The 116,360-nt window shown below is 42.4% G+C and overlaps 2 protein-coding genes across 4 annotated transcripts; both read right to left on the bottom strand.

Annotated features, from left to right (window-relative positions):
* Positions 1-21,401: 21,401 nt before the first annotated feature.
* Positions 21,402-36,389, bottom strand: BCL9 (BCL9 transcription coactivator). Its single transcript, XM_068540629.1, has 7 exons — positions 36,249-36,389; positions 34,964-35,280; positions 33,571-33,760; positions 32,576-32,675; positions 26,553-28,794; positions 25,108-25,368; positions 21,402-23,769 (listed from the first exon to the last, which is right to left on the bottom strand). The coding sequence occupies exons 1-7, from the start codon at positions 36,299-36,301 to the stop codon at positions 22,652-22,654; spliced, it is 4,281 nt and encodes a 1,426-aa protein (XP_068396730.1). The 5' UTR covers positions 36,302-36,389; the 3' UTR covers positions 21,402-22,651.
* On the bottom strand, positions 36,343-105,135 carry LOC137762563 (uncharacterized). 3 transcript variants are annotated; one of them, XM_068540633.1, is made up of 4 exons: positions 104,974-105,135; positions 42,848-42,983; positions 40,742-40,833; positions 36,343-36,561 (listed from the first exon to the last, which is right to left on the bottom strand). In XM_068540633.1, exon 4 carries the CDS (start codon positions 36,547-36,549, stop codon positions 36,343-36,345), a length of 207 nt encoding a protein of 68 aa, XP_068396734.1. In that variant the 5' UTR covers positions 36,550-36,561; positions 40,742-40,833; positions 42,848-42,983; positions 104,974-105,135. The 3 variants fall into 3 exon arrangements, with proteins under 3 accessions (XP_068396734.1, XP_068396731.1, XP_068396735.1); XM_068540630.1 differs by lacking the exon at positions 104,974-105,135 and adding an exon at positions 46,579-46,779; XM_068540634.1 differs by lacking the exon at positions 104,974-105,135 and adding an exon at positions 46,579-46,779 and having other exon boundaries at positions 42,848-42,919.
* Between the last annotated feature and the right edge of the window lie 11,225 nt (positions 105,136-116,360).

Raw genomic sequence — 116,360 nt, 5'->3', positions numbered from 1 at the left:
AACCCCTTTACTTCTCAGAGAAAATAGCAAGCACAAAAACCTCTCTGCTTCCTATCTTTATGTTGATGACTCCCAGATCTACTTCTCTAGTTCAAGGTTTTTCTTCCGAGCTTCAGACACTTATGTCCACTTGGATTTCCCACAGACAAAAAATTTTCCCCCTCTCCTCCTAGACCTGCTCTTCCTGCAGCCTTCCCTATTTGAATGGAAGATGCCGCCACCATCCACTCAGTTACTAAACCAGAAATCTATCCTTGTCTCCTTCCTCTCACATTTTTCCATGTCTAATCAGTTAAGTTCTATCAGTCCTACCTGTTTATTTCTTGAATATACTCATATCTTTTTCCCTCGATCTTCAATATCCCCTCACCCTACTAATTGCTATATTTCTTATTTCACTAAGAAAGTAAAAGCAATCAGAAGAGAACTTCCATATCCATCACCCCACCCCCAACCTGCTAACCCCAGCTGCATTGGTGCCTATAAGGCCCTCCTTCCTGTTACTAAGAATGAACCATCCCTACTCCTATCCAAGGCCAACCCTGCAGCTTTGCATTAATTCCTACAATTATTTCGTTCCTCTATTGTTAATTTTCTCTTCTTCCCAGTTATTCCCATTAGCTTACACATATGCTGTAAAATCTCCTGTCTTAAAAAGTTTTCCCACATCTTTGAACTACTATGCTATTTTCTTCTTCACTTTGTAGCAAAACTGCTCAAAAGAGTTGTTCATACTTGCCATCTCTGATTCTTCCCTTCCCCTTCTCTCTTGAACCAATTGTGATTTGGCATTCACCCCTCCCACTCCATGGAAACAGCTTTGTCAAAATCAGCAGTGACCTCTGAGTGCTAAATCAGTAGCCAGTGTTCAGTCTTCTTACTCAGCTTCTCATCAGCACTCTTGGAATATTTTCTTCATTTGGCTTCCTTGACAAATACTCTCTTGGTTTTCCTCACTTCTCAAATTCTCAGTTTTTGCTGAATCTACCTTTTAAAACTCTCTAAGTGTTGGAGTATCTCAAGGCTTAGTCCTTGGACCTTTTCTCCTACACTTACCCCCCTAGGTGATCTCAAGCAGTTCCATAATTTAAAATATTATTTACATAATGTCTCCTAAATTCATACCTTCAATCTGGACCTTTCCCCTGAATTCTGGTTCCATTTCCAACTGTCTACTCAACATCTCTGCATGGATATTTAAGCTATTTAATATGTACTGAACTTCCCATTGTCCATGCTAAACTCTCAATTCTCATGCCTCTTCAACTTCTCCTACATGCTTCCCAATTGAGGTAAATGGCACCACCATTAACCCAGTCGGTTGGGCCAAGAACTTTGGAGTTGCCCTTAACGCCTCTCTTTTTCTCGTGTACTACATCTAATCCGTCAGTAAATCCTATTGCACCTCTCTTCAAACTTTATCCAGAATTGACCACTTCTTAAGACTTCCATTGCTACTGTTTTCATCCCAGCATCACCTCTCACCTGGATTATTGCAAAGTCTCCTGTTTCTGCCCTTTCCCTCTCTGCTAATTTATCCTCAACACAGGTGTTGCTTTTAAAATATGAGTCAGATCATGTCACTCTTCTGCTCAAAATTCTCCCCGGGCTTCCCATCTCAAAGAAAGACCCAGTCATAATGGTCGTCAAGGCCTTTATGTGACTTCCTCTCCTACCTGTCTCTTCTTACTTTACGCCAGTTGCACTAGCCGCCTTACCGTTCTCGTCTGCCAAGGAGCCCCGAGTCATGTCCTCACCTCAGGCTCTTTGCACAAGCTCTTCCCCTCTCTGCAATGCTCTCCTAGACATGGGCATGGCTAGCGCCCTTTCTTCATTCAGATCTCAGCTCACTGTCATCTCAGGGAGGCCCTTCCCTGTTGTCCTACATAAGATATTTCAGATCCACCCCCTCACTCTACCTCCAGCCTAGTTACACTCTATCACCTTGTGTTATGGGTGGAATTATGTCCCTTCAAAATTCACATTTTGGAGTCCTAACCCCCAGTGCCTCAAATGTGACTGTATTTGGAATAGAGCCTTTAAAGAGGCAGTTAAGGTAAAAAGAGGTCAAATGAGCTTCCCTGGTGGCGCAGTGGTTAAGAATCTGCCTGCCAATGCAGGGGACACAGGTTCGAGCCGTGGTCCGGGAAGATCCCACATGCCGTGAAGCAGCTAAGCCCATGCACCACTACTACTGAAGCCCGCTCACCTAGAGCCCATGCTCCACAACAAGAGAAGCCACCGCAATGAGAAGCCCGCCCACCGCAACGAAGAGTAGTCCCCGCTCACTGCAACTAGAGAAAGCCCACGTGCAGCAACGAAGACCCAACGCAGCCAAAAATAAATAAATAAATAAAGTAATTAATTAATTTTGAAAAACCATATTTCTCGACTTAAAAAAAAAAGAGGTCATATGGGTGGGCCCTAATCCTATATGACCGGGTAAAGAAGAGAACATTAGGATTCTGACACAGAAGGAAGACCATGTGAAGTCACAGGGAGAAGGTGGGCATCTGTAAGCCAAGGAGAGAGGCCTTAGAAGAAACCAATCCTGCTGACACCATGATCTTGGACTTCCAGCCTCCAGAACTGTGAGGAAATACATTTCTGTTGTTTAAGCTACCTGATCTGTAATATTCTGTCACAGTAGCCCAAGCAAATCCATCCACCTTGTCCTGTCTCTTTTCCCCTGTGGTATTTCTCAGCGCTTGATATTACACATCTATGAATCTATTTGTTTATCTCCCTGATGAGAACGTAAACTCCATGAAGGCAGACTTTACCTTGTTCGCCGATGTGTCCCCAGCACTGAGAATAGTGCCTAGCACGCGCTAGTGCTCACAGATTTGTTGAGTGAGTGAGCACCTCTGGCACTGCTCTCCTGGGCCCATAATCATCCTCCCAGGTTACTCAGTGCCTTCCTAACGGGTCACTCCCTTTCTTGTGCTCCGTTACCCTTTGAGACGTGGCCCCTGCTTATATCTCCAGCCTCGTCCCTCACGCCCCCTCATGCATCGCCCCCCCGGCCAGACTGAACTGTTTCAAGAAAAGTTAGTCCCGCTCCTCTGGCCCTCGTGACACACTGTTTCCTCCCCTGGCCCCCGACACACCCTCCCTTTGCCCATGTATCCCTCTCATCTTTTTTTTTTTTTTTTTTAATTAAGCAATTTTTTTTTTTAAGGAGAAAGAGAGACGTTTATTTTAAGGAGTTGGCTCACACAATCCTGGGGACCAGCAAGTCTTTAGGAAGGAGGCTCAGGTAAGAGCTGGTGTTGCCATCTTGAGTCTGATGGTTGGAAACTCAGGCAGGGTTTCTATGTTGCTGTCTTGAGAATGCCTTCTTCTTCTTTTTTTTTTTTGGCCGTGCCTTGTGGCATGTGGGATCTTAGTTCCCTGATCAGGGATCGAACCCGTACCCCCTGCATTGGAAGCGTGGAATCTTAACCACAGGACCACCAGGGAAGTCCCTATCCCTCTCATCTGTATGCCTCCTGTGTTTCTGTTTGTCCCTCAGTAGGGGGCTGCCTGTCTTGTCCATTATTGTGTTCCTAGAGCCAAGTACAAGACGTGGCACAAAGTGGACTTCAGCCAGGATTTACTGAATGGATTCTGACCTCTCCCTCTCCTTGTTTCCGCTTTGCGCAAAGGGGCTTCTATGTACTCTTCCCCACTCACCACCAGGGGGAAGCATGGAGTAAAGCAAACACGCGGCTTCTACTGGGTTCAAATTCTGAAGCTGGTATTTGTGACCCTTGGACAGGTGTCTCTGAGCCTGTTTTTCCTCTCATGTAAAATGGAGATAATTATACCTACTAATTAGGGTCGTTGTGAGAATTGAGTAAATATAAGGGCCTTCAAACTTTCCTTTTTGCCCTTTGGCTACCTCTTCCCCACTAGGTCCTTAGCTGTAACAGGTTTCCTCAACTAGTAGGAAACTGGGATTGTTCTTTCCAGCCACCCCCTCTGTAGGCAGTGCCTCCCCTCTGCCTGCCGTTACCGAGAAGAGTGAGCCTGTGTGTGCAGGGGAACTCTGGCCCCTCGCCCACCAGTTGTGCAACTGTGGGCAAGTCATTTAACTCCTCTGAGCTTATGCTTTCCCAACTATAAAACACTGATGTTGCTATTTGCCTACCTGATGATTTATTCTGAGGATGGATGTGAAAAGCACTTCATAAACTCCTAACCAGCCCTTGCCCTTGAATCCTTTCTCTTAGTGCTTTTGAAAATGAGTGTTGTTAAGGTTAAAATAATTTCCAGAGGGGATCTCATCCTTGGATGGCAAAATAAAGGGCCTCCCAGGATAGAGGAGAGTGGTCACTCCTCTTCCCCCTTATAACCGGGCTTGCTCGGGTAGGCTGATTTCATGGGGAACTCACCTGCCAAACCCTCCTGAGGGCCTCACGGCTTATCTTACTCAAGAGCTCTTGGTCTGGTACGTGGTGGGATGAAATAGCTGTTAGTAGACAAGGCCAGGCATTGCTACGTGCCGGCACCCCTTTAATAGTTTCATGTAGACAGTTTAAAAGAACAGCAAGGATGTCAAAACTCTGAAAGTTCCACCTGGAGAGAGGGAGGAAGAAAGAGTTCCCATCCCACCCCACCCCCAGACCTCAGAGCACTGGGTCTTGGCACGCTGACCTGTTTGTATCTATTATAAGAAACTTGGGTCTTTGTAAGTGACACCTGGCACCCCTTTTCCTTAGCCGGACTCCTCTAGGGCACTGCCCATGTACCTGCGAAGGAGGCTGGGAGGGGCTAAGAGCCACTACTTTGTTTACTATATGCCAGGGAAGTATCATTCTTCAGCTTTGGGGCCAAGAGCTGTGGTTCGCTGTGCACCCTGGGTCTGCTAGGGCAAGTGTGAGTCCCTTTGGCTGGCTGGAGAATTCTCTGGGGAGAGGGCTGTGTGCTCTGTTCAGACCCCACCTTCTAGGGGCCAAGGGGACCAGCCATGCAGCCCTGACCCTCCCGGTCCACCCCGCCAACCTCTAGGAACCTGGTCCCTGCCCAAGGGTGAGTGGAGAGAGGGGAGAAACACTTTCCCCAATAAAAAGCTGGTCTTCCCTGAGCTCCTTTCTCTCCACCTGGCTTTTGAAGTATACACTTCCCTGAAGGTGGGAGGTGGTGGAAGAGGGCTGGTGGCATGGAATCTCCATTTCTGAAGCAAAAATCCAAACTAACGTGTAAGGACTTGAGAGAGAACTGGTCTTGGAGTCACGAGCTGTGAGTTCAAGTCCTACCTCTGTATGTACTTTCTGTGTGACTTTGGACATTCTGTTCACTTTCCATTAACAAGCCTGCGTATCCTCATTTGTACGGTGGGACTCAAATATAGCACCTCCCTCACAGAACTATCCCAGGGATCACATATGTAAAGCACTTCATAATGTAAAAAAGTGTCATACAAATGTGAGGCATTGCTCAAATTATTGCCAGAAAAGCCTCTTTGTGGCTCCTTCTGAGTGTTCCTCAGGCAGCTGTGGCAGTGGGCGCCCCATCCTAGATGGCCTGCCATTGGTGGTAAGATCCTGGTGACTGTTTTAGAGGCACTTAAACCACTTGTGGGATGGTAAGAGAGCACCCACCTTGGAGTAAAGAACCAGGGACTTGAATGCCAGCTTTACCACTTTCCTGGGCTTTGTGACCGTGGGCCACTCACTTAACATGGCCAAGTCTCTCTTTATCTGTATATTGAGGATGATGATACTCTCTGCACGTTGGAGGGGGAAAGTGGTGGAGAGTGTAAAGCAAAATAACTATATAAAAGGGTCTGGAACATGGTAGCTTCTTAAGTACAAACTTTGAATCTGCATCTTCATGTATTTGGGGCTTAAAGAAACTAGAATTCAGCAGCTTGTTACATGCCCTGAAGTTTGAGTTGCTCCTTGTGGTGTAGGGATGTTTAGAGAGTGCAAGCATGTGCTTTGAAATCAGAAGTAGGGCCTAGGTAAACCAGTAAAGGAAGTGTGCTGTGGGGTAGGTCTGTTTATATTGGTTGGAAAGCAGGGCATTTTTCCCTGAGGCAGGTTTTCCATGGAGGAAAATCTGGATTCAAGAGAGATTAAAAGTCTCAAAGGTAAAGGAAAGATGTAAGAAAATGGCCTGTACTGTATCACTGCAAAGGACAGTATTCATCAGAGAATTAATTTGGAAGGAAATAGAGTGTGAAATAGCAGCAGGGCTTTCAACTCTGGGCACCGTGGCCTTAGAAACCCAGTCAGTGCTTCAGAGGCTTGCCAAGGCCCAGCCTGGGAGCTACCTCCAGAAAAGCAGCCGGGGAATGCCCAGAGACCACAAATTGCTGAGCTCGGGAGGAACTGATTGAGTGTGTAATTAAGGGGAGGGTTGTATAACACTTGGGTAAGTAGAACTTGATGGGGTCAAACCAGCAGGGCTTCTGGGAGATGAGAGAGCAGTCCCTGGAGCTGCTAGTAATGGAAGCCAGATGCATAATGTTAGACACAGCTTACCTGGGCCTGTGGGGAGAAGGATGGAAGAGATCGGGAAGGGGACAGGTTGAAAGAGTGATTGCTCCCTAGATCAAAGTGTCCCCGGACGCTTAACACCCTAGTGGTTCAGTTCTAGGAGTAAGGTAGCATTCTGGAGCAATGGGCAAAATCCCCAGAAACTGAAGATCAGAGAGGCTGTGACTTGGCCAAGATCACATAGCACGATGCAGATGCAACGGATGCTGAATCTTGACTGTGGGTCCAGAGTGTGTCTTGGTATACACCAGTGATGGTGACAGCTAGAAGGGAACTGTCAGAATGTAAAGGGGGCATCTTTGATCATGTGTAGGGATTAGGAATGGAAATCATTCACGTTATACTTGTGGAAAAAATGATCATGTGTAGGCTGGATACTGAAGCAATTAGGCATATTTATAAACGCTTGAATTCCTATAGCTATATCCCTAGCATTCCCCTAGTACTAGAGGCCCCTCATGATAGGCCCTCTGCCCACCTCTCCTACCTCTTGCTCTTCCCTCAGTTCTTGAGATGTTGTCTCCCTCTTGTCATTCAGACCTCAGCTTAAATGTGACTTTTTCATATGAGAATATTTCCTTATGTGTTTATGTGTATGTTTAAGTTAGTGTTTATTTTTGCGGAGACCCAGTAGAAACTCAGTGGTTAAACAGACAGGCTCTGTTGCCAGACAGCCTAGGCTGTTGCTCCATCCGTTAGGATCTGTGTGATCTTGAGCACGTGTCTTAACTTCTCTGTGCCTCCGAACACTTAATCTATAAAATGGGAGTAATGATAATACTGTATTTCCTTCATAAGATTTTGTGAAGAATAAACATGTAAAGTGTTCAGAAAAATACCTGGCACATAGGAAATGCTCGATGAATGTTAGCTATTAGTAGTAGTAGTAGTAGTAGTAGTATCCTGTCTCTCCCTCTATAATCAGCAGGAACCTTGTCTGGTTTGTTCACTGCTGTGTGTTTCTCCGGCACATAGATCATGACCTGGCACATACAGCCTCAACACATATTAATTGAGTGAATTTGCTGAATTAATAGAGTAACTAAATCAGTGGTCAATCATTCTCCAGGGAGGTGTTTCACGTTGTACTGTAGGCCTCTGCCCTTTTGGACATGTTTTTCAATGGTTTGCGTAAAAATACAACCGAATAAACATAGAGTGCAGGCTAGTCACATTTACTAAGGGCATAAAACTGGGAGGAACAGCTTATTGAATGAATGAACGAGAGTGAATAAATGATAAGTATGTTAGATATGTCCAGATATGTCCATGTTGATATCTTTCTTTTGTTCCTGGGCCAAATACTACAAGATGTAACTTACTGGGGATAAATACAGAGTCCTTGATCTCACAATCAGTTGCCCACAACAGTATAGGGGTTGTAGTGAGCAATTTGTTCAGTGTGAATCAATAATATGATGTGTTCCTCAAAATTCTAAATGTGCTGTGTCTGCGCTGGTCCCTGAAATGAAGGAGGTGATGGCGCTGTTTTGTCCCGCGCAGCCCGGAGCACACCCAGAGAGCTGTGCTCGGATCTGAGAGCCAGACTTGGTAGCAGAGACAGACAAACATGTCAACTGGAAAAGGACCATCAAGGGGGAGGAATGGAGGCGCTGAGGGCACATCAAAGATTTTTTTTATGTGGATCCCAAGGACTACACTCAGACCAGTATGTAAGCTATAGGGACATATAGACTTTAGATCAATATAAGGATAGTATAGGGACATATAGACTTTAGATCAATATAAGGATAGTATAGGGACATATAGACTTTAGATCAATATAAGGAGAGTCGGTGAAATAATCAGAGCTGCCACGCATGAAGTGGGCTATCACTGGAGGATTTTGAGTTTACACTGGCATTTTGCCAGAGTATGGAAAAGGGTCGCACACCAGCCAGGTGGTGGAATAAATGGCCTTTAAAGTCTCTACCCACCCTGAGAATCTCTGCTCCTATGATTCCACAGCAGCCTTCATTCCCTGTGAACAGTCTGAGTCAGAGGCAGGCCTCATTTTGTTTTTCATGTGGTCAAGGATGGGGTTTGGTCCTCTAATTTGATGGTTCTGAACTTTAAAGAAGAAGGGAGTGCTTGAGAATCTGATGACCTCGGTATAACCCTGTTAAAAGTGTTGCTACCATCACCTTGGGCCGGTTGGGCTTTGAGACTCCAGGGAATAGTGGCTCTTGAAATAGTACCTTCTTGCTACTGCTCCCACCATCCCATCTCAGAATTTACACTCTGGTGCTTCTTTCTCTAAGGCTTTTCTGTGCTGCCTTTCAGTGCCCAGGAGAGCAGCAAGAGGGCTCCCTGGGTCTCTCTTCTGAAAGAAGAAACACAATTTCCAGCTCCAGCTAGAACCTTCCTACTGCCCAGCCAGCACACATCTTGTGAACTTTTGAATTTACTCACTAGAGCAGCCATTTCAGATCTTCTCTTTTTGCATTGTGAGCCCCGGGATGAATCTCAAAAATGCTCCGATAACTCAGCTTGTACTAGGCATATGCACGTATGTTACCTGATATCAGTCTCATAAAAACTCTGTGACATCCAAATGTAAAGCTGCTGGCTCCGAGGGATCAAAGTCAGTGGTCCAGGGAGAGGCAGAGGCAGGACTCAGAGTCCCACCTTGGACCTTGAGGTCAGCTTGGTTTTCTCCCCATATCCCCATACTTGTCCTCTGGGATGTGGCTTTCCTTTTGCTTTGCCTCCTTCACCACATGTGGTACCTTCTTCTTTTCACTTTCCAGTATCTTCCTTTCTCCAAGGCTTACATCCACCTGTGCTCTGGTTCCTTTTCTGCTTCTTGTGATCTTCCTGCCAAGGATGGCAGGAGTTCTCTTGCATCCTCAATCCCTCCCACTCAATTGGTTCCTTCCTTTCTGTCTTTAAATAGTAATATTTCCATTATCTTAAACTTTATTTCTCCTTTCCTTCTAGCTATCATCTTATTTCTCTTGCCTAGTACTGCCAAACCTACTGAGTGTATTATAACTCACTTTCTATCTCCTTGTCTCTTTCACACTCAAACCCTTTTCCCTGATACTTACCCTTGCAATCTGGCTTCCTTTTTTTTTGTTTTGTTTTTGTTTTTTTTTTTTTTATCAAAACTACTCTGGAAGACCAAAGCATCATTTAATCAATTTTGAGGCCCATCCTTAGTGCCCTCACATTCTTCGATTCCTCAGTACCATTTGGCCCTGTGGACCATCTCCTATTTCTTGAAAACCACTTTCCCACCCTCTCAGGATTTATACAACTCTATACCTTTGTAGCTATTCCATTGACTGATTCTTTTTTATCTGGACAACCATTTCCTCATCAGTTACATGAGAGAGGTGGGCTAGATCACTTCTAAGCTTTCTTCCTATTCTATGAATGTCAGTTTCTTTGGCTGAAACTTCTCCCCACTTCTGACTGTGCCAATCCTTCATGACTTAGTTCTTGGCCTTCCATGTGACTCTCTTTTCTCCCACTCCCATGGAGAGATAATCTATACTCGTCTCCATGTGGAAAAATTCACATCTCCATAACCAATCCAAACCTCTCATCCCCCTGCCTTTACTTCCAGCTGTGCACACATAGATGCCACATCAGCACTCACTTCATACTCAGCACTTCCTCAACCCCCAACAAGCACTTCTCCCCAACTCCCCCAATTTTTATCCATGATACCCGAGGCTTGGGTAAGGTGGGGTGAGGAGGGGAAGCGAACTGCTTTTAAACTATATTCTGAGAATATAATGAAAAAGTAAAATATAGGCCCAAGTATCTGGAGGAAAAGATTTAATAAAGGGGAGAGACAAAATGAAATCATTTAACTCCAAATTCTCCTCTCTTTGCTATAAAGGGAACCAATCTTCAAGCCAAAAATGGCCAAACAAACATTGTTAGGAGGGATCAAAACCTTAAAGAGGTGAGCACATAACACCGGGTTGCTTTTAATGACTTCAGGTCTTCATATCCAGTGAATAATACCCCGAGGTAGATAAAGAAGTTATAAATGTTACTTCAGAGAATTATCTATGAGAAATTAAGACATTGAGTCTCAGAGAGCCAAAAATACAAAGGCAAATGTGGTCCTAGTTTTTTAAAACCCGTGAAATGTTAGACTCCAGAATCTGAAGACCAAGAGCTCCTTGGCCCCTGGTAGAGCCTAGAGTGGACTCTGAAACTAATCAAAGTTTGTGAGCACTTAGAGAAGAAAGCAATAATTACCATTCAGAGTCAGTAGTTAGCTAAAGTATTTCTTTTGTTTGGGCTAATAGACCAATAAGTCAAAGATTCCCAAGAAATTGATAAAATCTTTTTGGTTAGTTTATGTTTCTCAGTCTTACATGTTGGCAGTTTCCTTTTCTTTCATGTCATACCTGTGCTTGTAATCACCTGTTCCGTGTCTGGCTTCTTCAATCAATAGGCTATGAGCTTGGTGAGGGCAGGGTGGGACCATTCCTGACCACTTCACTGCTATATCCATAATTCTTAGCTTTGTAGGTACTCATTAAAATAATAGATAAAAGGATTAATTACTTAATGGGTAGGTAGAAAATGTGAACTGGATGATAATGGATTTATAAGTGATTGCAAAAGTATACTTAAAATATTAATGGATTACTAAATTGATGCCAATCTAAAGATTAGCTCTAACTATAAAACTCTTGGAAGATAACAGAGGGAAAGCTTCATGACATTGGATTTGGCAATGATTTCTTGGATATGACACCAAAAGCACAGGAAAGAAAAAAAATGGATAAGTTGGACATCATCAAAATTTTAAAAGTTTGTGCTTCAAAGGACACTATCAACAGTGAAAAGGTAGCCCATGGATGGGAGATACAAATCATGTATCTGATAAGGAATTGATACCCAGAATATATAAAGAACTCCTACAACTCAATAGACACAAACAACCCAATTCAAAAAAGGGCAAAGGTGACCATATGTGCGTGGGTTTATCTCTGAGCTTTCTATCCTGTTCCATTGATCTATATTTTTGTTTTTGTGTCAGTACCATACTGTCTTGATTACTGTAGCTTTGTAGTATAGTCTGAAATCAGGGAGCCTGATTCCTCCAGCTCCATTTTTCTTTCTCAAGATTGCTTTGGCTATTCGGGATCTTTTGTGTTTCCATACAAATTGTGCAATTTTTTGTTCTAGTTCTGTGAAAAATGCCATTGGTAGCTTGATAGGGATTGCATTGAATCTGTAGATTGTTTTGGGTAGTATAGTCATTTTCACAATGTTGATTCTTCCAATCCAAGAACATGGTATATCTCTCCATCTGTTTGTATCATCTTTAATTTCTTTCATCAGTGTCTTACAGTTTTCTGTATACAGGTCTTTTGTCTCCTTAGGTAGGTTTATTCCTAGGTATTTTATTCTTTTTGTTGCAATGGTAAATGGGAGTGTTTCCTTAATTTCTCTTTCAGATTTTTCATCATTAATGTATAGGAATGCACGAGATTTCTGTGCATTAATTTTGTATCCTGCTACTTTACCGAATTCATTGATTAGCTCTAGAGTCATGTACCACAATGTTCACTGCAGCTCTGTTTACAACAGCCAGGATATGGAAGCAACCTAAGTGCCCATCGACAGATGAATGGATAAAGAAGATGTGGCACATATATACAATGGATATTACTCAGCCATAAAAAGAAATGAAATTGAGTTATTTGTAGTGAGGTGGATGGACCTAGAGACTGTCATACAGAGTGAAGTAAGTCAGAAAGAGAAAAATAAATACCGTATGCTAACACATATATATGGAATCTAAAAAAAAAAAAACAAAAAGGTTCTGAAGAACCTAGGGGCAGGACAGGAATAAAGACGTAGATGTAGAGAATGGACTTGAGGACACAGGGAGGGGGGAAGGGTAAGCTGGGACGAAGTGAGAGAGTGGCATGGACTTATATATACTACCAAATGTAGAATAGCTAGCCAGTGGGAAGCAGCCGCACAGCACAGGGAGATCAGCTTGGAGCTTTGTGACCACCTAGAGGGGTGGGATAGGGAGGGTGGGAGGGAGACGCAAGAGGGAGGAGATATGGGGATATATGTATATATATAGCTGATTCACTTTGTTATAAAGCAGAATCTAACACACCATTGTAAAGCAATTATACTCCAATAAAGATGTTAAAAAAAAAAAAGGGCAAAGGACTTGAATAGACATTTCCCTAAAGAAGATATACAGATGGCCCATAAGCACATGAAACAATGTTCAGGATCACTAGTCATCAGGACAATGCAAACCCAAACCACTTCACACCCATTAGGATGGCTATTATTAAAAACAAAACAAAACAAAACAAAACAAACGAACAGAAAATAACAAGTGTTGGCAAGGATGCAGAGAAATTGGAAGCCTTGCACATTCCTGGTGGGAATGCAAAATGGTATAGCCACTGTGGAAAACTGTGTGGCAATTCCTCAAAAAAATCAAGCTTAGAATTACCATATGATCCAGAAATTCTACTTCTATAAGTTAATGAAGTTGACTTACATTAAAAATTAATTAAAGAAAAAAAAGTTAAAGCAGGGACTCAAACAGATACTTGTATACCCACGTTTATAGCAGCAGTATTCACAATAGCCAAAAGATGGAAGTAACCCAAGTGTCCATTGACAGAGGAATGGATTAAAAAAATGGGATATATACACACAATGGATATTACTCAGTGCTAAAAAGAAGGGAAATTCTCATACATGCTATAACACGGATGAACCTTGAAGAAATTATGCTAAGTGAAATAAGCCAGTCACAAAAGGACAAATATTATATGATAATTCCACGTATTCAAGGCACCTAGAGCAGTCAGATTCATAGAGACAGAGAGTAGAATGTTGGGTGCCTGTGGCTGGAGGGAGGAGGAAACAGGGAGTTATTGTTAATGGGTACAGAGTTTCAGTTTTGCAAGATGAAGAGTCCTGGACAGGGATGGTGGTGATGGTTGAACCACGATGATATACTTACTACCACAGAATTGTACACTTAGAAATGGTCAAAATGGTAAATTTTACGTTATTTCTTTTTTACCACAATAAAAAGAAATAGGTGAAAAAAAAAGAGTAACTCTAAATGTGAGCTTCAGGATTTTATTCTGGGCCCTTTCATCACTTGGAGAGAACCAATACAAACAATGTTAGAACAATTTTCTAAGGATTTTAAGATTCTGGAGTAATAGATTAAAATTAATATTGAAATTAAGGAGGAATAACTGTAAAATTCTGAATGCAGAATATAAAATAAGCAAAATTTATATAGGATTAGGGCAATGACTTATTTTACATGCAAAAGATCTTGCTGTTTTCATTTCCTAAAATTCCAAAGTAACCCCACAGCAGAAATATATGTATATATTTTTTTAAAAATATTATTTTACTTTTTTTTAATGATATATTTTAATTATTTTTAAAATTATTTATTTATTTTTGCTGTGTTGGGTCTTCGTTTCTGTGCGAGGGCTTTCTCTAGTTGTGGCAAGCGGGGGCCACTCTTCATCGCGGTGCGCGGGCCTCTCATTATCGCGGCCTCTCCTGTTGCGGAGCACAGGCTCCAGACGCGCAGGCTCAGTAGTTGTGGCTCACGGGCCTAGTTGCTCCGCGGCATGTGGGATCCTCCCAGACCAGGGCTCGAACCCGTGTCCCCTGCATTGGCAGGCAGATTCTCAACCACTGCGCCACCAGGGAAGCCTAGAAATATATACTTTTAAAAGGTAACTTTCCCCTATTAGTAGAACCATGTTCAGATAAAAGGAAGTAACAGTCTCACTGTGCTCAGTGCTGATCAGACAAGACTGGGGCACCACTCTCTTCAGTTCTCGGTATTGTACATTCAAGAAGTTTATAAGCTGTAATAAAGCAGGATAAAACTGAGGACTGTTAGGGAACTCAAAACCAGATCTCATGGTTCTTGATTGATGAATAAGGGGATTTAGCCTGGGAAAAAGAAAATTAAGAGGGAAAGAATAATTGTTTTCAATTATCTGAAAGGCTGGCCTGTGAAATAAGGACGGTCTTTATTCTGTATTTACTCTTAAGAGCAGAATTGGGATAGATAAAAAGCTAAAAGAAGCCTGATTCTTTGTGTGGCAAAATTTTCTAAATATTAGAACTGATGACATTCAATAGAATGGCCTCCCGGTACCGGGTGGCCACCTGTCAGGAACGCTGTAGGGCAGTAGGTGGGTCCTTTCCAACACCATGATTCTAGCTTCCTTTCAGTTTCTCAGTCTTGGCATTGTTTGACTCTTCCTTCTTCTTTCCCCCGATATCTAATGAGGTCTTAAGGGCTCTTCCTTCACAGCCCTCTTGGCTTTACCCCTTACTCTTCACTGCCATTGCCAGCAGCCTTACCTCCTCAACCCTGGATGACTTGTGCATGCTGCCAGTCAGCTGTTCCAGCTTTGGGGCTGCTTGCTTCAATCCATTCTGCATGCCCCTGCCAGACTCATTTTATAAAATATTTACCATGTAATTCCCCTGATCAAGACCAAAGAGTGGTTTCCCACTGCCTCCCACATCAAAATGAAATTTCTTTTCTTGCCTTTTGGGGCCATTCTTCTTTCCCTCTCTTTTCCATCTCACATTCTATTACCCAAATGACCTATTTTGGTTAAGCTGTTCGCTTCAATGTCAGCTAGCCTGATTGTCTTCACCGGTTCATTCCCACTCCATTCCCTCATGTGTGTTGTCCTTCTGTGTAGCCCCCGCCCCCCGCTTTATTATAGAGACCACCTCATGTACCACAACCATACAAAATCTCCGAAACTCACACTGATCCTTCCTTTCTTTCATTCACTGAACAAATATTTACTGATTGCTCTTAGAACGCAGGTACTATGCTAGATGCTGGTGAACAAGTGATGAGCAAGAAAAATTCGGTTCCTGACTTCATGGAGTGGGTGAGATAGAATAAACAGTTGCTACAGAGGACACAAATAGGATGTTGTGCTACAAAATGATGGTGTGGGTGTGTGTGCGCACGCGCATGTGCTGAGGATGGGTGGATATTTTGATGGGGTAATCAGAAAAGGCCTTTCTGAGGAGGTAACAATCAAGCTGAGACCTGAAGGATGTGAAGGTGTCAGCCATTGGGAAGGGCCAGAGTCGAGAGCATGCCAGTGCAAGAAACCAGTGTGTGTAAGAGTCCTGAGGCAGGAAGAGCTTGGCGTGTTGGAGGTACTGGAGTTAGAATGGTTTGGCTGGAGCATAGTGAGTGAGGGGAGAAGGGCATGAGGTGAAACTGGAGAATGCCTGGGGCCTGGTAGGCCCTGTTTAAAGATCTTGGATTTTATATGAATTATACTAGAAAGCCATTAAAGGGTTTTAAGGAAGGAATTGATGTAAATGACTTATAGTTTTTAAGATAACTCTGGCTACTATGTGGAGAATAGATTGACGGAGAGCAAGAGTGGAAGTAGAAGTTAAGAAATGAATGTAATAGACGAGGTGAAAGATGGTAACTTCAACTAGAGCAATGGAGTAGATAGATTTAAGATATGTTCTGGAAATAGACGTAAAAGGATTTGCTTATGGTTTTACGTGAAGAGTAAAGAACTAAAAATGACTCCCGTGTATCTGACGTGATAACTAGGTGGATGGACATGTATCATTTACTAGGATGGGGAAATGGGGTATGGAGATTAGACTTGGGGGAAATTCAGAAGTTAAATTTGGGACTTAAGTTTGAGGTGCCGGCGAGACACTCGCAAGGCAGTGTCAAAGGTGCCAGTTGACTACGAGTCTAGAACTCCTATGGATAGGCTGAGAGGGAGATAGAAATTCTAGACTTACGATCATACAGATGGTATTTAGTGATTTGTGACTGGATGAATTAGAACAGGAAGCAGAAGGCCTAGGGCCAATCCCAGGGCATGTCTGCATGCTGATGGGAATGATCTAAAGGCAGAGGAGAGATGATCACAAGTAACTACATTCTATATGGCCCTAGTCTGTCTTTATTGGCTAATTTAGTAATTATTTCAATACGGACTATGAATATGGAATATGGTGATGCTGAGAATAGAATGTAGTTCTATTTTACAGCCATTGCTAGGATATATGTCTTCAATTAGATGTAGGCTCCTCGTAGGCAGCTGTTATACTTTCCTTTTACTCCACTGTGCCCAGCCCAGTGCAGGATATAAGATAAATGCTCAGTGTTTCTTATAAGGCCCTTGCTGAAACCATGGATTCTGTTATATAATGCTAAAGACCATTTCTTTCCTGGGCCAAGTGACGCCTAGTTCATACTTTGTATGGATGTGATCCTTGTATTTCCTTATTGGTATTATTACACTTTTAACTAATAATGATTATATTTTAAAGGCCTTGCAGACACTAAGTATAATAGGAATGAAGAGGATTGTAGGAATTCTCTAGCTTCATTGACAAGGAAAAGACAAACTAATCTTTACGACAGTGTACTGACATTTCAAAACTAGCATTTAATTATTTACATACTGTAGTATATTAAAAGTACATATACATTTGTATAAATAAATCTGTGTGTGTGTATAAAATTTTTTAATAGCTCAACTACTGACAGCTGTAACAGAGAACTTCACCAAAGCCTGGAAGAACTTTTGCAGTTTGGAGAACAAAATAAATCACAGTAATCCATGATTCCCTGTAACCAAATACACTTTGAGTGAAGGCAATGGTGATGACTCAGTGTCTAGCAAGGTGCTGGGCCCGGCTGGACTGTATATGATGCTGGGAACTGAGCAGCCAGAGGCCAGCGCTCCAGAGATCTTAACGCCCAGCCGAAAGCACATGCTTAGATCAGATTGATTCATGGGGAAGTGCGAGAGTCTCCAGGAAAAGAAACTCTCGGCGGAGCTGTGGGGTTTCTATGTGGGGAAAATGAAAGCTCCTGAAAGCTTGGCAAAGACTGAGAAATAAACACAGGCTCCCAGGAGTCTTCAACGGAAGAAACTTAGGCTCTGACAAAAAAAAACAAAAAACAAAAAACTTGAAAAGTTAAATCCACCCTCAACACTAATTAGCTGGACAGCGAATACCATTGAGATTTCTAAGTCCGTTTTGCCTTTGACCCTAGCTCCAGCCACAGGAGAAAGAAAGAGGGAGTCTAGCACAGAGCTGTGGGCAGGTTGTACAGTGTGAAGAACCAAACTTCCTGGAGTCACACATCAAACCAGTCCAGTCCTGTCCCCCTCTCCCCGCCATGGGGAAGACCTGCACTTTCCTAAGGCTGGGTTTTGTCATTTTTTTTTTAACCTGTTCTTTGGAACCCCGGGGTCCCTCATAATTGCTTCAGAATCTGAGGGGGGATTTTGCAAGGGAAGCCTGAGTTCTTGTATGTTTGGTGAAATAACTGAATTTTTCCATGCTTTAAATACACGTGAGGAACTCATATCTGAAGCTTCTCTTTATCTTCTTTCTGTGATCATATACTCACCTTCCTCCTCTGGCAGTATTGGTTGCCAAGCACAACTAAGCACTGAGCCAGAAAGTTAACAGTTGAAGTGTGGTTACCTATAGGCAGAAAACAGATCGGGTCTGTTACAGTAACCCAGATAAGAAGCCGTGAGAGAGAGAGAGAGAGAGAGAGAGAGAGAGGCTTTTTTATTTACACAATCCTCATAGCATACCTTCTTTTTAATCTAGTTTATGATTTAACTCCCTCCAATATAAAATATTGGGCCACAAACCGGCTTCTGGGCTCTATAAACTGTTTGCTTTAAATGTGTCATTAAAATTTTACCACCAAATTAAGATTCCTTGACTTTTCTTAAACATAAGTGTTTGTGATTTTGAAAAACATGACTGGTCTGGGTTAGAGAAAAGAAAGTGACAGTAGGCTCAACTTACTTAAGCAGCAGAAGAAATATGATGCAATTTGATGTTTTTTAAAGCAAAAGAGATGAGTCTGTGAGTTTAAAGATTTCGTAGAATAAGCAAGTTTTTGCACATGATCTTCCTGTGGCTCTCTCACCCCTCCCCCAGCCTATCCTCCACACCCCAGGGCAGTAATCTTTCCGCAGAGCCAATCTCATCACCAGATTCCCGTGCTTAAACCTTGGAAGTTCAAACTCCTCAGTGGGCCACCCCAGGTTCTCCCGTGGCCTGTTCTCTTTCTGGGCTAATTTCTTCTCTCCACCCCCTTTGAAGAGCCCAGCAGGCTGCAACAAGCAGGCCTTTGGTGCCCCCACTTCCTGTTTAAAAGCCTACCACCGCCCTCCACCAGGAAGTACTCCCTCCTTCAAGAGTAAACTCAAAACCACCTTTCGTGGAGTCTTCACCGTACCTTCTTCTCTGGCCCGTGGCACTCTGTCCACACCTTCACTATGGCAATGATCATTAGTACACGGAATGGTCAATTCACACACGCATTTCCCGGTCCCAGCCTTAGCACAGTTCTTGACACACACTAGGCACTCTCTAAATGGTTGCTGGTTGCTGAATAAATGAGTCTTTGGGTGAAATACAGCTTTCCTCTCCTCTCAGCACTTTAAAAGTAGTCAGAAAAGGAAAAGGAAGTGGCTAAAGTGTAGACAGTTTAAAGGGAACACAGTACCCACCCTGTCTAGGGTACTCCTGGCCACTGGGAAGGAGAAAGCAAGAATAAAGACAGAGACCAGGATCCCAGCTCTGCTGTGGAGCTGCTGGAATTTTTCATAACAGCCAGGACCGGCTACTTCATCTGTGGGACCCAGCGCAAAACGGACATGTGGAGCCCCTGTTCAAAGATTATTAAGAATTTCCACATGTGACAGCAGAGCATTAAACCAAGCCGGGCCTTGTGCAGCTGCACAGGTCACGTGGCCAGGAAGCTGCCCTGATGACAGAAGTTGCATCACGATCACAATATCAAGAAGTACAGGAGAGCAGGGAGGCTGGGAGAAATTTTGGATCAATTTTTTGGATCACAGCTTTAAAATATGTAAAATTGTTTTAAAACTTATTTTCTCTTGCCCCAACCCTTCATAAGGTCCCTCCAGTTATGTTTGCTTGTTTTCATTTATAAGTGCAGATCCTTTAAAAAAGTAAGTAATTTTATTTCACATTGTTTTAGGGAAAATACCACATACGCTTCATTAGTCCTTAAGAAATAATGCTATGATCCACACCTCACCACTTGGCCCAGAAATGAAGTTACACATCATTATTGTATCTCCTTCATTTAATCCCAAAATTTTGGCAGGGGCAGGAGTGGGAGAGACTGCCTTGGCTTTCACAGGATTATGTTAACATGAAGCATCTTTATCACCCCTTCGCTGGTTTTTTTAAAAATCTTGCATCATTAGTTCTCCATGCAAAAGCATCCAATCTCTCAAATGTGATTTTATTTCATAGCAAGAGTGGCAAATTAGAAATTGTTACATTTAAACCCCAAATGAACTTAGTTTACCAGATGTCATCATGATGAAATGTATATGCTGAAAATGTAAATGAATGAAGATTTATGAAGGGGTCTTTTCAAAACCCAGCTTCTTTGAAACGGGTACGTTGGTCTGCACTGCTGCAAGTTCTCCAGCAGGGGGCAGCGCGCAGAGTGCCACATCCCCAGCCTCTCCCAGCAAGGGTCCACAAGACTCCTGCCTGCCTTTGGCTCCCTCTTTGGGACAGACGCAAAGGGACCACACAGCATTAGTGACCACAGCACTATGAGATGCAGCAGGAAGTGGGGCTGCCCACGAAGCCAGACCAGTGGGCAAACGCCAGGTCCCAGCCTTCCTTTCAGGGCTCTCATCTCACGCTCCCCATGCCTAGCTGTTTCCCTGTTCTCTTCTGTTACTTCAAAGCCAGAGAACCTAGGAACAGGGCTAAATTCATGAAACAAGATGCTCGTTGTACTCTCCTAATTTCTCCACAAGGTAAAATTTTCACCGCCCAGGACCCTCTGTAAAGATCTGATTGTGTCAGAATTCTTAAACCAGTGAGCCCAGTTTTCTCAACTGCAAATGAGATGATTACAACCTACTTCCTAGGGCCCCTCAAGAATTTGCAAGGGAACGCAAGTAGAGTGGAGGTGACTGGTAGAGGAGGTGCTCAAATTAAATCTCACTTTTGTGGTCTGGGGCTCTTGTGTTACTGAGAAGATAGGGCTGCTGAAGGTGGAAGAGAAAGTGACTCTCAAAACACTCTCAGGGAGAGAGAGAAACATTCATAGGTAAAACTCAAGACTGTGGAACACCGGCAGAGCCCAATCTGTACAAGCCTGTCTGCAGACGACGCTGCACCTGCTGCTCCTCGCTTAGATTCTCTCACCTGAAAACAGACACGCACACGGACGCCCACTTGCTTAGCTAAAGACGCCTACAACTCAAATACACACAGCAGAACAAACCTAACTGCACAGAAACACAAACAGCTGGTCCCTTAGAGGCGTACCTTGCGGGACACACGCTGGCGTGCCGAAGGTGTGTGCGTGGAAGTGAGCTGTGTAGACTGAGCAGGGCCTGCAGAGGGGATGCGGGCAGGCAGCGAGGTGGGGAAGCAGAACGGACGACAGAGACCCACGATTGCGGGTGCAGTAAGAATACTTCACCTTGACAAGTTCCAGGGACATTTCATGGCTTTTCAAATGACTAAAAATATACCTTTGGTCTCTTAATTACCTCACACCATTACACTGGCTCTCACAAAAATTCCCAGTAAAGACCATGAATTGCCTCTAGAGGTGGGGCATGGGGACCAGGGCTGCTCCTCTGCCTGTAGCTAGGATTTCCTGATTGGGACAGAAACAGCACAGGATCAGTCTACACGAGTAGTTACGCCTCAACAGCAAGCAATACGCTTCATCTGCAAAAGCGCTTTTATGTACTTCCCCTAACCTTCACCCAGATCAACTCCGATACAAAGCTACTATGCTTCTGGGTCACATGGCAACTAATATGCCCAATACCGAACAAACAGGAATCCAAATGGACAAAAAAGGCAATTCAGTTTTGTAAGAAACAATATATTTTATTTTTCTGACACCACAGCTCTGGTGAGTGGTTTTGTACCAAATTTAATGGAGGTTACACAGAACGTTTGACGCATGGGACGGGGAGGAAAGGGAAGGAAACACAAAATTAAAAACAAAAACAAAATCTTGGATAGCTTTTAGCATCTGTTCCACTCCCACATTAATAAAATTCACTTGGGAATTCCTAGTAAAAGGAGAACAGAAAACAAGGCCGGCAGGGAAGGGTAGGCTGGGGAAGAAAAGACGAAGGGCAAAGAAGACCATCGAGCATCCCAAAGACAGACCTTTCCCTCCCAGAGCCGGGACAACGCTCGGCATGGAAGGTGAGGCTTCGTTAGATTTATTTCCCCCAAATAACACCGTGTATTGCAGCTGCCAAAGGGAAAAAGAGAGGAGGGAAGCAGGGGGTCACCAGTGGGGGACACAACAGGAGGAAACTCACTTAACCAAGAAGATAGGGAAGGAGAGAGGAGGGAAAACAAGAGAAAAATGTGAAGGTGGGTCTTCAGATTGGGAGAGACAGACAGTGCTGAAGAGCACTTGAACTGAAAAACAAATGTCCTAAGCATCATTATTTTTAAAAAGAAAAATCTCCCCCCTCCCCCCACCCCTCGCTGAACTTAGTTCCTCTTTTTGTGCTTTTCATTAATACTCTGCTCTGAGGTCGTAGTTTGGTTTTTCTATACACTGGAGTTGAAAGAAAATAGTCCAAAGGTCTGAAGATGGATTCTCCACCTAAAGTAAACAGCCCAGCATTCCTGTTCTCTTGTCCCAAAGACTAAAGTCTCTGCTAAAATCCCTTTTACAATATAGTACAGTACACACAAAAAAAATAAAGCCCAAAGCAAAAACAAAACCAGAAAAGAATCCTGGGAGAAGCCAGTCCAAAGGACGTAAACATACAGAGAATGGTGCAACACATGACCCATGGCAATTCTCAAAGCACGGCTACAGATTCCCAAAAGTAGGTGCCATCATGGGATACCCAAGTCCACAAAAATAATTTTTAAAAAATAAATCTTAAAAAAAACACACCTGTTGATTAAATGAATAATTTGTTTTCAGATAAATCCATACATTCTCGAGTTCCCCCCTCCCCCAAAGCAGCCCTTGGGTCTCTGTTCTCCTATTGCATGACCAACAGTACTCCTGGAACTCCCTCAAAGCAGCTCTCAGGACCTGGAATCTCATCTTGACAAGGATCGGCACATCCAATCTTAGCAGCTTAAAACATCATGTTTCCTGGGTTGCCAGGTCCTTGGCTAAATCCACCCATGCCCACGTCAGCGGCCATGCCCCGGGGCCTCATCTGTGGGGGGATCATGATGTTCTGTTGGGGTCCCATCATGCCCTGCATGGACATCATCATGCCTGGAGAGCCCACAGGCCCAGGGTGGGTGTAGAGCCCGGCAGGCCCTCGATCCTTGCCAGGAATCATGCCCACGGCAGCAGCTGGATTGCTCATCAGGGTGGGCTGGCCAGGCATTGTAGATTGTGCTGGTGACATCATCCGATGGTGAGGTCCCATCATGCCTTGCTGGAGAAAGGCTGGTGGTCTCATTGGGTTGTGGCCTGGCATGGATGGAGCTGTACCAAGAGGGATGTCCGGAGTTCCCACTGGCCCTGGACCTCCCATGCCAGGTAATGCTAGTCCCATTCTGGGGGCTTGTTCGCCCATCATCCCCTGCATGTGCGAAAACCCAGGTCCAGGACCCTGGGGCTGTTTACGGCCTGGGACTTCCCCTCGAGGGAAATATTGCAGTGTCTGGCTAGGCTTCTCAGATGGAATAATGCGAGACAGATCAAACTCAGGTATTCCGGTGGCTCCAGGTCGGATGACCTCCTGTAGATCTGGGTCTGTAAACACTGAAGGCATGCTGTTCCCCAGGACAGCGAAGGAGTCAGGACCCCCTGGGCCTCCAGGCTTGCAAAGTGCTGCATCTGCTGAACTTTGGGGCAGGTTGCTGGGGCGGCCAAGGGGCCCTTCTCCTGGGAAACCCATCCCTCCTGGGAAGTTGCCCTGCCCCCCACTGGGGCCATTGTGAGGAAATGGAACCTGCTGTGGAGGAGATTGAACTGGAGGGAAGCCCTGGGGGAAACCCATCCGTCCTTGAGGTACCATCGGAGGCTCCTGGGACCCATGCCCCATGATAGGATTGTGTGACATCAAGCCAGGCCCCATCGGGACCCCATGAGGAGGTATGGTGGGTCCCATGGCATTCGGAGAGGGCATCTGATTGGAGTGAGAAAGTGGCTGGGTCATTCCCATTGGGCTGAGGGTTGGCATTGGAACCACGGGGTTTGGACCTGAAATTCGAGGATTCTGTGTATTAATGCCCATTCCTAGAAAAATAGAGATATCAAAGGAATCAACTTAACCAAAAGCAACTCAGGAAAACTATCATAAATCAAACTAACAAAAAAACTATTGTGCATCAAGTGTGCACGGTACTGTGCTGGGGAAACATACAATGCACAATCTCTGCCCTCAGTAAGATTATAATACATTTTGGGGCACACAAACCAACAGCTCTACAAGACAATATATTATTGAGTCTTAAACTGTAGGACACAAAGGTATATAGAAGACAGCTAGGAAGAAGTCTCCTGTGTGAAAAGTTACAAGTGAATATGCCAATGAGTACAGTCTTCTTCATTGGAGACATTTAATATAGAAGAAAACAATTTGCCTGGATGACTCAGTATGGTCCTTTTTGGAGAAGGAGGACTAATTAGCCCTATGAGTCTAAGAATCAGCAATAAGGACAAGGAAACCAAACAGGCCTTTTTCAATTGATACTTGGCATCACTATTTTATATTACCTTACAGAGAGAGCATTTTGAACTCTACGTTATATGAAATGGTAAAGAAAAGCTAATTTTTAATGGAAAAGGAAAACACACAGGTTCTGCTCTGGTCTCTGGGACATTTAAATATTTGGTCTCTCCATGGAGTTAACCACTGAGAATGGTAAGGATGGTGCTTGTGCCACCCACAGAGCATGCCCTCACCTGCCTGATGATAAAGAGCATCCCTAACAATCAGAACGAAACTGGAACCAGAAACCCATGGCTCAAAAGTCATGGTCTCTTTACTGACCACCTTCACCATACCAGATCACGTCCTACTAGTGAGATTTGGGGAGACGGGAGGTGTAGGAGTGAAGGAGAACAGAATGAGTAGGGAAGGGAGGAATTTTATTCTCTCTCTAGTCCTAAAGAAAGTGATTCTCTAGGAAATAGGGGCTTTCCATTGTCTGAAATCCTGTGGCTGCTTGTGGTTTGAGGCTGCCCTTCCAGGAAAATATCTGAGGACTAAAGACATTCCGATCAGCATGTTAAAAAGATACCGTTCTCAGTTTTGTGCCAGGAGGACCTCCCCAACCTCCACCAAAAAAAAAAAAAAAAAAGCATCTAGGTACACAGAAGCATCAAAACTTCCGTAAGAAAATGACAAGAACTATAAAGGAACCTGCTTTCTTATCAACAAATACTGAATTAAGCTAATAAAAAATATTGTGATCATTCTCTTCCTCTAGGCAAGACACTTTAGTTTTACTGAAACTAACTCAGATGGTATACTTTTTCAACTTGGTGGACGTCCAGCCATCAAGAAAAGACTTCAAGAAGTTTTTCTTTTGTTCAGAGCTAGCTCCATATCCTATCTTCCTGATTTCTTACCTGGCATATTATTCATTGATGGCAAGTTGGGAGAACGAGCTGGAGGGGAGTCGTCATCTGAGCTGGCCACGGTCTTGATGGCATCGTGGTATAACGGGGTAGAACTGGGCATTGCAAACTTGGACATTCGAGACATCATAATAGACAGTGGGTTCTGGGAAAGGGTCGGCTCTGGAGGCATGGTGTAAGGTGTACTAGAGGGAAGACTTCCCGGGATACTCACAGAGGCAGACTGGCTGGCTGTAGGAGGTGGGGGGCCACCTAGGAGAAGAAAGCAAGACAAAACAAAAAAGGGCAGGCAATTAGATTTCTCTTGAAAGCTACTGGGCATATCATTATGAACTAGCAGGGCCAGGAATGAGACAGATGAACAGGACAGTGTTATGAGACCCAGGACATGAATCATCAGTCTCTAGTCAAGCTCCGTGTGTGTGCAGAGGGAACCTGCAGTGTGAGATGGAGGTGACAGCTCAGCAGATGGGAAGACAAACACACCGAGAATGCGTAAGAAACATTAGTTCAAACTTGGGAAAACCATGGGTTACAGGCAACTCTTATGGATCTCTTTCCCTTGCCAATCACAATTTAGAATTCGACTCAGGCATTAGTATGCTAGGAAGCCAGATTAGCAATCCCACCCCAGGTACTAACAGAATCGCCCTACACATGCTCTTGATTGATTTTCTGCCACCAAGATGTCTGAACTGAAAAGGTCTGAGGGGGCAACTCCACTGTACTGCTTTTGTGAACTGCTCCCCAACGGAGAGACACACTTTAGCTTGGTAGGATAAATCTCCTATCTTATTCTGATTCTTTCTCAAGTGGAGACAGCACAGACGTAGTATTTATACCTCAGTGCTCATCTTCCACTGACCACCTCTGGTCCCGTTCACAAAACCACCATCATCAGTGAGAGCTTCTCCTAGGAAGAAAATACTAATAAATTGTAGCTGATCTGTGAGAACAGCAGTTTACCAAGGAGAATGTTTCGGTAACAGTTTCTATGGTCAACACGTATTTACGAGAACCACTCAAGTCTCTCAGCAGCCTCCCCTCTTTGGTTGGGATGATACTCAGACTCTCTTGACATGATGAAGGCAGTCCTTTGAAGTGGGTGGATCTAGTATTTAAGGCCACATTTACCCACTGTTGAGACATTCTATTCCACCACCGTGAGTTCACTGTGCAAATGTAAATCATTCAGTGAAATGACGCACATTTCCCATCTTCCTCCCAGTCCTATCTGAGAAACATATTCTGCACTAAGAGCATAACCCCATGGAAGTCCCGATTATGCACTCTGCCACAAATACGTCCATCTTGGCAAAAGCCACCTCCTTTGGTTGCATAATCAGGTTAAGACACCAGTTTTCTTAAAGTACGTAAATCAGGCTTTCGCAATCTCTGGCTTTAAGATGCAACTGTGAGGATGAAAGCATACTGACCTGACTCTACACTTCCCAGCATGGCTGGGGAGGCCATGGTGAGGGGTGCTTTATGGTTTGGAGGGATCCCGGGACTCTGAAGGGGAGGTTTTGGAGAGGAGGTCCATCCAGGTGACGGGGCGGGAAGTGATGGAGACTTGAGGTGAACAGGCGAAGCAGCAGCAGACCCCAAGACAGGGGGGGACTTAATGGAAGCAGCAGCAGCTGGGCCCGCCAGCATGCCTGCCAGCTGCGATGGAGTCTGGGGGGACTTGAGGTTCCCCGAAGGCGAGCCCAGCATTGGCGACTGGACTTGGCGCATCGTGGGAGACTTCAGAGGGTTAATGCCTGGGGAATGCACCTGGCTGCCTGCCACAGAGAGATCCACGGGCTTCCGCCCCAGGCCGCGCTGAACGGGAGGAGCCGTGTTGAGGCTAGTGGGGTTACTAGAAGGGTTGAGAGGTAGTGGTGGCATATGACTGAGCCGGCTGTTAGTCCTTTGGTCGGGCCCAATTGGTTCTCTGAGATTCCGCAAGCCACTGTTGCCGCCTGGACCCTGAGACATGGGGAGGAACGGCCTGGGGCCCATGCCATACTCTTGCTGAGGGTGCTCGCCGAAGGGCAGGGGCACCATCTTCTGCTGAGCAGGCAGCATGTCTGCACCGCTGGCGCGGAGTTTCATCATCTCCTCGGGCCCCGCCCCAGCCTCTCTCATCTTCTGAGGTATCATCTGAGAGTTGGATCCCATGTTGACATTTAGACTGACATCTCCCTTCATCCCACTAGGAACCATCCCAAACTCGAGTTCCCGACCGGGGCCCATCTGTGGGGGCATTCCTTTTGGAAAGTCACCCCTAGAAGGGCTCAGCGGGCCCTCCACTGGTATTCGAGGGAAGATGGGATTACTCCCCGGCTCCATGTGTCGCTGGGAGCCAGGGATCATCCTGTTCATCTCCATGCCGGGCCTGATGCCTTCCATGCTCATCCCCGGGGGCAGACCCAGCTGTTTCTCTGCCAGCTGCTGTTGAAACATCTCTTCAGACAATCCTTGGGGGTTTGGGAAACGTTCCCCTCGGCCAGGACCACTGAAGACGCCCTGGCCAGGCGGGAAGTTTCGACCGTCTGGGATTTTTGGCACATCGTCTGGCCAGCTGACTCCAGAAAGACCTGGTCTAGATGCCGGGTTGGGGACATTAGGCCCCTCCATTTCAGAGTTCATCATTCCTGCAAATCCAGGGAGGCGCATCTGGCTCCCTGGCATGTTGGGGTGGGGAGCCATGGCCCTCGGGGGCAGAGAATGGGGCATGTTGATCCCGTCGGCAAAGGGCTCTGCACCCCCAGGCCCCCAGGCCTCACTGGGGGTCATCTGGTACGGAGGGGGAGGCCCTCGGACCACGCCCCGCGGCCCGTGCTGATGGACCATCATGTCCTGGAGGGAGCACTGCTGCACGACCACTTGCTCCTGCTTTCTCCTCTTCTCCTCATAGAACTCTTGCTGCAGTTTCAGCCACGCTATCTGCTCAGGGGTCATGTGATCCAGGTGGTCGGGTCCAATGGGCCCAGACTGGGAGTTCATGGAAGGTGGAACCATTTCATCCGGAGAAAAGGGCACATCTCTGTGTCCCTGAGGGCCAAAGGGAGCCCCCACGTCTGTCCGGGGCCCAGGTCCCTTACCTAGGCTTTGGGATTGAGCCATCATGGCCTGTATTGGCCCTTCTGGTTTTTTCTGAGGTCCATCTAACACCCCAGTATTCTGCTGGGGTCCCCCACTCTGTCCTCCTGGGAATTCTTTCTCATCAGGGAAGAGCATACGCTGGATATCTCTGAGCGTTTGTAAGGAGCGCTCCCGGTGCTCCAGCTGCTCCTGAGACAGTCCGTCGGGGTTCTCTCCCAGTGCGGGGGGCTCTCCACTGGACACCGGTGGAGGCGGGGGGGCTTTGGGATCTGCTGAAGAGCTACTGCTCCCCTGGGAAACGGGAGTCACTGCTCGGTTGTTGGGCGTTGAGTTTGGCCCGGTACCGTCTGGCGGCAGTGGAGTGGAGCTGGCAGGGCTGCCTACAGAAGGAATCAGTTTGTTTTCTACCCCAGGACTCTCCCGGTCCAGGGGACGCGGGGGGGCGGCAGGCTTGGGTGCTGGTGCCGGAATGGGTGGAGTTGGCTGCAGTCTGGTGTTCTGGGAAGAAGTCTGGTCCTGGGTGGCTGGAGCGGGGGGCTGTTGTGGGAGAGGTTTCGGATCATTCCGAAGGGCAGATATCTGTGTGTTCTGAAGATAAATGAGATTTTAAAAATCACTGGTGAACTGAACAGAAGGGCAATGAAAAGAGCAAGATATGTTATAAAGGACTTGTCCCAGCCACATAAATCTACACTGACACTTGCTGTAGAAACTGCTCATGTACAACCCCACTCTGGACATGCAGACATTTTGATTTCTTTCTCACACTTTGCTGTCAAACGGCATCCTCTTTCCCTTGCTGAAGATTAGGTTTCAATAACTTTAAAGCATGCCAAGGGAAAGCCACGCTGCCAAAGTGAATACATTTGAGTATCTATTTCGAGGAACAGGTTTGATATCACATGTCTACTATGTGTTTCTGATTCAGGGAGAGATTAGTTTCTTGGTATGTGGGAGGCTGTACCTAACACCTTTTTCTTTCCCCGAAAGTGTAACTGGGTATGTAGACTTCTCATTGTCAATCAAAAAGTCTAATGTTTTCAACTGAAAGTCGTTGTCACTTCCAGCTCTGTACTCTGCCCATCAAAGGCGGGAGGTACGGCCGCTCCACTTCAGTGTTTCCCCTGGCACGGTGACTAGTGAAGTACTCCTCTCCTTGAGTTTCCAGGGGCCTGACATCTCCGATTTCTGCTTTCAGTTTGTGATCACTGATTCCATACGAGAATTTGTACATTAACTGTAGTAAGATCATCTGTAGGCAGGAAGGGTCGGCAGAGAAATCTGAGGCTATCTAGCTCGTGGTGTCTCTTGATCTGTTCTTTCCAACAGACAGCACACGGCCCTTTCTACAGGCTGGATGATCGCCTTATTATTATTTATTAAGTACCGATGCTAAGTCCTGGGTAAAGGCACGCTCACCTACAATAGGTGACACGGACGCTGTCAGTGTCTGGAAGAGGGACTCGTAATGTTCTGGGTCTACACCTTAGCACTGCTGGAGGTACTGGTACTAGAGAAGGGCAGTACTGAAGAACAGACGGGCCCAGTCTAGTGACTCCATCAAGGGATCTCTCACCAGCCTCCAGTGAGCCGCGTGATCCCTTTTTGATGTTCACTTGCTCCTACCTGTTCGCTTAATCAAGGCTGTATTTCCAAACCCTGAACGCTCTTACTTACATCCCCACCTACTCTCTGGAACGTTTATCAAGGCGCAGATTTGTACAGGAATCATCATGCATATCCCTGAACACGAACAGTTCACGTTCCGTGGGTATGTATGCAAGTGTTCCACTTGCTGGTACTCTCCATGCATCTGTGTCTGCAGACCGAGACTGGTGGGGGTAAGACTGGCTGAACTTGGATGACTCTGGATGTTGCAGTGTCCTCTGTCTCTCTGACTCCTTAACTGGGGTGTGGAGGTCACCTTAATTTTCTCTCCAGTGCCAGTTTAAGTTTGGTTTTGTTGTTAAGGGTGGTCACTGATTTCCTACAAGGTGACCGTGACAGAAGAAACAGTTTAGTACCACCCTTTTTATTTTAGATTTGGAGCAATGGTGATTGGACTATTCCCAATTCCCTCCTTATTAACTCCTTTTCTGATTTCATTTTAGTACCAGAGAAGGTGGAGGTGAAAACTGTCTTAATGACTTAAGATCTGTCATTAAGTCAATAAAATGTCGGTTTGAGTTGCAATGTACCCTGTGCATTCCAAAACAATATAAATTATAAATAAACAAATATTTTTAAAGTATAAATTTAAAAATATATACATTTAAAATATTATATATATCCATCGTCTACCCTTGAGTAGCAGAGATGCAGAGGGACATGAAATTTTTTTTCTAGGCCTAGGAAAGCCTAAGCCTGCTATGTCACAGGGGGGACTTCTATGTTCATATACAACAAGGATGAAATGTCATCCATTCTGTATTGAATTGTCACTTCAGTCGTTTATTGTCATTTAACTTTTCCCATGTTTAAGACTCATCCAAGTTTTAGATTTTATGCTTCCTGAACACAGGGACTGTATCTTGAACCTCTAGTGTCCCCACAGCATTTGGTGCAATGCCTTGACAACGTGAGACACAAGAAATATCTTTTGGTTCAATTTGGAACACTACATGTATTAAAACAACCATTATGTGCATTTTCTAATGTAATTTATAGTAGGTGCTTAAGTTCCAGAGAGGAAACAGACTAACGTTTACTATAATTTTGGAAATATCAAGCAATTAAAAGCATTCAATGGTTCTCTCACTTTGAAATAAATAAGAATCATTTTGAAAGTCACTGAGACCTTAATTATGGTATCATCAGCATGTACTCCAGTACTGTAGTTTTTGTTGCTGCTCTTTTTCTGTTCTTCAAGTAACTCAAGAGCGTTTGCTATTTTTTAAAATCCTGCTCTGTACAGAGGGTCTGAATTCATAATTTCCCAGAGATGGCTACATGATGGAAATCCTAAGATATCTAAATATCTCCTTTTCTATTTTGTACCTCTTCTCTCCTAGTAATTCATCAGTGTATCAGCATGTTAGTAGAAAAGGCCAATGCAGTGTGATATGCCTAAAACCACACAATTAGGTTAAATGCTCAGAATGTAGTTTATACCATCAAGATTATCTCCCATTGAACCTTCATACACTGTTGGTGGGAATGTAAATTGGTGTAGCCACTATGGAAAACAGTGTGGAGATTCCACAAAAAATTAAAAATACAACTAACATACAATCCAGCAATTTCACTCCTGGGTATTTATCCAAAGAAAACAAAAACACCAATTAGAAAAGATACATGTACCCTTAAGTTCACTGCAGCATTATTTACAATAGCCAAGATATGGACACAACCTAAGTGCCCATCAATAAATGAATAGATAAAGAAGATGTGGTACATATATACAATGGAATATTACTTAGCCACAAAAAAGAATGAAATCTTGCCATTTTCAAAAACATGGATGGACCTAGAAGGTTTAGGCTAAGTGAAATAAGTCAGACAGAGAAAGACAAATACTGTATGATTTCACCTACATGTGGAATCTAAAAAACAAAGCAAATGAACAAACATAACTAAACAGAAACAGAGTCATAGATACAGAGAACAAACAGGTAGCTGAAAGAGGAGAGGGGGTTGGGGAGAGGAGAGAAATAGGTGAGGAAAATTAAAAGGTACAATCTTTCAGTTACAAAATAAATAAGTCATGGGTATGAAACGCACAGTGTGGGGAATACAGTCAATGATTATGTAATATCTTTGTATGGTGATAGACAGTACCTAGACTTATCATGGTGATCATTTTGAAATGTATAGAAATATCGAATCACTCTGTGTATACCACAGACTAACATAGTGTTGTAGGTCAATGACCACAAACAAACAAACAAACTCATAGAAAAAGAGATCAGATTTGTGGTTACCAAAAGTGGAAGGGCTGGGGGAGGGAGAATTGGAGGAGGGTAGTCAAAAGGCACAAACTTCCAGTTATAGAATAAATAAGTACTAAGAATGTAATGTACAACATGATAAATATAATGAATGCTGCCATATGTTCTATATAAAAGTTAAGAAAGTACATCCTAAGAGTTCTCACCACAAGGAAAAAATATATATTTTTTCTATGTCTTTAATTTTGTATCTATGTGAGATGATGGTAATCATTTCGTCACGTATGTAAGTTAAAGTATACAGTATACAGCACAGTAGGCTGTACACTTTTAACTTATACGGTGCTGTCGGTCAATTGTATCTCAATAAAACTGGGAGAAGAAAAAAAAGACTATCTCCCTATCAGTGAAATTCACCATCTCCCACCTTTACGGTCACTGCAGAACCTTTAAACCATTATTCCATTTCCAAAATGACGTACCAGAGGGGCTGTGCTTCTCTCTGTCTTGCTGTTAGAGATGTTCTGGATGTGGAAAGAGACAATAGTTTCAACCTGGCCCTTCAATACAGCTTCTGCAGCTCTGCAAAGACAAAAGAGATGCACACACTAGGACTTGTTCCTATTTCACTAACTGTAAATCCAAAGCACTTTAACCCGATTAAACTGGTATAAGAGAGGAAGGAGAAGTATAAAGAACCACCAGCAATGTTGAATGAGAAGAAATCAAGAGAAAAAGGTTTTCATTATTTGTCTATCATTTACCATCAAACTTCTGAAATTAAAAGATAGCCATTAGCAAATCTCAAAAGAGGTATTAAAAACCCCCAGGATTTTCTCCTTCAAAGCCATCCACTCTAGTAGGTGTTTTATAGAGAATCGTAGTTCAAAATCCCAACCCAAGAAGGGTAAAATGAATTCTCACACCTGATAATAATTAAAGGCTGCCAAGATTCATTCTATATCTTAATTTTTAAAATCTTAAATGAAAAAAACTAGGGTATATTCACATTTTAAATAAATAAATATCCATTGATCCATCCATCCACTAGAGACGTATGTACCAAAATGTTCACAGCAGTTATCTCTGTAAATTCCTGAGATTTTTTTTTTTTAGTTATTTACATTTTCTAATTATTCCAAAATGGACATTACTTGTGTCATTTTAAAAAGAATACTAAGTTGCAGAAAAGTGTATATTGTGCAATCAATCCCTTTTGTGTTTAAAAAAGTATATATATGTATATTTGTACAAGCACAAAGAATTTCTGGAAGGAAAGCCAAGGAAGTATCATCAGTGGTTGCCTCTGGGGAGTAGGGGTGGGGAGGTTTTATATTTTCTTTTACCTCTTTCTGTAGGGTTAACTTTAAGTAATAATACAAGTGGGCCAAAAAAGGATCAATCTTCAAAGGGAATAAGAACTTAGATGCCCAAACACGCAAGCCACGCCAATAGCAAGACACAGCCATCAACTTACTTATTGGCCATCTCAGTAGAAAACACATACACCACTTTGGCGGGAGTCTTCTGAGCAGGTGTGGGCTCTGGGGCAGTAGTCTGGCCATGGGAGGGGGTGGAAGACCTGGGGACTGTAGCATTTGACGGGGTCATCGAGTGTGGCGTGTGCTGGGAATCCTGGGACTTTATGTGGTCAGCAGAATTACATTCTAAAAGAATGAAAAGAGTCATGTCATAGAAAGAATAAAACTCTTTTTTCTGCCAGCATTTACAGCATCATAATGCAAACACCTTGCGAATTTCAAGGAGGAAGTACCTTGCTAAGAGAAAACCTCTTCTATTCATAAAAACACAAATACACTTCTCCCTAAATGACTAATTACAAAGCACTCTCCCCCCACCTCCTTACTTCTCTACTATGCATTCTTCAGATATTAGCATAAATGTCCCTCCTTCCTGGAAACCCCTTTTGGATCCTCCTGGACTGGCTGCCCCTGCTAGTTGAACCCATAGCCCCCTAACTCCCCTTATTTCAGCATTTATCAAATTTTACTGTAATTGTTTAATGATCTGCTGTCTAGGTGCATTCAAACCCTTGAGGATAGCAACTGTCTCTGTTTTGCTGACCATGGCACCCCCAGCCCCCAGCATAGTGCTGGCGCTCGTAACAGGCCTCCTACAAACACCTGAAGAAGAAAGGAAAGACAGGGGAACGATCACCCAGGTTCTCGTTTCAAATTTGGGTCGGGAAGTAACACTTCCACTGCTTGAATACTAGTTTCATGTTCTGGCCTATAGCTAAGATTTTTTATTTTATACTAGGAGGAAAAAAGCCTAAAACCACAGCCATTGGTCCCATACTCTTTCTGGCTCACTCCATTTTGGTGCCTACTGTATCTACTACATGTAGCCACTTGTTCCTGCCACACTGAAATTGACTGTGACAAACCTGGACTAGTGCCAGGGCTGCCTCTTGTGCCTACAACTCTGGCAGCCAGAGTGCACAAAACCCAAGTCTTGAAGGATGAATTTGATGGAGAAGAGGAGGAGTGTCAGAAAGACCGCTCCAGGGTGGACCCTGGCATAGACAAACTGGAGCTACCGGCTTGACACTTAAGTACAAAGAGCATGGAGGCCAGGAACATCCACAAGAACGTGGCTAGGGCCGTGGAACATCCTAAAACGCTTGCATCCTCAAGAGCAAGAAGTCAACAAGGTGGTTCCAAACTATTCTTCAGTCAGTAGGAAAACAACCAGAAAGAGTTCCATCTTAAACTGCGAGAACTCCTGAATCTGATGCGCCTACTCTCCCCACATGGCTGCTATTAGGCTCTCTGGCATCCACCAACGTCAGAGGCCTTTCCTCAGGAATACCTACTTCCCTCTGAGTCTCAAATATCTTATAGACATACCTTTCATGTCAGAGTCATCGTTTGGAGTCCCAGGATCTCTCTGATCAAAGGAGTCGGCGGAAATACTTCGCTCCCTTTTCCCCTTGCCCTTGGCACCATTTCCAGCCCCATTCTTCAGCCCCATGCTCCCACCTGGGCCAGGGAGTGCTTTAGGGGTATGGCCCCCACTCTTGGAGTCACAGGGGGATGGCTGGGATTGGCTGGCTGAGCCCCCCTGTTTACCCTGATTGGAGAATTTGGAATCCAGCTGGGGGTTTCCAGATGGGGACATCACTGTAGGGGGACGGACCATCACCTCCTGCTTTGACTTAGGGCTACTAAAAGAGACAAATAACAAAGGGAGATCAGACACCGGATACAACTGGGCAGCACAAATGAGGGAGGACTGATTTTTATCATAGGTCAAGGAGACCTGGACCACTAAGTAACCACTCCACCTTTCACCTCAGCCACTTGCTTGCTCCCTCCTCCCCTGCTCTCATTTCAGAGCTCTCAACAGAGAGGACGATCAAGCAGAGTGGCCTGCCAGGTCTTGGGAACCCTAGAGTCACATGGGGACCCATCTCTAGGGCTTCTGTCAATAAAGGACAACGGTTTCTATGTACATAGAGAAATGACTCTCACACTAAGACTAGCTCAGAGTAAACAAACAGACATCGTTAAGATCAAAATACCACCCGCCCCTCGGCTGATGACAAGGAACAGCTGTAACAAGAGACTAGCCTCCCTGCTGGAAAATACGAGCAGGTCCAGGAGAGTGCGAGGAAACCTGCCCATGACTGGCAGGTTAGGGAAACCCTCCAGGACACTACTCCCTGAACAAGCAGTATCACACCAGCGCAGACACACTAACCACTGCCGCCACGGGAGAAGGAAAAAACTCTTTTAGGGCATCAGCTTAACTTCCACGGAACAGAGGAAAAGGCCTCACGGTGGGAGTCCAGGGGCTGGTGTTTTAGTTCTAGGACCTTAGGCCTCCTCACCATTCCAGGTCTCGGTTTCCTCACGTGCCAAGTTTAGCTCACTGTACTGGCTGGTCTTTAAGGTCTTTTTCTTTATGTTTTGGTGAGGAGAGGGGTGGTAAATAGGAGCGGCCAGGTAATAATGGACAAATAATAACAGAGGAAAACTCTAACCTAAACTCTGATTCACTATTCTATCACTATTTACTTATCTTTTTTTCTTTCCCCATTCGCTTCTAATTCAACATGTTGTTCCACCAATGAGCCTTCATGGTCCACTATGACATCCCCAAGGGGCAGCTGGGCCAGGCCCTAGCCCTCACCTCTGTGTGTTTCCTGACGGAGAGTTCCTCACTTTAGGGTTACTGGAATGCATTGATTGAAATCCTGAGCTTGCAGCCACCAACAGGGACGGGCTCACCGAGTTCCTCTCGGGCTGCAGCAGAAACAGCTGCTGAGGACAGCGGCAGTGGCCCACTGCTTGCTGGGCGAGTCCCTTAGCGCTGGCCACCTGCACGCCTTTTTCCTCTTTGTTTTTCTCCGCTGTGGAAGTGGGTCCTGTCCCCTTGCGGCTCCAGCATTCTCTGGGTGTGTGCCTCCTGCTGCCAAAGGAAAATCTCGCATCTCCAGGGCACACTGGGAGCAAAAAGAGCAAAAATGGAGACATCAAACACCTTTACAGCATGACCGAGGCTAAAGCACCGCCAACTTGATGGTGCAGAGCTAGATGGTTCCTCAGCTTCCATCAGGGTTAAAGGAAAGGGAGATGTGCATATTCCGGCCAAAAGGCCCTGGTGCTAAAGCAGCTGAAGAGTGACTAAGACTTTCTGCCAAGCATACAAGCCTCCCACCCAATCTTCGTGTACCAGGCGTTTGTAAGCAGATGAGAAAGACATTTTTATCTTTAGCCATATATCCTCCCTTACATTGCTCTACGTCCAGATACAAAACCCTCAAAAACCTGGGTTTTTCTTTCTTCAAAACAATGCTTTGAAACCACAGAGTACTCCAAATCCATAGCAACTATCTGGTGTTTCACCTCTGATGGCTCTGAAATGTAACCAACCCATCCCAATTTCAAACCATGAAACAAATTACTCTCTCTTTATATCCTCAGGGCCTCAGGGTGGGGAGACATTAAAGGAGGTACTTCTGAAATCAACTATTGAGCCAATACCAAATACAATCAGTTCTGTCCCCTGATTTCTATGATCTTTCTACTAAATTATGCTGAGTATGTGTCCTGTGTTCTCACTGCTTAATGACAGGAGCTGTAGGCATGGGTAAGCATGGGAATGATCCATAATGCGGAAAGTAAAAGAACATCTTTGAAGGCTAAGATATTTTTTGAGCCAATTTGCAAGGCTAATTTGAAGCATAAAAGGTCAAGAAAATATTCCCAAACCTAGCCAGAGAGCAAATGAGAAAGCCCTTTATTTAGGGAAGCCTAAACTGGTTCAGGGAAAACCAGGATACACTTTCAGTCACTGCTCCTTCCAGGGCAGTTCCAATGTGGTTTTTTGGTAACCACTGTCCCCCTGCACCTCCCGCTCTACCTTCTGGTATTTTACCCATGGGGTATAGGACTGAATGAGGATATTAGATGCAGGATTAGTGGCTAAAGAATCAAAGGGAGTTAGAAGTAGCTTAGGTGTTACATACACTTTGAGAGGCTCAAGAACTGGACTAAAATTGGGAGGGTCCATTATATTCTGGGACTTGGCACTGAATATGATCATTGTCAAGTGTTAGACGTCTATTTCTTCATTTAGAAATTTGCAGCAGTCCCAGCGATTTTACCTGAGACCATGAAAGGAATTTATGGAAGTTCTGAGTGCGTACAATCACATTTTTTTCTTTTAAATGAAGAAGTCAGGAAAAAGAACTAGAATACAATGCTATGGAATGTTTCTATGCTGACCTTGGGAGAAAGCATCCTAAAAACATTTTGGTCTTGATTATATTTAAGGTTGTACGTTTATCCCCCACCACCTTTAGCTTTTTTTTTTTTTTTCCAGTTTAGACTATAAACCTGATTGTGGTTGTCAAGTTCAACATAATATATGATCATAAACCATATTGTAACCTCCCACTAAACGTCGGGAATCACTGGTAAAACAGAAGTAGTAAATGAATCTTGCATGGACAAAGCCATAAGAAAACATTTACCTCAGGAAAAAAAAAGAAGTTATCACCTATATAGTCCCCTTCTGTAACTTCTTCTGGTACTTTCTGTCTGCATCACACGTTCTAGCACTCAATCATATGTCGAATTGAATAGTCCCATGTGTATTTTTTATCTCCCTACGTAGACTATGCTCTTTGAAGACAAGAACCTTCTTTTCAAGTTCTTTGATTTTTCTGTAATACTCAGTATGATGTACTAAGAATGTGGTTGGACTCTTGGTGATGTACCCAGCTCCTCTCAGAGCAGAAACACCTGGCACTTGTGTTGCACTCTCCTTCCAAAGAAACTCTAAACATATTACAAATATCAAATCACCTCAATCTGCCAGGCATTTCTGATGAGCTGGTAGCAAAGATTATTTCTAATAATAATAATCAACGGCATTTTACAGATGAATGGACGGAGCACACAGGTGTGAACGGGCTTCTCCCAGGTTTCGCATCAGTGCTCTCTGACCTGCTCTTTCCTCTAAGCCATCTCCTTACCATTACTTTATGGGTGGAAAGACAGCACAGAAGGCTGAAACAAGCTTGTGGGCTCACCCAGTGATGGGAATAAAATCCAGGTGTTTTAACCCCTAATCCAAGGGAGTTGTTGAAATAAGTCACCCTAGCTTTAGCCTGACACCAAAAACAACCAAGCAAGAAATCTGCCAGGTATCTTATCATACAACCCCAAAGAATAAAATGAGACTCTTGCAGCTCCTACATTTTCAGGTTAGTGCTCAACTGTTTACCTTTAAGGACTAGAAAAGATCTTCCACAGAATGGTTAATTGTATCCAGAGTGAGATATTTCCCCAGTATAACTAAATCTCCTAACTCTAAGATCTGCTTATATAATTTTTCTCTCTTTTCTTCTTAAATAATACTTAAAATTTTTACTATGTGTACATACTAACTCATTCACAACAACCACAGAAGGCAGGTCCTACTACTATCCCTATTTTAGAGATGAGGAAACTGAGGCTCTGAAACAGTAAGTAATTTGCCCAAGTAAGTTGGGTCACACCCTAGTAAGTGGTGGAGCTGGCATTCAGCCAGACACGCTGGCCATGCTCTTCATCACTGCAGTGCCTGGCTAAGCACGGACTTGGTGGACAAGGTGAGCCAGTACATAGAAAATGCTTAGCAGCACAACATAAACATTCAGGTTAACCATGACTACTGCCATCCTCTAGCAAGCTCACTCATCTATCCTGCCTAATGGCATTTCTTACCTTCGCCGTCTCCAACCATCATCCTCCTCTCCCAGTGCATGGCCTTGCCCAGGACTTAACAGGGATAAGAGAAGTCACCAGGCAGGATTCCTCACCACCAAATCTGCAAATCTCTTTTTATCAGTACCTATCCCATCTTTCTTCCCTATTAATGAAACCGAAAAAAATAGCCCACTTCTCCCCAAAGGTCAGTCCTACCACAGGTGGTCTAGGTCCCATCCCTTCCAGCTTACTGAGCACCCTCACTCTCGCCGGTGGCCACCTCTCTACGTCCTGCATCTCCTGGATATTTCCAATCAGCTTTCAGACATGTTGTAGTATCTTCCAGATTTAAAAAAAAAAAAAAATTAAAGCAAAACAAAACCAGCTCTGGCATTCTATTCCCCTTTGGAGCCAAGATTCTCTACCAGAGTTGATAAGACACAGTCTTCAGTTCCTTACTTGCCATTCACCCTTTAACCATTTTAAACCAACTTCTACCCACAGATCACAAAAACCATGACTTTTGTTAAGGTCACCACTGACCGTTTTTCTAACCTCATCTTACTCCATCTCGTAGACTCTGCCAGTTGATCACTTCCTTCTTGAAGCTCCCCTGTCTTGGTTCCCATAATACCACACCTTCCCAGTCTTCCTCCTTCAAGTCACTCTTCATCTGCTTCCTTTGCTGGCCCCTTCTCTATCCAACCTCCACAATTTTGAGTTCCTCACGACTCTACCCTGGGGCTTCTTCTCTTCTTATTCTGTAAGTTCTTTACATGCCAACAACTCCCAAATTTCCATCTCCGGCTCAGCTTCTGCTCTGCTGACCTGTATACACAACTGCCAACTTGACATCTCCCTAGATGTCTGAAACCTAACAAAGACAAAGATGAATTCTTCATCTGTATATAGCCTCCCTCCCAAAAGTATTTTCCCTTCAGTTTTCTATGTTTTAGTAAATGGCACCTTCATCCACCCAGCTGCTCATGACAGAAATTTGGAGTCATTCTTGATACCTCTCTCCCTCACCCCTAACCTTCCATATCAAGTTGAATATTTTTGCTGAGTGAAGAAAAGCTCAGCTTCAGTGTTTCTTCTTCAGAGAGAAAGGATACTGTAAAGCCACTAATCTAGACAAAATTCTCCATTACACTCTTTTCATAGCATCCTGTGTTTTTCCTTCACAACATTTCCCATGTTGTATGATTATGTGATCATTTGCGTAACATTCATCTCTCATGTTAGGCTCCGTGAAGGCAGGGATCAAGACTGATTTGTTCATCCCTGTATTCCTAGCACTTACTATAGTGTCTGACACATGCTATTTGCTCAAAAAATATCTGTTGAATAAAAGTTGAAGCTTTTCCCCAAGATCATCTTTCTAAGCCAGGCGTGCTCTCTAGTGCTATCATCCATCAGGCTACTCACCAAAACCCCAAGGGTCACGATACGGCAGTGCTCATCCTGGAGGGGAGGAGCTTGCGGAGTCCAGGAACCCCTGTCTCAAAGGTGACCCTCACCTGGATGAGGATAAAATAAAGAAGAAGAGTTTCTAAGTGATTAAAAAAAAAATCAATAGTATCATTTTGTTACTATCTTAAGAGAAGAACAGGTTTCCTATTTATTCTAGAGTATTAGTTTAGGAGGAAGTTATCACCTCCCATGTAAACAGAATCACCTTCCAATTATTAAAGGGTATATTATCCAATCTGTAGATATCTCAAGGGCCTTGTGACTTTCCCTCCTTCCCAACTGCATATTTTCTTTTTAGAAACTGGAAAAATATTAATAGCAAATAAAATCAATTTTTCTACTTTTCTGAACATTTAGTAGGAAAAAAACCCTCACATTTTTGCTTCTTCCCATTCCTAATTAGTACAGAGAATTGAGAGCTGACTGTAAAGGTGAAAGATTCAAAATTCCAGATACACTTTTGAATTCACAAAGTGCATACCATTCACAGTTCCTCCCTACTCTCAACTGTAACTCTACAGGGCAAGCATGCAGCAAGGAAATTTATTTTCACATACTTTTGGGGGAACATATGACTGAACAACAGGACCATATGATTTCCTTTGCTTGAAAGCCTACTCTGTGTGAAATGCTATACTGACTTGTGCTAGATAATTCAATAAAACACTAAGTAACTCACCAGGCAGAACAATTTCCAACATTAGTCCTTGTAAACTAGAATTATAACACCAAGCCTCCCCCTTTGCCCAGAATTTATAGTTTTGAAATGGCAAGGAAGAACCAAGTTCCAGATTGTCCTAAGGCCAAATTATTCAGGAATCTTTAAAAGGAAACTCTATAAGGTTACCACAAAGTTGTAAATAAATTCACAAATTAGTCTAACTTAGGTCAGAATCACCTCTATAATTCCGATTTCAACTCTTCCAATGATCCTTTTCTACTCTCCTGCTCTAAGAAGTCAAGTTTATTACAACTATGTCATGTTTAACAAATTTCACTTCTATGCTATGACCACTACACCATAAAAGGCATAGTATCAAACTTAGAATGTGGAACTAAAAGGCCTCAGGATTCCATTCCTAGCTCATTCTTAACTTCTGGCATGCCAACTACTAAAAGGCTTCCTCTCAGAAAAAGCACACAATAGGAAGAACCAATCTTTCAAAAACATGTGGAGAAAAGAAAACTATACTATGGACTTATATAGAAAACTTTGGTCCAAACAAAATGCTAACATATGATTTCGTACTCGAAGGGTAAAAACTCACCTACTGTCCTTCAAGCTAACAAACTTTAAGCAAGCAAATAAATTTATATCAAGCTCAAGAGTTTCGACAGAATTTAACCATTCAAAAATGAACGTCATCTATCATCATTTAGAGTAATGGCTACCCAAAGTAAAATGTCAGCACAAATATCCCTTCTTTGTGAAATTTTCCTTGATTCCAAACTATCCCCAGGAATGTCCTCCATGGCCCCACAGCATTACATTCATGACACTGTTAGAACACTTTAAAAATTGTATCCCTGTTATATATAGTCAGGGAACCCCCTGAGGAAAGAGTCATCATCTCAGGGCCCAAAAGAAACTCAATAAATGCTGGTTGATTCGTGTATTATCATGAGCTTGAGGCTTGTGTATTGCTACTCTTGCCGCACATTCATACAAATCAATGTTGACGCAATAAATACTTGTTTAACTTCTTACCATCTGCCTTTCCTAGGAAATAACTTATTGCAGAAGTCCCTGTTCATAGGAAAGTATAAGGTAGTTGCACTTACAGTTATGACTTGCATTTAACTTGATGACCTCTGCCTTGGGAACTGCTACAATAATGAACAAATATAGTTGTTTTTTTTTTTTTTTTATGTGGGATCTTCCCGGACCAGGGCTCGAACCCATGTCCCCTGCATTAGCAGGTGGATTCTTAACCACTGCGCCACCAGGGAAGCCCACAAATATAGTTTTAACTTACAAGAGACCCTACAGAAGCAGAAACAAAATCCAAAAATGCACAGACTGAATCACAGAAGTTACGTGCTCATCATCGGACTCTTTACCTTTCAAGATGTCCAATTTGCTCTCTCTTCTAACATTGGGACGCAGAGGAACTTTCCAAGAGTGATCTCTGCCTCTCAAACAGAAAGGAATTTTTAGGTCAAAGTGGAGTAACACCAGCTAGTCCCACATTCAGTCCTACAGGAATGAGAAGAATGGAAAAGTTCATACCCCATCACACCATCGGCAAAGAAAACCACCCATTCCCCAATGCTCTGTGACCAAAACAATATTTGGAAGAAGGAATAGTAAGAAAATAATTAGGTCAAAAATGGGGAAAGAAGGCAAAACCACTAAAACTCAAAATGCAAGAAGCTGGAGCACTATAGCCTACTTCTATCCTACTGAAGACTGGGAAGTTTAGAAAAGCAAAATCCATCAGGCACAAAAGCCTCATTCTAATCACTGTTTTTAACTTTCTCCCCAACCAAGAACAGTTATCACAGGTTGTAAAATAGACTTTTATTTCATATCTTCTCTATGCCCTTGTTCTTAGCACGGTGAAGATGCTGAAAAAAAATATTACAAAGCTTAAAAGGCAAGTGGCCATTAGATAATTCAACTTTCAAAAATCAGCTGGTCTAGAGCAGGACCTCTTTCTTAACCTGGGATCCACGACCTCTTAAGGGGTCTCTGGAGAGACTTAGGAGGGGTGGCACCTGTGGACTTGGCTGGCGAAAATTTTGATCTTCATACTCACTAACCTCCAAGTAAAAGTTAGCACCACCTTTAACTGTGAATGTAGGTAACAACCCACAGCAGTATTAGCAATTCCGTGACTATGTCACCAAGAGGAACCATAAAACACTTCACATCACATTACAGTTATTGCAGATCTCTCAACATAATATTTACACTCATCACTACTTCAAAATTATAGTATCATTAGACCTGAAGCTACATTTTGTTATTTAACGTGTTATAAACATACAAACTACTGTATTACAATTGTCTAACAGTTTGATAACTGTTTCCGTGTCATTTGTAATTCTATATATTTTATGTTATACATTTAAAAAACATGATTCTCAGAAGGGGTCCTATGTTTTGTTAAACTGCCAAAGGAAAACATGGGACATAGAAGATTAAGAACTTCTGATCTAGAGCACATAAAGTTTCTATAGACCCTAACATAGTCACCAAGGCATACAGACAAGTAAGTCATTCCATTAGCAGTATTTCATAGTTGAAAAAAATTAAGCCACCAGGAAGCCAAGTAACATGTCCAAGGTCACACAAATTTAGAGTCAGCATCAGCCTAGGTTAACACTCACAGCATGTATAGTCCCACTCTCCCATGGGGACCTTTGCTTACATTTCTACAATTGTCATCACTATCCTGTTTTACCACTAAATGGGGAAGAGGTATCACCTTTCAAAACTAATATAAAACCAAAACCTGGACAATAGAACAAGGCAGATGTATAAGGTACTCCTTTTTGTTCCTTGATCAAGCATGCTGCTGTAATTGTTACAGAAGCTGAATTTGGTCTGTTCCAGAGATAGCAGTTTTTTACAAGTGAGAAAAAAGTTGGGCTACGTAAACTGTCATTCCCAGAAGTGTCCAAGGCACTGTGCAGATAAGCATTAACTTGTTAAGCGCTGCAATGCGTTGTGAGTGGTTAGAGCAGTGGTATCCCCACTTCATAAATAGCAAAACTGGAGAATAAATATGAGAGATTTGTTTAAAGTCACACATAAGTCAATGGTAAAACCAGCTTCCTGATTCCAAGTTCAAGGCTCTAACCACTATACCAAATCACCATGATCAAATATTTAGTTGATTATAATGCTTGTGAAACCTCTGTACTTTTTTCCCCTACAAGCCAGAGAGCATTTTCTTTTGATCCATGGGAGCAGACACACTTCTGAAGGCTATGGGAAAAATATCCCATAGAATAAATTCCAAAGTACGTAAGTGTTTTTTCACTTACACTAGCCATCTAAGAATCCAGGTCAGGAATCCTTAGCTCAGGAGCCAAGTTACTACATAAAACCTGCCTTATAAGAAGAGAACAGTATGGAAATTGTTCCTTCATCTTTTAGTCAATGACCTTCTTATCGATCTACCGTTATGTTTAGGAACTATTATCATCTTACATTCAACACTGTTATTACAAAATAATATTCTAATGGTTCAATACCATTAGATCCTAGATTCTAACACTATTAAAGGTCATCCCTATCTCAACTTTGCATTAAATTTTCTCTTCTTATCCAAACCACTAATTAATGGAATTCTCATTCCCCAAAGCATCCTTATGCCATCTAACTGCTTTTATTAACCCATTTCTGTGTCTTACAGATTGGGTCTTTTTCAATAGTTAGTAAGGAGGTCCTTCTTAAATTTGTACTTAGGACCATAACATTGTTCACACTAACTCCTTGTTAAACCTTCCCATATCATTAGTATCCAGTCAAAAACCAAAGTCAACAGAACAACCATGTTGTACAATCTCCATGAAGAATGAAAAGTTCTTGTCTACACAGGAGTCTTATCTATCAATATTCATTTGCACCCCCTACCCCTTACTCTCAACTACGTATCCTTCCTACTTGCTAATTCTGATTCATCACTTTGTGCTCAGTGTACAAGAGTCCAGATCTCTGACCTAAGAATAAACACTTAATTCTTGAATACATCAAATGCTAACAAATACTCCATCACACACCATTGATCAAAATGTAACTCTTTACACAGCCACTCAATCATTTTCCCACTAAAGTCATTGCCAGGGATCTGTCCATGTCTGCCCTAACCACAGTCTAACTCTGCACCAATTCTACCCCACCTTAGTCTCTCGCTACCAACACATAGTTATGTCCATTTCTCTACTTTGTCTAGTAACTTTAATAGTCCCCAACTGTCTGCAATCTAGGCTCTAAGTCACTCCTCTCTATCACAGGGCAGGGCTCTGGAGGACAGATTTCAGGCCTCCTCCTTCAGGCTTGGGAGCCTTCACATAAGGCCCCCAGTAACACTGTTACAGGCCTCCGGCCCTTCTCTCTGAACATAATAACCAACCCCACTGTTTTTTCCTTGGGATATCTCCATTTCGCCAGGCTCGCCCAACACTAACCAGTGACATCTTAATAGTCTTTGCAACTTTCAAAGGTTAATGGCTACAGCTCCACTTTGGAAACCACTGGTGTGTCCACGACCCCCACAATGACTCAGTGACCTAGACACCCCCACCTCACCTGCTGGAGCCCTTTACTACAAGAACATTCTTCTTCACTTTCACTTCCCCCCAACCCTCCAACAAGTCACTGGCCTGCAAAGTCCCCTGTACCTCACTATCCATCTCCGGGGTCTAACAGACACCACCAGACTCAACTCGAATTCCCTCATTTAGCTCTCCATCTCGCCCCTCGAATGCCCCTTCATCCCAGGACCCTGGGACCGTCCCATCTCCTCGTTTAGTCTCTCCAAGCAGCGCCTGGGACACAACCTCTAAAAAATAAACCGAGAGATGCCTCCGTCTCTCCCCACCGCTCAGTGAGCGGTGGGCAGAGGACGCCCCCCCATCTCCCCCCACAGGTTTCTCTAGACTCAACTCTAAATCTACGACCTCGACCCCCACCGCTTCTCTCCCCTCACCCCACCCCCCTAGCCCTTCGCGGCTTTCGCTACCCCTGCCCTCAAACCCGCTCAAAACACGCGGACGCGGACCCGGCCCCCCCGCCCCGGCTTCGGTCCTTCCCCTCCCCCTCCCCCTGAGGTGCCACTTACCACCGAGGCAGGAGTGGGGGAGGGGAGAGGAGGAGCAGAGTAGGGGAGGGGGCTTCGGTCCGGGGCGGCTCTCAGCCCCGGGGGGCCGGGGCCGGGGCCAGCGGCAGCGGCGGCGCAGCGTCTCCCCCCGGCGGCGGCAGCGGCGGCGGCGGCGCCGTCCCACTCCCGCAGGCACACATAGGCTCCATTGTCCGCCGGCGCCTCCCCCTTTCCGGCACCCCCCCCTCCTGGTACCGCCCCTTCCCCCTCCCCTCGGCCCTCCCCCAGCCGCACCGCGCCACGAAAGGTACCGCCGGCCCCGCCTCGGACGCGAGCGAAGAAGTGCCCCCTCCCCCCGGCCCCGACGTCCCGCCCGGCAAGGGAAGGGGGAACGCCCCTCCCCGCCTCAGCAAGGGCCCCGCCGCCGGGAAGGGCCCGCCCTCCTCCAAGGGAATGTCACTTGTCCCCCTTCCGGAACGCGCGTAATGGTACCAACCGGCCGCTTCCTCCTCCCCCTCCCCTGCCTTCCCGAAGAGGCACCGCCCCCTGCGCCCCGCCCACCAAGTAGCCTCGCCTCCTCGACCCCGCCCCTCCCTCCAATATTTTACTATGGGGCCGCCCACCGCCGGCACCACCTCCTGCTTTGCATGGACGCGCCCACCAGGTCCCCGCCCCAGTTCGTCACCCGGCCAGAGGTGACGCCTATTCTCCACCTTAAAGCGGCAGAGCCCCCTTTCTCAACTAAAAGAACCTCCCGAAAGGCCGGTGGGGTGGGAGGGGCGGACAGGGAGGGTCTCTTCTTTCCCGCATCTTCCTCCCCACGCGCATACTCACCCGGACCTCCCCACCGCCTCTCGCAGCATTGAGAAGCAGCCCAGTGGAAAAGGCGCGGAGGGGGGAAGGGCAGCGTGGAATTTGGCCATCTTTGACAGAAATACATTAGGAGCTGCCAAAGGAAGGGGTCTTTCCCTCACACTTCCCTGCTGTCCTGGTCCCGGCCTAGTCCTCAATCTTCAAGGCGACCCCCGCACACTTCCAGGATGCGGTTCCACCCTGCCCCATCCCCTCTCCCGTCCCTTGTCTTCACCCCTCAATCTCTGCACTGCCTTTGCTGTTGCCGGCTTTCTCCCCTCCCAAGGGTGCAGGCCCCTCTTGGGGTTGAACTCTCCTCCACCTTCTCCAAAGCACATTCTCGCCAGGTCCTGCAGATGCGTTGGCTGGTGCAGGGTTTCCCCTTCCTTATGGGGCCTGGCCCAGCCCCGCTCACGCATCGCTACCTAGTGCCCATTGAGGACCTCTGCCTAGATCCCCGAATCGCTTCACAACCGCTTTTTTAATCGCAGCATCACTTCCCTGATTTTTAGAAGGCCTGTGCTTTGGAGAGCTCAAAGCCCGGGCATCCCGGCACTGTCCCCTGTGAAGTGAGAGGGTAACCCATTAGACTGCACTTTTTCTTAGAAGGAAAAATGATGGCATCATGGTGAGCGCATGTTGCTGAATAAAGCTCAGATTCCCACTACTCCTGTTTTATCTTTGTGGCCCTTGTTGCTTCCCTGCCCAACTGTTATTACAGACCTGTCTGCTCCACAGCCCTCCCCAGAACACAGTGTTACATCTCTGTGTTTGTAGAGTCTTGATCTAAGATGTTTCTGCAACTATATGCACTGGCCCGGCAGCTTTTCTGAATCAGTTAAGCGAAGACTGCTTATGTTATAATGTACTGCGTATTCTCCCCGAAGATAGATGGAGGCAACATGGCCAAGAGAAGTAGATAAATTTTTTTCTGCTTTTGCTTCTATCACCATGGTTTTAACCAGGTACTTATTTCTATGTCACTTTCCCTGTCTAGAAAATAGGAAACCTTCCTTAGGGCAATCTTTTAACGAATGATGCTGGTTGTAAAGGATGGTACAGGAGAGCCCAAAATGATAAAGCTTTTGAAACCATTTAAAACTGTAAGCTGGTCATGTAAGTTTCTATACCATGGCTCCGCAGTTTAGATTCTATGAAAAACTGTTTTTTCATAGCAAGATGTTTTCTCCTTGTCTTCTGTTATAACTGAGCATATAAATAAAGAAAAAAGACAAAAGCAGGTATAAACAATATAAATTTAGGATCAGTTGAAGGATTCCAAATGGGAAATAATTAAAATGCTTTCTTGTCAAGTTTTGGTGATAGAATATTTGATGAAACATAGTAGGGACCTCTGTAAAAAGAAGGCAGGAGGAAAAAGTCAGGTATGGACATATGAAAAGACAACTAAATCCAGAAATATGCAAGAAGCATTTGGGATTGCTAAGGTAGATGGAAAGAAGGGATTCACAGACTTATCTGTAAGAGAAAACCACTGCTAACATAAATTCTGGGCTGGGGTGTTCCATACCAGATCACCTCTGCTCAGAGAGCTCAAAAAACAAGCTCATTATAATAATGACACACATGCAAAAAAGTCTTAACCATTTTACTAGGCCTTACACCCTCACTTAACTTTGACACTTTATATGTGTCAAAGTTCGGAATTATTTATTGAACCAGAAGAAAAAAGCAAATGAATATTAAATGTGCAACACTAGGCTAAAAGAGCAATAATACTGAGAATTTAAGCAAGCTGTAAGTCATGTTAATTTAGCTACCTTGCACATGGGATAGAAATGCACTTTAAAATATTATTTATTGTAATGAAATAGTTTATCTATTTTTACTAGAATTTTTTCCTCTGAATTTTCTAACTTCCATGCATTTCCATCTCACTTGGGAAAGAATTCTATTTTGCTGTACAGGGATCTAGTACACTGTATATACATAAATACTAATGGATAATGATGAAATCATTGTTAAAAGCATCCTATAAATAAAAGCTTCAAACTATTTCTGTCACTCTAGAAATTCTAAGATAAATCATTTTTTAAAATCTAAATGGTAATATTGTTAAAAATAAAAGCTTTCAACACTAAAGAGATCTGGGTTTGATTTTTTACTTTCTGAAATTTGCGTCTCATAATGATGACATGCACTCACTGTGATACAAACATGGATTGTATGTCTGGCTTCTTAGTTCTTCAAGTAATCACAGCATCTGTTATTTAAGTGTGCCGCCAGTCTTTTCTACCTGTGAACTCCACCTTCGAAACACTTTTGTTCTCTCAGCTCTTGATAAACGTATACTTAAATTTTAGGGTTGGAAAGAACCACCTCCTATTTTACACATGAGAAATCTAAGACATAGAAGTTTAATGACTTGCCAAAATTATGCCCATTTTTAGGGACTAGAATTTAAGTCCAGCACTCTACAGCACTGTTCTAACCTCCAAGGATTATTCATTCCTAACAATATTTACTATTGTAGGAGAGAACATGAAATTCTACCTTAGGAATGATGAAATCAAGACTCAGAAGGGTTGAACCCACTCAGCCAGCTGGTGCTAGGTTTATAAGAGGCCCTAATAAATCCTTGCCTTGGTCAAAGCCCTTAGTTTGTCCACGATTTCCTGCTGCTTATACTGTTCCTTACCAATTCATCTACCTCATTGTCTAAAGCAAAACTGGCAAATTTCAACCCCAAAGGAATACTACCAAGATAATCATTTATGACTGAAAATGAGGGGTTAGAATGGAATGGCATCTTGACTTTCACAGTGCTGTAATAAAATAGTCAGGAAGGGATTTCTTCTTTAGGTTGCCCATGGAGGAGAAAAAAATCTCCCTATCCTAGCTTTCACCAGTCCATTTAAGCCAATGGGGAGTCCCAGAGCTTCATACCTGCCAGGAAAATTGAGGGCTAAGTGTCTCTTTTGGAAGGAAAAAATCAGAATTCCCACCTCCTGCCTTCCTGCAGCTCCACCTGGGGCCATTGGCACTCTGATGTGAGCTTGGGTCTTGTTCTGTGTCCCCACATATCTGCTTTCCACAACCTGGGAATTAGAGGCACCCTATCTGTAAAAGCTCTGACAGACCTGTGATGTGACACTCAGATCCCTTTAGACGGTACCACCAATGTTTCTCCTTCATTTTCACACTCAAACCTACATGGTTGTGCCTCCTACCCTCATTGCCTGCCTTCTAAAAGTCAAACTTTGTGACATTCAGCCCGCAAATTCCTGAGCCCTAATTGATTGATATATTAAATGCTGATCCCCTTCCCCAGCTTTCCAATTTAGCCATAGTCCATCATGGTTTAACAACCTATGTGTTCCACGTGCTCTAACCATTTCTCCCCAGATTTCTTGGTCTTCAGGCCAGTTCTTCACATCTGTCCTTACAGTCTCATGTCCCCTTTCCTCTTCAGTTTCCACTAATTTACTATTTCATTTCTTATTCTTAACCTCTTTCCCAAGAATAATTCTGGGAAAGTATTTCTACTACTTCATTTCATTTTATTCTACTAGACATTTCTCTAGGAATTTTGCCCTTCAGATACACCTATGTTATTTTTCCTGGGTTCTGCCTTCACTGCTGAACTCTTCCCACTTCCCACAATCTCTTCCCGGCCTCTCTGTGATTGGTACCCAACTACTGCAGCTTTGACCTCACCTCCATGGTTTGCATCCAGGTTGCTCCTATTAGCCACGTTGTCTTTTGGAATCCTTGACCACCCATCATCCCAGCAATGGAAATTCCTAAGGCTGAGATGTACCTACATTTGTTTCCACTCCTGGGCTGGCAGACATTACTAGAAAAAAACGATGAAACCAAGAAAATGGATCTCAATCAAATTTCAGGTGATGGAAACTTCAATTGAACTTTATTAGTTTTTACTTGGCAATCCTTTTATGCATCCTCATTGCCTCCTATATCATTTCCCACAGCAAATATTCCAAATTTTATCCACTACTCCTACATTGCAGGACCAACCTTGTCATCTCATCTCACCTCAGAAGGGTTTTGCTCAGTTCTCTCTCTTCCATTTACTTTCTCTTTACTTTAGTATCTTCAGTAAAATCTTTCTTACACAAATACTCTTTTTTTCCCCTTTCTTTTCATTCCCAACTTATCCAAAGGGTAACCTACATTCTCTGCTACCACAATTCCTTTTCTTCCTCTGTAATTAACCCAACCACTTACCAAAATTCTTTCTCCAGTATGGCCAAACCTAATCACCAAATCCATCCAATGAATATCCTTTCCTTACTCTCTTACAGTTTGAATTCCAAGATACGATGATATTCTGGTTTTGTCTCCCTCCCCACCCCCCAACTTTATTGAGATATAATTGACATATAACATTGTATAAGTTTAACATGTACATATGATGATTTGACATACGTATATGTCGTGAAATGATTACCACACTAAGTTTAGTTAACATCCATCATCTCACATAGTTACAATTTTTGTGTGTGTGATGAGCACTTTTAAGATCTACTCTCCTAGCAACTTTCAAATATGCAATACAGTATTGTTGGCTATAGTCACCATGCTGTACATTACATCCCCAGAACCTATTTATCTTATAACTGTAAGTTTCTACCTTTTGAATACCTTCACACATTTCCCCAACCCTCTACCCTCTGCCTCTGGTAACCACCAATCTGTTCTCTGTTTCTGTGAGTCTGGGTTTTTTAGATTTCACATGTAAGTGAGCTCACACAGTATTTGCCTTTCTCTGACTTATTTCACTTAGGATAATGCCCTCAAGTTTCATCCAAGTTATGGCAAATGGCAAGATTTCCTTCTTTTCTATTATTGAATAATATTTCATTGTGTGTAATATATATATATAGTGTATATATATAGTATATATATATAGTATATATATATATATATATATATATAGTATATATATATAGTATATATATATGCGCCACATTTTCTTTATTCATTCATCTCTTGATGGGCACTTAGGTTGTTCCTATGTCTTGGCTGTTGTAAATAATGCTGCAGTGAACATGAGGGTGCAGATATCTCTTCAAGATCGTAATTTCATTTCCTTCGAACAGATAACTAGAGGTCTGTCTTCTTTTTTTTATTTTTAAACTTATTTATTTAATTTATTTTTGGCTGTGTTGGGTCTTCATTGCTGCATGCAGTCTTTCTCTAGTTGCGGCGAGTGGGGGCTACTGTTCGTTGCGGTGCAACGGGCTTCTCTAGTTGCAGAGCCTGGGCTCTAGGCACGTGGGCTTCAGTAGTTGTGGCATGTGGGCTCAGTAGTTGTGGCTCACGGGCTCTAGAGCACAGGCTCAATAGTTGTGGCGCACAGGCTTAGCTGCTCTGCGGCATGTGGGATCCTCCCGGACCAGGGCTCAAACCCGTGTCTGCTGCATTGGCAGGCGGATTCTTAACCACTGCACCACCAGGGAAGCCAGAGGTCTGTCTTTATTGATTTTAATACTTCCTTGACCTGAACATTCCTTGAATGTTCCTTAAACTCCTTGGTTCTTTGATCTTTTCTTTCTCCACTTCTCCCTAGGATCTCTCTCTCTCTCACTCTCCTAACTTTAGCCATCACCTCTTTGCAGATGATCAACACATCTTCAGGTCTAGCTCAGGCCTCTCTTGAGCTTAAATCCTGCATTTCTATCCACTCAGCTTGCCCATCTAGAAGTCAGTTTAACACATCAAAAAACAAAACTCACCATCTTTCAAAACTGTCTCACTTCTGAATTCACTGTCTCTCACTTAGGCTCAAAACTTTGGAGTAATCCTGACTCAAAGTTTCCAGCTGTCTATGTATTTTTCTCAATCACCAATGTCCACAAATTCCCACTTAAATCAATTTCTTGTTTTCTGTTCCCAAGTTGAGACTTTTGTAATAATTTCCAAGTAGACATTCCTGCCTCCAGCTTTTCCCCTTATCAGTCAATTCTCCATGCTCTTTCCAGGTAGAGCTTCCTAAAAGACGTGTGTGTGTGTGTGTATGTGTGTGTGTGTGTATATATATATACACATATATATATATAATCATCATATATAATGATATATGATATATCATACATGATATCATTATATATGTGATATAATTATCATAATATATATATAATATGTATATTATCATTTGTGCAGTACCTATTCGTCTCTAATTACCCTAGCCCTACTGGTTCTTCTGGGCCCAACTAGGGCCCCTCTACCCTAACATCTCAACAATGTCGTATTGCAGGAACAATATTGGTTTTAGAGTCACCTGGACCTGGGTTTGAATATTGGACTGCATTTTACTGGCCAAATAACCTCAAACTTCAATAGGAAAAAACGTTATTTTCTTTATCATTTATTTCAGTCGTAGATGTCTATATCACCAATTTCAGAACATAGCCTAGACACGCAAACTTTTAATGTCATCTACCTTTTATTGTAGTTGCCAGTCCTCCCCTATATCCTGAGAGCAGAATCTGACACCTCTTTGTGTTTTGCAGTCATTTAGTCATTGCTATATTTATTGAGCGTCTACTCGGTGCAGGGCATCTTGAGGGGGACAAAAAAAATGAATGAGATATCCAATTTTGTCTTCAAAGTATAATTAGACTTATATGGAAGATTCATTCATTGGGAAAAAAAAAAGTTTAGTAAATGCCTAATTTGTGCCAGGTATTGTGCAAAGTACTGAAGATTCAAATAAGAGGACATGTTCCCTGATGTTAGGATCTGGGATCTATCTAGTTAGGAATACTAACAAGTAAACATTTATAATCAAGTATAGTAAATGCTGTGATATGGATAAATACCAGGAGTTTGGGGCACACAGAGGAGGGGTATCTAATCCAGACAGGAGAGTCAGGAAATGCAATAAGACCTGAGTGGAATCTTAAAGAATGCGTAGGAGTCAGCCAGGCAAAGGACTCAGCAATGTGCAAAGGCTCAGCTGTGTGACAATGTATATAAATAATCACAATACAAGATAGAAAGTAATAAATAAGTGGCAGAGCAGAGACAAAAAGTGGCTGTCAGAGGAGATACATTATTGGGAGTTCTATGAGGTGAGCAGAAACTGCTTTGTGGAAGTGGAGGCATTTGAAGCAACCTGAAGGGTTCAGGGGTCAGATTCAGACATGCAGTGGGGCCAGAGGCCTCTTTGCCTTCTCGGCATTCTATGCAGTGCCCTGTACACAATGGCACAGTGCCTTGTTTGCTGTGATGATGGTGATGATTATGATGATGATGGTGATACCTAGGTTTTTCTCATGAAGTTGCCTCTTCCCTCTTCCTAGAATGTTTACAAGGGGAGACTCATGATTCAAAAAAGCCATCTCTGGATGGAGGGACTCTCAATCAGACTGCCTAGCTTTGAATCCCAGCTCTGCCATTAGAGGGCTGTGCGACTCTAGAAAAATTACTTAACTTCTCTAGGGTCGAATTTTTTCTTCCATAAAATGGAGTAATGATAGTATTTCCTCACAGGGTAGTACGAGGAACAAATGAATAACTAATGTAGATGTCTAGGAATAGTGCCTGGCACACAGTAAGTGCCCAATAAATGTTGGTTATTATTATTACATTTGTTCATCTCTGGATTATTCACAATAGGATTGGCCTTCAGAGAGATTTTAGGAGCACTGAAAAGGCCATCTCCTCAATACTTCGCTTATTCTCACATCAAATCTCACTCACTGGTATCTCTTCAACTCTCCTAATACACTCCTTTAAATTCTATCATTAGAAATTCATACCTTTGGGGGACTTCCCTGGTGGCGCAGTGGTTAAGAATCTGCCTGCCAATGCAGGGGACACGGGTTCGATCCCTAGTCCAGGAAGATCCCACATGCTGCGGAGCAACTAAGCCTGTGCACCACAGCTACTGAGCCCACGTGCCACAACTACTGAAGCTCACATGCCTAGAGCCCATGCTCTGCAAAGAAAGAAAGAAAGAAATTCATACCTTTGGATTTAAGATGTCACTTCCCCAATCCCTTGGGAAGGAACATAATAGGGCGTTCGCCCTGTTTTATTTTAATAATTTATCTGGCCAGACCTCTATCTTTCTTAACTGTCAACTGTACTGAGGAAATATTATGGAGAAGAAAGAAAAGGCTAATTCTGAAGCTTGGAGAACCTTCCCCAGAAACTTAAGCTAGAAGGAGATACTCAGAGGGCTTTCTGAGGGCAGTAGGTCCTCTGGGATTGGAGAAAGAGGTGAGGTAGGAGAGAGATGACAAGAAGTAACGAGGACAACAAAAACAAGGTCATTTGTGTCAGTAAAGACAGGCTTTACTAACTTAACACACAGTGCTGACCTTGACTTTGGAACTCTTCATCCACCACTCCTTTCTCCACTCTGTGCCGTGTTTTGGAATAAATCATTCTTTTCAGGATACATCTTGATTCATATTAATGAAGGAGACTATACAGGGGACCAAGTACCCCTGGTTTTAAAATTTCATAATGACTTTTACATGTTGGCTTTCTTCATGATCAAAAACTATATTGTACACCTGTAACTTATATAATATTATACAGTAACTAATAAATACCTACTATCTGTCTTAGTGCCAAATTAAGTAGAGTGAGAATTTCATTAGAGGCTGAAGAAATAATCCCTCTCAGGGACCTTACAGTCCAATTGAGGAAGCAAAAAGATTTCAATAACAATTAATTCCTAAATTGTATTACAGACATGACACAAACTCTAGACTTGCAGGAAAAAAAAAAAAAAAAAAAAGCAGTGAGGAAAGTCTGGAGTAGCAAGCAATAATTTGAAGGGTCAGAAGTTGAACTGGGCCTTGAAGAACAGGATTTGGGCAGTTCCAGGAGGGGACAATGACCCCAGAGGAAGAGAGACAAGGAGCAAGCCAGGGACTGAAAAGAGAACAGCATATGTGTGGACCAAAAATTACAACAGTAAAGGTCATTTCCAACAACCATAATGACAGCTGTCCCTTACTGAGTATTTAGTATGTGCCTGTAACAAGCACTATTCTGAGCACTACATTTATATTGTCTCACTTAATACCCATGATAACGTCATGAGGTATGATCTGTTATTCTCATTTTACAGTTGAGGGCTCAGATGCTTCAAGGAGTATGTAACTGTCCTAAATCATGCAGCTAAGTGGGGGCTGAGATTATAACCCAAGTCAACCTGAGGTGAAAGCTCTTAACCACCCCACACTACAGCCTCTCTTCAGTGCGGGTATTAGGATGCAGTGGGCATACAATTGGTTAAATAAGTTGGGAATTCATGACACAAAATATAGTTTAGAGAAAGCATGCAGGAAGGGTACACTGTGAGTTTTTAAAAAAGCCACATAAAATAAGCTATAAGGATAGATTCTACAATATGCGGAATGTAGCCAATACTTTATAATAATTATAAATGGAGTATATATAACCTTTAATAATTGCATCACTATATTGTACACCTGTAACTTACATAATATTATACAGTAACTATACTTCAATAAAAAAAGAGTAACAAAAACCCTAGTATTATAAAAGTAACGTGCTTACTTTTTCTTCATGGTTTATTCTGTTAGTAACTTTCAACCAAAAGATTGTTCATTCTAAATAAAATAATATTGTAAAAAGAAAAGTACCGTGCTTAAAAATTTACAGCTTTTCTATGAATAATTTTTATAATGTCATTTACTGGTAGACATTTAACAAAGATATGTGTATTTGAAAATACTAGCAAATATTGCAATAGATGCCTATATTTATCAAAACAGAACCAAAACATGTGTATATATGCATTTATATAGCTAAAACAACATTCTAAGTCTTTACTAATAAGAAAAAGTCATAGTTTACTGAACACTGCTCGTGGAACAGGCACCTTCCTTTCAGTATCATCCTGAATGTGATTTATAATTACACCCATTTTACAGGTGAGAAAACCAAAATGAAGAGGTTAAATGGCTTGCCCAAGCCTCACAATAGTTAAACAGCTCAGTCCAGATTTGAATGCTAGGCTGGCGGCAACGCCTGTGCCCTTGCTGCTATCCTACACAGCCTCTCTCCTTGAGCAAGGGAAAAACTGTGTAAAAATAACACCACTGCAACATACATGGTATTTTTCAAAGCATTTTCACATTCATAGTAACAGCTGGTCCTTATGATGACCATGTGACAGGTTTGGAAGATACCTCCAGCATAGTGAATAATAATAATAGTCATAATAATCATTAGAATAATAATATTAGCCAGCACTGATTGAGTGTTCCCTATACACCTGGCACTATGCTAAGAACTTTACATGGATTGTACGGTTGGTTCATAACAACTCTATAAGATAGGCTCTATTATTATCCTTCCTTGCACATGAGGAAACTGGGGCTCTCCTAACTGGTGTTAAGAGAGGTTAAGTAACTTAATGAAGGAGGCTGGGCTCAGATAAGTTACAGAACTAATTCAAGGTCATGTGATAACGAGTGTGATTCCTGGACTAGAGCACAGATCCCCAGATTCCACATCCACACACGCCCTTTTCATGTTACTATTCTAATAATGAATCTGCAGCTACAGGAAGGATAATTTGAAGAGAGAGCTACAACCAGCAAGAAGAGCAGCTGGAAGACTAGTGTGTAGAGATGATGCAGAGCCAGGTAGCATAGTGTGAGGGGGAATGAAGAGGTGGCAAAGCCAGGGGCTATCTGAGGAAGGTTATAGCAGCTCACTTCTGCAGCATGCAAATATAGAAGGAAAAATAGCTTAAGTTTGGCTTCTAGCCATAAAATTGGTGAAAAGAGGGGCATTGTGGCCAGAAATGAGAGTGGTTCAAAAATGGCACTGGTCCACAGTAAGATAACACTACACACCAACCTAGGATGGATTTTAAAAAAGACAGACAGGGTTTCCTGGTGGCGCAGTGGGTGAGAATCTGCCTGCCAATGCAGGGGACACGGGTTCGAGCCCTGGTCCGGGAAGATCCCACATGCTGCGGAGCAACTGGGCCCGTGAGCCATACTTACTGAGCCTGCGCGTCTGGATCCTGTGCTCCGCAACAAGAGAGGCCGCGATGGTGAGACCTGCGCACCGCGATGAAGAGCGGCCCCCGCTTGCCACAACTGGAGAAAGCCCTCGCACAGAAACGGAGACCCAACACAGCCAAAAATAAATAAATAAATAGAAATTAAAAAAAAAAAAAAAAGACAGACAATATCAAGTGTTGTGACCATGGAGAGATGCTGTCACTCTCATACATTGCTGTGGGAAGGGAAAATGGTGCAGCCGCCTTTGGAAACAGTTTAGTAGTTTCTTAAAAAGTTAAACATAATTTACCATATGACCCAGCAATTTCACTCCTATATGTCCACAAAGACTTGTATGTGAATGTTCTACAGCGGCATTATTCTCAATAGCCAAAATATGGAAACAATCCAAATATCCATTAACTGATGAATGGATAAATAAAAATGTGGTATATCCATACGATGGAATACATTCAACAATAAAAAATAATCAAGTACTGATACATACTATAACATGGATGCACCTCAAAATCACTATGCTAAGTGAAAGAAGCCAGACACAAAAGACTATATATTGTATAAGTTTATTAACATGCAATGTCCAGAAAAAGCAAATCTATGAAGACAGAAAGCAGATTAGTGGGGCTGGGAATAAGGATCAACTGCAAATGAGTATTAGGAATCTTTTTGGGGTGAAGCATATGTTATAAAACTGGATTTTGGTGATGGCTGCACAACACTGTAAATTTACCAAAAAATCATTGAGTCATACACTTAAAATGGGTGAAATTATGGTATGCAAATTATATCTCAATAAAGATGTTCTTTAGAAAGATGAAGCTGGTTTGTGAAGGAAGAAAGAGAGTTAAGTTTTAGAATCATAAGTGACCATTAAACACTAAAGTGGAGATGTCCCACCAGGTAAGAGGGTAGGCTAGAGGTGCAGAGGTGAGAGCCAAAGCAATAAAAATGGATAAGATCACGAAAGAAAAAAAAAAAAGCACACAAGACGAAAGGAAGAAAGGAAGATGCCAATGGCAAACGTTTGGTGTCACTACCATTTAGGGGCAAGGATGATGGTTTATCTGGGCTAATGTGGTATTTACCCTGGTAGCGACGCATCTAGCTAATATCCAGATTTACTTGTATTCTCTAAGCATACACCCACTGAGAGCAAAGGTACGTGTCCCATAGCATGGCAAACAGTAGGGTAAATCTACCTGGGGGAAAATTGACTCTAAGTGACTAAAATACATAAGGATAACTGGGAATGGACTGAATATGTTCCCTGTATTTTGATGTTAAAAAGAGAACTGCACAAACACTTTTACCCAAATTAGAAGCAACATCAGCATTAGGGAGTGCAGTTTTCATGAACAATGATATTTCACTTAGTCACTAACAACCAAGAAGGATGGATATTATGCTGGACCACCCCTGGAATCGGACTCTTTGGCCCCAAAATTGACTTCTGAATTTAGGAGCAAGCAGAGACTCAGGTAAACTCTACAACTGCTTTCTCACCTCAGAATTAGTGGACCCTTCCTCCTCCTGCCCCCACCCCATCCCTACCCAAAGCTTAGAACTTTGGGGAGGAGACCCTCCCAGGCTAGGGACTAAAGATGTCTTCCCTCCCCCAAGGCCTGACAATCCTTTTTGTTTCTCCTTCTGTCACATTTCTGGTGTAAATGAAGCAAAATTAGACTACAGACCTTGGCTGTGAAAATAAAGGATTAAGAAAAAAAGATTCAAAAAATCAGGGAGCTCAAGATAGAAAAGGAAGCCCAAGGTTGGAACAACACTGGCTTCAGGACCACCCACCACCCACATTATATGGGGGGGGGGGGTCAGCTCAGCAGGGGTTCTCAATCCTGGGTGCATGGTGGACACCAAGGTAGAATTTAGATGGAGGGAAAATAAACCTTTATTTTCACTAGCTTCTGACTGAAATTTATAATTTCCTTCAATTCTGAATGTAAGCAAGAGATCAAGGTAGAGCAATTCATGACTTTTTACCAATAGAATCACAGATATTTTCACATCATCTTACAGCTGTGGCAGATATCCTAAATACCGCTTACATGCATCACTACGACAAAATTACAGTAGTTATTAGATCTGCCAGTAGACCTTTTTTATTAATGCTCTAATAAAGAAACACATGTAATACTATATCACAAATTTGACGCCTTTAATATTTTGATATTTCATTATAACTATTTTTGTTCACAATGTCTTTTGTTTTATGTGTTTAAAATCATTATTCTGTCCATAGGCTTCACCAGACTGCCCAAGGGGGTCCATGTCACAAAAAAGGTGAAGGACTCCCTGGCTGGAAAAACTCCCCAGTCCTCATCCAGCACCACCAAAAATGAGCCTTCCTGCTGTGCCTGCGGTCCCACCATTAGTGAACATTTCCTTTGGGTTTTTAAGATTCCCATTAAATTGCAAATGCCCCCAAATGAGAAGAACTTCTCCAAGTGTTATTAGTTAACCCCTTAAATGGGGTTGTTTAGCAGCTAGCTTAGCACAACACCCTACAATTCAATTAAGCAAACATTTATTGAGCTCCTGCAACGGGTAAGGAACCAGGCTTGGGGATGGCAAGCGAAACTCTGCAAGGTTTCTCCCCTCAAGGGTGCCAGCAATCTAGTAGGAGGCATAAAACAAGTACAGAAAAGACAGGGGAAAGAGAAATGCTACGCAGAAAGTGCAAAGAGCAAAGATCGTCCTGGGGTAGGGATGGTTCGGGAGGAAAGAGACTCCCTCATGCTTGCATTCCAGAAAGAGTGACTGAGTATTCACTCGGTGCCAGGTCCACAGAATACAACCTTAGTCAAGGTCACTGCCTAGGGTTAAGTCAAACAGGTAAAACACGAAGTAAGCTACTGGCATTGAGTTCACAGTGGGGTATAAAAGACCGGGGAAGCACAGAGGAGGGAGTAACGCAGTGCCGGTGGGGGCGGGGAGAGCCTAGAAAGACTGTTGGTTGCGATGAATGTGGCACGGAGGAAGTGACATATGAGCTGAGTCTAGTAGGATAAGTTTTTAAAAAAAGGGAGAGAGAGAGAGAGAGAGAGAGAGAGAGAGAGAGAGATGGGGGAAGGGAGGAGGAGGGGGAGGGGCACCGCATTCCTGGCAGAGGTATGTGTAAAAGGGCCTGTTCTGAGAATGCATTTTCAGTAGGAGTTTAGGGATAGTGGAGGAACCAGGCAGGAGGGGGTGGGGGGAGGGGGGGACTGGAATTGTATAGCCGGGCTGTACTGTGTGAACGGACCTTACATTTAATGCTGAGGAGTTTGCATCCTCACCCTCTGGAACAATCAGAAAGGCTTCTTGAAGGAGGAGACATTTGAGCTGGGCCTGAAAGCCTGAGAAAAATTTCAACAGGTGGAGATGGGGCAGGGAGGGGAGTGTTTCAGGAGAAACGAACAGCACAGCCAGGCACAGGGCCGATAGCATATGGCTTGGTCAGAACGGTGCTGGAGCCGCGCGTGATCCAGAGCGCGCGGCACGCGGCGCACCTGACGGGGGTGGGGGGATGGGGGGATGGGGGGATGAGTGTTAACAGCTCAGGTTCCCGGCCGCCACGCAGACCCGCCGAGTCGGGACCTCTGCCGGCAAGCGCCTGGTTACCCATATCTTGACGCGCAGTTGTTTAGTGACTTAATAGGAGAGAAGGCTAAAAGGATGGTAGGCTTTGAATGCACGGTAAGAATCTGCATTTAAATCGGAAGGCGGTGGGGAGCTCCGGAGAATGGACCCAGAGGGAGAGTGGTATTTATCAAAGCCGTGCTTACGAAGATTTAGAGACAGGAGAGATGAGGTTGGAAAGTGGTAAGGGCTGTTACAGACGTCCAGGTAGGGAGTATTACGAAGTATGGCAGTGGCAGGGGGAAGAGGAGGGAAGGGACAAACGGAAAGACGTCCAGATGACAGACTCTACATGGCTCACTGGGCAACTGAAGTGGGTGGAGGGGCTGAGTCACAGAGGACTCCAGGGATTTGAGTTGGGCAGTGAGGAAAACAGTAAGGCCTTTAAAAGCAAAGCAGGGGAGGAAGACGCCTTTACTATAAAGCAGGTGAGGAAGCAAGGTGTTGAGGTGTAAAGCGGCGGCACAGAGTCAGGGGCCAAGAATAGTGATGATATTTCTTTTAAGGGAGCAGCCACTGGTTAGTGGTGTACAAAATGAGGCGCAGGTCGCACACCAAGACTGGGATGGGGCAGAGGAAGGCTGCAAGGGCTGCCTTTATCACCATTTTGTTGAGGATCCCCTAACAAGGTGAAGGGCAATCTGAGCTGTAAACCCAGGCAAGCCCCTTCTCTTCTCAGGAGCTCCCGTTTCCTCCTCGTTGGAAAAGCAGATGATAATAAAACTTATCACCCACTCATCTCATGGGAGTGCTGTGGAGAGCAACCAATATACATACATAAATAAGTCCAAGGCACTCGGCAAGAACAAAGTGTGCTGGAAACGCTAAACAATAATAAATTCAGCCACTTCCTCATCATGATAGTAAACAAGGTGTCTTTCTAAAAAGCAGATATGGTTAACCAGATACTAAATTTGAGGCTGTCTCTAACAACAGGTAATTAAATCTAAAATCTTGATTTTCAAGAATTCCTTCATCAGAGAGTCTCAGAGTGACCCTAATATCTCTATCAAACTGAGGCCTGGACCAGACAGCAATGAATAAACATGAAAATTACTTTATCATCCCCCCTCCCATTCTTAGTATCAATATGTGACTAATATCAGCATCCAAACTATAGGCAGTCCCCACCAGCCCCCTAAGCTGTACTCTTTGTCACACCCCTGAGGTCCCTCTCTTGGCAGAAGGGTGCCGTATAAAATATTCAGATCCTCGGTAGGATATGCGCAACCTACACGGGACAGAAGGCTGTCAGACAGAAAAGAACAGCACTCCTAAAATGACAAAGATAGGAAATCCATTTTAAAGGAACACATCTCTAATTATATGTTCCACGCATAGCAAATCTCTTAATAAATCCCACCACAATCTCTGCTCCTCTAAAGAGCAGACCTGATAGGTAATAACTCCCCTCCTCTGTGATAAAATCCAATTTTCACACCTGGTAAATGAAATAACTCCATTGTGAACCAAGGTCGGGTTGGGGTGAGCCGTTAACAGAAGGTTAGGGACTGTGCATCATGTAGCAGCTCTTCTGGGAACCCCTTCCAGAGATTTGCTCCTTTTATGCCAGTTGATACTACTCGGCCAGAAAACCTCCAACCTCCTAGGTTACAAATGCTATTTGTCACCTGGAGTGGTTATAAATGAGTACTACGGTTCTGGGGTCACATAGGTGCAAGGCCTGGCTTTGGCCTTTATCTCTTGTTTGGTAGGAAGGTTCCTTACCATTTGTGTACTTTTAGGAGATAAGCTTATACCACATTCCTGACAAATTGACCACGAGAAGGGGAGATGCTACTGAAATTTACAATGGTAAAGGAGTAAAACACTGGAGGAACAAAAAAATATAAAGGCAAAAATCCAGCCAGGATGTGTGTACTGTACAGACTTAATCAGGAACAACAAAGTGAACATCCACAAGGAATACAGACACACACACACACACTTAAAGATAACTAAAATGTGGGCCAGAAACACATCTCAGGATACATAAGAATTTAGTAAAGGGGACATCACAGATAAGTAGAAGAAGGAAGGCTTGCTCAAGAAATAATGTTGAAATAGTTGTCCTACTGTTTGGGGAAAAAAATTCAGATCCTTATCTCACATCATATAATACAAAATTCCAGAGGGATTAAAGAGATAAATATAAAAATGAATTAGTTTTTTTTAAAAAACTAGAAGAAACATAGATGAATATTTATCTCACCTTGGGGACAGGGAAAGATATTCTTAGAATAAAATCAAGGGAAAAAAATAAATAATTCAGTAGATTTGACTACATAAAAATGTAAAATTCTGTATGTTAAAAAAAATCACAAAACTAAAAGTCAAACAACCTAATGAAAACAAAATATTTCCAACAAGTAAGATTTCAACAGATATGACTGAAAAGAAGTTAATATTCTTAGTATATAAAGAACTAACACAAAGCAATATGAAAAATGTAAATACCTGAGTTGAAATTTAACACTTCATATACACAGAAAATTAACAGAAAAAAAAATCACTTGAACTTACGAAAAAATTCATTCTAGCTAGTACTCAAAAAAGTAATATAATAAATAAATCATATTTTCTATGCAGGCCTGGCACAGGATAAACATGTGGTAAATATTTGTTGACTTGTTCAAATTAACAAAAAATAAGAAAATCCCAATGTTTAGTGTGTGGTCAAACGAGTGCTCTCACATGCAACCTGTAGGATTACATACGAAAGCAGGGGTCAGCAAACTGTTTCTGTAAAGAGCAGACAGTAAATATTTGGGGGTTTGCAAGCCGTACAATCTCTGTTGCAACTATTGGGCTCTGCCATCGTAGGATGAAAACAGCCAGAGACAATATGTAAATGAATGAACATGACTGTGTTCCAAAAATATGCTATTTATGGAAACTGAAATGAGAATTCCAAATAATTTTAATGTCATGAAATATTATTCTTCTTTGGATTTTTCCCCAGTCATTTAAACATGTAAAAACCATTCTTATCTCATGGACTGTACAAAAACAGACCATGGGCCAGATTTGGCTCATGTGTCATAGTTTGCTCTGTCCTAGAGCAACACTTCTGGAAATCAGTTTGGCACTATATATCAAGAGCCTTTAAAAAGGCCATACACAGGCTTGCCAGTATTAAAATAATCCGGTACAAATAATTTTTAAAATGAAAAGTGGAAAGTTTGTACTCTTTTCCCTAATTGCCCTGTAATTCCCTTTCTAGGAATTATTTATAAGGAAAAAGGAAATGAGGAAACTCAGACAGAAATTTATGCAAAGAAGTATCTAAACATCCAGCAGACTGGGAATGGTTAAATAAACCTTGGTACGTTCATAATGAAATATGCAGCCATAAATCTTTTGCAAAACGTATTTTATGACATTCGAAAAATGCTCGTGATAAAGTTATGTGAAAAAAGCTGGCTATAAAATGTATACATTGTCCTATCCTAATTTCGCAAAACATATGTACATACGATTTATATAGATAGAAATATACATATATATGTACATAGAGAAAAGACTGAAGGAAATGCAATAAAATGTGAATAGTGCCCTGGATGCTGGGTTCATGAGTGATTAAATTTTTCTTTATTCTTTTGTTCTAGTAATTCTCTACAATAAATAGTTATTACCCTTGTACTTAGGAAGACACTAATATTATATTTAAAATAAAATAAACTGGGAAAAAAATCCAGAATCTGAAGTTTACACAGAATAGTCAGAGAAGAAAAAAAGAGAAAAGCCTTTCCAATGCAACCTAGATGTAAAATCTTGACAAAATCTGCAATGAAAAACAGACCCAGGCAACTGAAATTCGCCTGGGTCTAAAACTCAAGCAAAATCACCACAGGAGGAAAAAAAAAAGTTCTGATCGAAAGCAGCTGAGACCTGGAATCTATGACTGACCCTACACTGAACATATCCCCCAAAAGAAGCATAGATTAAAGGACCTGTCCTTGTGCACAGTGTGGATGGGGGCACTCAGATGCTTGTTTTTCCTCCTCTTCCAACAACCGCCCCGCCCCCCGCCCCCCCCATTGCCAACAATAAACCAAAAAACAACCCTTGTCTCAAGCTTTAGAAAGAAAGAATTCTATAAGGAAAGCTTGCTTCTTTCGTTTTGTTTTTAAAGAGGTATGGCTTTTGCTCTTCCAAGTGTTAACTAGCCATTTACGCTTGGATGCATCTTTTGCTGGAAAGTGAGAGTGGGGAGTTAGGGCAGGAAATGGAAGGTTCCCAGGCAAACTTCAACTCTTTCAGTTTGGTCCAGAACCTGACCTACACACAATTAGTGTATGGCTATCTTTTGGGGAGGTTACTCTTTGCCACTTGATATTCTACCCCTTTATGTTGGTTGCTTCATTTAGTTCTAATAAGAAGCCAATAAGGAGGACTTTCCCCAACATTATCTAAGCAATTGTCATACCAGTCAAGACCTACCAGATAAGGCCTAGAGGAATCAAATAATTTGTCCAGGGTCATCTAGGTAATAAGGGGCAGAGCCTGGTTTCAAATCTTCTAAGTTTGTGGCATTGGTGGCTGAAATGTTTCTAAAGCCAGATTTTAAGGAAAGGCAGGGTAGAGTTCAAGTGTTACCATCAAACACACCTGAGTTCAAGGTTCAAGATCATAGTATGAGTTGATTTTTCTTAGCCTCAGTTTTCTCACCTATAAAAATGGGGATAATAAAACCTATTTCTCAAAACTTTTGGAAGTTCAGAAACAATATAAGGAAAATACCCAGCACATTGTAAGTGCTCAATGAATGGTTGCTATTAGGAGAACACAACTACTACTAATTTCCTTTGCTAAGTCAAAGCTTAATCAGAAGGTTTCTTCTAGGAAAACAAAGGAGAGTTAAAGTAAAGTAGGGAAATTGCTAAGGTAACCTGGGAAAAGGCTTTTCCTTCCCCTCATTTCCCAGAGAGCTTTAATTCTTTTCTATTTAAGATAAGGGAAGCATGTTTGGGACAGCAAGTTTGGAAATGGGAGAACGTTATGGCAGGTTCATGCTTTAAAAAGCAAGTCTAAACTCTTTAAGACCACAAACTACGGTGCATGGTGCTTTTCTAGAAGGGTAGGAGCAATAAACATATTCCTATAGGAAGACTCCGTCTCACAGAGCCCATGAGATGAGCCAAAGGAGAATCTTCTACCCACAAAGAGGAAGGTGGTAACGTCCTTCACTTCCTTTGTGGTTTTAACCTAAACCACAACTCCTCCCTGTTAGTTATGTCTTTTCTTTACATACATTCAGATGTGTGTTAGCTTTCTTCCACCTAATATGTCATTCCCTTCCCTGCCATATGGAAAAACAACATATGCTTCTCTCCCTCCAAAGAAAGCTTCTCCAGCACACAGGAATGGTTTTGAGCTGCTCTCACAACCCATCTATTCTATCCAGAGCCGGTCTGTTCCCAGAGACCTCTGGAAGACTCCAGAATTCTTCCAAAGCCCGGGCCTGTGGCTTGGAGGCAGGGAGGGTGAATACATGTACTGTACATCACTTAGGCAAAAGAGGAAAAGCCTTGCTCTGAAATGAATGAGGACATCAGGGCTTTCAGTTGGGGACAAATCGAGGAAATAGAATGTCTTGTTTTGTTTTTGCTTTTTTTTTTTTTAAGGAGGAAAGAAGAATGAATGAAAGGGGAAATAAGCACAATGTTCAAGCCAAGTAAAGGATAATCAAAAAATACCCCAAAAGTGGTAGGTTCAGGAAGGTGGGCAGACTGCTGTCTCCTAACTGCTGCTGTGGCTCCTGAGTTAATATTTGCCAGACTGAGCATTCCTCTGAGTGCCGGTGGGATAATGGGCCCCGCTCAGCATCACGTGAGTTCTCCATCTCAGCCGAGGGACGGGATTTCAACCATATCACACACAGCTCTCATTACTTGTAAGGAAATGATCTTACTGAGGAAAGCAGCACAAACCATAAACACATTTACTTAAAAAGGCAAAGCTGTTAGGTGTACCCCTTAACTTCATGACTAATACCGTGTGCTGGTCTTAGCTGCCGATGTCCTGAGTCCAGAATAGAAATTCCCAGAGCGGATCTGAGAGCCCTTTCAGGTCATGGGCTGTGATATGAGAGGGGCACACTCGGGTTTAACGTTCTTGCCAGAAGGCGTAGAATAACGGTCATTTTCTAAGGAAGAATTTATTAAGCACCATCAAAGTCAGGCAGTATATCTATTCCATATTGTAGAAAAAGGAAATCCTTTGCCTTTGAGAAGTCTATAATTTTGTTAGGGAACCAGTATGCCAAATATCAGAGTTCTAAGGCTGGAATCATTTGATTCATTCTCAACTTTTCCCTCCCTCCATCTTTTAGATTAAACAACAACAATAACATTGAAACCTAGGGAGGCTGATTGACTGTCCTTGGTCACTCAACCAGTAAATTAGCAGAGATAGAACCAACGTTTCCTAACTCCAAGTGTGGGTACCATTCCCTTATGGTTCATTTTTGATACTTCAAAAGGAACAGCTAGAACAAATAACTACACAAGTTAATATGATAAAAACCATGTGTACAGAAGTACTGTGGAAGACGAATTAAAGGAATGCAAAGTCTGAATTGACTTAGTCCAGAAAGGTTTCTTTGGAGGAAGTTCTGAAGATGTGTTTGGTAGGAATTGTCAGAAATTCAGTTTAATTCAACAACAATTTTCTGAGTGCCTAATGTGTACCAAGCACTTGGCATATAGAGGAGGAAGCCCAAAAAATGAATATCACAGTGCGTGCCCTAAAAGACAGCAGTACTAACTAAACTTATTAATGGTAAAAGGGGAATGACTGAAGTAAGTTACACAGACAGTTATAAGACAGCAGGAGGAAAAAGCAGATTCTTGGAAATATTGTGATGGCAAAGAAAAGCTGGCCAGGAACCATGAGGAAATATACAGTGAGAGGGAGAATTCAGATTGTATTAAGGTTTTACAGACAGGCAAGTTTTTCTAAATTTAAGCTGGGTAAAAGGGAAACAATCAATTAACTTAGATTTCAAAAATTTTGGAGTTTGTCCTTATAGACATAATGTCTTGATTCATCACATGATTGTAGCCAGATTCATTCAGAGATTGATTATCATGGAGACATTTTTTTTAAAACCCACAATGAGACAATAGGTAGAAAACTTTGGAAGCACTGCTCCAAAGCTCATACTAGTAAAATGCTAAAGACAAGAGGACTTAGAGATCACTTGGTCCAACGTCTCATTACAAATGGAAAGATTAAGGTCCAGAGAAACAAAGCAAAAACTTACCTTTTCACTAAGGAAGCGAGAAAGGGTTGGGCCCCAAACTAGAGCCACTTTGTTCTAGCTCTAGTGCTAATATTTTCTAAGCCAAAAATTGGGACACAAAATACAAGAGCATTTATAGGCCTAATGGAACAGAATATTTAAGATAAAAACAAAAGGTTACTGTGGTCCTTGATGATGCTTCCAGAACATTCCACTGCATTGGTCCTCCTGTTTGCCAAAGGCACGTTTCAGAAGGGAATCACACACTACTCAGAGTCATGAGAGACTTCCATAGTCATAAGAGAAGCGACAGAGTCTGTCTCCACCCAAGGTGAGCCCTTGATGAAAAGAAATGCTAGAGGGACTACAGGCAAGTCCTTCATAAACAAAATGAGATGATAAATAACATAAGAGTATCGGTTCCCAGGGCATCAGATTTTCTGCAAAGCCTAACATGCTCAGGGCTCAATAAATTCTAAATATAAACTAAAGTAAACTGATGATGACCTTGGCCAGGGCATTCCTTGGGCATCATAAGATACTCGTACAGCAGCAATTTTAACCCTGTTTATCTGTTACTTGTACAAATGCAAATCCAATTATTTTAATATCATGGTTAGATATTTCTCATTATTCAAAAGCCAAAACAAAAAAAATTCCCCAGTATTAGTGTAATAACTGCCAGAAGATTTGTGGATTATTCTTGCACTAAAATAAGTCATCCAAGATATGCATCAAGCCCTGTCCTTGCAAAATAATATATAATGATGATGTCCTTTATATAGACATTTCTCTTTCGATGATAATAGATTTGTATGAATTCATACTCATTTTCTCACCTAACTCCTCTAGAGACAGAGACCAGCAGTAAGTTAAGTTGCTAACGTTAAGTGACTGGAACCCATGGCATCTGCCTCATTATGCTGATATTGAATAAACAGCCATATAGAAACATCATCCTAAGAGTTAGAACAGAACACCCAGGCCGATGCAGGACTCACACTTGATGATGTCATTATTGTCCTAAGTCACGCAGCATTTCTCATTCATTAGGACCATATTTCAAATTTCAATAACCGTGATGTTTAGTAATAGTTTCTAAGAAAATAGACTTACAGAGCTTTGTGCTTTTGGTTTCTATATATTGAATTCCTCCCTCTCACTTCCTGTTTTTGCCTTGACTAGGAAGTGAGCTAATTCACTTTTATGATTCAGTGTGTACTATGCTGTTTTATCAAGAAATAATACCTTATAAGGACTTCCCTGTTGGCGCAGTAGTTAAGAACCTGCCTGCCAATGCAGGGGACACAAGTTCAAGCCCTGGTCCGGGAAGATCCCACATGCTACGGAGCAGCTAAGCCCATGCGCTACAACTACTGAGCTGGTGCTCTACAGCCCGTGAGCCACAACTACTGAGCCCATGTGCCACAACTACTGAAGCCTCCGTGCCTAGAGCCCGTGCTCTGCAACAAGAGAAACCACCGCAATGAGAAGCCCACGCACCGCAACGAAGAGTAGCCCCCACTCGCCGCAACTAGAGAAAAGCCTGCGCTCAACAACAAAGACCCAACGCAGCCAAAAATAAATAAGTGAATAGATAAATTAAAAAAAAAAGAAATAATACCTTTTAAAATGTATATATTTGCATATTCATCGACTATCTCCAGAAAAACATGGAAAACTGGTTATCTCTGAAGTGGCTGGGGGATGGGACAAGGTGGAAGGGGGCCTTTTCATTTTTATCTCTTTGTGAATTTTATACTTTGGGTAAGTATCATCTATTCATTTGAAAAATGCGTTTAAAATTTTTTAATGAATAAACAAATATTCTTGTCGAGCTTCTTAATCCCCAAATATGTTGCAGCTGTGACCAAGATTAAATAGCAGTTGATTTCCAAAGTTTTAAAGGCATTGGCTCCATTCTGATCTAGCTTGCCTCTTATTCCTCCACAATGTTTCTTGTGCCACATTTCCTTTTAAACACCCAGCAAAGTTAACTTGAAGAAAAAAATCCCAAGAATTGTGTGTCACTGTTCAAAATAACTGGACATTCTTGGAGTGTGCCAAAACTATAGTCAGGAATCAATGAAATACAGATTCTGAAAGTGCTAGTTACATTTTAAAAAATTTGCAGAATCCAGTGGTATATAAATGCACATAAATTTTATCTGGTTTACTCCAATTCTCTTGGGCTTATTAGATTCAATTACCAATTATTTGACTATGGGCAAAAATCTCTAAATTGTAAGATAAGGTTGAAGCATTGAATAGATAAATATGGTAAATGGTTAAGGGACTTATTGCAAAATTGTAATACAGCATTTTAAAATGAGAGGAAAGAAAATCCCCTAACCCTCCCCTCCAATGTTGTACTTGTACCGCCTAGAGACTTAACCTTGGAATTTTAAAAACTAAAAAAAGGAAGCATGATGCAATGGAAAACACACAGACTACAGGACCACACAGAGCTAAGTCTAAATCACCCAACTTATTAGTTGGGTGTCTTTGACAATTCATTTAGCTCTTATTTGTTAAATGCCTGCTATACTGCAGGCACTTCGCTGGGTGCTGGGCACTGGGCATAGAGCAGAGAACAAAGGAGAAATGAGTTTATCATTTGGTGGGGAAGATGGACAATTAAATTATAATAAAGTTTGTGAGGGAACGTGACAAGGAGCTAACCTAGTCTAGGGGTCAGAGTTGGCCTTTTGGAGGAGTGATGTTCAAGGTAAGACCTGAAGGATGACCTGGAGTTAGCAGGTGAAGCAACTCCCTTATCTTCAGGTCCTTGTCTGTAAAACAGGGACTATGACTGCTATCTCAGAGGTTTTCTCTGAAGATTTAATGCGTTTTGATATCTAAAGCGTTTGGTGCAGCATCTGGCACATAGTAAATGCTCAGTAAACGATAGCTATTATTATTTGTTCATTTTGTACAGCCTTCTCCAGTTTATATATGAGGCTGTGCTCAAAAGTGTAAAACTTACAAAATGAACCTTCAGCCAAATACTTATGTTCTCCTGCACGTGCTACACAGGAGAGGAAGGGATAAGCAGGCCAAGTACACATCCTCTCGGCAGGAATGCCCTCAGGCTCAGGGCAGCACGCTCGCCGTGACCGTGGAGGCAGGGGCTCAAATCTTCTTTGTCACAGGGTTAACATGTTACATGAGTCAGATCTGAAGTCCTGGCCCCCTAAAAGGCTGCTGGGTCTCCCTGTTTAATCAGACATGAAACAAATGGCGTGCTGCGGCAGAGGCGTACAAACACGCTTTAATTACAATATTGTAACACCAATTAGAGATCTATCTAATCGAGGACTCGGCACTTCCTGCTCAGATATTACTCCCATGTTGGGATAATTACTGCTAATTAAGCTTGGAACTAATTAGGCTAAATGATCTCATTTATACCAACAAAGATGACTTCTAGGAGTTCATAAGAAAAACTAGGGTGATTTTATCATTCCTGGACTATTTGGCATTTCACACTGGAAATGAAACACCATCCCCTGCCACCAAGGTGTGCAGATAGTTTACTCCTCTGGAATTCTGGTCCCAGATGGCAGCAGGTTCTTCATTTGTCTACGCAGATTCTCCTACACAGTGAAACAAATATTGTAAAAATGCTGTCCACTAAAATCATCATGCTGTGTCCTTCCACAGATGACAGTCATCTCCCTATGAAGGGGCAGCCACTGAGATCAGTGACAGTAGCAAAGGGTGACTACTCACAGCCTTGTTCAGAGTCCCTTTTTCTTTCCACGTACATTTCATGTACAATCAACAGTCTTACCACAGTCTTCAGAGCATACAGTATGACATGGGTTTGGGTAACTTATTTATTCTACCTAAGTCTCAGTTTGACAGCTCTAGTGTAGGGCTAATGATAATGCCATGCAGCATTTCTGTGAGGATTAATAAGGTAACACATACGGAATGTAGGATGGTACTTGGCACATGGTAGCCCTCAATAAGCAACAGGACTTTTTTTTTTTCTTTAAGGCACCATAATACTCACTTCTGATCTAAGTCCTCATGTTACCTGTCCTGCTACTCTTTTCTGGCATGGTGCAGCGGTGGTGGAAAAAGCACATGACAGGGAGTTAGGAAACCTAGTTATTTTCAGGTTTATCTCTAACTAGCTGTGTGACTTGAGCAAGTCACTTCTCCTTCCTGGAAAATAACGACATTTGCTGCATGTACTGAGCCAGGTCCAGTATTGACTGTTTCACATGAATTTTTTGACTTAACCTTTATAGCAATACTCCTCATTTTAGAGATGAGGAATCTGAGACCTAAATAAATAATTTTCAAAAACAAAAACAATCTGTCACTGTTGTTATATGACAAGGTCAGGAATTGAACCCAGGTCTTACTCCAGAGCCTGCCCTCTTAATCACTGTTACACTGAATTGCCTTTTTTTTCCTTACCATTTGTAACTGGAGCAACTAGAGGAGGCTTCTCTGAGAATTTGTGGTTCTGTCCAATGGGGTGAGCCTCTCCACCTTATTCTTAGACAGCAATACTAATCAATTATGAAGTCTTTATTGTGTGTCTAATATAGGCGGCATTCTAGGGAAAATAAGATGCTCCCTCCCCAACACAAACACCTGACGAACTTCATTATTAGACTACCTGCCTTAGAGTTCCTGTGCTTTGACAAATGTTTGCTCCTATCAGAATTACATATCTTAACTCTTTTCACAACAATGAAACTAACTTCCATCTTGTGGAAAATCCTCACTTATGCTATCTTCTTTGGGCTCTGCCACTGGGGCTTTTGTTTTTTTCCCTCTGAGAAAAAAATTCACGTGAAACCAGGGACTCTGGTTCTCTTTTATCCTCAGAGTCTAATCAGAGACTCCATAAATATTGAGTACTTATACACAGACAGATCTTTGCTGGATCGTTCTATTGGGGGAAACAAAACCCATAAATAAAGCCCAAACCTCTGTTCTTAAATAATAGAGAGAATTGAAACCTTCAAACCAGGCACCTTTTCTTCTAGAGAAGTGTTAAGGTGATCAAAATGCAAAGGTTGGCTGGTCACCTATGGTCAGCTCAGATCAAGAATTTCCTGCAGCCTATCTCGGAAGTGATTTCTGTTGTTGCCAGAAGAGCCTGGAATGGAAACACATTGGCCACCTGACTCTTAGGGGCCTTTGCAGCAAAAGCCTGCTCTAAACCTGGCCTCCAGTCTTTACCCCACTAGAATGTAAACTCCAGGAGGACAGAATTTCATCTCCAGTACGCAGAACAGAGACTAGCATATAGTAGATGCTCATCTCCAGTACCCAGAACAGAGACTAGCATCTCCAGTACCCAGAACAGAGACTAGCATATAGTAGATGCTCATCTCCAGTACCTAGAACAGAGACTAGCATCTCCAGTACCCAGAACAGAGACTAGCATATAGTAGATGCTCAATAAATGTATGTGGAGCACTGGGTTCCAGTGCAGGAGTTTGGGGCAAAACCAAAGAAGCTTCTACACCTTTTCAGACATGTGGAGCTCTGGGAAGGTGCATCTTTCCTCCCCTTTAGTGCACGCTTCTGGCATCTCCTCAGGAGGTAACCTTAAATAGTCTGGGCTCTTCTTTGACTCCTATGTCTGCAGAGCTGCCCACGGCCACATCCTGTGGTGAAGGCAGTCCCTGGGTCTGATTCCCTCGCTCCAGGGTCTCTCAGTGGAGGAAAATGGCATGGGATGAGGGAAGAGGTTGGTTTCTCACCTGCTGAGGAAGAATCCAAGGACCTCAACATCACCCTGCGGAGAGGCTGGTGGGTAGACCCTGCCTGAATGCCCAGAACACTGAGCATTTCGCAACCCAGGAGCTTGGCTTTGATGGAAAAGTGGGTCTCTGTCTGCAGCTAACTCTTTGGAGATTGAAAAACACTTAACTACCCTTGCCTCTGTCTGAAATAGACTGCCCAGGGGCAATGTCAAGTTGGTTCCTCACTTGCAAGGTGAGAGCCTTAGTTATGGTTGGTCAGAAAGCAAAAAGAGAAGGAAGAAACAATGGAGTTGGGAGCAGAAAACTCAAGTCTCAGACTGGGTAGCTTAACTTTCTTCCTGTGTAAAATGGGGATAATAAAAGCAATCCTCCCCACCTCAGTTATAAGGACCAAAAGGGGTAATGAATGCTACAACTGACCGCACACTGCAAATGTCACATAACAGTGAGTTATTACCTCTTGCCCACTAATTAATTGTCTCTAATTGTAATGGGACCTGCTTAGGAATGTCTGTGACCCACTGTGTCCTCAGGGACACCTGGGTGGGCCCCATGGTGTATAGCTGGTGGATGGGAGATGCGCAGGCAGGTTCCCTGAGACCAAGTGTGAGTCTGTCTTTGCCAGAGATTGGTTTGGCTGCTCATCTGGCAGGATGTTTCCAGAGATTTACACCTAAGCAGCCGATGGCACACACAAGGCCTTCCTGGCCTCCATCTCTTACTTTGCTGGAGATGGGTTTATATGGCTGAAGACCTATGGGAGCTAAGGAGTCCTTCCTTATTTTCTACCGGTCACAAGGATTGGTTCCTTACCATTCCTAAGAGCATGGGCAACCCTAGCAAGTGAAGGACTTAGAGAAAGGCCCTTGGTCACAGGGAACCCCAGTTTGACATATTAGAAGAGCACAATTTTAAGGAATCCTGAAAGGGAGCAAAAATTAGCACAGGCCTTAAGACATAATAGGTGATTAATTTGAGGATGAAAAATGAATATATTAATGAATAAGTAAATATTTGGGTAAAGTGAAGAAACCTTTTATAAGAGGAATCATCATGCCATTCTCCTGATTCTCATTTTGTCTTTTGTGTGAATACAGTTTCAATGTATCATTTTTGTTTTCTTAATACAGCTGAGATAACTCAGCTTCTGGTGCTATCTAGGGCATGCCAGACAGAGAGCCAGGGCCTCTGTGGCTAGGGTGGTGAGGGAAATATTCTGAATCCCCAAATCACAGCATAGCAGGTCTAAGAGAGAATTTGGGTAAGTCAGCCAACCCCTTCATGTGACAGATAAGAAAACTGTGGGGCTTCCCTGGTGGCACAGGGGTTAAGAATCCGCCTGCCAATGCAGGGAACATGGGTTCAAGCCCTGGTCCAGGAAGATCCCACATGCCGCGGAGCAACTAAGCCCGTGAGCCACAACTACTGAGCCCACATGCCACAACTACTGAAGCCTGCGTGCCTGGAGCCCGTGCTTTGCAACAAGAGAAGCCACCACAATGAGAAGCCCGCGCACCGCAACGAAGAGTAGCCCCCACTCGCCGCAACTAGAGATAGCCCATGCACAGCAACAAAGACCCAATGCAGCCAAAAATAAATAAATAAAATAAATTTATAAAAAAAAAAAAAGAAAGAAAACTGTGGATCAGAAAGTTTACATGATGTGCCCAGGTCCATAGAACTATGCCCCTCTGAAGACAGCATGTTGGGATATTTGCCTGAGAAAACATACCAGCTTTCCTCATCTGAGGCAAAAGAAAAACAAAAGTGTTTCACATTTGTTGCTACAGAAGGGAAAACAAAAATCAACGAAGCTGCCAAAAAACAAGGCCTCCCATTTAAAGGCGTCAGAGAAATGGCCCAGTGAATATGGGCCTCCGAGCAACCCAAGACTGGTTCCTACAAACGACAGAGGTACCGGGAAGTCGCCTGAGGCAGAGGTGTCAGTGAGACCGTGTCTTGTCTATTCTTTCACCCCGTTTAGCCAGGAAAAGCCCCAAATGGGGCTGGTATCTTTAGGACTACGTATGTCCATCCATTCCCCTTTAACGACTATGACTGTCCCTGAAAATATGGTCCACTCTTGCTTCAAGTATCTGTTAAAAGAATATGATCACACATCTGGAGGGCTGAAGGGCTAGAATCTCCCTAGTAAGAACCACACCATGAGGCCTAACTTTAAAATGGGTCTTCCTTAAAAGTCCTTCAAGTTAGTCTTCCCTGGTAGAAAGAAAGTGGTCCTTCTTTGAGGTTGGGGGTCTGACTGACATTTCTCTGTATTCAAGCTTTTGCTCATTCATCCACCTGGCACTTACTGGGTTTCTATTCTGAGCCACAAAATAGGGTAACTTTGGGAAGACAGAATCCCTGAAATGAAGGGGTCATTACTCTGCAGTAATTACCCATACCTCTATACCCCTGAAGACTAGATTATCTATCCCTCTTCTTATCTGAGAAATGTTTTCCTCTGTTGGAGGGGTGAAGAGGGGCAAATTTTAACCGGTTGGTTTAATGCATCTGATCATCTTCAGGCAAAGGTCACATGTCATCCAATTGGAGCTAAAGTGAAGAGGGAGGTTGGCAGGCAGATCAGAGAGCAGAAAGGGCAGACCACAGGCAGAGGATGGGTTCCATAAGCTTCTGGACAGTAAAGCAAATGTCAAATATGAAAAGGTCTTGCCGTTCATTCATTCAACAAACACGTGTTGAGCATCTACCAGGTGCCTGATACTACACTAGGGGCAGAGTTATAAGATTAAATAAGTGGACAACCTTATTCTCAAGGATCCCAGGATTTAGAGAAAGAAACATGAACATATACAACATTATGATGAAATGAAATAAGTTCTAGAAGAAATATGTACATAGTGCTAGATAGAGAAAGAAAATGCTGAATTTGGATATATTTTTAAGGTAGAGTCAGTAGATTCTCATGACTGTTTGGAAGTAGAAGGTGAGGAAGAGAAAGAATTCAATGAGCCCAAGAGTTCTAGCTTAGGGGACCAGATGAAATGTGGGATTATTTAAGTAGGAAAGGGAATACAGGAAGAGATTCTGGCTTTTTAGATGAAAGTGCATGCATTTTGTTTTGCTCGTGGTGTCCATGGGTGGTTGTAAATGTGTCTGGAATTCAGGAGAGAAATCAGAAAATAATGTTGTATTTGGGGAAGGGGGTGCAAAGGGATAGGATGAGGAAGAGAGGCAAACGTAGAGCATAAATATAGAAGAATTTGAAAACATGATCCCTGACCCTAAGAAGATAATGCCAAGTTCCCATCTACCCCATTGCTTTCATGTAGGTCACAAATGGCTTCAAACTGTCAACTGCAGAAGGCACTTTCCACCCTATCTCCTGCCTGATTCACACTATTGACTCCTCAAGGCCTCTTGCAGTTGTCTCCCTGTAGCTTCTGTGATGCCGCCTTTCTAATTCTCCTCTCACTTCCCATTTTTTCCCAGCTTTCTTCTACTTTTCATGAAGTATCAGGGATCCCCAGACTTCCATCTCAAGACTTCTCTCTTCATTCAACATGCTTTTCCTGGGTGATATCCCATAGCTTCAATTGCCACTTACAAACAGATGGTTCTCAAACCAATATCTCTATCCCAGACATCCTCTGAACACAATAGGTGACATATAGAAAGTATATAATCAACATTTGTCTGTGGAAACTAACTGAGCTTTAGCCAGACTTTTCCCAACCACAGGCTGCATTAGGACATCAGGATGTCCCACAGTCTTCAGATTCAGCATAAACAGAAGTAATCTTCTCCTGCGGCTGACCTTCCTTTTTTAACCCCTATTCTTTTTTTTAAATTCAGAAGATGGTACCTTTAATACCCAGGTACCTAAACCAGCGTCCAGAGTCATCCCAGGATCTACTGTCTCACTACCACGTTGTCTTTCAGATTCTACCTCCAAAATGTTTTAAATACACCCCTTCCTCCTCATTCTCACTGCCAATGACCTTCACCCCTTCCCCCCCAGTTTCCCTGTGAGAGTCGGCTATTTAATATCTCTGGCTGTAGTCTTGCCTTGGTCCAAAGTGCTGTCAGAATGATCTTACAGGATAAATTTCAAAGTCCTTATTGTGGGACAGATCCTTTCTCTCCTGGCCCCTTGCTCATTTCCGTCTACTCTCCCCAAAAAGAATCCTTTTTAAGAAAATAATTATTTACTAAGAAGGCTTGGTTCTCGAGTGGCTTTATGACCTCACACATTCTGTTCCCCCTTAGTGGGTGCCCTTCCTCCACTTGCCTCCCTTCCCCATTTGTTCACCCAGAAGGCTCCTCTAGACCTGTAAAGCTCACTGTAAGAGTTTTCTTCTTCCCCTGCTTCCCCCAGCTGCCTGGTGGTCACCTTCCCTCCTCCAGGATTCTGTTTATCATTTTTGCCACTTTATATTGGACTGTTTATTCATACACTACACAGTACTCTCCCTGAAGGGAAGACAATTTATCTATGATTCCTAGGGATCCCTAGCACCTGGAACAGTGGTAGGTACTCAGGGAATGACTGAATAAATGAATGAATGGACGAGAATGATGGGAAACGGGACACACGTATAAAAAAGCCGTGGGAGAAATGTAAGCATGTATACAACGATACACATAAAGAAATGCACCTTCTCTTGGAAAACCTCTGCTCTGGGCCTAGATAGAAGGTGGCCTTTCTTCAAAGACGTCCTCAAGTCTAATTATTTCACTTACTATGTCTTTTAGAAAGACTGTGGGAAAGAGGGAAGCTAAAGTAAAAGGGACTTCGAGTAAAAGAAGTCTGCTAAAAGTCCTCTTGAATTTGCCCTCCCATTTCATCTGATCCGTTTCTATATTTGAAAAAAAGAAAAAAAAAAAGTAAAAGGTTCCCACTCAGATAGGTGTATAGAAATCACAAACTATTAATTTTTGTTCTGTTTGGAACCAAGTAAAATGACAAAGAGACTGGCTTGTTTTTGCCTTTTTTCCCCAACAAGCTTTCTGGTTCAACATTGCCCAGGTATGAAATTTAATGAGAGAAGGGTTTTAAGCATTCAGTGAGATGTTGGACCAAATGTGATTCCTTGCAACTCTGAAATTTTGTGATTCCATGAAGTCCAGCATTCTAGGTTAAATGGTCAACGGGGTATTTGTTAGGAAGAATTTGTTCTGTTAGGTTATAAAGCCTCTAAAGGCTGTGGAACTCACCTTTTACGAGATAATTCGACCACATTTTTTCCCTAAAGCACTTAAAACAGAGCCCTATTGGGAGAAGTAACGTGACTAGAACTTTCTTGGGATGAGTGGGTCCCTTGGAAGTCTAAAAAGATAAGGCATTGGCTACAGAGGTCAGTGGGATCATTAGCATATCAAAAGCTTGATACGCAAGGCCTTCCAAAAGAAAGGAGACAGCAGGCTTTATCAAGGAGAGTGAATGGGGTTTACCAGTGTTCGTGTGCACAAGTGAGTTACAGAGCAGTATGCGTGCAATTTGAAAGTGCGAGATTATTAGAGCTGAAATGAAACATAAAATTTGAAATAGATAGCCAGCAGTTGAGCAGAAAGGCAGTCAGACCTGCTGGGTCACTAGCAATGCCACCCTCAAAGTAAATAAGGGTATCTCTGCATTAGGAGGAGGAAGAGATTGATTCTTGAGATTGGGGTGGGGGTGGAGGTCGTAGGACAAGAACGGATTTAGGTTTCATTATGCAGAAACACTACTTGCTTTCACTTCTTTTTTTTTTAAATAAATTTATTTAATTAATTTATTTTTGGCTGCATTGCGTCTTCGTTGCTGCACGCGGGCTCTCTCTAGTTGCAACGAGTGGGGGCTACTCTTGTTGCAGAGCACGGGCTCTAGGCAAGCGGGCTTCAGTAGTTGCGGCACGTGGACTCAGCAGTTGTGGCTCACGGGCTCTAGAGCACAGGCACAGTAGTTGTGGTGCACAGGCTTAGTTGCTCCGCGGCATGTGGGATCTTCCCGGACCAGGGATCGAACCTGTGTCCCCTGCATTGGCAGGCGCATTCTTAACCACTGTGCTACCAAGGAAGCCCGCTTTCACTTCTTATATTCTCATTATTTCCTCACATATTTTCTTTCAACAGAGTTAGGCATTATTCCCTACTGAGTGTCAGTTACAAGCCAAGTTTGATGCTTTAAAAAAATATTGATTTTTGTACCACTAATTGTTGAACATATCTGGTTTTTTAAAATAAAATATTTTCTCCTTGCTCTTACTGGACTCAAAAATAAATGAAAAAAAAAATGAATGGGTTCCATTTTGGTCTTCCCTCCTAAATTTCCCTTAGACATATATCAAGTATGTGTGAAATGTCAACTCAATTAGAATATTTTGGAAATAAATTATCTATGATGGTGAAAAGCAGGCCAGAGTAGAATTGCTATTGTAATAGTAACATGTTAAGGAGATTTTAAAAATCTTACCCTGATTTCCTAGCTTCCGTACAGTCAATGAATTCACTTCTACAAGAATTCATTATCAAAGCCAATGGGTTTGTAAAATCCACTTGTTGGAGTTGTGTGTGTGTGTGTGTGTGTGTGTCAGGTGAGGGAGGGTTAGGAAGGGGTTGCTTTTTTTAGAAAACAAGAGAGGAAAAAAAGAATACAATATCACTTCATTGAGTCAAACACAACTGCAAACAGACAATGTTAGTATTTGCCCCTTTCCCACATTGAAAGATGTTCTTTTCACCCCTTCAGCTTCCTAACCACCCAGACACTATTTCCCACAGGGTCCAATTCAGCCTTTTTTTCTAGCTTCCATACAAGATTAGTTAATAAAAGATGCCTGATGCAATAACCTCACATATCCAGAATCCTTCTCTGATTAGCTTTCTCCCAGCATCCCCACTACGCCTCCCCCTCCCCCATGGGATATCATAAACATAAAGAAACCCTCATAGTTAGGTCTTAAACCTATAAACAAAAGACAAAAGACAATGAAGCTTTAGCCTCACTTTCACAGCTCCCTTCCAGGGTCCTGTGCCTAATTAATTTTGAATATTCTTTTCTTCAGGGGAGTCCCCCAAATTGAATAAACTTCAAGTTCCCCCAAACCTGGACCCACCTCTGCCTATACATATATTTGATTCTCAAGTACCCAGCTAACCCCTTTCCCAATAAGGCCCCAATGGCCATTTCACCTGAAGAATGGAACCCACAGTTGTTTAATCCACACAGATGTATGAAGGGGCAGGGCAACCACACAGCACAGATTTTCTGGTATGCTTCCTACTTCAAAAGTACCCTCTTGTTTCTAGACATGCTTTTATACCAACCACATCCTTTGCCTTGATAAATTCTTAAACTATCTCCCCCCTGCATACCTTTACAACTGTTCATATACAGGGCCCTTGATTGTAGGCTCTCAAAGAAGGTTGATCAAAGGGATAAGAATTTAAAAAACAAAACGAAACAGGAGTTTAGGGTTCTAGCAGGTTGGAAATTGCAAGTGTTATGTTGGTTATCTAGGAAAGGGCCAGCAGCTGGTAAGAGGATGGGGGTAGAAGTGGGTGGAGCTGGAGGGAAGGGAATTAAACGTCTACTGGGCACCTACCATATACCAAGAGCTGTTTACCATTTTACAACCATATTGCATATAACCCTGGGAACAACAATCCCCATTTTAAATTCCCTTGCACTTTGCTTAAAGATCCAATATTTTCATGATTTAAATGAGTGTAGAGGAAGTGAGGCCAGTCTCATGGAATTTGAGCTGATCTGGGGAATTTATTCAAATTCTCAATCACAGAATACTCTGGTTCTCAATCACAGAATACTCTGGTTCTCAAGGCAGCCAGCCTTCTAGGGCCCATGTAACTTAACAGAGGCAGTCATGGAAGGGTGTGCTCCCCAGCTTTCAGCATATCTTCACTGTGACATAGGAAGGGCTCACCAGCAGCATTTGGCCAGGCAGGAGAAGGATGCTGAATGACAATAGCAAGCAACTTGTAAATTTTGTCTCAGGCATATTTTCTTCTGAGATGGATGGTATTAGCATCCCTGCAAGAGGAAAAGAAGCCTACTCTACTACTTATGTGTCCACAGTTAAACTGCGAAAAGAACAGTGGAAATCCACTGAAGAGTTGTATGAGCTCAAGCAAGTGATCTCACTTCCTTGGGCTTAAATTTTCTATTGTATAAAATTAGGAAGTTGGAATAGATGACGGCCAACATTCTTTCGATCCTTGATATTCTATCATATGGTTGTTTGCAAGTACATTGGGTCTCAATTTCCTCATCTGAAGAACATCTAGCTTGGTTTTATCATGGCTATAGGGCTATGAGAAAGAATGGAAAAATGGAACTCAAGAAAATCAACAACAGTGCTACCCAATGGAACTTCCTGCAAAGATGGAAATGTTCTCTATCTGCACTGTCAAATTTGGTAGCCGTTAGCTACACGTTGGCTATTGAGTGCTTGAAATGAGGCTAGTGTGACTGAAGAACTGAATTTAATTTTATTAAATCAAATGTAGATGGCTACAGGTGAATATTGGCTACCATACTGGATAGGGCAGATGTAAACTTCATTTAAGCCAGAACTTTATAAAAACAAAAGAATAAGAGAGTGGTTTGAGAATTATTTCAATGGAAGAATAAAAGAAGGCATGAGTTTAATTCAGGCAGTTTACAATCAGAGGACTATTATTGTTTTAGACCTTCTAAAAAGAAGGATGGACTCTCATTTTGTAATGAAGGCAATAATAGTACCTTACAATTATATATGACTTTATGCTCTCCAGAGTTCTTTCGTGACAATAATTTGGTCCTCACAACAACCCTGTGATGTAGAAGACAAATAATATGATCTTATTTTACAGAGGAGCAAATTGAGACCCGGATGCTTGCCTAAGGTCACAGATTTCAAACAGTAATGAAGCAATAATTTAAATCAATCAATACAGACTTCATTTCTCTGGTTCCTTTCACAGACAGTACAACCTCCAAACCTACCTCTTGCCTAACTTCATTGTGGAAGTGGTAACGAATTATACAATACTCTTAAATATGATAATAGGAAAGATGAGGAAAAGCAAGGGACTCAATAATCTACCAACTAGACCATCAAAACCTAAAAGAATCAAAAGTTAGTTGTGTCTCTTGTGAGAAAAAGAAAGGAGTGAAAAGTTAAGTCCCACTGTGTGCCAAGTGTTTTGCAGATTGTACGTGACAGAACAAGTTCTATGAGACAGCATTCTCAGCAGCATTTTATCGTTGATAAATTTATTAGTCTGAGATCACAGGCCTATTGAGTGGTACAACCGGGATTCTGTTCTACAGCTCCTGGCTGTTTTCAGAAGTCACATTCACATTCAAAGGAAGAGAAAGATTCCCACCCCCTTCCCACCCTCCCACAAACTCTCCCCATACACACACCTCACCACAGAGCATCCTGCAAAGCGGGAAAGCATGCAGGCTTTGGAGTCACTGAGACTAAATTTAAACTTTAGTTTTGACATTTTTCAAGGATTTTAATGCTTCCAGTCTTGGTTTCCTCAATTGCAAAATTAGGGAGCCTTTTTACCTACTTTACAAGGTTTTAAGGTGGATTAAATGAGATAATATGTGAAAATACTTATTACAGTACCTGGCACAAGTGCTTAGTGAATGAAAGTTATTAATATTTTGCATTATTATTAAGATGCTACAGACTCTGTGGTCAACTCTAAAAAGGTATTCCAAAACTATTTCAGACAAAGTAGCATTTTTGCTAAAGTCTACCAAGTAGACAATCTCTGGAGGACAGAATACACTCACCTGGACAAGTAGGCTGAGTCGGAGATTGTAGCTTTAGGATCAGCAATTGAGGCTGAAACATTAAAGTGATGCCTTTGCTCAAAAAGGCCCTGGAGCTGTAATATGTTTCCTGACTTTTCGTCTCCTGGAAGACAGATGTCAAACCTGGGCCTGTCTTGAGCTCTAGTCCCACATATCCAAGTCTTTGTTGCCCATCTTTACCCGAATGTGACACCTGAATAAAAAGCCAACATTCTCCAAAGAGAATCCATTCATTCATTCATTCATTCATTTGGCAACTATTTATGAAGCACCTCATATATGCTAGGCTTGATTCTGATAATTGAGATATAGTGATGATATGGACACAGTCTTGGAGCTTACTTTTGTTAGAGGGGAACAGATACAATGTACACAAACAAGATCATTTCAGATTATGGCAAGTGCTGTGAAGAATAAAAGCGGGATGACGTGATAAAGAGTGGCTGTGGGCAAAGGGTACAGTAATTGATTGGTTAGGAAAGGCCTCTCTGAGGAGATAACATCTAAGCTGAGACCTGACCGACAAGAAGGGCCAGTTATGTGAGGGCAGAGTGTTCTGGGCATAGGGTACAGCAAATGCAAAGGCCCTGAGGCAGGAATAAAGTTGGTGCATTTCAGGGACTGAAAGAAGGCCAGTGTGGCTAAAGCTGAAGTACTGGAGAGGGTGCCAAGAGATGAGGTTAGAGTGAACCAGGGGCCAGATCATGTAGAGCTTACACTAGGCCATGGTAAGGAGTTAGCATTTCATGCTAAATGCAGTGGAAGGCCATTTGGATATTATTCAGCAGGGGAGCAATGGGATCTGATTTGCCTTTTAAAAAGATTATTCCTAATCCTGCCATCCCCTCGCCCAAACACATAAATGTAAGCACATAAGTGCATGCATCCAGTTTCTCTTAAAAGCATCATCATTTTGCCAGTTACCTGTCATGCATGAGTCTCTGCCCACCCCCATTTAATCTGTTGCCAAATCCTATCAAGTCGGCCTCTTGTGTTTCTGAAGTTCAATCCCACCGTCGCATTCCCAGTGCCGTCACCCTAATTCAAGTCCTCACCACTTCTCGCCATTACTCTAGTAGCTCTCTAACTGGTCTTCCAGACTCTGGACTGACCCTTCCACCCCACATACTACTGCCAGATAAATCTTCCAAAAGTAAAGGTCTGCTTATGTCACTTTTCTTGTTCAAGAACTTTCAATGGCTCTCCACTGCCCAAGAAACTCGATTATAATTCTCTAACTCAGTGTTTAAGATCCTTCACCATGTATCCTAAGCTACTGTTCTCTCCATACGTGCCTACATTCATCCTATGCTTTGGCTAAACTGGTCTATTTACTCTTCTTGGCACATGGCTTGCTTTTATTTATGCTGTTTCCTGGGTCTGAACGGATGCTTCCTCCAATTACATCTGTGAGATGCCTTATACTGTTCAATCCCTGGAGTCAAATGATACCATCTTCGTGATGCTTTCTCTGCTCTTTCTGACTAGATGTGAACCTCCCACAGGATTTTGCCTGACTCTTTTTAAAGCATTTATTAAATTGTTCTTTGTATTATAGTTATCTGTGTCCATGTCTTACTCTGTACGAAATTATTAGCTCCTGGAGGATGATGACTGAATCCTATTCATTTTTTATGCTTGTTAGTCCCTAGCAGAGAACATAGTGTACAGGAGGTACTTGATAAATATTTATTGAATGAATGAATGAACAAATAGACAATTAAACCTAAAATTCATCTTTAGGTGGCGTCGTTCAATAAGATGATTTTAGAAAATTATGAATAATCATTACAGGGAATAAGAAGGGCCTAGCCCTCTAATCTTCACCATGGCATTTAAGGGCTCCCGGGAAACACAGATAAGCATGGAAATAGGTTTCCATTGTTTTACATGGAATGGATGTGAGAAAAAGTCACTTGGGAGTTGCCTGAAAATCCTGCGCTGTGTTAACAGTGCCCTAGGACACAGATTCTGTGTCTGTGGCTCCCACTACCCACAGTCCTTCAATCCCCAAGGTAGGTTTATGGGAAATAATGTAGAACCATTGCCCTTAGCAATTAATTTTGAGTTGAGTAGTTCCTTTTTAGAAAAAAAGATAAAAGTTTCAGCTAATTCCCTAATTCTTCACTGTACTATATTAGCATTCCAGAAAGACTGAATTAGCGTGTTGGGGTTTACCTCAGTCAGCTGTGTCGGTGAGTTCATTTATCTTCAGCGACGTTGCTTTGGAAGAAAAGTACTGAATGAACTTCCTCACCGAGCAAAGCCTTCTGTTTACGTAGAAAATAGGCACAACGCTTGCTTGGGAAGCAACAAGGCAACCTTCCCTCACTCACTATCTTTTGCTTCATGCACAGACCTTGACTCTCTTTATGAAGGAGGATAATCAGATGTCCCCATTATTTAAATTATACTTATTGCTAGTGCATTGTTTAGTTGCAAACCATCGGTTATTAATTATGTCTGAGAATCATGACGCTCCCATGAACTAATGGTGCCTTGTTTTTATCCCTATTTAATGGTTAAAAAGACTCCTCCTGGAAGGTTAAGGAATCCACCAAAGATCAGTCCCTCAGCGAGAGAGCAACGTGGAAGTCAACACTTCCTCAGTGTATGGCTCACCTCACGCTGGAGTGGCGCCCCCTTATGAATCCCATCCGTGCCCACACACCTTCTTCCCTACCAACAAGCTGGATACCAGTCATGATCTGAGCAGTATGGCTGGTTCCCTGGATCTTCTGTGCATCACTTCTGTTGTTTTCTTTTCCTTTCTTTTTTAACTTTACAACTGTAATTTATTTTGAAATATGAAGTCCTCATAGCATGTGCTGAGGAATGGAAATTGACTTTATTACCAAGAATTTAGGTAATTAGCTTTTACCAGCTTCTTAAAATCTCTGTTTTCTCTGGGCCTAGCTCCTGGCCTTCAGGACCAACTACTGTTCAATTGCCCAGAGGGTCCAGGAAAGAATCTTTTTTTTCAAATGCTGTTTTTGTGTCTAAGAGAGATCAACAGGAAGGAAAGGGTGTGAGTCCTACCTATGCTTAGAGGGGAATGAGGTATCCACTCTCTTGGCTGTGGTTCGTCGGGGGAAGGAGGAAGAGAGTGCATTTCTTTTATGACGTTTGGCTCCTTGAGGTCAAAAGTACTCTCCTGTAGTTCAGGAAAATGAGGTAAAAATGCCATTTCTGGATTTCAGCAAAGTAATTTGCAAGGGGTACATCCACGGGTAGAGGAGAAGGGATGTGAAAACATGGGTGCAAATCCTGGTTCTGCTTCTAACAAATGATCCTGGGCAAGCTCTTTCACCTGTCTCAGGCTCATTTTGCCTAACTGTGAAACAGGAACAGTAATATCTGGTTCATGGACGTTTTGCCCAGGTTAAATGGGATGGCATGTGTAAGGCCCCTGATATTCTTATAAACAAGATAGAGAAATATAGGGTATGACAGAAGAATTTGGTGGATTGGTACTGAACAACTAAAAGATTTCCTACTACCTCCCAACCAGCTCTGTCTTTGGCTCTGTCTGGCTCAATTTGTATAGCAATACTTTTGTTAATGCTCTGAAAAACCTTTTTTAAAAATCTCATTTGTGGATGTTACAAAATGGGGAGAGGTGGGCGTCAAATGCAAAAACAAAAAACAAACCCCAACAAAACAAAACAAAAGCCCAAAGTAAAAAATCCTTAGAAAGTCAATTCTAACAAAATAAATTTTAAAGTCCAGGTTGCCTGCATAGCAGTAGGTGTTTAAAAAAAAAAAAAAAAATAGAGAAGGAGAGTAAAGAAGAAGGGGCTGAGGAAGGAGGAGTTTATAATTCCGTGATGAGGTGCTGGAAACATCAAATGTACTCACAGGTTGTACCAAGAGAAGTACTGTACCTAAAGCAAGGGAGGTGATAGTTCTCTATTCCATATGAAACAAAATGATCAATTCTGAATGCCTCTCTTTAAAAGGAATACAGACATCAGAATAGTGGCCAGAGAGATTTCTATACCATGTGCTATAAGGAACTCAGATTGTTCAACTTAGAGAAAAGAAGTCATGGAGGGGCCCTCATACTTGTTTTCAAATACGGGAAGGGCCACGTGGTGCTAAGACAATGAGGCTAACTCTAGATGTCTCCACACATAGAACCGGGACCAGTGAGTAGATGAAAGCAAAGCTCACAAAAGGTGCACTGAGCTGCCCAAGTGGCCCTGCCCTGCTGGTGCTTCTCAGAGGCCACAGGGCTCCTTGGGGGAATGTCATGTTCGGGGTTCAAGCACCAGACAGAGACCGAAACAGAGGAACTCAGATTGTCCTTCTACTCTTAGAAATCCATGGCTCTCTTTGACTCCATGGTCTCTCAGTTTTCCCCTGAGAAAAGGTTTTGGGGAGACAAGTCCAAAAGTAACTGCTTTTACTAGAATACATTGTTTTTATTATTTATTTTCTAAAATCTCTGAGTCCTGGGCAAGCACTGATTTCCATCAGCAGCATAGTACTATGGAAAGGGCACTGGATTTGGAGACAGACTAATTTGGGTTAAACTCCAGCTCTAACACTTATCTGCTACTTCACTTCAGGCAAATTACTTGACCTCTCTGAGCCTCACTTTCTTCATCCGGCAATATTAATACTTAATTCAAGGGTTGTTGGGAGGATTGAATGAGATACCACATCTCACTGATTCTAAGATGCATATTTTTCACGTTCAATAGTTCTGAAATCAAGATGTATTTTAACATTGACGGTACGCCATGGTTTAATTGGGAGAAGTTTTTTTTTTCTTTCACAGTGTCACATAAAGTAATGTGGATCTTACAAAAATCAATTGCAACTTATATTCAAAGGCATATGCTCAAATATATTAAGCACTTAGCATAATAACTGGCATACAATGAGTGCCCAATACAGTGTTAATTCCATTCTTCCTTTTCTAGACAACTGCTTCAAAACCTCTTGAGGAGAAGGGAGGGCCTCAAGAATTAATTATTGGAATTGGCCTACAGATTCTCAATACAGAAAATTAATGAGAAGGTTCACACCAGATCCTATGGAGGGTTATTTCTACTCTACACACACACACATATAATATATATTGGGACTTCTCTGGTGGCGCAGTGGGGTTAAGAACCTGCCTGCCAATGCAGGGAACACGGGTTCGAGCCCTGGTCTGGGAAGATCCCACATGCCGCAGAGCAACTAAGCCCGTGCGCCACAACTACAGAGCCTGTGCTCTAGAGCCCACGAGCCACGACTACTGAGCCCATATGCCGCAACTACTGAAGCCCAGGCGCCTAGAGCCCGTGCTCCGCAACAAGAGAAGCCACTGAAATGAGAAGCCCACGCACCGAAATGAAGAGTAGCCCCTGCTCGCCGCAACTAAAGAAAGCCCACGCGCAGCAACGAAGACCCAACGCAGCCAAAAATAAATTAATTAATTAAAAATTAATTTAAAAAAATTAATGAGAAGGTTTACACCAGATCCTGTGGAGGGTTATTTCTACTCGACACACATACACATATACTATATATGTATATATATACTCTTTCTCATCCCATTTCCTTGTCATAAAAACTTTCTGTACTTTTCCAACTGTGCTTGTTCAGTTTATTTTGTTTCACACATTTTTTGAGCATAAGGCTAAATGTTTTTGCCCACTTTATCTTAGGAAAGAGGATATCCCTGCCATCACCAACACTCTACCCGCTTCTCCAAAACCTACCATCAAGTTTAATATCCTTCAGCTCTGACTTCTTTCCTCTTCTGGTGCTCAATTCAAGATGCTTTACATTGTCACAAGAAGAATATAATAAACTCAATGCTGCAAGGATACATCAGTCAGGGAAATTTTTTCTTGACCCAGCTGGTCCAGAACATAATCATCAGAGAGGTTTTTGTAGTCAAATACTGTGGTTGTAAATGTGGATTTTTCCTCATATAAGAATATTATCTAATCCTTTATAAGATGTTATCAAGTGTATTGTCTCACTATTATTTTGTGTTGGTGAGTAACCTGGGTTAATTACATATTACACAAAATTCACTTCTTTATAGCTGCCTTCCATTTTACTAGTTAATGGTGATATATCATCTCATCTTACAGCAATATTAGGAATTCATTTGCTAGCTCGTTCTCTCTAATCCAACTTCTGCCCAGTGGATTGGTGCTTAGGACCCTCACCAGAAGATGTGCAGTGGCAAAGCTGAGTTTTGTTTTTGATGGTATAGTCAGTTAGCTAGTTTATCAACGTTTATTGAGGGCCCACTATACACCCACCACTGTGCTAGGTTCTGGAACTAACCAGAAAGATAAAAGCTAGACCTTCAAGGTATTCATCTTCTAGGCCAGACATGGAACAGAAGCCATACTGAGCCAGGGCTCTCTTAAGTGGCTGACACTGAACTGACTAATCTGTGGTCTCCATTCCCTCTGCAAATGTAAAGACAAGGCCCACGACATGCTGCGTGATCACAGCCAGTAGTGGCTCCTCTAGCAGGCCTGCACCCTGCTACTCCCACCTGTGGAGTTGTCTGCTCACCAGAAGCCAATCTGTTTGTTCCCAGAGTTGTTTATGCTAGTTCTTCCTATTATCGTAATTACACAATTTAATTAAAGTTACTTAAAGTAATGAAATATGAGTGCAAAAGGGATAAGTTGTTTCTATAAGATCCAAGTTGAATGTTTGGGAAAGGCACATAAAAGGTGAGTTACTGAAAATGTACTCTCAACTTAGGCGTGGGAGAGCCAACTGTAAAACATCATTAAATCTGGAAAAATCGGATTGTCTCACAAAATGTCTTTAAGATCTCGCTCCACTTTAAAGAAACTGAGACAAAATGATTGTGAAAGCCTCGGAGGTGTGGCTTATACGAGAAGTAGGATGCAAAGCACTAGTGGGAGGCCCTAAACTCAAAAGACAGGCCTTGGCCCTACATCAAAAACTTGAGGGATGTTTTAAGTTGAAATAAAGGCTTAAGGAATGATTCCATCATTTTGTATGATTCTTGCTTTAACTAACTTGTTCAGCTAAGTCAGCAACTATTAACTGAATAGGGTATAAGGGTTTCTACTGTTGTTAACATAACAGCCTGTTAAGAGCTATAATACAGGGTGTGCAGGTAGACAAGATGACTTCTTCCAAGGGAGGAGAGGGCTTAGGATGGGCTCTATGACGGAGGTGAGTACTGAACTGTGTGCCCGAGGATAGAGTAGGAGTTCCTAGGGAAATGAGGAAAAGCCAGTCACTCTCCAGGGCAGGTACTGTCACATGAGTCTGTTTTTAGACTTTTAAAATCAACCCAGAGGCAAGTTAGCATAGGTTTGATTCTTTATTCTGTCATTATTATCTGTCTCTAAGCAAGCTGTCTGTGCCTCAGCGTCTGCATCTGGAAGGTGAGGATAATTGCAGTATGCACCTCAAAGGGCTATTGAGAAAATTACCGGAGATGACCTTTAAATAATCAGGCATTAATAAAAACAGATGCAAAATTATCTTAAGGCTTTCTGGGAGCAAGGGAATAGGCATGCTGCAGATGATTCTGGAGATGATGGAAATGTTGCATACCTCTTCTAAAATCTCCTGCCACGAGCACAAGCAGTAGAAGATTCAAGAGAAGGGAAGGTGTGGTGTAAGCCCCCAGGTGCTGGGAGCCATGTCTGCTCTTGAGATGGGCAAGACAAGTAGGAAAGCAGGCGCACTTGACAACCAGCTCTCAAATTCATACATTACCACTCACCAACCACCTCCACTAGCTTATTTAGTTCTCCCAACAAACCCGTAATTTTACAGATCCTTCATTTTACAGATGAGGGAACTAACTGGGTCTCATAGAAGTTAAGCATATCACTCAAGGTTGTACAGATGATAAACAGAAATGATAAAATAGAACCCTGCTCACCTTATTCCAAATTCTGTGTGCTTCCCAACACCCCAGACTGTCTTTCTCATGAGCCATTTAGTTGACAAACCATGGGCTGCTATGTCTTGTATTTATTCATCTGTTAAAACTTTTCATAGGACAGGATGCTGCAACTAATAGCTAAAATGAGGGTTGGAGATTATCAAGGATTTCAATTATCCTGCCTATCTCTGACCTCCATTACCAGGGATAATCAGAAGCTAGCTCTAGCAATTTTCTGAAACTTTCATTAATTTTAAATAAATTTATACAATGTCATTTTCCCCCCTTTATCCAAATTAAAATGTCCTTGTCTTTTCAGTTTCTCATTACAGGCAAATCCCTTGTATGTCTTGGAGACAGTCTGTTGTTTTTCTCTGGATCCTTTTTATTTCTGCTTTGTTTTCTTTGAAATGAAAGGACCCAATGCCGAATTCTGATTTTAAGGTGAAGTCATAACATCAATGTATATCATTAAAGTGTTTTATTGTAATTACAGAAATAGTCAATGCCAAATTATGTGCACTATATTATTTTCTGCATTATTCTTTATCCCATTCTCAAAGTTAATACAGCCTATTATATCTCATTCATTCTTCTGACTATGGCTGCACAGCAAGCAGATGTCTCCATTGAGCAATCCACAATGAATCCGAGATCTTTTTCCTGAGCACTTACAAGTAGAGTAATTCAGAGCCCATCAGTGAGTATGAGCTGTTTCAATTGTTCCTTCCAGTGTACATTAGCGTGTACTTGTCTACATAAAATTTCAAGGAATCACAGATACTGGAGATGGAAAAGACCAGTTTGTTTACCAAGCCTGAAGGAAGTAATCCTATCAGTTCATGCTATTTTAATAATGCTTATTAATAATAATTACAATAACTGTTTATATTACATGGTTTCTTTCATTCTAAAATCAGTAAGATGATACTTTTTTTTAAAGCAACATTTCTTTTCTAAAAGGGAACTGGGGCTCGGACATCAGTGTTAACCATACCCAAAGCCAATCCAACGAAGCCAAGAATTCGACTCAGTTCAGTTCAATAAACACCTCTGAGCACCAACCACTTGTAAGGCTGGGACCCTGTTGGGTATTTTGAGGGACACATTGGTGAATAGAACCTAAGGCCCTGTCCTCTTGTTTATTACCTGTTAAGGGATTTGTGATAGTGAACACATGTGTATAGCTATTATGATCATTCCAAGAAAAGTACAAGTAACATGGACACCATGGAGCTGGAGAGATTTCTCAGGCTCTAGGAATTGAGAAAGACTTTGTGAGGACTTTGTGACATTTGAGCCAGGCCTTGAAAAAAAGATGAGCATAAAGTCCATTGACAGAGCTTGGGAAAAGGGGACTTGAGCAAAGAACCAAAATAAATCAAAACAATAGATCTTAGCTGGGTTTCTACCTCACAGCGTAAAGACAAGTATGGACATTCTCACTGCAAGTGGATAAGGTACGTATGCAGAAGATGTCTACTTGGCCTCTCTAAACAGGATTAAGATGTGGAAACTCCATTTAATTAACAACCTGAAATAACAATCAGAACACATAGACTACCAATCATGAATATACTTATGGAGACAAGACAGAATGTTTTAAATTAGGATGTCTCAAAAAAATTCCAGAAATCCTGGTATTGCATGTAAGGAAAATTGGGAAGTCCCAATTACAGAGAAAAATCTCCAATCGAAGTGTAGATGGATAAATGACCTATCTACCGGTACCTTAGTACTACTTAATACCACTCAATACAGCTGAGAACTGATACTGGTGTACCATTTGGCCATTGGAGGGATTTGCAGGCCCTTGTTGGTTTGCTGGACAACTATAGATCCCCAACTGAGGATGCACAGAATAGAGGATTCCATTTTATGATTCCTTCAATAAAAATATAGATAAGTATAGACCAGAAAAATGCCAATATGCCTCTATGATTTTTTCCTTTAATTTTTTAAATTATTAAAACATTTTTTAATTGAAGTTTAGTTGATTTACAATGTTGTGTTAGTTTCTGCTGTACAGCAAAGTGATTCAGTTATACATATATATATTGATACATTCTTTTTCATATTCTTTTCCATTATGGTTTGTCACAGAATACTGAATATAGTTCCCTGTGCTATACAGTAGGACCTTGTTGTTTATTCTCTATGATTAATCAGAGTATATGTTTCTCCACTTTTAGTCAAAGAGCCTAATCTTTGAAAACTCTATTATCTGACAATATATTACCACAGTAGTTAGCTACTTTATACCACCCTTTATAAAACCCTTGACGTGAAGAAAAAGGAAGCTATAGAAGCCTTCTAGTACTTTGATATTCGTCCCCTCACAGACCATTGCAAATGCCATCTCCATCATGAAGCCTTCCCAAGTTCCTTCCACCACCATTCCCTTCACCACCAAATTAATGTTCTCTCTCTTGATTCCACAGTCCTTCGATCCATTGCTATATGCTTTATCATTTGTTGCGTGAGCATCTATCTCCCTCCACCAGAATGAAAGCACCTTAAAGAGAGGGATTCAGCCTTATGCATTTTGCATTTCCACAGTGTCAAGACTATTTTTCACTGCCTGACCCACAATAGACATTCAACACATGTTTGTTAAATCATTTCACCAGGTCTGAGAGACCTTATTTTGACATATTCTAATTATTAAAAAAATTCTCCCTTTGAACCCTTTCCAAAATTTGCCCTTGCTGTCTAATCACGGCACTCAGATTCAGATGCAGCATAAGTGTGTGTATGGCTACCACTGTTCTTCATCAATCAGCATGTTTCTCTGGTAGTGAACTGCAGAATTATTGCCCTAAACCAGACCTGAATCTTGACTTAGTCACACTCACATTCATCAACTCTGTGATTTTGGAAAACTTTAGAGTCAGACTGACCTAAGTTCAGATAGACTTACACACAAGCTCTGATTTGTCACTTACTAGTTGTATGACTTTGGGCAAGTTAAACTCTCTAGACCTTAGTTTCCTCTACTATGAGATGAAGACATGAATAGCACCTATCTTGGTTTAAATATGACAACACATGGAAGGGTTTAGCTCAGTGCTTTACACATAGCAAATACTCCATTAAGTATTATTATTGTATCCTCATTCATAAAGTAGAAATAACACCTGAAACTTATATAATACTGTACCTGTACCTCAATAAAAAATAGAAATAATAATACAAGACCTGCAGGACTGCTATAAGGAATAAATGATATGACAAGCAAAATTTTGCCCAGCACATTGTTTAGTCAATGTTTCCTTCCTTCCTGTGTGCTAGAATAATTGCTACAATTGACTGAACACCTATTACATTCTAGGTAATGTGTACCAGTCACTTTAAATATATTATGCCATCTAATTTAATTCATATAATAAGCTATTGAAATAATAATCATTAGCCCTATTTTACAGATGAGTAAATTGAGTTTCAGAGAGAATAAATAACCAGCCCAAGGTCACATCACTAGTTGATGACAGATTATTCCAGAAGAAACTAAAGATAAGAGGAATCAAGTACAGAACAGAGAAGTAGAGGAAGAAAATACAGGAAGAGAATAAAGGCGGAAACTCCTTAACCTTAGTATTCCTATTTGTCCTCTAGCCCCCAATTCCAGGATGATGCTTGCTTTTTTTCCCCATGCCTTGCAGGATGCTGGATGCGGGATCTTGGTTCCTGGACCAGGGATGGAAACTGTGCCCCCTGCAGTGGAAGCACGGAGCCCTAACCACTGGACTGCCAGGGAAGTCCTGATGCTTGCTTTTTAAACTAGCCTCTGGGATCCATACCAATATAGTCTCCCTTTCACTATTCACCTACTTTCGTTTTTAATAAATATATGAAATGATGTCACTCATTAAGAACTAACTCTAATACACTTCCCTCTCTCAATTTCTTTCCTGGTTATAAATTTGCTATTTGTTCTCACGGTCTTCTTATTTCAGTTTTAATAATCATCATCCATGAAACATTTTAATTTTTAATAATCTGGTTATCCTTAATTTCTTAGACTTCCATAATGGACTCATAATAGACATGTCAAGTACATTTGTTGCCAGCTACATGGAAGGGAAGATGGCCCTTCCATAGTTCCTACTAAAAGGCAATCCAGTTTTGTACCGAACGACAATCCCCCGTTCCCACCCACCTCCCTTTGCTATAACACCCTGGACTAGAGATGTAGTTCTGACCCTTGGGCAACTCCAATCACAGGCTGGTTAAAGTCCTGTAAGGAAGGGCAATGGAAAGATGAGTTGGATTCTTTCTTGGGAATCTGAATTAGGGAATTCTGAGAGAATGAAGCAATTAGCGGGGAATACTACATATGAAAGATTATAAGGACAGAAGCTATAAGGAAGAAGCCAGGAAGGAAGTAAAGTAGAGATGGTAGGGTTTTGGACATGGGGGGTCTTGGCAAGTCAAAGAAGCAACAATTCCGTGTAAGCAAAAGCTATGAGATAGAGAGCGGTTACTCAGAATAAAGCTAGAAGACCAAACCAGCAGGTAGCAAAAGGAGCCCAAGTAAAGCAAACACACAGTGAGAGGACAGGATGGATAGAAGACAGAAAGTTGTCCCTAGAGCTGCTTCAGTAGCTGAAAGATTTCTAATTCTGATTCCAGGTTCCATCTGTGAGCATCCTCACAATGAACACCCCTTTTCTTGAGGAAATTTCAGTGAGTCAGTTCTTTGCAACCAGCATGCCTGTTCTAGAGGGTTCAGCACTTAAAACCTTTTTTAGAAGATGAAAGTTAAGTTGTACTGTTCCCCTTCTTTGTTTCAGATGGGTCACGATTGCGGATTCCTGGAAGTCAGTCACTCACCTTACTATCCTGATTGTCCCGACTTCCCCAAAATATCTCTATATTTTCCCTGTTCTGAGATAGAAGAAAGTTCTCTTCAGCTACTACCTAAATATCAAGACAAATTTCACCAACTCATTTATCACCTGATTCTTTGAAATAAAAAATAAACTCTTAGGTAAGGGAAGCGCAAGATCCAAGAATGGGAAACATGACAAATAAGCTGTAGGGGAGAAAAACTGGACATCAGAAAAAGGAGGATTCAAGGGTATAAAAATACTTCGTTATGAATGTGTAACTTATTCTTTGCAAAGGGGGAGAAGAGTGAATACCCTAATATAAGAAGTTTCCGTTTTTTAAAATGTGGGACATGAGATTGTATAATTTAAGATTTTTACCTGTCATTCTTTTTGTATTTAGTTAAATTTATTAAGAAGCTATATTTCAATATAAACTGTTTATTCATTCAACAACATTTATTGATCACCTGCTCTGTTTCACCCTATGCTAGGCATTAGGGGTACAAAAGCCAAAGACAGCCCCAATACTTGATGGGGCCACAGACCAGAGTGGGAGCCAGATGATTCCAGTGCAGCGTGATAAGGGCCACATAAGTGAATGCCCAGCCCAGGAACAGTGGAGCAGAGGTAGGGTGGTTTGGGTCTAAGGAGCTTTCCAGAAGAAATGCCCAGGATCAGTTTTAAAGGAGTAGCGGGAGTTGGTTTGGAAAAGACAAGGCAGAAGAATGTTGCAGGCAGAGGTGCCTGGGCACCGGCACAAGAGCTAAAATCCTGCATTCTTTAGAGTATGGTTGCCTTAAACAGCCCAGTATGTCATGGATTTCTATACAATAAATCACCACTCCTCAGAGCAAGTGTGCCCTTGACCTGCATTCAAAGAGTCCCTTGTCCACAGACCCTCAGTGAAATTTTCCTCCTCAAACATATACTAACTACACAAGCCCCAAGGGTAATAGACAGTCCAATATATCCAGTATTAGGCAAGATAAAGCTACCTCAAGATTCGCAAGTTTCTCTTCTGAGCAAATGATGGCTTGGCTTCTTTCAACCACCATTACTGTTAATTTTGAGTTTGTGAATTTATTTTTCAAGAAAAAGAGTGATTCTGGTTTTCATGGAAATCATTTCAGTTCTCCAGAGCTTTAGATTAGAGGCATGTTGAATCTTTAAGTGAATAGCATAAAAATGCTTTTGATAATTATTTATATCATTAAAAATTAGATTGACAGCAATAATGTGTAGAGTATTATTTTCCATCATAGTTTATCATTTATCAATAACCAAACACTACACATATTTCTAGAGAGTATATTTTTACATTCTAAAAAGCGTGCCGGTATACTATTTCACAAACCTATTCCTGTTTCCCATCTTTAAAGTCAATAATGTCTTTCTCTTATGTATCTCCTTCCAAGGATTGTTATATAAGGTTAAGTAAGATATCCAATGTCAGAAATTTTAAGCTATCAAGAATAAAAGAACAATATAAGTGAAAAAATTATTATATGTGGTTTTCAAAATTCCCTTCCCTAGTTAGAAAGTAATTATATATTATATACTATTTTTTTCCAGATAGAAATAAGACCAATTCAAAGAGAGTCAGTGATTTACTAATCGTCAAAGCAGCCTTGAACTGGTCTCCCTTGCTACAAGGAAGATGATATTTCTAAAACATGGCAGAAGAATTTACTCTGGGGTTCTAAAAATTGCATTAAAAGCTACCATGTAAATTTTTTAAATTATATCTTTTCAAAGCTTTAGCCAATTTCAAATGAATAGTGCTTGGAATTACGCATAGAAAACATGCTTAATAAAAATGTCATTCACTCTCAACGCTCTTTGTCCCACTCTTGGCCACATTTCAGAAGCAATTTATTACTCACATCCTAAAGGCATCATATATATATATATATATATATATGCACACATACATTTATTTATTTATTTATCATTCTATCAGCAAGTCTTCAGCAATATCCTTCAGGAGTTGCATATCATAAAGATCATCAACAGTCCTGTCATCCCCAAAAGCATAACATTAAACATACAGCATGTATCATAAACACTATAATTGCTTAAACTGGTCCCTTGCATCCTCAAAACAACATGTAAGCATAATGCAAAAAGGAACAGCACAATTTCTGTGAAAAAGCTGTGAGAATGATGAAGCTAAGAGATGTACCCAGTGCCCGTCCATTTTAAATTCATACTTATTATACAGGAAGACATGCATTCAAAATCGTTGATTCTTTTGAAAATGGTTCTTAAGTCTCCTTGCACATGTGCCTGCATGCTGACTGGCAAATTCTCTTAAAATCCATAAGTTAAAATCCCACTTTTTCCTATTGTGCTTTTCACTTCAAAATGTCAACATAGTTTGGGTGTAGAGGAATTAATCCCATATATCCGCAAAAGTCACATTTCCCCTGTGGTAACCATAGTTCTTGAACTGGGCCTTGTGTAAGGTGACCAAAAGACCAGATTCATGGAAGATCCTATTCATAGAATCAGGGAAATACTCAATAATGCAGCTGGAAGGAAACAGAGAGGATTTAGTCCAACCCGTTCATTCTAAAAGAGGTCCGGAGAAGAAGAATGGGGAGTCCTAGGTCATAGATTGGCAAAACCAAAACCAGAAACTGGTCCAATGTACTTTGTAAAAAAACATGTAATTATTAAATAAGAATTGGGGATCCCTCTCTTCTGATCAACATTCTAAATCTCAGTCTTTAAAAAGGGGGCCAAAACTAAAGCAATTATTTTAATGCCATGTCAACACAGTATATTTGACCTGAATATCATGGTGATTTGGTGACTGCCTCACTCCTTTGCTTTTCAACTCTTGAAGAGATTTAATCTAATGGGGAGATTTAATCAGTTGGCCATCTTGCCCCTTATGTTCTTGTGAGTCCTTGGATGAGACACATAACCTTACTCAAATATAACAGAAGGATAACAATATACTTAACTAAACAATGTTATTTAATTACAAGAAAGGACTAAGCGATATCATTTTAAAGTGCATTAGGGCTTCCCTGGTGGCGCAGTGGTTGAGAATCTGCCTGCCAATGCAGGGGACACGGGTTCGAGCTCTGGTCTGGGAGGATCCCACATGCCGCGGAGCAACTAAGCCCGTGTGCCACAACTACTGAGCCTGCGTGTCTGGAGCCTGTGCCCCACAACAAGAGAGGCCCCCACAGTGAAAGGCCCGCGCACCGCGATGAAGAGTGGCCCCCACTTGCCTCAACTAGAGAAAGCCCTCGCACAGAAACGAAGACCCAACACAACCATAAATAAATAAATAAATAAATTTTTAAAAAAAAAAGTGCATTAAAATGTCAAGACTTAAAGGAAATGTAGAAAATTTCCATTTTAAATCTTATATGTATGTCTCTTTGGGAGTGGGCGGGGCCACAAAATTTCCTTCCATAAAACTACATGCAAAAGCAGTGCTTGTAACCAAGGAGTTTTGGTACTGTCTTCCATGTTGTACTGGTTTTAACTTCAGTAGGACTAGAGGCTCTAGCACTTTTATTTATACAAGTATCCACACGCTGTACCTTTTAAAATAGCATCACAGTCTTCATTCTTATTCCCCCCGAGTTAAGGATGACTGGGATCACTGCTGCCTGGCTCCCCAGTTCTGTTCAATCTTTTCCCCAACCAGATTCTTGTTTTCTTCACTTCTTAACTCCCCACCCAGATTACCCTTCTCTTTGGATTACTCTTCCAAGGCAACTCGGAGCGCCTCCCCCAAAGGCAGCTCCCCAGTGAGTAACAAGCGGGGTTGGGGGGAGTGTCTCGGAAGTGATCAAATACATGCAGATGAAGTCATACAGCTCACAGGAGAAGGCAGCAGCCACAGGTGCCAAATGCAGGCGACTACCCAAGCGCCGGACAGGGCAGTTGCGACAATGTGGGTCAGCAACCTCACTGCGTAACAATGTTGGGTGCGTAGAAATGACTCTTATTCACATGACTTGACCACACAACCTGTGTGTGGTCTCAAAGTATAGGCGCCAGACCTAATGATTTATGTGGGGGGGCGGGGTGCATATCTGTCCTCCTTTTAAACTATGAAATTAATCTAAAAAAAATGGATTGACAACATTGAAGACAACACCCCTGAGTACTGAGAAAGACACGATGTAGAAAATAGTGGTACAAGCGTTAACACAAATCTGCCTGCAAGGAAATAACTGGCATTTCAATCAAATATTCTCTCCAAACAAGACCGTAAGTGGGGTGTCGGGGTGCTCCTACCTTTGACCTCATAAAACGAGTAAGATTTTCATAACCCAACCAAAAGGCGACCCATGGAAGAGATTTTAAAAATGTTCTCCCTTTATAGATATGTGTCCTTGTTGGTAGGGATGGGCAAAGCCATTTCATTACACTACTATCTTTGCAATTCCAAGATGACAGTGATAACGGTGGAGTGGCCTGCAGCTAAGTGTTTCGTATCAACTGGAAGAACTATGGAACAAGTACAGTGAGACAAGAGCCTCACTAACCACATGTCCCCCGCCCATGAGCATCTGGTTTAACAGTGCACAGAGGCTATAGCTAACGTGAATCACCCAGATAATGACAGTTATATAGGCTGGCTCACAATGAGTGTGAACTTGTTTAATAGTACAAGTGTAAAAGGGTTAGCAGACGTTATTTGCGTCTCTGTTGTATTGTGCGGAGGAGGGTGGGGGGAAAGAGAGAGAGGGAATTTTCTTCTGTCTTTGGAAACACTGGACTCCGTGTGAGTAGGAATGCTACCAGCGGAATGCAAGTTGGCCAGGGCAAGAAGAACTCAACCACAAAGGCAAAAAGACAGTTAGCTTATGCCTAGTTACAAACTTCAGGTCAATGACTTATACAACTTTATGCCCTGCATTATCGTATCTGCATGCTGTTCAATGTATATTATCAATCTTATAATTACTAATTTGTTTATGCAGTTAACGTTGATTCTACCACCAAGATTGCAAGCTCCCTGAGAGCAAGGGTGCATCTGCCTTGTTCTTTCCTACATCCTCAGTGCTCAGCAAGGTGCCTGATACATAGCAAGTGCTCCTAAAATACTAGTTGAATAAACAAATGAATACACGAATGAATTCATGCAAATTCATGTTGGGACACATGTTTTCCACGTTTGTGCCTTGAGCAGGGCTGAGTGTGCTGTTATAACAGAGCACAGCAAAAAGAACTCCAAAAGGTGCCTATCTTTGGCTGGCCCAATGCTGGGGTAGGCAAAGTCAAGTGTGGAGGCCAGGTAAGGGTGGATGGCATAACGACTAACACGCAGGGCACTCTGAACCCCAGGGTGTGATCCGGATGCAACCACAGCTGCATTGAGCCCCCTCAGATCGGTGCTGATCTTTCCCGGGCTTTAGTGCCCTCATTTAAAACTTGAGGAATAACCTTTCTTTTCCCTTGCAGTTCTGAAATTCTAACCATTTAGGAAGATATCTGGACCCTGAAATCTTGCCAGAGACAAACCATGGTAAGACCTTCTGCTTACAAAGTAGAAAACAATTAATTTCTAAACTATGAAGTTCCGTTCTAGTTCAATGAAACATTATTGGGGGGTAGGGGTGGCTTCTTGCCAGATCCAAGCCGGTTAATACCTTCCCTTCATCCTTTCCCACACCCAGAAGTCAGGTTCTCTAGGCCTCAATGGGAAGAACATAAATATTCTCAACCAGGGCTGGCGCTTTGCTTCAATCTCTAGCTATCACAGGGAGTCGGTCTGATAAGCATTTGCAGTTAGAATGGAAGGAAGCACAGCCTCCCAGACTTTTACAGATTTTTTTTTTTTTTTTTTTTGGACAAGTAGCAGAGTCACAGAAAACCTAGAATTAGGTAAGAAAGCAAAATTCCTTCAGAGAATTCAAAGAGAGCTACAACTGAGAGCCTTGAAACAATCACTGTTATAAGAACTGAGGAAGGGAAACCCACAATTCAAGAAAATAAGCAGACATTTTTTTTTCTTAAAAAAATTTTTTATCTGACTATTAGGCACCGATTTTAGTCCTCTACTCCCGTCTCTCAAGATGTCACTTTAAAAAGCAAAGGTTTTATCCACAAAACCACCAGCGAGTAAACAGCCTTCACATTCTTACCCTCACGCACACAGTAAGATATTTACTCTCTGATAAACAGCAATTGTAAATAAATCTTGTTTAATCTCTAAAAGCCAAAATAAAAATCTTTAACCTCCAAGGTAGAGTTTATAGATGTGCCTGCATGCCCTGCCAGCGCCAGAAAACACAAGGTCTTGAATAAACTCCTATAACGGGAGGCATATTTTCTGTCTCAAGCATGTTACATTGACCTTCTTTTTAAAAAAAATATGTACCAAGGAGGAGGAAAGGGGAAAACCCAACCCCTCCCACCCCATTCTCTGTACAAATCGGCCAATAAATCTAACGAAAAGACACAAGAGAAAAGGACAGAAGCCAACAGGTGGAAAAAGGCTTTTTGTTTCCTTAGAAATGCTCAGACACTTGATCTGTGTTCCCCGGTCTATTTGTCTCAGGGTGTCTTAATGATGGTTTTATTATCGTGATGATGATGATCAAGAACAATGATAACACTTCTACTTTGTGATTCCACAGCATTTCTAGCTCGAAGCTTTCTCCACGCGTTTGAGACAGAATGGTTATGTGTTCCGTTTTACCAAATCCCAGGGAGGCATGCAGCATCCCCAGTCGGCTCTCTGGATTTTACAGCCGGGGAAACTGAGGCACGGGGCAGCCCACAGCTGCTTCACGGTCCCTACCACCAGAGAAATCCCTGAGACGGGAAAAGTTTCTGGATTGTCTGGCGGCAGAGTTCTCTTGCCCTCCCACCTAGCCTGCCATGCCGCTCTTCCTCGGAGCGTCTGGGCTCGGGTGGTAAGGACTGGGGTACCTCCCCTTCACGACGAGCCACGCCAGGGCAGGGTGTGGGAAGTGCACACACGCACACGCACACAGGCACACTCGCACACACAAAGCTCCGTGCAATCTCTGCAGGCACTCGGCAGAGCCTCAGACGGCCCTTGCTCAGCCTGAGAAGGCACAGCTCAAGCTTGCAAGGAGGCCTCCTTGGGCTCCGGGCTGGGGCTGCTCTGAACGAGGGCTCTGCCCTTCTCTCGCTCTCTTTCAGGCTGCTCTCTCTCTCTTTTTTTCCCCCTCACACCCTCCACCCTCACACCCTCCTCCCATCCCTCTCCATCCACCCCTTCTCCCCCAACAACCCAGAAGCACAGATCGTGTTACTGGGGTTCCCTAGAAAGAGGGGCCATCCCCAGCCCTGAGTGCCTGCGAAGACTTCCAGGGGCAAGGCTAGAGCTCCAATTGCAGGACCCCAGCGCTCGTCCTGAGCAGCGCAGAAATGAGACCCCGACTTCCAGGCACGGGCGAACCAGCCTGCCACAGAAGAAGGAATTGTTAGGGCTCTTACCTTTTTTATGAGGAGAAATTCTGGAGAATCATTTCAGAAACTGAGGGGGGAAAGTGAATGAAGACAAAAAAGACCCTTTTCCTGCAATCCCTGGCCTCCTGGTATCAAGACACTAGGACAACATCAAAGCAACTTAGGGGGAACACTTTAGGGGCCTATTGTCTGCTCTGGTCTGATCTGTTTTTCTTCTGACTCCCCCTCTTGCTGCGGTGACACTTGGTACGGCCCAGGCATTCATGCCAAGTAGCTTTCACACATGGAAGCTTGTCTCAAGCAATTGCTGACAAGCCACAAACAAGACATTCTCCCTCCCTTCTCCGCGCCCCCCCTCCTCCCCCCTCCACCTTTTCCTCCCCCCCTCCCAACCCCCGTCTCCCCTCCTCCTTTCTTCTGAATGCAAACTAAAACTCTCCAGTGACAGGCAGGCTCGCAGGCTTGGCCTAGCTGCGCACGCAGACACACACACACACACACACACACACACACACACACACTCACTCTCTCCCTCTCTCTCTCTCTCTCTCTCTCTCTCTCTTTCACGCAAGCAGCTCAGCTAGTTGCTGCTGCACTGGTGGAGTTAAGAGACAGGAAAAAGCCTAGGCTGAGTTGGGGGCAGGGAGAGAAAGCGAGAGGGAGAGGGAGAGCGGGAGAGCAGCCTCCTGTGTCCTGGTAAAATGGCAGAAGAGAGGTGAGCCCTCTGCAAAAACAGCAGAGGCCACTCACGTGTGCACACAGACACACACTGGGAGGCAGTCTGAGCTCCAGGAAGAGTGAAATCAATGACTCCACAAAGGAAAAAGCCTTGTCCCGTCAGCTGCAGCTTGGGGGAGTGGGGAGATAAGAGAGTGGGTGGACCCAGGGCTGGGGTTTCTGTTGAATGTTTAGGTGGTTTTCTTCTTCACAGTAGAAAAAAAAATGTGTTCCCTAAGGATCTAGTCTTTCTTCACTGCATAATGGAGTCTAGAACTGAGCTACTAGTTAAAATAAAACCAGGAAATGCGGTAAATGTGTGAGTAAACTTAACTGTGGGTTCAACTTGTACCCAAGATATTTTTAAGTGGAATTAAAAAAATTTTTTTTTTTAGCAGGAACCCTAGAGAGCAGTAGCAAGGAGAGTAGTAACAAGTAGTATAAACTCTGGGAGCTGTGAAGTGTGATGCTAAAGTTACTGATTGCCAGGCTGCTGGAATTTATGGAGGGTGGGCACTGAGAGTTGGAGGGGGGAAGGGTGAGTCTCTGTGAGCAGTTTTCGAGGAATGAGGGGGGAATGAGGTAGGATAATGAATATGGCAAGAAGCAAGCAGGAATTTGATTGGTGTGGAGGGAGTAGGAAGGTGGGGGTGTAAAGGAGGGAAGAGAAAGAGAGGAGGAGAAAAACCACCGCATTAAAAATGAAGAAGAAAAATGGCAGCCCAGAGATTGAAACATGCGGAGTAAATGAGATGGCAAAAGAAGGCATAAAACGTGAGCAAAAAGGAGCACAAAGGATGTGCAAATTTGCAGATGGCATGAAGTCAGGAGGGCCAATCGAGATCAAGAAGAAGGACGGGATGATTATGTGACATTCATATTTTTAGCCAGTTGTGGAGTTATAAACCTGACAAGGTCTTCTTCGCCTGGGCCGGGATGGTTACCCTTCTACAAGCAAGACCTGAATGGAAGCTCAGCTCCTAACTGGAGCTACCAGATCTGTGTTTTGCAGGAAGGTTATTTATATTCCAGTCCTCTGACGCTTCCTCTACAAAATGCAAATTATGTCAACACACAACACTCATTCCTTTGTTGGGGTACAATAAAGAATAAATTATGACTTTTTACATTTAATACTAGCTAAATGGCTAGTCACTACCTAAAACTCACCACATCAGACACATCCTTGTTCCTGCTATCTTTTCCCCTTAGTTTGCTTCTCCATGGCTGATGCCTAGAACTGTCTGTTCCGACCCATATTCACGATAATAATGGTGATGATAATGAAAATAATTCCCTTTGATTGAGTATTTACTTGATTCTCAGCATTTTCCAAGCATTTTTTACCATGAAGTCATTTCTATTAAGACCACCTCTATCTACAGATGATAAAAAATGAGGCACAGAGAGGTTAAATAACTTGCCTGAGGTCCCACAGCAAGGTAAAGATGGAGCTGAAATCAGACTCAGGTCTGTGTGATTCTAAAGCTCCAGCATTTACCCACCATTTTATGTCCTCTGACCTGAGTAGCACAGGTTCTCCATGGCACCCCAAGTCCACTCAGCCATATAAGTGCACGGTTTCTTTCTGCACCCCAGAGCTAGGTTTGGATCCTCTCACTTTGAGCCAGGGGTCCTTCTGACCTCTCCTTAATGGGCTACTGATTCACCGTCCACTTCCAAGTGGTGGTGACTCACTATATACAATGAGGCCTCCTAGTCAAGAATTGCATAAAGGGTCAACTTGACCTTTAATGACTGTATGATTTACAGATTGCCAGGCAATGGAGAAAGGCAGCTAAGACCAGAAAGGCTTCCCTTCCTTAAAAAAATTTACAAAGCAAACTAAGAGCGCCCACAAGGTGTTGATGGTAATGACGATGATGACGAGAGCTAACATGTATTAAGCAGGTATCTATATTAAACAACCCCATAAAGTATAAACTATTATTGCTCCCATTTTCCAGAAGAAGAAGCTGAGGCACAGAGGTTCAGTAACATGCTACATTCGCTCAGTCAGGAAGTGCTAGCTGAGCTATGGTCCCAGGCAGCCTGCCTCCCCAGAGACCGTGCTCTCCCCCACTCTGCTGTACTGCTGAGGGAGTGAAAAGAGTAGTTCCAATTATTAGAGTGAAAATCTAAGCGCTCAGTGAGAGAAAGAGGAGAGAGGCAATAATAATCCTCATATTTTCACATGTTCTCCATGAGTAGCTAATGAAGAAGAAAGCATGTACCAGGGCCCCCAAACAGCCCCAGTTTTCTAATTCCTCCACAGTCCCACTTGGCAGAGGACAGAGAATCTCCAGCCTCTGGGTCAGAGCATGTTGGTAGGAAGAGGAGGTCAGACTCTCTTGCCCCCAGCAGTGATGGCTTCTACCTGCCGACTCCAAAGAGAGAAAAGAGAATCCAAGTGGATAAGTGAACAAGGTCAATCATGAGTGTTTCTAAGTTTATTCTGCAAGACTTCTGAATGTTAAGCATGGAGTGTAGAAGAAATTACCCTAGATTCTTGGGCAGAAGACCTCGTGCCAATTCTACCACTCACCAAGCCCTTGTCCCTGAGCTTTGTTTCCTCAATTATAAAATGAGCTAATGACATTAGCTCTAGAACCCTCTCCAGCACTGAAATGCCATCATTCTAATAATTGTCCAGTTGATGAGGAAAAGATTAGCAGCCAAGGTAGCTGATGAGATGTGTGTTTGTGTGCATGTGTGCGTATGTGTACTGGAGAGGTTGGTGGCATAAAAGGATAGGGCAAGAAAGACCCTTGTTGGGCTGGTCTCCCCATATTATGGCACATCACTTCCAAAATACCTTCTACATAGTAGCTATTTTCACTTTGTTTTGTTCCATTGCTAGAATTTCCACCAATTACAATTGTACATGCAAAACTAATAATCTTTTTTTTAATTGAGGTATAATTGATTTACAGTGTTGTGCCGATCCCTGCTGCACAGCAGAGTGACTCGATTTTATACATATATACGTTCTTTTTTAAATATTCTTTTCCATTATGGTTTATCCCAGGAGATTGGATATAGTTCCCTGTGCTATACCGTAAGACCTTGTTGTTTATCCATTCTAAATGTAATAGTTTGCATCTACCAACCCCAAACTCCCAGTCCATTCCTCTCCCTCCACCCTTCCCCCTTGGCAACCGCAAGTCTGATCTCTACGTCTGTGAGTCTAAAACTAATAATCTTTTTAAAAAGCAAAACTCTAGAGGGAATAAGGAAAATCAGTCTCTTATACTTCAGTGTGAATTATTTCATTAGGCTGCTTTCCTCCAAACACCTAGTTCATATCCAACAGCCATTTAGATTGGAAGGTGAAGTGGAAAGACCAGGGGAGGGGCAGGTAGCTAGTTTTAGAATTTAGAGGACTCCTTGGTGTAAGGAAGGCCTGATCTGGAGGTTGCTCAGAGCAAGAGAAGATAAAGGGGCATGAAGAGATGGCATAAACTATGAGAAAGAGAGGAAATACTAAAAGCAAATAGTCTGTTTCAAAATTACTTCTGGGGCAAGCCTGGAGTTAAAGGAGGGAGAAGGACTTTGCTTTATCTCCCTCTACACCCTTTACCCCCCTTTCCCTGCATCTGGCACATACTTATGATAGGTTCCTCTGGGGTCATTGTGGGGCTTAAGTTCCATCTAAAAGACGGTTTTTATGAAGGAAAAATGCTCAGCTTTCCAAACATCCAACTTACAAATTCACCCTAAAACACCCAGCCCATTCATAATTTGATATCTATCTATATGTGTATGATTCATAATAGATATCTACATGATATCTATCAATACATTTAACTGTGGGGAAAAAAATGTGGGAGTCAGGAAAAAGAGGATTTTCTCTTCACATTTCTCAAAGGTGAATTGTCTGACGTAAAGGAGAGAATCAAGAAACAAGTTTCAAGATTTACTAAGATAAAGCAGCAATTTAGAGGCAGGAAAGTTTAGAACTCAATCTAGAAATAGCCACCTCTTCTAATAATAATTTAAATTAATTATATAAAAATATACCCCCCCCCCCATGATTAGAAGGCAATGAAGTTTCTGTGCTCTGGAATTAAAAGATCTGAGTTCCCATATCAGTGTGCTTATAAGCTAAATGACCTTGGCCAAGTCTTTTAACCTTTCTGAGCCACAGTTTTATGATACTTCACATGATATCATGAAGTAATGATCTACTATGTCAATGAGCTTTATAAAGAGTAAAGTGCTATACAAATTTTTGCTGGTAATATGTAATAACATGTAATAAGAATAAGAGAACTAACTATGTGCCAGGCATGCTTTTTTCCTGCATTATCGCATTTAATCCTCATAACTCACTTTATGAGTAGAGTACTACGATAGGGACACAATATAGTGTGGTGTTTATATACTTGGTCTCTAGAGCCAGACATGGCATTGAGTTACAGACTCTGCTACTCTGTGATTTTGGACAAATTACTCAACCTTTCTGAGTTTCAATTTCTTCATTTGTAAATGAGGATATTAATAGTACCTTCCTCATAGGATTATTTTGAGGATGAAATGAGATAATGAATGCATGTGACATAATTAGCACAGTGCCCAGCCCATAACAAGTAATCAACAAATGTTAGATGTTATATTAGTTCTCATTTTACAGACTTGCTGAGATTAAGTGCTTTGCCCAAGGTCACACAGCTCATAAATATAAGGGGCCCAAAACGTGGTTCTGTTTGATCCAAAGCTCCTGTTCTTTTATATTGTCTATCTCACCATCGACTTTTTTGAACCACAGATAATTGAAAGGACATACTAATTGCATCATCATTTGTTTTACCTTTATTAGCTTCCCACTTGAACTATTAGTCTGCAAACATAAGCACTCAGGGAAAATATTTTCCAGACAGAACATCTTAGAGAAATAATGTTATCATTTAAAAATACTACTTGAAAAGATCCCTCAAAGTAATCCAGAGTAGAGTTCAAGCATCTCAGAAAAGTACTGTGACAAATCATGTTTTAGAAATTAAAAATTATTAGTTTAAAATTTTCTTTCTTTCTTTTTTTTTTTTTTTTTTCCTGCCGTGCCACGCAGCTTGCTGGATCTTAGTTCCCCGACCAGAGATTGAACCTGGGCCCTTGGCAGTGAATGTGCGGAGTCCTAACCACTGGACTGCCAGGGAATTCCCTCATCTTCTTTTCTTAGCTAAGCTTCAGGTCAATAAAGAGCATTTAGTGGCCAAAAGCTACAGTATAGAAGAAAGAAAAATAAGGTATCCAGGTAATCCACAAACTATAATATGCCTCCCCCCAAACTTTAAGAGATGGGTAGAAAATTGAGAACTACAATTTTTACAGGCCAAAAAAAAAAAAATGTTTAAAGGAACACAAGTTGAAATACACGTATTAACAAGAGATACACATTATTGAACTCTGAAGAGAGATAGCAGGTAAAAATAGACCGTCATTGTAGTGGGAAATAGAAATTCCCCTCTCCTTCAGAATAAATGAATATAGCTTCTTCATTCTTTTTAAACAACAATAAATCAGAAGAATGGACCCACATGTGGGTACGCTGAGAGGATAACCATTCTGGAAGTGACCAACAGATTAAATGCCCCAAGGTCTTAACAGCATTTTTTTTGGTCCTTCTAAATGAATTAGAAACTTTAATTGTCAGAATCAAGAGAGTAATACAACCAGATTTTATACTTGAGACTATAAAAAGGATGTTGCACACCAAAAAGTACAACATAATTTACATGCTATTTGCTATAGTTATCAAAGGTTGTATACAAACATTTGTGAAAACACTACCTTTCAGAATAACAATGAATCACAGAAGAAATTATCTATGCCATTCTCAGAGGACTCTGGCTGTGGTAGGGCAGACATGAGAACTGGCCTGTGAATCAGATCAGGATGTTAACACCATTTTTTTAAAAACTTTATTTATTATTATTTATTAAGTAGGCTCTTATTTATTTTTGGCTATGTTGGGTCTTCGTTTCTGTGCGAGGGCTTTCTCTAGTTGTGGCGAGCGGGGGCCACTCTTCATCGCGGTGCGCGGGCCTCTCACTATCGCGGCCTCTCTTGTTGCGGAGCACAGGCTCCAGACGCGCAGGCTCAGTAGTTGTGGCTCACGGGCCTAGTTGCTCCACGGCATGTGGGATCTTCCCAGACCAGGGCTCGAACCCGTGTCCCCTGCATTAGCAGGCAGATTCTCAACCACTGCGCCACCAGGGAAGCCCAACACCATTTTTTTAAAGTACAGTTATTTTATTTTATTTTATTTTTCTCCAGGCAACTTTCTGAAAAAAATTTAATTGTTGCCAAAGACCCATGGGTTCTTTTAAAGGAGTCTGATTAGGTGATCAAGGATAGTCAGAGATCTGCTTGAGTTCATATGTATTTGATTTTATTTATAATTGCTATTTAAGTGGGGTAACTAATGATAAACTGAGTTCTATGCAGTTCATGAGATGTGGCACATATGTATGTACACACCCACACACAGTCCTCTTGGGAGAAGGATCAGCCTTGAACTACATTAAGTACCTCAACATTGAAAGTCTTAAATTGTCCGTTATGAACAAAGTATATATGTAATAATACAACTGGCATTTTAGCGGGACGGAAAATCCATTTTGTCTTGTCTCCTCTCCCTTCTAATCAGGATGTAGAAGGGAGCTTAGAAGAGCCTGAGAAAGGCCTCAAGAATCAATGTCAGCCAAGGCAAGGAAGGCACAAACTAGAACATGGTGCATTTGCCTTGGGCTGTGTCTGTAATGCCTCTTCCCTGAGATCAGCTTCTGCGTGAAGCTTGCAGCTCATCAGAGCAGAAAGAGGCAGCAGAGCTACGGGTGGGAGCAACTGGGTTTGGTAAACGATGAGCCAACTTCTCCCCCAAGGGAGCAGATCAGAGGAGAAATAATAAACGGTGGAGGGAAACTCTCCAGCAGTTACAAGTCAGCCAGGAAAGGGCCGCCTCTCCTGATTGACCTTGGCGGCTGCAGCGGCTGAGCTTCCCTGGCCTCGGTAAAAGGGCAGAGGGATTCAGGTATGATCTGGGTCACTCAGCTGCTCCCAGGCTTGCTTAGAAGCCAGCATAGGCAGCAGCTACCTAGGCCACTAGCCACAGCTAAGTAATTCTCTGCTCAAAATGGCCTCGAGTTCACTTTGGGCTGACTCTGAGAGGGATACGTATAACAGGATTTCTTACTAGCCTGGCTCCAGAGCTCAAGTTGTTCCGCCCTGCAGAGCTGGAGGGAGATAATTGCTCTGAAACTATTATAGTTGCATTCATAGTACATCTGGACCTGAGGTTGTTTGACCTCTGAAAACCTGGAATGGAAATAATGCAATTACCTGAGCTAAAGACAATTTAATTAAAAAAAAACAGGAGCCAGGAAAAGAAAATTTATCTTTTACGCCACGCGTCTTTTGCCTAGCAATGGAATGTGTACCTTTCATAAAGATGAAAGATGCTTAAAGACTGAATAGAAGGTGATGTTTTCAATTCAATTCAATAGCAGTTGCTATTACCTGTTGTGTGCAAAACACTGCACTGGAACTGGGGACCCCAAAATGAGTGAGGCTCTGCCCCTGTTCTAAAGGAGCACGCTGTCTAGACAATGGAAAAGAGAGAGACACACACAAGTAACCACAAGCCATCATGTGATAAATGAAGTCAGCAAGCATCACAGGCATTCTGAGGTGTCTGCCCAACACATTCCCTCCGTTCTTGGCGAGTAGCTCCTGGACTACCCACTCAGATAAGCTTCAGCACTTATGTTTATACCATGCAACCAGTGCCCCCAGCCAAAAGATCCTCTCTCCCAGAAATTTAAAATTAGGACTTTCAGAAGTGAGTTGATCTGTGAGCTCTTGAACTGAGAGGACTGCTGAGAAAAGAAAAGTAATGAAATCAGCCTAGTCAGAACGGTAGAGATGGGAGTCAATGTGGCCTGAGAAAGAAAGAAGATCCCTGGTTGTCAGCTTTGGAAACCATGGTTTTAGCTCTGGTGGCGGCTTCCTGAATTTAGGTTCCTTAAGATGTTCCTGATTCTAAATCACCCCCCTCCCTCCCTCCTCCTAGACTAGAGCTAATGAGTTCCTTTTTCTTGCACCCAACAGAGTGAGAGTGAAGCTCAGTAATTCGGTTCAATCCTTCTCAGTTGGCAAGCACTGTACGAGTTCCAGATGCACACCAAATAAATTGAACTCACAAGACTTTGAGGCCTAGTAGGGATTCTGGTAGCGGGGAAAAGTACAGTATGTAGTGCTATAAAAGAAGTGTTAAAAGAATCTGAGAGGGGAACAGCATTCATTTCTTCAAGGGAATTTTGGGAAGCCTTCACAGAGGATGAGCACGTGATCTAAACCTTGAGTAGGATTTTAGTGGATTTGGTGGAATAATGCATTTCAAGCAGAGGAAAGGGTGCTTCCTTCTGAGAAGGCAGGAAGGTTGTATTAAGATATTACTTCTACGCTTCACTGCCTCTCTAATTTTCAACCAGGCTCCAGAATGGCAAGCTAGTTTGCTCCCTATGACCTGTGGACCAAATCCAGCCCGTTGCATTTTTGTACAGTACAGCCTGCAATCTAAGGATGATTTTTACATTTTTAAACTAATGGTTGGAAAAAATCAAATGAAGAATAATGGTCATGACATGTGAAAATCATATGAAATTCAAATTTTGTTCTCTGTTAATAAAGTTTTATTGGAACACAGCCACCCTTATTCCTCCACATGTTGTGTACAGTTGCTTTCACACTGCGATCACGGAGTTAAGTAGTTGCAAGAGAAACCATATGGTCTGCAAAGCCTAAACTATTTCTATCTGGCCGTTTGCAGAAAAAGGCCATGGACCCATGTCCTATACCTCAGCCTCCAGAGGTTTCCTTTGAACATCTGGGATGTGAAGTTGTAGCCTTCAGAGAGGGTACATCAAATATCCATTTATAGACAAAATGGTGTATCAGTATGTACTTTGTAGGGTTGTTTTGAGAATCATCCATAATACCTGTCAAGTGAATAAAGAGATGTGAAATAGTTTACGTATTTTGGATCCCATATTATATACAGACATAGATATAGAGATATCGGTATAGATAGGAAAAAAACTGAAAAAAATATGCAAAGAGCTATCGATATTGATTACTTCTGAGATGTGAATTATGGAGAACTTAATTTATAAAACAGCAACATTAATAATATCAATAATAATCACCTTTAGTGACTGCTTACTGTGTGCCAAGCACCGTGCTCAGTGCTTTATGTATATAATATCTTATTTAAATTTCCCAGGAACCCTATGTTATGAGAAGTATTATTGCCCTCATTTAACAAATGAGGAAACTGAGGCACAGAAGAGTTAAGTAACATGTCCAAGATCACCCAGTTAGTATTAGTAGAGCCATAACATAAACACAGGCAGTCTGAATCCAGTGCTTTCCCTCTTTCCAGCACACCACACTCGCACTTCTTTTGCTATGTATTTCTTGTTAGATCTTTTTAACTCTGACCATCTTTTGTAATTAGGAAAAACCCATACTTTATAAATAAATATGTAAATATATAGCATGGTGCCTAGGCACATAGTGATTGCTGACGACGACGATGATGATAAGGAGGAAGATGATGATGATAACTTACATTTATTGACCTCTTCCTATGATCCAGGTTCTGGTACAATGTACCAGGCACTTTGTATGCTAATTTAATTGAGGAGGTATTTGATAATTTGTTATTCCTATCACCATCAGGTGTTTCTCAGAGCCCCAGAGATGGGCTGGGGCTGTGTGGGTCTGGGATGGAGCGTGACATCACAAGTCTCCATTCCAAGGGCTAGGGAGAAGCTGTTCTTAATACCTCCCCCATTTCCTTGCCATTTTAAGTGGCCTGGGAATGAACCGGTATATACAGGTGGACCAAATGGCAGCTGGGGTCCAGTGAAGAAGGGTTCTAGTCTGATTCCAGCATCTACTTTTCAGCTCTGTGATCTTGTTCTAGGCCTTACATTGTCACAGTTGGGCATATTTGTCCTGTTTTTCCAATTCCCCCTTGTGTAGCAGGATGGTAGGTGTTCGAGGCCGCTGGGGAAGGCCCTGCTGCCCTACTGGCAGGCCTCCCATAGCCTGAGACTCTCTCATGAAAGATTCATTCCTTTGGGTTAAAGCTTTGCCAAGGAGAGGTGACACATTAAGCCACTGACACCGTAGCGATTTAATTTCATGGAATCATAAGATGTTAGAGCTAGGAGCCTCGTAGAGTCTAAAGCCTCATTGTTCCTACCTCTAAACCCATTCTTTTCTTTTTCCCTCTACAATGGGAGAGGTGTCCCTGCTCCTGTCTAAGCTAATCCTTCTCCCTGTACTCTGAATCCCACACACCCTCCTTCTTAAAGACCTCCCTTTATCCATTATACCTTCCTTTTCCATACCGCCACCCCTCCCCCTCTGCTGGCTTCTTTCCATCAGTATTTAAATAAGCTCAGGTCTCCCTCATTTTAAAAAATAAAATGAAATAAAAAGCCTCCTGGGCCTCATACCCCTCTTAACTACTACTGCCTTACCTCTCTTCTTTCCTTCTCAGCCAAACTTCTTATGAGAATTGTCTATAAACTCTAAGGGGCAGACCACAGAACTCCAGGTTTTTAGGGCAGGCATATGTTTTGGGGGACCTGGTTCATCCTGGAGCAGGAAGAGTAAGTAGCACAGAA

The sequence above is a fragment of the Eschrichtius robustus genome, chromosome 3 (assembly GCF_028021215.1).
Source record: "Eschrichtius robustus isolate mEscRob2 chromosome 3, mEscRob2.pri, whole genome shotgun sequence".
Classification (NCBI taxonomy): Eukaryota; Metazoa; Chordata; class Mammalia; order Artiodactyla; family Eschrichtiidae; genus Eschrichtius; species Eschrichtius robustus.
This window is presented reverse-complemented; position numbering and strand designations above follow the sequence as displayed.

Bases quoted from the DNA above. Each gene is read 5' to 3' on its own strand.
- BCL9 (XM_068540629.1), bottom strand. From the start codon at position 36,301: ATGCATTCCAGTAACCCTAAAGTGAGGAACTCTCCGTCAGGAAACACA. The intron at 33,761-34,963 runs GTATGTCTATAA...TCATTCTTTTAG, and splicing joins CGATGACTCTGACATGAAAG to AATGTAATTCTGCTGACCAC. The intron at 23,770-25,107 runs GTAAGAAATCAG...CTATTTTTCTAG, and splicing joins ATCAATGAATAATATGCCAG to GAATGGGCATTAATACACAG.
- LOC137762563 (XM_068540633.1), bottom strand. From the start codon at position 36,549: ATGCGAGATTTTCCTTTGGCAGCAGGAGGCACACACCCAGAGAATGCT.